At 32.4% G+C, this 144179-nt stretch overlaps 8 protein-coding genes across 13 annotated transcripts; 5 read left to right on the top strand and 3 right to left on the bottom strand.

Moving 5' to 3' along the window:
* Positions 1-2067: 2067 nt before the first annotated feature.
* LOC132729477 (uncharacterized) lies at positions 2068-4110 on the top strand. Its single transcript, XM_060715250.1, has 4 exons — positions 2068-2103; positions 2655-3052; positions 3270-3401; positions 3978-4110. The coding sequence occupies exons 2-3, from the start codon at positions 2665-2667 to the stop codon at positions 3368-3370; spliced, it is 489 nt and encodes a 162-aa protein (XP_060571233.1). The 5' UTR covers positions 2068-2103; positions 2655-2664; the 3' UTR covers positions 3371-3401; positions 3978-4110.
* A 1220-nt stretch (positions 4111-5330) lies between these two features.
* LOC132729470 (sulfhydryl oxidase 2-like) lies at positions 5331-23858 on the top strand. 4 transcript variants are annotated; one of them, XM_060715242.1, is made up of 12 exons: positions 5331-5620; positions 6499-6599; positions 7483-7631; positions 9015-9105; positions 10569-10705; positions 11008-11169; positions 12039-12168; positions 12846-12962; positions 14842-14980; positions 15296-15786; positions 16956-16982; positions 22461-23858. In XM_060715242.1, exons 1-11 carry the CDS (start codon positions 5368-5370, stop codon positions 16959-16961), a joined length of 1776 nt encoding a protein of 591 aa, XP_060571225.1. In that variant the 5' UTR covers positions 5331-5367; the 3' UTR covers positions 16962-16982; positions 22461-23858. The 4 variants fall into 4 exon arrangements, with proteins under 4 accessions (XP_060571225.1, XP_060571223.1, XP_060571224.1 ...); XM_060715240.1 differs by lacking the exon at positions 16956-16982; XM_060715241.1 differs by having other exon boundaries at positions 16956-23858.
* Positions 23859-30300: 6442 nt separating this feature from the next.
* On the bottom strand, positions 30301-50497 carry LOC132729468 (serine/threonine-protein kinase Nek7-like). The gene is made up of 8 exons (XM_060715236.1): positions 50339-50497; positions 47137-47308; positions 46581-46643; positions 45311-45421; positions 42079-42295; positions 41301-41395; positions 39741-39854; positions 30301-38393 (listed from the first exon to the last, which is right to left on the bottom strand). Exons 2-8 carry the CDS (start codon positions 47305-47307, stop codon positions 38016-38018), a joined length of 1149 nt encoding a protein of 382 aa, XP_060571219.1. The 5' UTR covers position 47308; positions 50339-50497; the 3' UTR covers positions 30301-38015.
* Positions 50498-52339: 1842 nt separating this feature from the next.
* Positions 52340-61658, top strand: LOC132729469 (uncharacterized). Of its 2 annotated transcripts, none has more exons than XM_060715237.1 (11): positions 52340-52428; positions 52698-52716; positions 53686-53727; positions 55643-55770; positions 55925-55996; positions 56686-56738; positions 57883-57935; positions 58180-58289; positions 60347-60415; positions 60950-61133; positions 61505-61658. In XM_060715237.1, exons 2-11 carry the CDS (start codon positions 52713-52715, stop codon positions 61564-61566), a joined length of 777 nt encoding a protein of 258 aa, XP_060571220.1. In that variant the 5' UTR covers positions 52340-52428; positions 52698-52712; the 3' UTR covers positions 61567-61658. The 2 variants fall into 2 exon arrangements, with proteins under 2 accessions (XP_060571220.1, XP_060571221.1); XM_060715238.1 differs by having other exon boundaries at positions 52409-52432.
* A 4176-nt stretch (positions 61659-65834) lies between these two features.
* On the bottom strand, positions 65835-75411 carry LOC132729471 (torsin-1B-like). The gene is made up of 5 exons (XM_060715243.1): positions 75390-75411; positions 71851-71927; positions 71017-71188; positions 69369-69483; positions 65835-68600 (listed from the first exon to the last, which is right to left on the bottom strand). The coding sequence occupies exons 2-5, from the start codon at positions 71919-71921 to the stop codon at positions 67402-67404; spliced, it is 1557 nt and encodes a 518-aa protein (XP_060571226.1). The 5' UTR covers positions 71922-71927; positions 75390-75411; the 3' UTR covers positions 65835-67401.
* Positions 75412-77453: 2042 nt separating this feature from the next.
* On the top strand, positions 77454-96605 carry LOC132729480 (tetratricopeptide repeat protein 28-like). 2 transcript variants are annotated; one of them, XM_060715255.1, is made up of 21 exons: positions 77454-77599; positions 78447-78598; positions 78950-79159; positions 79655-79832; positions 80303-81680; positions 82206-82326; positions 82845-83568; positions 83949-84180; positions 85046-85215; positions 85631-85852; positions 86332-86479; positions 87559-87731; positions 91290-91393; positions 91977-92191; positions 92831-92841; positions 93125-93210; positions 93932-94089; positions 94792-94903; positions 95542-95687; positions 95972-96050; positions 96348-96605. In XM_060715255.1, the coding sequence occupies exons 2-21, from the start codon at positions 78494-78496 to the stop codon at positions 96591-96593; spliced, it is 4818 nt and encodes a 1605-aa protein (XP_060571238.1). In that variant the 5' UTR covers positions 77454-77599; positions 78447-78493; the 3' UTR covers positions 96594-96605. The 2 variants fall into 2 exon arrangements, with proteins under 2 accessions (XP_060571238.1, XP_060571237.1); XM_060715254.1 differs by lacking the exon at positions 92831-92841 and having other exon boundaries at positions 91977-92202.
* Positions 96606-98355: 1750 nt separating this feature from the next.
* On the bottom strand, positions 98356-106277 carry LOC132729474 (coiled-coil domain-containing protein 180-like). The gene is made up of 8 exons (XM_060715246.1): positions 106071-106277; positions 105509-105653; positions 104923-105083; positions 104465-104602; positions 102399-102510; positions 101328-101444; positions 100858-100985; positions 98356-99079 (listed from the first exon to the last, which is right to left on the bottom strand). Exons 1-8 carry the CDS (start codon positions 106263-106265, stop codon positions 98951-98953), a joined length of 1125 nt encoding a protein of 374 aa, XP_060571229.1. The 5' UTR covers positions 106266-106277; the 3' UTR covers positions 98356-98950.
* Positions 106278-136304: 30027 nt separating this feature from the next.
* LOC132729472 (arrestin domain-containing protein 17-like) lies at positions 136305-138841 on the top strand. The gene is made up of 3 exons (XM_060715244.1): positions 136305-136824; positions 137332-137462; positions 137691-138841. Exons 1-3 carry the CDS (start codon positions 136716-136718, stop codon positions 138648-138650), a joined length of 1200 nt encoding a protein of 399 aa, XP_060571227.1. The 5' UTR covers positions 136305-136715; the 3' UTR covers positions 138651-138841.
* Positions 138842-144179: the final 5338 nt, after the last annotated feature.

Raw genomic sequence — 144179 nt, 5'->3', positions numbered from 1 at the left:
GGATACCAATCCAGTAAAATTTCATTGTAATAAGGAAAGGAGGTATGTCACGTAGAAAAGATGTATACCACGGAACACTAGGATGTTTTATTTATGTGCTGATTTGTCATGTGCCCGATTTTCATGTACTGCAACTTCACAATAAGCTACAAAAAATCGACATGTCTTGCTTCGCCCATCACCTCGACATATTTTTCGGGCTGAAATGAACCTATGGCTTGATTATATATGCATCATACATATTTAATATGTTCATATACATATCATCTTCGGACAAATGGCAGTATATTGTCAAAAATAAATGTAAAATTCATAAAAACACCCTACTTTCGGTTTTGCAGCGGCACGGGCTACCTCTCTTCATTTGAATTTTTATATCACAGGTACCCTCTCATTATTGAACACATTGGAACCCTCAAAGCACGACATATATTTTTATTTGCGTTAATCGTTAAGTGTGTATGTAATACTTTTTACTTTTATGTAAATATTACATACTTAACGATTAACGCAAATAAAAGGATATGTCGTGCTTTGAGGGTACCCATGTGTTAAAAAATGAGAGGGTACCTGTGATATAAAAATTCAAATGAAGAGAGGTAGCCCGTGCCGCTGCAAAACCGAAAGTAGGGTGTTTTTATGAATTTTACATTTATTTTTGACAATATACTGCCATTTGTCCGAAGATGATATGTATATGAACATATTAAATATGTATGATGCATATATAATCAAGCCACAGGTTCATTTCAGCCCGAAAAATATGTCGAGGTGATGGGCGAAGCAAGACATGTCGATTTTTTGTAGCTTATTGTGAAGTTGCAAGACATGAAAATCGGGCACATGACAAATCAGCACATAAATAAAATATCCTAGTGTTCCGTGGTATACATCTTTTCTACGTGACATACCTCCTTTCCTTATTACAATGAAATTTTACTGGATTGGTATCCATCGCTGGTTTGTTTTTAGCAGAGAATGACCTGTGCATGTTCAGAGAGGGTACCGTTTCAGCAGATTTCGCAAAGAGGGTACCGATATGGATATGCACCGTGTGGAAGGGCGTTTGATCATTTAGCTAAATTAGCTAAAGGACATTTGCCCACCTAATTAAGGGGTTGGGGGATGTTCATTTAGCAAATTTAACAGAGGGGCTTTAGCCCATCTCTTTAAGGGGCGTTTGATCATTTTGCAAATCTGATGGAAAAGGCTCATTGTCATTTAGCAAATCTTAATCTAAATCCAAACTGCTCTGTAGTAGATTCATTTTGGTTGTAACAATGTTATTGTCATTTAGTATGATAGATATTACAGAAAAGAGTCGCCTGTTACTGTTGTAAGTTTTACAATTTTTACAATTGTGTTAGCATGATCATACAGATGTAGACATACAAAGTAGCAATAAAATGTGTTTAAATCATATCATCAGTCACGTGATACAAAGTTATGTTATGAAAGAATTTAAATAAAACGTTATACTTTTGTATTTTATTGTAACATTAATTTCAGTTGTTGTTCTTTTTTGTTGTTCTTTTTCTTTTCTTTTTTTTTTTTTTTTTTTTTTGGGGGGGGGGGGGGTGATGTTTTTAATCAATATTTTATTTCAGTTCATTTATAATTTTACTCTTTCCAAAAACATCTTAACATACAATTCTGTGTTTTCTGCCGGAAGGCACTATGTCGGCACAAACTCACAATATATGTACTTTGTAACCAACACAGCAAAACCATTTAGGCATACTACATTGTATGATATATTTTATGCAAATTACGCCTTTGTGGATTTGAAACAGAGAGTGCTAGTCTAATTTGTACAGTTTACATTAGTTTTACTTTTTTTAAAGACATTTCTTTATTCCCAACAATGGTTAATGTTAACATTATAACCAGACAGACTTTACTTCACTGTATTGAAATTAATAAACGCCATGGGTGTCAAATCTGTCAACACGATGTAATCGTTATATCGCTACGTCCGGCTGTCTGAAAGCTTCGGGTACGTTACGTTACGTCGATTTAAGTTCGACGTTAATTTTCACTATTTAAGCTCGAACATGCCGTGTTAAAATTACTTCTGCCAAAGAACGTCAAGCCAAAAACATCGTAAGTAGTGTGCATAATTAAAGTATTTTCATTAATAAAGTCATATTTAGAAACAACATCTTATTCATTTTGTTGATTTCTATATACGAATTTATTTGTAATATAATGGTTGGAAAAGGATATTTTTTTTATATTTTTTTCAGCATTTACATTTATTCTAAATTTTATTGTCGTTTAAAAATATATATATTTTTGTTTGTTTTTGTTAGATTTTGATAAACATGTAATTCCATAGAAAGGAGTATAAGCAATGACTTTAAATTTCCTTCTGACTGATGAAAAGATAGATATATTTTTGAGAAATTGATTTGAGTTTTAATACCAGTTTTCGTTCTTTATTACCGACAAGAGTGAAGTAAAAAGCATATATTCAACTCAATATATATCAATATATTCAACATTGTTGCACATTGAACCTGTACCAATGCGCGCCGCTTTTCTTATTATGTTGTCTGTCTAACTTGGGTTCTGTTCTTTCTGTATGATAATTTGGTAATATCATGTTCATTTGATAAAAAATTATCTAAATTTTAAATTTTGTAAAATTTCAGAACCCTAACCATGAAGATCACAATTTTCGTCACCGTCGTTTTGACCGCCGTCGTCGGAATGGTTTTCGCCGACGACAGATTCAATAACTGGAACAACAACAATGGATGGGGAAATGATGACAACGGATGGGGAAATGATGACGGATTCGGCGGTGCATCGTTCGGTGGCGCTTCATTTGGCGGTGGTTCAGTTGGCGGTATCGGACATATCAGCGGAGGTATCGGCGGTGGATACGGTCCTAGCTACGGTGCTAGTATGGGCAGTGGATACGGTGCTGGATACGGCTCTGGTTACGGTTCTAGCTACGGATCTAGCTACGGCAAAGTAATGGCACAGGCTGCATACATTCCAGTCCCAGCAGCACCAAAGGCCGCCGGAGGTCTTGGAATGTCCATCTGTAAGTAACTATATGCACTAATCAAGAATATGGTGTTTTTAAGTTTTTTTTTTTAAATATTGATTTTTTATTGCACCACTAATACATTGATAATTTGTTTAATTTGATTACCGTTTTCAATATTTGTCTTTTATCTCGAAGTAAAGGTGTTAACTTACTTGGTTATAGCCAATTACAAACATTTTATAGCATGTTCTTTCTTTCTTAAAAATTTCAGTGCCCCTGTTCTTCTTGTTGTTCCTTCTCCCACAATTGTTCAACACCAACGCCAACCAAGACCAGATTATTCTCCTCAACTCAACAGTTTCTGGAAAATAAACTAAACTTTGCCAATATTATTCTGTGATATGTAAGTATTAAAATGTTACAATAGAAGTTATAATTTAATCAATATTAATCACATTTCAAGAAACTTTTTTTTTTACAAATTTCACTAAATCTTTTAGGATCACATAATTTATGCATCCGAAAAATGAACTAAATTCTAAGGCTTTAACAAAAAAATGGAGACATGCTGAAGAATGCTAAGGAGACGAGAAAACGTTTGAATACTACATTACAATTTACAAGATTTGTAAAGATAATTTGTTTTTGCTTTTATATTTTTAACATATGAGCAGGATAAATACATGTAATACAATTCCTTCCTACTACGAACCTTGTAATCTGACCAGGTGCTAAACTGATCCCTGACAAACATATTCATTATGAAATTATGAAAATGATATGTTTATTTTAATGGAGGTTCGACAAGTTCACTCAGGGTTTTCAGCCTGTCATACTATATTACTCTTTAAATAACGAACGTAACTTATATTCGGTGTCTAAGCAACATAACATCCGTATTTATTATATTCTGAAAAAAATATCCTTCGAGAGAAAACAACTGATAATTTCTTTATTATTATTTTTTTTTTACTTTCAGGTTCCTTTTCCTGTTTGACACATACAGTACCTGGTGATGTGCAGTGCATTTGTAATCTTGTCACAGTGCTAACATCTGTTGTGTTTTGTATTATATTAACTTATAAATTATTAAAGAAAAAATCTAAACAAAACAGTCGTCTGTTATTATATATATATATTTTTTGTATTATTTTATGCCGTATGAGGAATTAACTATACGGCTAATCCAGTGCAAGAAAATTACTTCTGTTAAGATGCAGAAAGTCAGTTCAACATCAATCTTTAACCTTAAAGATGTTATCTACAAACTCTGTATAGTCGCTCTACACACAGTATTATGCGAAACTTATTTAAATAAAAAAAAAACACCGCTGTCCCATGCTTTTTACATAGTAAAATACAAGTAATTCACATTTACATGATTTTTAAAATTATCTGCAGTATTTACAGCTATACATTGTATACTAAAATTACAAAAGGCTGACAGAAAAGCATAAAGAAAAAAATCAATTTATTGAAATTTGTCCGGGCCTTGGTGTGATAAGAACCTTGCTACTGACTGCAGGCCTATTTTCTCTTTCAAAATTGATATTACATATAAATATTTTATGAAATTTAAATTTATTGTAGCAGAAGACTTAAGTCATTATTATGTTTATTTAGATGCCAGAACAGAAGAGTTACTTTACCTATCTAACTATAAATCTCCCAAAATAGCAAAGGCCTAACAAGAATTGCAAGAAGTTTATAAGGATTGTTTAAAAGAGGAATCAAAGAAGATAAGATTAAATGTTAACGTCATAGACCTGGAACGATTATACAGACTATTTAACCCACTATCCAAGCCATTTACACAAAAGAAATTTAAATCCTCCGGTTATGAAATTCACCCTCACAGAAACCTTCTTTTCATTTAGGTAAATTCGCTCAACCATGGAGCTAAATATGTTTATATATCAGTGGCTCAACCCCTATTTTGGTAATGTGTTTGAAAAAATATTTTAAAAACTGACATTGCAGACGATAAAATAAACCTTTACATGATAAATTATAACAGAGCTATTGACATTCTATATTTCTGGGACATTTTTGTCCAATTAACTGCAAAGTGTCTGAAATCGTGTAATGTTGAAATGTTGTAATAATAATAATAATAATAATAAAAGTTGCAACTTTCATCAAAGCAACTTTTATAAAAAATTACTAAGAATAAATTAGATTAACAGGTAAAAGCTTTATTTTGTTGTTGAAATATTTAAACTTGAAAAATAAATCAACTGTGATTGATGTTCAAAGAATGAATTTCAAACAAAATTCTTCATTGTAGTTTTCATTATTTGGGGCTGTTTCTGGAACTCTTCAAATAGGAGATTTCACTAGTAAACAAGGGGAAAAATGAAACGTGGAAAATGAAGTGGAATCATATGAAACATTCCATCATTTTGATATTTTTTGTTTGTTTGATTGGGTGTGTGATTTGTACAGAGAAAGCAGAAGGTCTTTACAGCCCAACGAGCTCAGTTTTTATACTGAATCAAAATAATTTTCACCAAAATGTGTTGAGATCTGACAGCGGTTGGATTGTGGAATTTTACAACAGCTGGTGCGGTCATTGCATTAAATTTGCCCCAACTTGGAAGGAATTTGCAAAGAAACACGAAGGTTTGTTTCTAATAATATACGAAATTGATCTAAATTTCAATACTTCATTTGGTATGGCTAATTTTGACTTTTTGAGTATTTGGATATTCGGATAGTATCAATGTTCGGATAATATGAAATTAGGCAAAGCCTATGAACGGGGAAGTCGTTAAAAAAATCCTTTCATTCTTTCTGTTTAAAAGGTGTCATTCGGTATTACATGCACCGCTTCCGTTTTCACTCGGAACACTAGACGATCATTATTTATCTGAAAAGTTGAGATTTGTTCCGTTATCGGAATACCCCGCCTATTATCATTGAGTTACATTGTAAATGGCGGCGCCCGACTAGAACTGACACTTAAAAATTTCGTTGATAGGTATAGAATTCTATATAATTTTTTAATTGTTTTTTATTTGATTTTCTTTTACATATACACGTGCAGTCTATAGCCGGGCAAGCCAAAGCCCGGACCCGCTTTGCGGGCCCGGTCTTTGACTTCCCCGTATTAATTAGAATTTTGCAAGGAAAGTAGAGTGGTTTTGGTCAACTACAGGTTTGTCAAACTTAATTTATGAAGACATCTGAAAGTGATGTCATGGATCTTTTTGTAATTAACAAATATTGTTAATTAAACTTAATTAAAAATTGTAATATTATTCAGTAGAAATGAATATTAATTATGATACAGTGTTGTATATCTGTACTAATTGGGACAGGCAACGTGCAAACGTTGAGTCGGTTGACTGTTTTAACTTTAAAAAAAAACAACAAAGTGTATACTGCCGGCTTTTTTTTTTTTACTTTTATTTTTTACTTTTTTTTCCTATTAAGTATTCTTTTAAATGTAAACTATTATCTATGGATACATCATATACCTTTATATTTATTATTTTCAGATTGGTGGCCGTTGCTAAGAGTAGGGGCAGTAAACTGTGCAGATGAACTCAACGTTGAGTTGTGCAGAAGTTTTCACATTGAAGGGATCCCAGCTTTTATGGTAAGCACATGATACTATCTTCCATTTTTTTCCATTATCAGTTTTGGGGATATCAAGACATAGCCATCAGTATAGCTAGAGCCTTGTACATATGTGCAGGCTGGCCTTGCTCAATGTCTGTGACAAGGGCCAATCACTTTAGAGCCTTGTAGGATAGGAGTTAAAACCGTTAAATTGCATTAGAGAAGGACCGGTATGCACTGTACAGTTCTCATTTTTTGAGGTGCTTTTGATTAAATGTTGCCTATTCATGTTTAATACAGATAATTTTAAAACAATCTTGAGTTTAAAAATTACATATTTAAGTTAGATTTTGATGATAGCTTGCAGTTTATTTAAATCACTCCTGAGTTTTCTTCCCGGACCAGGACTGGTAATACTTTACCCACAAGATTGGCACTGCTTGTTAAAAAAGCATTTTTAACCTTAGTACCATTTATGCCTTGAGTCATCCATCCGTCCATCTGTCTGTCCTTCCAAGTTATGTAGATTTAATAGGAGATCATCTTATTGTTAACAGGACAAAAGAAAATAGGGCTTGACTCTCAATACAGCCAAAGAAAATAACAAAACTGACCCCTTAGTCCAATTAAATGGGACATCTGTCTGTCTGTTAGTAATTCCAAGGTCTGCTTTATTTTTTAAAACTGAAAGGAAATTAAATCTCTTTGCACATACATATGGAGATTGGAGAATGCATATCTCCTTTCTGATTGCACAGTAAGATGATTTTTTTATACCTCATGGGGTGTATAATCCCCAAGTGTATTGCCCCACTTCTTTGCAGTGCTCTTGTTAAAACATATACCCCCAATTGGTAATATGCTCAGCTATTAGCTATAAGAATATTTATTGATGTGTTATATTTTGACATGTTTTTCAGTTGTTTCCACCAGGTTACAAGGGAATAGAGACAGGTGGTATATTCCATGACCAAAATAAAGAATTCTTAGAACACAAAGCTCTGGACTTCATCTCTAACTCAACACTGTTTCAACCACCAAAGTTCTGGCCACGACTTTATCCAATTGTGTAAGTCAATTTTAATTCTGCTGGAAAAAAAGAACAGGAATAAAAACACAACAACAGAAGGATTTTGGTTTGATAGTTTCATGAAGCGGTTGATTAAAGTGAAAGTAATTTAAAAAATTGATTTAAGTTTTGAACTAACTTTGTGCTTAGTTCTGTAAACATAAAGTTTACTAACTTCATTAAAGTATTTGTACTATATTGATTTTTATTGAAGCTTTTGGCATGTTATTATTTCAATTTTTGAACTCTCTTGACTTGAATAAACAGTATTTTTGTAGTGTTAAGGTATGAGAGAATATTTCTATGCATAAAATATGACCTTAATTCATAATTCATTGGTTGAAAGATAAACTTCTGAGCTGTTGGTTTCAATATTTTGTTAATTTACACTGTAAATTCTTTTAGTCATAGAATTTCCACTTTTGCAGCAATTTTGTTAAGATTAACCTAGTACAGATGTTTTGAGTTCAAGCTCTTAAAAGTGATGCTATTTTTAAATAATATTAAGATTTTAAAAAAATTCTAGCCAACTGGTACATACCCACAGTGACAAGTTATGCATGTTTGAATGTGCTTTTGGATATTTTTTTTTTCATTAATTAAACCTTAAAGCAGCACGCCTCCAGATTCAAGCTAATTTTCATGAAAATTTTGAAATGTATCTAAAAGTATAATATTTTAAAGTGACCAAAAAGAAGCAATTTACACATGATCAATGGCACTTGCAACCCACGTTACTGAAAAGCGGTCAAAATATGCAAAAATAACCCTTATTGCATTAGTAACGTAGTAGAAATATAGTTATAAATACAGAAAAATCAGTCAATTATCCCACATAATATTTAGATTATTAATTGAATATATCTTATTTACTTTTCCTAATTAGATATAATAAATACTAGAACATTTTTCTCAAGTTTGATTTTATTAAAATATCTTGGCTCATCTGGAGGCATGTAGCTTTAAAAGTTTAATTTAATGAGACTATATTTCTTTCGTAGTTATTATTGCAGGGTGGGTTTTGTGTAACATGTACATGTATATATAATATAGCTGTTGTTTTCAGACAGTTTTTATTGCTTAATATATATACATAAAATTTTAACATATACTCTGTGACTATTTATCTTACACATTAAATCTGATGGTCATTTGAGATTTAGAAATTATGAAGGCTAAGTATTTGGGAAGAAATTGGTAATTGCTGGTTAGTTATCTAGTGGACTAACTGCTGAGGTATGAAAAAAAAAATGTTGAAATCATCATAAAACCCAGACAAGCAAGCTATAATACATGCATTTATATATGATAGAACAATGTATTGTATTTTACTTTTAAATGTTTACATAGATTAAGCTTGATCAAGTGTTTACAATATTGCAGGTCAATGCAAGATATCTGGAATGAAACAAAAGATGAGCACCATTTTGTGGCATTTATATTTGAAGAGCCCGGCTCTTATATTGGTAGACAGGTACATATTGTAGTACTTAACATCTTTTTAGTTTGAGTTGTTTTAGCTGGTGCTAAGGGGCATGAGAGATGTTGCACTTTTTATGCCCCCACAATGTGGGAGCATATAGCGTTGCACTTGTCTGTCCGTCCGTCAGTCAGTCAGTCCATCCGTCCGTACGTCCCGAAATCTTGTGAATGCAACTCCTCTTAAACCGGATGGCAGATTTTGCTTAAACTTCCAGGGATGAACAACCTTAATGTGTAGATTGTAGTAAAGGAAGGAATTTTTGCTGCGACCAAATTTAACAGAATTATGGCCCTTTGTTGAGTTTTTCACTATATACTATGTAGAAATTTTGTGAACGCAACTCCTCTTAAACCGGGTGGCAGATTTTGCTTAAACTTACAGGGATGAACAACCTTAAGGTTTAGATGGTAGTTAAGGAATGAATTTTCGCTGCGACCAAATTTAACAGAATTATGGCCCTTTGTTGATTTTTTCATTATATACTATGTAGAAATTTTGTGAACGCAACTCCTCTTAAACCAGATGGCAGATTTTGCTTAAACTTCCAGGGATTAACAACCTTAATGTGTAGATGGTAGTAAAGGAAAGAATTTTTGCTGCGACCAAATTTAACAGAATTATGGCCCTTTGTTGATTTTTAGTTTTCAACTTGTGGCACATGTAGTCCAAAAAATATTTGACCTAGACTCATAATATTGACAGAACAGTGGCGTGTGGGGGCATCCGTGTTCTATGGACACATTTCTAGTTTAATTATCGCTCATGTACATGTACAGACTCGTATCTGCAATATTGCAATTTTCATATACATGATATTTTGCTGTTTTTAAAATTTTAATGCTATCGAGGAATCACTTTGTTTCCTGATATTAAAGTTTGCGTAAGGTCATACATGACTTTTTTACAACATTTTAGAACTCCTTCCAACACTGATAGTATAAGAGAATATCACAATTTTGGAAATTTGAAAATATGGAAGCTGCATATAAAATGAAAAAGAACCGTTAATATATATAAATATCTCAGCTGGAAAACAGAAAAATAAAAAGTCTTTTTCTTGTGCTAAAGTGCCCAGTCGACCTCTACAAAAGTTACATAAATCATTGTCCTGGTGTAAAGTTAAACATTGTCCTCGGTCACTTTCTACATGGACTAAAAATCTTCTCTACAGAAACTACAAATGGCTAGAGTTAATATACATGTATTTATGCCATAGCATTTCCATATTAAGACTCTTTTGTTTAATTTTGAGCTAATTTGATTACTTTCAGAGTATACTTTCTTGAACTTACAAGTACTAATGTCAGATGAGGTAACATGGTCCATGGTGTCGTGCTTACCAAAGATGTTTGGTTTAGTTGAAATATGCCACCCTTCTCTTACAATTTATGTAACTTATTCCCTATGAGAGCAGGGTTGATCTTTATAACATGTTTATTTGTTCTCACCTACAGGTCATTCTGGATACAATTGGCTATAAACCTTTACTTGTTAGAAGAATGTTAAAAGAATCAGTACTGAAGTTTGGTATCTTGAAATTCCCGTCACTGTTCCTCATCAACAGAGATGGTACTTTCACCAGACTTGCCAAGTAAGAACCATGATTTGTTTCAGTTATTAATGGAATTCTTTTTATGGAAAGCCATGTTAGCATTCTTGTCAAATAGATTATGAACATTAACATTCCCTAGAATAAACTCTGTATTTGGCTTTTTAATGTGATAAACTCTATGTTTTGGAACTCTGCATTTGACTTTTCACTAAGATAAACTCTGTATTTGGCTTTTGAGTATGATACACTCTGTATTTGGAACTGTGCATTTGGTTTTTCACTATGATATTACTGTATTTGGTTTTTCACTATGATAATACATGTATAAACTTTTTTTACAGGGATGATAATACTAGAGATGGTATGGTGGCTGCTTTGAAAAACTTACTGTCACCTGCTCAACTTAAGGCCGGGGAAAAGTTCTTAAATCAGAGACCAAGGAACCAGCTCAATGACAGCAAGAAAGAAGGGGAACCAGCAGATAATAGTAGTAAAGTTATAAGGTAACAGAGTAAAAAAAGTTGGGTACAAGATATGTAAAAAAGTTGTCTAAATAAGCACAAAAAGCTCCATAGGATAACATGTCATGATAGGAGTTGTCTTTAAAAATGTTGATTGTTTTGTTTTACACATCATACAATGAAGTTTCATGTAAAATTTGAAACATCAATTTTGAAAGCCTTATGCTTTATGGTGGAATTATATAACATAATTATTATCAATGGTAATGAAAATTCAGTGTGAATGTCTGCAAAGATAAACCATAGAGTGTGATGATGATATTTTACTAACAGATTTCCTACAACAGACTTGTCTTGTTTATAATTTGCAAAAACTCATGGAGATTGCGGTTGATTTAATATCAAACTACATTGTATTTAGAAAAAATATGCTCATATTCTGTTGTCAAGCTGAGCTGAATTACATGTAGCTACATGATTATCTTAAATAAATTCAAATTTAATTTTTATTGATCAATGAGGATTTGAAGATTTCAAATGTTTAGAGAAAAATATGAATGTAAACACTGTCCCCCTCTTTTTATCGCTTAAACTTAACAGGTAAATTCTAAATAAAATAGATTTAATATAACATAACAATATAATTTCTATAAGTCAAATAGATTATTGATTATTTATGCAAAGTTGAGTAAGAAATTGAAACAATTATGGCAAAATGTGAGGTTATTTTAACTTTAACCTGTTCACTCACCACATATACTTGGATTGGTTCCACTTTAATATTTAAGCATAGATACCAGAAAGTTTTGTGACAGAAATGAACTGCTGTAGTAACAATTCAGACCTGCCAAATAAAATGAATCAAATCACTCTTATTCTGTAATACTTTATCTGCAACAATATTATTACAGACCTGCAGTTTATATGAAGGACCTGGAATCTACATTACATTACGCCCTTAGACAGGAGATAGCAATATGTCAGGCATTAGATGGAGACAAACTTACTGCATTGAAAAAGTTTATGAATGTTTTATCTAAGGTTTGTAATAAATTTAAAGTGGCATCTGTATGTAGGGGTCCTCTAAGTCATTTTATTACAGATTTTCAATGGTTATATTTCCAATGGAATATGATATCTGTGATTTTGAATTGTTTGACAAATATTCTGTTATAGAACAGTTATGGTATGTTGTGTATGATTGTAAAATATATGAACTGCTTTTATGGTTAGATACAAACAAAGTCTCTTTATACTTAGTCAAGGTATAGAGTAGTCAAGGGAACAACCTGGCATGTTGATGACCAATGTTAAGAATAAAACTAACGAAATTGCCTGGCCAAGGGGTATGACTCCTGTTTCCAGGCTACTGAAACTAAACTTGATATGCATAAGGAAATATGAAATTATTTATTCAAATGCTATTTCTTTTGCAAATGTTGTAGATTTTCAAACGTTAAAGGAAAACAACCACATACTTTTCTTAAAATGTAACAGAGTTATATCCCTTTCCTGTATCAAAATTTTAACATATTTTGTAATAAGAGAGTTGAACTTTATAGTATATTTGCCTCGATGTTTCACAATATTGAAAAGTTTCTTTGTTACATTCAATATTTTTTGGCTTTGTTACAATATTTAGAACTTTTTCCCTTTGTTACAGTATTGTTAACTTTTTGCCTTCGTTACAATATTTATAACTTTTTCCTTTGTTACAGTATTTCCCTGGACGAGAGGAGGTTTCTGATTATTTGTTTAGGATATCTGCATGGTTAAGGACAACCAGTACAGAAATTACTGGAGACCAGTGGATAACATCATTAGATGAGAAACAGGTATGAAGAATTTTTCCAGCTAAGTTGAAATTTGCATCTGTCCTTTGTCATTGTCAGCTTTTGTGACAATAATTAAGTGAAAATGGAGTTTAATCACTTTGATGTATATTATATATATCATTATAGCATAAAGTCGGCTATTTTTCCCTCGTTTGCCTATGTTATAACGGGACCAAAACCATATGTTAACATAGTCACGCGCTCTTGTTATAGCCCGGTTTTACCTATGCGCAATACGAAACAAGGTCCGGTAAACAAACAAACAAAATACGATTGGGCCTGTTTGCCAAGGAGTCATGCGCTATTGTTATATTGAAATTATTGTTTCGAGGGCCTCAATCGCATAACGGCAAGCAGCATTCAAGCAACTATGCCGGAAATACGGCATATAGACATCGCCGCTAATCTTGGTTGTCGCCCTTTCTAAGAAATGGACAGTTGTCAATGTAAACAAATATTTGTCATTCAGTTTAACTTACAAACAGATTTACAGATTTACTTACAAACAAGATAACACAAAATGAATATGAAAAAATATTTTTTTGAGTTAATAAATCCCCAATGTTAAGCTTTGTTAAATCAATTGAAATCAAAATTTCATTTGGTTCTGAGCATTTGGTATTTTATGCTATAATAGCGTCAACGCACATTTATTTCGTGTTATAAAGTCTGCAGAGTCCCTCAGAACTGTTGGAGCCCTCGCCCTACCAGGCTCAGGCGCCAACTGTTCCTCGGGACTCTGCAGACGTTATAACACGAAAAAACGTGCGTTAACCCTATATAATCATTTATAGTCACATGGACCAAAACTTATTATCCTTTTTTGAAGGCAGAGTAATATAATTTTGGCATTGTCTGAATTTGTCAGTCTGGCTGTATGTCCTTCAAACCGTCCTTTTGTCACATTTTAACTGTAACATAACACTTAAACTATATAAAGTATAAACCTAAATTTTATATTTGTTTACATCTCATTGGAGAGAAGTGAAGTTCCTAAGAAACATAACTCTTATTCATAGTTTTTGAGTGATGGCCCCTTTTGAAATGCTTGTTAGGGGCAGAACTGAAAAGTTATTGAGATATCAACTTGAAACTTTATATAAATGGATAGATCTCATTGCAGTGAAGTGCAGTGCCTAAGAACCATAATTCTCTTTTAATTATTTTTGGAATTTTTGCCCATTGTTCTTTTCATACTAATTATTTCCCTTTGTTATTGTTCATACATGATTTATGTTTACAGTATATTATAAAGTCAATATGATACATCAACAATTATATGTAATTGTAATGTTAAAGACTATAAGATCTTAATAGTGATACTATAAGTGAGATGCTTTGTTAAATCTTGATTTATACATGTCCATTCGTATCTATTTTTAAGGAATAATTATATTTTCATGTCATTATATTTCAAAAGGGTTCCTTTTTGTTTGACACTGGTCAATTTACTTGACTTTATATCATAATAATACTCAGAGGTACATAATGCAAGAAGCTACATGATTTATATCAGTTTGTTGGAGATAACAAATTTATTTGTCTATAAATAAATTATATATTTTCCTTATCCTCAGTGTTTTCTAAATTTGAAAAATTTGTCTAGTTTACAAAATTTAGCAGGGAAAGACTTATAGAAAAATGTTTTAAATCTTTCAATAGAATTCTTTACATTCAGCTATTTTATTGCCTTGTTTAAATTATTTATGTATTAATATATCTTATCTGGTTAGAATTACCCTGTTGGAAATTTTGACTGACCCAGTTTGATTTCATATTTCAGAGAAAATAATTGAACCTTTTTGATAACTATGACAAAATTTGGAAGAATTGCAGATTGTGGCTTAAACTACTTAACCTGTTTGATTTGGTTTTTCAGACGATGGAAGAGTATCTTCCTGAGCATGTTAAGTGGGTTGGATGTAAAGGGAGTGAACCACGGTTTAGGGGATACCCATGTGGCATGTGGACACTATTTCATACTCTAACTGTGGCAGCATTTCAGAAAGAACAAGCAAGTGAGTATAGTTTTTGTCATTTCTGGATATCTCAATATGGGGAGATATATGTCTATAAAACACAAGTTCATAACTTTTTTTCCAGGGAAAATGCCTTTGACAATTTAGTAATATGACAATTTCTTTGAGATGTTCATCATGATAAATTCCAGGGATTAATATGATTAATATTGCTTTTAATTGTTTATACTAAACACAAAGTCCATAAATATATTGGAAGTGCATGCAAAATAAATGAAAGATTAAACCTAGTAAGTCCCTATGTAATTTATTTAGATTGTATTTATGATATTTATAATGTTTTCATATTTTTAGATCCTAAAGATGTACCTCTTGATGTCCTTGATGCAATACAAGGCTATATGAAATATTTCTTTGGTTGTCAAATTTGTGTTGAGCATTTCCTCAAAATGGCTCACAAGATTACTCCTGCTGACAAAACGCCAGAGGGCGCAGTTTTGTGGTTATGGCGTGCACACAATATGGCTAACAGCCGACTCCATGGAGACCAATCAGAAGACCCTAAACATCCAAAGATCCAGTTTCCATCCAAAGAATTATGCCCGGAGTGCCATAATGGTGGGAAATGGAATGATAAGAACGTTCTTGAGTTCTTACTTTCATTTTATGGCAGAGTTAATATTGTGCCTGTAGCAGACGACAGTAAGAATGACTCAGCAGAAAAGACCACCGCAGCAAATGAGAACAAGAAACTTGATTGGTGGGAATTACAACAAAGGAAAAATGACCTGGAAAAAATCAGGTCGTTACGAAATCAGAAGTTAGAGAAGAGACAGCAGAAAAAGGTAGAAAAGTTATCAAAAATAGCTGTGATAGATAAAAATTTAGATCTGCACTTTGGACATCTGTCGAGAAAAGATCGTTTAAGGATGACTGATGAGAATAAATTAGTTATATCTGGGTGGGGATTTAGTAATTTAGACATGAGTATGTGTGTAACGTTCTATGTTTTATGTACGCTTATGATCTTAGTTTTATATTATCATTTTATAGTGAGGAGAAAATACAGACCATGTTCTGTATTTTGTTGATTTAATTTTTACATATTATTGAGGCATAGGTGATAAAAATGATTTTTATTTCATGATCAGATTTTCTGTTAAAGATAGTATATATTTTTATAATAATGTTACTAAAAGATGAAAGATAATGAATGTTTCATATTGAAATTTTATAATTTGTTCATCATGAAATAATGAAATATATGAAGGTCAAGGGCATTTGACCGAAAGAAAAAGTTTAAAATTGTAGTTTTGCTTACCATACTATTAGTACATTTAGTAAATAGAGAATTACATTAAAATTTGTTACATTATTAAAGATACTCGTGTATTATGCCACTTAGACTATTTGAGTGTCTATTTCTATCTATCTAATTTCTGTTAATGTCAAACCCCTGACGGGGATGTAGACTTTTCTAATTTTACCTCTTTAATAACAAAATCAAAGCCTGGAACCATTTAACATTTAAAAAGGAACCAGTTCACATTCTAGTTGTCAGTTATGTTCTCATTTTTTCTCATTACATATTTAGATCAGGGGAGGTTACTCAGTCAACAAGTTGAGCCATACTATTTCTTAGACTTTAATTTTGTTTTTTCAATGTAAAAAAAATCTGTGCAAAAGATTGGTTGTTAAGAATATTGTAACTAATCACTGATGATGTTCCTAAAATCAGAAAAGATTGTATCATACACTTTGCTTTTAGTAGCAATAGAATTGATGTGTAAATTGTTTTGATTTGTTTTGTTGTTTGTTTCTTTACATGGTAAGGGTATAAGAGAAATATTTTTGTGTCAATGAATAGAAGATGTGAAGATCTCTGAAGAAGATCTAGTTTTATTTCCTGTGATTTTAGTTGCCATAAGTAAGAGCAAAGTAGTAGATAATTTTTTTTTTACTTTTAGTTTTTGAGAATTTTTGTGAATTGTATTTCTTGTATTTTTGTTTTCAGATATAATTGACAAGCTTTATGTTCCATGTAATTATGTTTTTGTATTCTCTGCTTGATGGTGATAAGGGTTCAAATTGATCTGTGCGCATATTGTTTTTCTCCTGTTTGACTGCATGTCTGTCGGCATGTGTGAATGTGGCTAAAACATATTCATATTATAAGTAAGAGTTGTATAGCACAACATAGCATACCTTTGAATGACAACATCATTTTTGAACTATTGAAATATTCCTCGATGTAAATGATACTGACCTTCAAGATTAAATATTCAAAATTTAAAGAAAATTTGCAATAATTTTGTTTCAGATTTACTGTTTGTGTATGGGGCATTTACAATTTACAAAGCATTGTCTGTCCTGTTTTGCATTTAGAACATTGTACCAGTAGAACTTTGGCATGTGTGTTTTATGTGTATGCCTTGTTTTTTTCATTATTTCTCTTTTTCATATGATAAATACTTACTCAGTCTAAGTAACTTACATATCTTTTGATTTGTTTTTGTGTTATGCATGATTAATGAATGAATCATATCATTTTCTGAACATTCTTTGTAATTGTTTGTTATTTATTATTCTATGATACATATTCTTTTTTGCCCGACCAAAAATCTGCTATTATTATTATAATATTTAAAGGTTGTTAACCCTGACGCAGCAAAATTTAAATAATGGATATATGGATATGTCCCACAAGTGGAGCCGCCTATTATTGATTACAGGGGTGTCAAAATACTAGACTATACTGTAAACAAACAAAACCAATTTGTCATTTTTGTTTTGAAGCCCCCTTAGATTTTACAATAGAAAGGTCCTGATTCCAAGCTGGACAAGTCCATTATACAAATTTATGGGTGTTAGTGTGAAAATAAATATATTTTAAGAAATGAAATTGGTTTAAGATTTTTATCAGTGTCTGTGTGTAAAATTTTATTTTATTAAGAAAGAAAGCTAATAAAACAAAATCTAGAGTGTGGTGCAATAATGAATTAATTCAGCATTAAAACATTTTATATTTAACTAACAGAAAGTGATCTACCATTGTGACAATGATCAAGGCCAGCCTGTACATCACTGCGGTCTAACTAGGCTCTATACTGTTGGTAGCTCACATTTTGTATGTGAATATTGACATCCCTAAACTGTGAATGGAATATTCCAAATTCAAAGCTGGACAGATCCATTACACAAATTAGAAGGTTAAAAAGTTAAATGATTTTATTTAATATCTCTGTGGAGTTTTCTTGCATTTTTGGAATGTTTAATGTGTTTAGTAGTTTGCTTTAAACATTTGGATTATTGGACATGGTTTAAAATGTATTGTTTGATGCATTGTAGGAATGCAGGTTGTAGTTTATATTTTGATTTTTATTATTGATATGTTGTTAGATAAATTATACTTTTATAGACTTTGTTGGCATAATTCTTTTTGGCATTGAGAAATAGTTCCCAGGAGAAATATTATTTTAGTGTGCATGAACATTTTTTTTAAAGAACTCTGAATTTTGAAACGTTCCCTCACAAAGGCATCTATGGCAAAGTTGTTAAGGTTGCCAATATTAAACCACTTGCCTCTCCACAGCTGTTTTTTTAGTCATGTGAGCATTGTTGGTTTCTATATATGAGAAGACTATCCAGCTAGCATATGGAACATGATTCTACTCCTGCGCCCGTTTATATTTAAAATAATGAACAGAAGGAAACCTTGTTCTTCTTACACCAGTTAAGCTGGAATGTCACAATATCACTTATACTGTGTTAGTGTGTAGAAAATGGCTTAAATATAGCAATTGTTTTAAGTAATGAACTGGCAAATTAGCCAAATGTCAGTAAGTTTATGTCATTTGATACTAGTTTTAATATCTAAAAGTTGTAAGGTTTAACATAATTTTGTTTTATTTGTGTGAAGAAAACTTAATTGAATCCCTCTAGAGCCGTTTTTCTAGACTACTTGGTATTCAATCAGATGAGCATGGCAAGTGTCAATCCCATGATTCATGTAATGAGAGGCAGACAACCAGCCTGCTAGACCATATCTCCTTCTTTAAATACGGGTAGTCGGAAGTTTTTTTAAAGATATAAAAGTTTCATTTGATGTAAATATTAAAAATTACAATAATTGCAAGTCATTGCAATGTTTACAGATATGTGTATCTTATTAAAAGATATATTATCATTTACCAGATATGAGATAGTTGGTAGCTTTACTTGGGTGCCTAATTTGTGCTTGTAATTTAGAGCACATACGAGAACACAAGGTTGTCCTTAACCAATTATATATGTAAAGTCACCATATGAACTTTATAGTTTCTATGTGACTTAAAACCCAGCCCAAAAAAGCTGCCCAGATATACTCTTGTCACAAACTTTATATCATGAAAGAATTTAACCGTTTATTGCTGTATGTAAGTGTTATTATTTTATATGAATATTAAATGTCTTACATTGTTTGAAAATGGGACTTTTTATTCAAAATTTATTACATGAATTAAAAAAAAATCTCCATTTTGTTTTGCTTTTTTTTTGTGATAATAGATGTTTTATCTTGTATCATGATTTGGGAAGATAACTTTTTCAAGGTAATTTACTTTAATCTTGAAAATTAAGTAGATTTATCTCCCCTTTGTTAACATTGGTAAAGATACCATTAAAACAATTAATCTAGCATAATAAATAAATTGTAAATTATATATACCTTATGCATGATGTAATTAATGTGTTTTTAATGTATGTTTAGTTCCTAGTCATGTGTAATTAATTACTATATAGTGCAATCATTGTTATTTTATATGTTGGATATTCATATATAATATGTATATCTTATTTTATGTGTTAAACTCTTGTAAATGTGACAGAATGAAGGTAATACAAAATGTATTTGTAAAAAAATAGATGTAATTGTGAAGATATATGTGCAAATAATGATCTGATCTAGATAAGAAAACAATATGCAGGGGCATACATTCAGAAAACATTTTTCCTTCCATACTGGTTTTCTGTACAGTTTTCTCCCAGTGAAAGCTTGAAAAAAAAATCTGGAAAAAAATAGGTATCCCTGAGAGCATTAAATTATTGATCCAACTAGAAAAAAAACACAGTATGAGGCACATGTAAATGTAATTGACAGTCTGTATTGTTTTGTTGTTGTTGGTTTTTTTTGCTTGTAGCATGTGATGTTTTATAATTACCCTTCTTCATTTGTCATAGGAATGGTTGACATCTTTTCTTGTCCAGTTTTAATGCTTTTTTATGCTAATTTTTTTTACTTTACTTTAAGACAGGTTTTATGTTCTTGTTTTGTCATATTTGTCTATTACCTAGATTGTCAAATATCAGTTAAACTAATGTTGGCGTTACAGTAATTTATGGCCAAACTTATTCAGAAATATTTGCTCACCAGAAATTTGAATTTTTAGCTCAACTATACGAAGTATATGGAGAGCTGTTCTACTCGCCCCGGCGTCCAGATTTCAGATTAAAGTGTTGGTGCAGTAAAATATTTTTCACTATAACTTTGTCATTTCTTAAGGTATCAACTTCAAACTTCAAATATATGTTCCTTATCATCAACCACATCTTATGTGACAAGGTTCATAACTCTAGCACCAATATTTTCAGATTTATCTCCCCTTGAACTTAGAATTTTCCTTAAAAAATACTATTTTTTACTGTAACTTCTTTATTTCTTAAGGGATCACCCTCATACTTCAAATAAATGTACCTTATCATCATCCCCATCTTATGTGACAAGGTTCATAACTCTAGCACCAATATTTTTAAGATTTATCTCCCTTTAAACTTAGAATTTTCCTTAAAAAAATATTATTTTTTACTGTAACTTATTTATTTCTAAAGGGATCAACTTCATACTTAAAATATATGTACCTTATCATCATCCATATCTTATGTGGCAAGGTTCATAACTCTAGCACCAATATTGCAAGAATTATCTCCCCATAAACTTAGATTTTTTTACTAGAAAAATATTATTTTTTACTATAACTTTTTTAGTTTTAAAGGTATCTACTTCAAACTTCAAATACTTATTCCTTATCATCAATTTCATTTTATGTGACAATGTTCATAACTCTTGAAGCAATTTTCACAGATTTATCTCTCTTTGAACTTAAGATTTTCTTTAAGAAATATTATAACTTCTTTACTTTTTAAGGTATCTACTTCAAACTTCAAATATATATTTCTTATCATAACACACATGTTGTGTGACAAGGTTCATAACTCTAGCGTGACTATTTCTAGAATTATTTCCCTTGATCTTGGAATTTATGTTAACAAATGTTATTTTTTTACTATAACTTAATACATAATAATACATAATTGATTTTTCTATCATAGTTTTGTTCTCCATACTGAGTCCAGTATTTTATTAGTCGAGCTTGGCTGTCTCCTGTGACAGCTCTTGTTGATATACCTTGTAATAATAAGCAACATATGTTATAAATTTAAGATACATTGTATGTATAATGCCTGTTGTATCTTTAAATAGATTAAGAGGATTTTTTAAGATTTTTAAATAGGATATGAAAAATGATGTTTACCGGTAACTAATTTGTATGCCCCCACTAATTCCTTTGCCTGTTTGTTAACTGGAAGAAAAGAAAACAACAGTGGATTGTGGGGGCATCTGTGTCCTATGGACACATTTCTAATTTAGTTTAAGATATAACAATTATTACTGACTAATATATACTTTTGTTCTGACATGATTTTGCTTGTTTAAATACTCATTTTATTCCCATGACAATCCTAACATTATCGACTATAGTAGTAAACGGGCAATATTTTGGGTTATTGCATATATTTTGACGAGATATTAAGTATTAATGCACTATAAAATTATGTATATATAAATTAGTAGATACTTGTTTCTTATGAATGAAATATAGGATGTATCTTACAGATTATGTAAGGTATATATTCATATTGCATACAAAGCATGTAATAGTTTAAGCTTTATGGTAGTACACTTAACAAAATTTTCTATACTTATATTATATGAAATATTTTTATGTTAAGATTTTATGTAACTTTTACAAACCAGTCACCGATTCTTGCAGTCAACCATGAAGGTAAAATGTCACTTTCTTTGTGAATTCAATAAAACAATAGACTTTCATGTACTCCTGTACAGTTTCTAATTTTGAATTGAAAAGTAAATCTGTTTTTCTTAAAAAGTAATTCTATATAAAGTTTGGAAATATTGTTTAGTGTATTTAGTACTAGATTTAATAGTTTTTTTCTTCATTTGAAGAAAAAGACAAGATAGTAGATTATAGATATACAATTCTTTCAAAGGCACTAGACAAGATATGACATTAGGTAATAGTATTTCAGGGGTCATTGGTCTCTGTCTGAGGATTGGTCAGATTTACAGTTGTCTCCCTTATTCCAGATATTCTATTCATGGATCATTTAATTGATACAATACTGGTCTTATAATTGTTGTTAATTATAATTATATACAGTATAATATGTTTCATTATTTCAGTTCACTGAATTCTACACGTGTGGCAATATTACGCGGAACTAACCTGAATTTTTGTGGTGTGTTTTATGTAAGATATTTAACATTCCAGTTATGGTATAATTATAATACTGCAAGCTGTATTTGTGTGTGTTGTTATTGCTTATCATGTTTTAATAACATTACAAGAAATATGCGATCTTTGTCTTATATAAGGAATCATATAAAACTATTATATTTCTGGTGTACTTAATAACCTAGTTTCATTCAAAGACAAGAGGTTACTTATATTTTTTAGTTCTACAAAGAACACCTACATATTCTTTACATCAGTAAAGCTGGACATTAGACATGTCATTATTTTTTCAAAAATTCTGCTTTTTCTGATACTTAATAAATATAATTATGTTATATGCCATGATACAATACATGAACGCCTCCTTCCCCCCTTTAACCTTGATATTGATATTGTAAGGGGGAGAACTGATAAGGAATATAGTTAACCATTTTTTTGAGTTACTTCCCTTGCACTTAAGCAAATGTTCCTCTGTATTTTATTTACACATTTTTCATGGTTCACTGTGACAGGCTGGTTACTGTCAAGCTTATTGCCCATTACTGCTGTGGATTTAAATCCAGCAAGGCACCTAGAAATCTTTCATATGAGGAAGCTATCCAGCTAGCTTATTTAACATTGGTAGTTTCTACTCTGGTGCCCATTTGTGCCTAAAATAATGAAAAGGGGCACCAGAGGTCTTTATCCTCCCTTAAAGCCATATGACATTTACAGTTTTGGTGTGACTGAAAACCTAACCAATCAAATCCAGTCATACTTGCTTGACACATACTATACAAATATAGAATATAGGCTGAATTAAAAAAAAACTCTTCTGATAACAGTCTTGTTTGAGATATTTTGCACTTCTTAATTCATCAAACCATTGCCATTTTTTTATGCTTTTAACCGGTTTTGAATTGTTATATTTTAGGATATCTTAATGATCTGGGCTGGCATTCTCTTGTCAATAATTTTGTAAAATTCTGTTTTTGTGATTTACAGTAAAAAAATTGCTTTTGAGTATCTATAATTTAAAAAAAGTTACCTTGCTGTAAATGAAAATATTAAATGCTTCATCCAATGAAGACTAACTGTTCCAACCTGTGTTTTATGTAATGTTAGATTATTTTTATGATAAAAAAAAGTACCAAAATTTACAGAAAAAATAAATGAATATGTGTTGTGGTAAAATGTTGTGTTTGTTTTTTTTTATTTCAATATTTGAAAGTTGAATTACAAAATTATGAAGACATTATGATTCAAGATAAAAAGAAAAGAGCAAATTTTGGATGCTTGTTTTCTGATAGAATTTATATTGCATATGAAAAAGTGATTAAAAAAGACAAGCAATCTGTCAATGTTTCTACCCATGTTGATCTTTATATTCATAATTGTATTGGTCAGACTTTAAAGTAGCCAGAGTTTTTAGTGTATTCAACCACATACTTATATTCTCACCATTTCTTTATAACACTGTCATTTTATTGACAGATATTATGAGGTTAAGATTTAGAAGGTCAATATCAAGGTCACTTTGGCTAAAAATAAAGATTTTTTCTTCTTTTCCTTATAAAGCTTTCCTTTCTTGAGCAATATATTTGATATAGAGAACCTTGCATAGACTTATAGTCAGAGGTCAACCTCGCCGAGTCTTTAAAAAAAAAAGTACTCCCAGCGCTGCATTTGTTGATCAATATCTTTTTATTGTCTTCTTGAAGACCTCTATCCTTCGGGTTAATGTCACTGAGGGTAAAAATAGATTTTTCCTGTGATTATAATTTGTCAATAGGTTGAAGCTGTGTTGGGACATTTAAAACTTCCATTAAATTTTAACAGTTATGAAGGTTTGAAGGTCCTGAATCTAGGGGTAATTCCCTAATCATATGACAAGATTAGCTCTAAATGGCAGAGGTGTTCATGGCAGAGTAGTTTAGGTTGTTGACTTCAAACCTCATGCCCCACACCGGTTCCAGTGTATGTCGATTCTTTATATGAGGAAGCTATCCAGCAAGCTAACGCAACTTTGGTTGTTCTACTCAGGTACCCGTTCATGCCTGAGAGGCACCGAGGTCTTCCTCAACCAGTAAAGCTGGAAAGTCACTATATGACCTATACTGTGTTGGTGCAGCATTAACCCCAACAATAGCAGGAAGAGCTCTTTTTAGCTCACCTGTCACAAAGTGACAGGATGAGCTTTTGTGATCGCTTTTCCTCCGGCGTCCGTCCGTCCGTAAACTTTTACTTTAAATGACATCTCCTCATAAACCACTAAGCCAATTTCATCCAAACTTCACAGGAATGTTCCTTTGGTGGTCACCTTTAAAAATTGTTCAAAGAATTTAATTCCATGCAGAACTCTGGTTGCCATGGCAACCGAAAGAAAAAACTTTAAATATCTTCTTTTAAAAAACCCTAAGAGCTAGAGCTTAGATATTTGGCATGGAACATCTTCTAGTGAGTGTCTACCAAGTTTGTTCAAAAAAAATCCCTGGGGTCAAAATTGGCCCCGCCCCAGGGGGTCATTGATTTTCCCTATATGCATATAGTAAAAACTTAAAAATTCTTCTTTTAAAGAACCCAAAGAGCTAGAGCTAAGATATTCAGCATGAAACATCTTCTAATGAGTGTGTACCAAGTTTGTTCAAATAAAAGCCCTGGGGTCAAAATTGGCCCCGCCCCAGGGGGTCATTGATTTTCCCTATATGCATATAGTAAAAACTTAAAAATTCTTCTTTTAAAGAACCCAAAGAGCTAGAGCTAAGATATTCAGCATGAAACATTTTCTAATGAGTGTGTACCAAGTTTGTTCAAATAAAAGCCCTGGGGTCAAAATTGGCCCCGCCCCAGGGGGTCATTGATTTTCCCTATATGCATATAGTAAAAACTTAAAAATTCTTCTTTTAAAGAACCCAAAGAGCTAGAGCTAAGATATTCAGCATGAAACATTTTCTAATGAGTGTGTACCAAGTTTGTTCAAATAAAAGCCCTGGGGTCAAAATTGGCCCCGCCCCAGGGGGTCATTGATTTTCCCTATATGCATATAGTAAAAACTTAAAAATTCTTCTTTTAAAGAACCCAAAGAGCTAGAGCTAAGATATTCAGCATGAAACATCTTCTAATGAGTGTGTACCAAGTTTGTTCAAATAAAAGCCCTGGGGTCAAAATTGGCCCCACCCCAGGGGGTCATTGATTTTCCCTATATGCATATAGTAAAAACTTACAAAATCTTCTTTGAAAGAACTCAAAGAGCTAGAGCTAAGATATTCAGCAGGAAACATCTTCTAATGTGTGTCTACTTAGTTTGTTCAAATAAAAGCCCTGGGGTCAAAATTGGCCCTGCCCAGGGGGACATTGATTTTCCTTATATGTGTATAGCAAAAACTTAAATAATCTTCTTTGAAAAAACCCAAATAGCTAGAGTTTAGATATTAAGCATGAAACATCTTCAAAGTGTCTACAAAGTTTGTTCAAATAATAGTCCTGTGGTCAAAATTGACCCGCCCCGGGGGGTCTTGATTTTCCCTATATATGCATATAGTAAAAACTTAAAAAATCTTCTTTGAAAAAACCCAAATAGCTTGAGTTAGATATTAAGCTTGAAACATTTTCTAATAAGTGTCTACAAAGTTTGTTCAAATAAAAGCCCTGGGGTCAAAACTGGCCCCGCCCCAGGGGTGTCACTGTTTTTAACTATATGTGTGTAGTAAAAACTTACAAAATCTTCTTTTAAAAAACCCAATGAGCTTAGATGTTTAGCATGAAATATCTTCTTATGGATCACTACTAAGTTTGTTCAAATAAAAGCCCTTGGGTGAAAATTGGGGGGGGGGGGGAGGGACAGGGGATGAGATCATTGTTTTTCATTACATGTGTGTAGTAAAAGCTTAACATTGTGAAACATCTTCTAATGAGTGTCTTCCAAGTTTGTTCAAATAAAAGCCCTGGGGTTTAAACTGGCCCTGCTCCGGGGGCCTATATACAGGTGAGCGACCTCAGGGCCATCATGGCCCTCTTTTTCTATGTCAGGCATTGTATTTCTTTTCCTCCTTATGAAAAAGTCAAAGCTGAGCAATATGAACATCATGTCTGGGATATGGTTGGTACATCATGTCTGGGATATGGTTGATACATCATGTCTGGGGTACGGTTGGTACATCATGTCTGGGATATGGTTGATACATCATGTCTGGGATATGGTTGGTACATCATGTCTGGGATACGGTTGGAACATCATGTCTGGGATATGGTTGGTACATCATGTCTGGGATATGGTTGGTACATCATGTCTGGGATATGGCTGGTACATCATGTCTGGGATATAGTTGGTACATCATGTCTGGGATATGGTTGGTACATCATGTCTGGGATATGGTTGGAACATCATGTCTGGGATATGGTTGGTACATCATGTCTGGGATATGGTTGGTACATCATGTCTGGGATATGGCTGGTACATCATGTCTGGGATATAGTTGGTACATCATGTCTGGGATATGGTTGGTACATCATGTCTCGGATATGGTTGGTACATCATGTCTGGGATATGGTTGGTACATCATGTCTGGGATATGGTTGGTACATCATGTCTGGGATACGGTTGGTACATCATGTCTGGGATACGGTTGATACATCATGTCTGGGATACGGTTTGAACATCATGTCTGGGATATGGTTGGTACATCATGTCTGGGATATAGTTGGTACATCATGTCTTGGATACGGTTGGTACATCATGTCTGGGATATGGTTGGTACATCATGTCTGGGATATGGTTGGTACATCATGTCTGGGATACGGTTGGTACATCATGTCTGGGATATGGTTGGTACATCATGTCTGGGATATGGTTGGTACATCATGTCTGGGATATGGCTGGTACATCATGTCTGGGATATGGTTGGTACATCATGTCTGGGATACGGCTGGTACATCATGTCTGGGATACGGTTGATACATCATGTCTGGGATACGGTTGGTACATCATGTCTGGGATATGGTTGGTACATCATGTCTTGGATATGGTTTGAACATCATGTCTGGGATATGGTTGGTACATCATGTCTGGGATATGGTTGGTACATCATGTCTGGGATATGGTTGGTACATCATGTCTGGGATATGGTTGGTACATCATGTCTGGGATATGGTTGGTACATCATGTCTGGGATACGGTTGGTACATCATGTCTGGGATATAGTTGGTACATCATGTCTGGGATATGGTTGGTACATCATGTCTGGGATATGGTTGGTACATCATGTCTGGGATATGGTTGGTACATCATGTCTGGGATATGGTTGGTACATCATGTCTGGGCTATGGTTGGTACATCATGTCTGGGATACGGTTGGTACATCATATCTGGGATATGGTTGGTCTTGTGGAAAATCACGCTACAAATCTAGACATCACATTAGTGATGCCCCACTATTTGACTTCAAATAAAATTGTTGAGTGACACACAAGAACAGAATGCTATTCACTGTTCATTTGTGTGCCTACTTGGGGCACATAGTGACTGCCTACCTGAGGGACATAGGGCCTCCTTTTGGCATGATCCACTTGAAAAAAGCTTGAAAAACACCAATGAGCAAAGCCATCCTTCATGCTGATAATAAAGTTTTATTGTCATGCATTTACCTCTTCATATCAGAACTAAGACAAGTAAAAACAGGGACAAAGTCAACAGTTAGAAAATTCTATTTATATAAATGTATAGAAACAGTATTTATCTCATAGTTCATAAAAAGTCTACTTCCTTTTGTAAACTTTACTTATAACACAAAAGTAAATTTAACAGATAATTCATTACTGCATAACTCAAGATTCGACACTGTTGCATATCTTGATAAGAATTTAGACATTAAGAAAATTTTTAGATGGAAGACTGTAGTAACATACTTTCCGATAAAAGTCATCAATTTTATCAATGGTCCATAGAAAAACTCGTATTTAACTTATGCTGCCCCATATGCCTTTTGCATATTAACCATTGTGATTGTAAATTAAAGGGGAGTGGTGGCCTAGTGGTTAAGATGTCTGCCTCTCAACCCATTGATCATGGGTTTGAGCCCTAATTGGCAATGATCATGTTTCTTCATAATTATGACACCAGTACTGGTTGGTTCCAGGAAGCTTACTCAAAAGAGATTAATATAAGTTGCTAGAAATTGTTTTGCAATGAAGCTTATGTTAATATGTTTACACCAATTATTGTGATTTTATTTATATAGAAAAATTGGAAAGTTTTATCTCCTGTAAAATTTTGGTAAACATAGTTACTACAGTGTTGCTTTCAGCACTCATACTGTCTCATTGCACTGTATGACACAAGAAATCATGACCAATCCAGAAAATGACATGTCAAAATTAGACTGTGCCCCCCTTATCAGATTGTGAGTGCGTAACATTTCCCAATTGAACCATTGGTGACGTAATGCCCTTTTGACCTATTTTATGTTATACAAATATACTTCCTTGGGAAACTAACAAATGTTATTAAAGTTATTCCAAAGTTGGTTACGTAGCTCTTAAATCTTGAATATTATAACACTGTACCAACATTTCTTTTCTAGGGTGGCATTTATATAAACAGATGCTTTCAATTTGTCAGAGACTTAATATATTACAGAAGGGATAAGAAGCTCCAAAAATAGAGAAAAAAAATCCTATAGGCCTGACCCACAATCCCTGGTATGAGATTCATTGACCCTTGGAGTTGATCAATTTCTGCCATTTTGTTTTATGTAACCAAATGTAAACACATTTTCCTCCATTACTGAGAATAATTTACATCTTCTTAATCTTAATTGCTCTTTTTTACATTTTTTTCAACTTTTTTTTTTAATATCCTGTAAATTATTACTTGACTTATGTTGTCTCAAGTTTGATTTCTTGAAATATTTTAGCTCAATCTGGAGGCATGCAGAACAGCAATTTTAGCAAACTAGATCACAGACATCTATTTACAGACATTATATTGATCAGGACTGGTAGAGTTCATGAGAAGACATTAGATGTTATCACTTTTTCAAGCTCTTGAGTTCCCTTTAATTGTGACTGAATTTTTTTGCAAACATTTGAAATGAATATTTTATGATTCGTGTACAGGATTTTTACATTATTTTCTATTCCGAGCCCTGGTGAACCCTAAAAAGGAGCTATATGGTATAGTATGATCTGGTTAGGAGTAATGGTGGTAGTGGTAGTAGTACCAATGCATTATTGAATCCAGAGCATCCCTACTTCTATACTACTAATTATATATCACTCACTGAACTGTTTGTATTGATGACCGTAATTACCAACTTTAATTTTTTTTCCCTTCCAAAAGTTATTCTGCTCTGGGCCATAGTGACCTTGACCTTAAATAGCCCCACCAACACACTGAGTTGCTGGTCAAGTGATCTGTACGGCCACCACACTGTGTTTTTTTTTTGTACTAAGTTTAAAATAAACCATATCTTGGTAATTAAAAATACACATTTTATAGCAATAATCTAGGACAAAATAAACTGCTTTGGCAGATATTATATAAACTTTGTGAACTTTCTGTGACAGCTTTGTTTCATAAAAAGGTGACAATGATAGTGAACTTTTAGTATAGGTCATAATTATACTAAAGAGAAAATAAAATATTTTAAACCACCTTGTATTGTACAGTCTACATTATCAAGTTTGACCTAGATGGTTGTGTCCTGTACATCTTGATCTCCTACTTACTTATAATATCAACATTTTATAATTATCCAATAATTTCTTACTTTTCTCTTTTTGTATTCAACACGTACAAATAAAACAAGACCATTGTTGTGGCAACAATATTTATTTCAAAATAAAAACAAGAATGACTAATGTCTATAATATAGAGTGACAATGAACAAGTTGAATAGCAAAAACACCTTCCCTTATAACATGTGACGTTTATGAGATCCACACCTTTGTAACACTCTCTCTAGAACTGCAGTTAATGAGATCCACCCCTCAGTAACATGTACTGTTTATGAGATTTAGAAATGACATTAATGAGGTCCACCAAGTTGTTACAGTTGATGTTTATGAGAACACTCTCTAGAAACAAAGTCACATGTTATGAGAACAGATATTTAGTAACAAGCAAACCTGCTTGTTTTGGTAATTTTAATAAAACCCATCCCCTAATAGCAGTCAACGATAATGAAAACCTCTCTCTGTAAACAAGCAACATGAACAAAATACACTACCCCCTGAATACCCATCCCCTCCATACAACCCCACTATTAATAGGCAATTTTAATGTGATCCACTCCTTAGTACAGAACTACATTGTTGTACTTCCTAGAAACAAGCAAAGGTTATGAGACCATCCAATAGTTACAAGAACAAGTTATGTTAATTGCAACTCCAAAGAGATTTGTCCCTTTATTTGGTGATGTAAAAGCTTCCACAAGAAATCAACTCTGTTAATGAGGAGTTCCTTCTAGGTATCAATAACCAATCAATATTTATGAGGACAAGGATTGAAGGGCAATGCTTATATACCCCAAACCCCACCCCACCCCTCAATTGCCCTGTATCAAATGATGTTTATGAGAATGACCTCCTAGTGACCTGTGATTTAAATGAGAATAATCCCCTTACAACCGGGTTATATTAAAAATATGAGACAGTGATTAAAAAACATGATACATGTATACTTCAAATTAAATGGTATTTTCTGAAAGTGTTATCTGTTCCAAGATGACCTTTTCTAACTTAGGTCACATTTCTCATAACCCTGTTCTCACTGTACTCACAATTTAAAATTTTCCACATCATTTGCACAAGAATAGATAAAAACTCTTTCTTTAAATATTAATAGACACATCTCAAACAATTCCACTGATAGTGTTCCTATATAAATATCCCTATGACCTTGAAAAGGAAGGTCAATCTTTAGTAAATGAATTAAAGTTTGAGCGCGTGCATCATATGGGAGACATAACTGGAATAGATTACTCTCCAAAAAATAAAAATGAATTGATCTTTATGCAATAATTTTGTCATGTAATGATGTATTAGGATTTAAAAAAAAAAATAAGTGAAAATAAATGAGTGAAGAAAGTGTAAAATATAAAATACATTTCAAAATACTCAGCTTTTGTCATTTTGATTTGATAAAATGGAGAATTGCAACAAAATTTTCATGTATTGTTATATAAGGAAATGAATTATAATACATAAACAATGTGATATTCAGTGAAACAACAATAATTATGATTATCATGAATATGAATGAATATTAACAGCATATTATTTCACCCTTAACCTGCCTAACTTATGTAATGAATCTGTCCTGCCTTGAATTTGGAATAGTTCATACTATGTTTTAAGGAATTTCAAAATGAACGTACAAAAATAAAGCTAACAACAATAAAGAGCCTGTAGGTCAGACTGTATAGATGTACAGGCTGGCCTGACTCTATACTAGTGGCAAAGGCTACTTACAAGACGGCTATGGGTTAAAAGAACATTTACATCTTATCATTGTATGATCCCGGGGCCATCTATATTTCTTTAAAACTTTATGTCAAATAAAGAATTTGCATATTCCATCACATATTTTATTGTTTGATCAGGGAATTTCATGTTCCATATTTGATCAAGGAATTTAATGTTCCATCACAGAAAATCAATGTTTGACCAAGAAATATAATGTTCCATCAAGGATTTCAATGTTCCATCAAGGATTTCAATATAAGACCAATGATTTTTATGTTCCATCTAAGATTTCAATGTTTGACCAAAGATTTTAATGTTCCATCAAGGATTTCAATGTCTGATCAAACATCAACAATTTTAATATTTGATAAAGTAAAATTTTGTTTAATCAAAGATTAATCAAGGATTTTAAGAAAACCCAAAGCCTTCAAATTAGAATTAAACAAAAATGACTATATTGTATATAAGGATATTGTGGCATAAAGGTGGATTTTTTTGCAAACTTATCAAATAATCATTCTTTAAAACCTCTGAACTACTTTTTATAAGGTGGCCATTTCATTTTATTGCCTTATATCACAATTAAACAAAGAGTCCATGCTGTATACCTCAATACATATACTGTGTTTGATATGATGGGCATTGCTTGGACCCTCTTGAAACTTAAAATACATGACAACACTTAACTCACAAACTGGGATTCAAAAATATTGCAAGCACTCTAAATTAACGGATCAACATGTTTTATATACATATGTAAATATAGTAGATATATACATAATTCACTAACAAATTTTATATAATTATCTAGTCTAATCACTAACAAGTATAACGTTTTTCACTAACATAAATATAGGTTCATTAATATTTTTAAACATAACAATTATATATCATCTCCCAACAATGAGAATCATTCATGGGGGAAAAAGTAATGCCTAAATATACATATGTATAAAGAATATCTCTTTATAAGCTAAGAAAATAAGCAGATAGCTTAAGAACTTGCAGAACAATAAATACATAAATAACATGTGTATACACTCTTGGCAATTTTATATAATTTTACATTCTAATAATTCAACGCTATCCATTTTTAAAATTATATTTGGAAGGTTCGTCAGCTAAAATAACCCTGACTATTTCAAGATATCAAAATTGATTTCTATATTAAAGATTCTTCGATTTAGATGATTAATTTGCATTTTGTACTTATCAAAAATGTATAAATTTGTTTACCTTGAGATTTATCGACACATACTTTTCAAAAGGTTTTCTTTTGATACAGAATAAATAATTGGAAAATTCATTAATAAGCTTTCTTATACATCATAACAGATCAATTTCAGAAAAAAAAATTTCTTTACAAAACATGACTGAATTCATTAATCAATTTCATTAAGAAGCTTCCTTTACAAAACATAACTGAATACATTGATCAATTTCATTAAGAAGCTTTCTTTACAAAACATAACTGAATACATTGATCAATTTCATTAAGAAGCTTCCTTTACAAAACATAACTGAATACATTGATCAATTTCATTAAGAAGCTTTCTTTACAAAACATAACTGAATACATTGATCAATTTCATTAAGAAGCTTTCTTTACAAAACATAACTGAATACATTGATCAATTTCATTAAGAAGCTTCCTTTACAAAACATAACTTATAACATTAATAAATTCATTAAAATGTATTGACATTTATGTATTAAATATGCTGTACCATTACTAATTAACTTTTACATTTACAAACAGCTTTCCATGTCCCATAACAAATTTCTTGTGATTCAAAGGGACCATTCTTATATTATAAACAGCTAAACTAAACGACAAAACCTGCTTCATGGCACATTATGTAAGACATTTGAGACAATATTAATATGTACTCTCTATGGTAAAACCTGGGGATTTCTATGAAAGAACAAGATACGTTTATAAAGATATAAAAACAAATTTAAATGCTCCAGTCCTCAGAAAGAACTAAAGAACAAAGAGTCACAAAAAGTCATGGTCAAATTTCCTATAATTTTCATACAAATGATATTGCAAAATGTTACAATGAAATGTCCTATATTTGAAAAATTATATCTTTAATGTACTTATATGAACTATTGAGGATATAGCTTGAAAATTTAATTCTAAGATAATAGCTAGACAGCTAGACAGACAACAAACAGGAGAACATATTATGCCCCTCTGATTAAAAAGGCAGAGTTTTCACTGTTTCTCCCTTTAACTATGTAAGAAAGACAAATCATGACATACCTACATCAAGACTGCTGTAGAATAAATTTGTTTTTATAGGTTTCAGTGAACATTCTGCATATAATATAATGCAATCAGTCATTTGATAAACCTCTCAAAAATACTTGTATAATTCTCGTATATTCAATACATATTAATAATAGGTGACACCAAATTTGGACGGAGACAAGAGAAAAAAGTGGAGTAAAAAAAAGCACTTTGTGTACAAAAGAATAAAGTCATTATGGTACATAAAAATTAGTGTAAAGTATCATTTTTATTGTGATATGTAAATTGTACTATGGACGGATATATTTACCCATGACGGAGATTTAAGACCCAAATAGAGACATTTAAGATAAAAATAGGTGATGTTTAAAGGACAAAATAAAACATAGAGATAGAGAAGAATGATTGATACAGTTATAAATAATGATCTTTACCATTTCAGCAATATATTTATGAAATTTTTGGAGATACAATACAAAACTATTCATTTTTAGACAATCAAATATTAAAGTATGTAAGTCAAAAAGTGTCCAACAGAGAGATAGACTTTAGTTTAAAATTACAGAATACATACTAAATTTAGGTCTTGAATATTGAAAATGAGACCAAAGGACTTAATATTTTAAGCTTAAAGAAAATTTACAAACTAAGACTTTAATGTAAGGTAAAATATATTTAACTCCAGAGCAAGAAAGACAATTTTTTGTAGAATTCAAGGAAAGAATTGTTATTTTATAACAAATACTCTAGTAAATGTAATTTGAGACATGTTATCCTATGAAAACATTAAGGTTTTGGTGCTATAATACAAACATATATACAATATTAGATGTAATCTTCTCCATAAATATACACTGGAATGTTGGTAAATAAATATACAATTACTATCACAGATATTATATGTGTGTACTGGCTTTCACCTGAAGTCTATCTTAGCCTTAGTGTATCACAATTGTAACTGTTTCACTTTCTTGTTCTACTGTAACATCACCAGGCTACTTTTTAACTTTACTGAAAGACCTTTTAGTGGTAGAGGAAGACCTCTGTGCCCTTTCATGAAATAATTTTAGGCAAATCAGGGCAACCAAATACCACAGTCCTGTAACACAGCTGGATTATTTAGAACCCAGAGCAATGACGGTGAAATTCTAAAGTTAATTATGAAACCGAAATAGTTACAACTGTTTCACACATGTGTGACATTATTTCTCTTGATCATAAATATGCAGCAAAAACATGACATGTACCTTCTTTAACACAGTATCTAAATATGTTTGTTTGTTTGTTTATATACAGAAAAGAAACACAGATATTATATCATAATAAAATTTAAAGTTTCCGAAAATATTTTTTACTCAAAATTTAAGGCATTTATCATACAGATAATATGTTGTTTGGATAAATCAATTTGATGAGACGAGAACAGGATGAGAACAAAGTTACTTCATATGAGTTACATAATATATATATGTATATATATATAAGATGCCAAAATTTCATGTAGTACACAAAGAAGAAGGCATATGACAGTCTGCATTTATACAAATAATATGACATATTCCAAGATCAAATAAGAAAGACATTTAATATATACAAGTAAACCATTCAAATACAAGCTAGAGACTGTAGGGAGCAATGCAACAAGAATCACTCACATCCTTCCTGAAGGACCAGATTCTAGTATGACAAGTCCATTGCAGCAAGTTTAAGACTAAGTTATAAATCATATAATGATAAATTGTAGCAAGAATTTCATTGCAGGCATGATCCTTATTTTATATATTCAAGCATTGCCACTCATCTAACTTTTATTGCATATCTATGTAGAAATTCTAACAAAAATGAAATTAAAGAGAACTACATAATATGATTATGTACATATTAAAATCTGGGCTTACCTGTCAACATATGATAAAAATATCATTTTGTCATAGATAAAATCTTGTAATAATGTAAACATTTTCAATCAATTACATAGCAAAAAGATAATATCATATATAGAATTTTCAAACTTATTAATATTGTTAATTCCTTGAAACTAAAACAAAAATCAGGTTTTCAACACTTAAAGATACAAAAAATTACTCTTAAATTTAAGACACAAACATGAAATTGAAATGAAAACAATACAATGTAATCCCCCAAAAAAGTGATTCCATGATATTCAACTGTTAATGTGGATATACATTATCAACTGCAAAAACTACATCAATGTGAGATTATACGAAAATTTTCATTCAGTAAACATTATCTTGTGGAAAAAAAAACATATTATAGTATGTGTCAATGTGTTTAAATACATGGGACAAACATGTGAAGGAATGGATAAATGACATATAGGCCTGCCTATATCAGATTATGCATTATTCATTGGCATATTTACAAAAAAATCATTGGCTGATAACTGGTCTAAAAATAACATCTCACCCATTGGTTCATTTCAAATCTATGCTTTTAAAATAAGCCAATCAGGTGATGAACTATGTGACTGGTTCTAGACTTTGTTTATTTTATAACCTTTAAATACATCAAAGAGCATACTTCATAAAACAATTCTGTCTGCGATGAAAATTTTGTTTCAGAAACTCTTTAATTCATATGAGGGTATAAAGATAATTTACATTTTTCAACAAAATCTACAATTTGTAGTTCTTTAAATCTACAGAAGCTTGTAAAATCTAGGCTTACAAAAAGGATCATGTGTTTTAACATAAAAATTGTTCATGACCCTTTATAACTTCAAAAGTCCCCCAATATTATTCAATGGGTCATGGTGTCCCTCAAGAAGCTACACAGCCAAAATATGTAAAGTAAAATAAAATTTCCTTAAGTCACAAGAAAAAACTGCGTAAAGTACAAATGTCATCATTCACAAATTTATTTGATGAATGATAATACCCGATTTGATCCATTAAGCTATTTCACGATATACTTACAATAGATGAAAAAGCATATGACTTGTTAATGCAAGCTTACTTAAAATATAGACACAAAAAATGTCCACTCTGAATTCAAGACTTGCATATGAAGGAAAATGAATTAAGTCAATCCCCTTTCAAGTAAAACTTATTTAAAATATTGGAACGCATAAGGTGTGAGCGCAGTGCATAAGAAAGATATATAGATTAACAGTTTCTTTGTATAGTGTGAATTTCTCATGAAAAAAACAACACAAGTTATGTTGTTGGCATGTGCAGTGCATGGATTTTAAACACACAAAATAATTGCTAGTATTCTGTATAACTCATAGACCCATGTGATAAGTTATGCTGACTTTCTGTACAGTATGTGCATTTGTGTACAGCAAAACATGACTACATTTTTTTCATTCATTGACATGGTAACATACCCAGCTGGTTGTGTTGTGTATAGATGGTACAATAAAAAATCTACAGACTGATGGTTTCTGTGCAACAAAAGTATTTAACATGTTAATGTGCAGTTACAGCTGTGTTTTTTACATATCATGACATTTCTTTGTGGCAACATAGACAAACTTAACAAGTGCATTGTTCAAATTTTTTGTATAATAGCATGCTTTTTGTTCAATGCCTGAAAAATCTTATGTAGAACATTACCATGTACCTACATCACTATGATTATTCATAGCTTTGAGATATCAAATAAAAAAATAACATCAGAGCCTGGATTTCCGACGAGAATGAAACACATCTGATTTCTTTATACAGTCCTCTAGTGGAAACACAGATGATGTTGGCTATGTGCGGTGCATGTGTCAGTAAAATCACAGTTATGACTAAAATTGACCATTCATTTGGCACAGTTCTTGTCTTGAACAACACTTTTATGTTGTTTGTTGTTGCTCTTGTTGCTGTTGTTGCAACAACTGTTGCTGCAAAAGAGCCTGCTGTTGCTGCTGGTATTGCTGTTGCTGTTGTTGCTGCATCTGCTGCTGAAGCAACATTTGTTGTTGAGGGGTTAACTGCTGAGCATTTACAACTTGAATATTCTGTTGTTGTTGTTGAGATAACATCTGTTGTTGTTGCTCTGGTGTCAGCTGCTGGAACTGTTGTTGTTGTTGCTGTTGTTGCATGAATTGCTGTTGTTGTTGAACCTGACCCTGGAAGTGAGCATGCATCTGCTGGGCCACACTATACACATAAGAGATGTCAGGTCGCTGTTCTGGTATAGGGTTGATACAAATGGCTACCAACTTCCGTAACTGACCAAAGCAAAACAAACGTTTCTATTTAAATATATCCTATGAAACTGATTTTTACGATTATCTCAGTTTGAAAACATAAGATATCAATCTTAACATTCTAATAGTCATTATAACTTGTAGATATGTAAAATTTTCAAACTAATTACTATAACAAGGGCAATCAGTAATCACATGTGTCGCCCCATGATGGCCAATTTCATGTTGGGACAAATTTTGTGACAGACGGACAGTGCACAACTAGACTTGGTACTGATCATTCCTGTAAAGTTTGGATAAAATTGCACCAGTAGTTTATGAGGAGTAGTCTGGACAAGCTTTTGTGTATCTGGCAACACACAGAAAAAAACACCTTTTTATCAAAGGGCCATAACTCTGCCAAAAATCATTCAACCGGAAAACCCGTGCAATATGCGCAAGGACTTGAGCTACAGATCAATCCTGTAAAGTTTCATTGAAATTGCATTAGTGGTATAAGAGAAGTAGTCCGGACAAACTTTAAAAATAAAAATTATTAAAGGGCCATAACTCTGACAAAAATCATTGAACCAGAAAATGCTGACAATATGCACAACTAAACTTGGTACTGATCATTCCAGTAAAGTTTGAATTAAAAATTGCACCAGTAGTTTATGAGGAGTAGTCCGGACAAGTTTTGTGACATACGGACAGATAGACAGACAGACAGACAACGGAGAAGTGATCCCTATATGTCGCCACTACTCCGCGACACAAAAATGAAACTTTAAAACTTACTTTTATCAAATGGACCTAGAAATTGGTCATATCATTTACTGTATTTTCTACATCAATAACTTGCCCAACACATGAGTAGAACAACCAACCTTGCACAAGTTAGCTTGACTCACATGGAAATATCCCAAGTCTGTCCCAGGATTCACACTGAATTTGACAGGCAACTGGTTTGAAGCCAGCCTATTTTACCTTTTTGCCCAGAAACAACAATATAATACAAATTGGCAAAAGTGATGATCTCCATATAAAAAGAGATAAATGCTATATTGTAATTTGCTGCCGGGACTTAATTTCGTTTCACATAAAGTATGTGTAGTTTTATTTTGGAAACAATGTGTGCATGACCTATATTTCACTTAATTTTCATTTAACATTTGAAGGGAAGCTGTAGCCTTGTGGTTAAGGTGTCTGCCTCTCAACCAAGGGATCATGGGTTTGAGCCCTAATCGGGTCACAACCATGTTTCTTCATATGCAAAAGTACTGGTTGGGAAGTGGACTTAATATTAAGATAAGTTGTAAGAACTTGCTTCGCAACTGAGCTTAAATCAATATGTTCAAACCATTTAACATTCAAGCTAAGGAAACTTACCTGTTCAGAGTAAACATCAGAGGGTAAAGGTGGGTAATCACATTTGTCTATCTTCTTACACAGAGAGTATAGATTCATCTTGTCACCATAGAATGGAGATTGTAAAGCTGCCATCTGTAAGATAGGAATATTACAAGAGAAAAGGAAAAGCTAATTGCTGTTGTTTTCAAGGGTTTATAAAGACAATGACATACCATAAGTGATATTAACACACCTCTGTATCATTATAGTGATTGTTGAAGAATCTTCACACATAGAACAAATAACACTGAAATCACAACCATAGATGTGAAGAGTATCAGAAATAAAGTCAACCACTTTGATCAATTAATAAATATTTCATCACAATAGAGATATCTAAATATTGAACAAGTCTAAATGGTAATTTCTACCATACAAATGGTCCTATTAAAATGTTATGTATGAACACTTCAGGGGGGAAAGTAGAACTAAGATTCAAGGTTTGCCTTCTAAAATACCAGATAACAGTACATTCTGTATACCAGATAACTGTACATCCTGTATACCACATAACAGTACCTCCTGTATACCAGATAACAGTACCTCCTGTATACCAGATAACAGTACCTCCTATATACCAGATAACTGTACATCCTGTATACCACATAACAGTACCTCCTGTATACCAGATAACAGTACCTCCTATATACCAGATAACAGTAACTCCTGTATACCAGATGACAGTACCTCCTGTATACCAGATAACAGTACCTCCTGTATAACAGATAACAGTACCTCCTATATACCAGATAACAGTAACTCCTGTATACCAGATGACAGTACCTCTTATATACCGGTACCTCCTGTATACCAAATAACAGTACTTCCTGTATACCAGATAACAGTACCTCCTGTATACCAGATAACAGTACCTCCTATATACCAGATAACAGTAACTCCTGTATACCAGATGACAGTACTCCTATATACCAGATAACAGTACCTCCTATATACACGATAAAAGTACCTCCTATATACCAGATAACTGTACATCCTATATACCAGATAACAGTACCTCCTATATACCAGATAACAAACTCCCTTATACCAGATGACAGTACCTCCTATATACCAGATAACAGTACCTCCTATATACCAGATAACAGTACCTCCTATATACTAGATAACAGTACCTCCTGTATACCAGATAACAGTACCTCCTATATACCAGATAACAGTACCTCCTATATACCAGATAACAGTACCTCCTGTATACCAGATAACAGTACCTCCTATATACCAGATAACAGTAACTCCTGTATACCAGATAACAGTAACTCCTTTTTACCAGATAACAAAACTTCCTGTATACCAGATAACAATACCTCCTGTATGCTGGATAACAGTAACTCCTGTATACCAGATAACAGTGCCTCCTGTATACCAGATAACAGTACCTCTCTTTACCAGGTAACAATACCTCCTGTATACCAGGTAATAGTACCGCTTGTATACCAGATAACTACCTTCAGATGTATACTGAATTACAGTACCTCCTAACAATCTAGTAACATACATGTATATTCAAATATTACTTACCTCATATAGGAGACAACCTAGTGACCATATATCAGACTTGAAATTATAACCATTCTCATGTATTCTTTCTGGTGACATGTAGTAAGGTGTACCCACTGAAAATAACAAATGTATTTATTTAAAAGGCCCATCATGCCTAAGAAAGGATTTAATTTTTATTAATCAAAAGCAGTCTAAATTTGGTGTACTTTTATGGTATACAACAAGTAACTCATTGGCCAATTTCCTGAACCATCTTTTTCATCTGTTGCTTTTTGGAAATAAGTACAGTTATAGTGAATTAGTATTTTGTACAGATAGCGATTCTATACCTCTTGTTTCCATTTTGCTGCTTTTGTTACAAATGATTTCACATTTATCGCTACTTTTTTCAAGTAACATGCATCAAACATTCTCTTAAAACATTATAAAATTCCTGTTTGCACTTTCTAAAGATGTAAAATGTATTTTTTCTGAGGCATAATGTGACTTTTATAGCATTTAGATCAACTGCTCAATGTAATAATGCCAATGTTCTCAATTAGAGAGAACTTAGAACCGGACAAGAGTTACCTAGTGGCATACTGCTTTCTTCATTGACATAAGGGTTGGAATCACAGTTTTACACAAATTAAGGTACAGTTTCTAATGTATCCCCAAAGTTAGGGTTAATTTGTACACTTGCTGACCCATGTGCATGATGTTAATAGTGTAGACAGAGTCCTGAAGTACCCTAATCATGGTGTCAAACAGTCATTGGTTTATGTCTATGTGTTGCAGTAAAGAAAAACATATATACCTAATGAATGAGCAGCTGTTGTTTTAGAGCTGAAAAATCTCCCGAGACCGAGATCTCCCAATTTTACAACACCCTGAGCTGTGATAAACACGTTGGCCGGTTTAATGTCTCTGTGCATAATACGTCGGGAGTGCATGTGATTTAGGGCACTACATATCTGAATGAAATATTTCCAAATTGTTTTCTCTGGAATCAATCTATTCTGCCTCTTAAAATGCTGAAAAAAAATACAAGTATGCATATAAGTTTTACAACTATTTATTTAAAGTTGTTCATATTTACTTACACTATCCTGCCCAGCTAAAAATCCATCACGATTAAAGTCAATATCATTTTAATTCTCATAGCCATATATAAGAAGTATGACAAGTTAAATGAAAAAAAAAAGCATACATTATATTATCATAAATTAAATTCATAGTGGAAAACACAGACAAAATTTCAGCACAAATTTGTTACAGAAACTGCAATATTGCAATGTCTTCTAAAAAAAAATATTAAAACAAGAACTGTCGGAGGACAGTAACGCTGGACTATTCGAAAATTTGTCACAAGGGTGTTTCAATGAGTATAATAATGCTTACCTATATGAATACATAAAATTGTCCGATAAGGTACAAACTCTTCAAGTTTCAATACATTCCCTTCAGTAGTTATGGAGATACAAGCTTACATGCAAAAACTTAACCAAGAATTTCTAAGTCGAAAAAGGGGCATAATTATGCAAAAAAGCAAATCAGAGTTATGGGAATTGTACCAATCATCTTAGATAATCACAGAGACCAAGTGTGTGAAGTTTCAATCCATTCCCTTCAGTAGTTATGGAGATACCAGCTTACACACAAAAACTTAACCAAGAATTTCTAAGTCGAAAAAGGGGCATAATTATGTTAAAAAGCAAATCCCAGTTATGGGACTTGTGCCAATCATCATAGATAATAACAGAGAACAAGTGTGTGAAGTTTCAATCCATTCCCTTCAGTAGTTATGGAGATACCAGCTTACATACAAAAACTTAACCAAGAATTTCTAAGTCGAAAAGGGGCATAATTATGTAAAAAAGCAAATCAGAGTTATGGGACTTGTGCCAATCATCTTAAATAATCACAGAGAACAAGTGTGTGAAGTTTCAATCCATTCCCTTCAGTAGTTATGGAGATACCAGCTTACATACAAAAACTTAACCAAGAATTTCTAAGTCGAAAAAGGGGCATAATTATGAAAACAAGAGCTGTCGGTAGGACAGCACGCTCGACTATTCTAAGTGCTTGATAGTAAAAGAGCCTTTATAATGTTAAATTTTTTAAGTTCACAAAAGAGCTAATTTTCTTCATAAATTTATGTTATAGGCCTTAGAGAGAGTCTAATTATACAGTATTGGCTTGACTATTCGGAAGGTAATGTCACAAGGGTGTTTAATTGAGTAAAATAATACTAATTACCTATGAATACATAAATTTGACAGAAAAGGTACAAAGGCTTGTTATTAAGATGTTTTATCAAGTTAATCACTGCTTTATTATTATGAATGCATAAAATTGTCCCAAAAAAGGTACAAACCCTTCAGTAGTTATTGAGATAACAGCTTACAAGCAAAACTTTACCATGAATTTTTAAGTAGAAAAAGGGGAGAAAAATCAGCCTAAATGCAAGATAGAATTATGGATCATTGTCAGTGACCTACATTATGACCCTAAATGCATATGTGAAGTTTTAAATAAATATCTTTAATAGTTATTGAGATATGTAAAACTATCATGTTAACATTAACCAAGAGACTAAGTAGAAAAGGGGATATGAATCAGCCTTAATGCAAGATAGAGTTATGGAACTTGGTCAATGACATACAATTATGACCCTCCAATTATGACCCTAAGTGCATGTGTAAAGTTTCAAGTAAATATCTTTGAAGACCTTTAACCAAAATTTCTAACTTTCAAAGGGGCAAATAATTCTGCAAATATTGCAGGCAGAGTTATGCAATTTTGCAAACTGATATACATTGTTACTATAAAAGAGTATTTTAAATTTCAATTGAATATCTCACGCAATAATTAAGATGTTTGACTTTACAAAAAAAACTTTAACCAAAATTTCTAAGTTCCAAAGGGGTATAATTCTGTCAATATTGTAGGCAGAGTTATCCAACTTGTCAATCTGATGTACCTTGTTACTATAAATAAATATTGTAAGTTTCAATTGAATATCTCAAGCAATAATTGAGATATTTGACTTTACAAAAAACTTTAACCAAAATTTCTAAGTTAAAAAGGGGCATAATTCTGTCAATATTGTAGGCAGAGTTATCCAACTTGTCAATCTGATGTACCTTGTTACTATAAATAAGTATTGTAAGTTTCAATTGAATATCTCAAGCAATAATTGAGATATTTGACTTTACAAAAAACTTTAACCAAAATTTCTAAGTTAAAAAGGGGCATAATTCTGTCAATATTGTAGGCAGAGTTATCCAACTTGTCAATCTGATGTACCTTGTTACTATAAATAAGTATTGTAAGTTTCAATTGAATATCTCAAGCAATAACTGAGATATTTGACTTTACAAAAAACTTTAACCAAAATTTCTAAGTTAAAAAGGGGCATAATTCTGTCAATATTGTAGGCAGAGTTATCCAACTTGTCAATCTGATGTACCTTGTTACTATAAATAAGTATTGTAAGTTTCAATTGAATATCTCAAGCAGTAATTGAGATATTTGACTTTACAAAAAACATTAACCAACGCAGACGCCGACGCGGATGCTGACGCCGACACCGGGGCGACTAGAATAGCTCTCATATTCTTCGAATAGTCGAGCTAAAAAGCAAATCAGAGTTATGGGACTTGTGCCAATCATCTTAGATAATCACAGAGAGCAAGTGTGTGAAGTTTCAATCAATTCCCTTCAGTAGTTATGGAGATACCAGCTTACATACAAAAACTTAACCACAGGGACGCCGACAAATGGGTGACTGCATTAGCTCGATTATTCTGCGAATAGTCGAGCTAAAAATGGCAAGAATATGACCCTTACACTGCTGATGCCAAAAGTATAAAGCCTAATTCATCAGTATTTGGCCAGGCCTGTCTGCTATGAAGTGCAGGCAGATTAATTTAAATTTTTATCTCGATATCCCCAAATTTGATAATGAAAGCTGGACAAGTCAATTTATGAGATTCAGCAGGCAAAGGGTTTAATCATTGAATATGAAAATCATATTTAAAAGTTACTTTAATCATTCTGGAGAGATCACCAGCATCAGCTAATTCCAGCACAATGTTTAACTCATTATCTTCAATGAATGATTCAAGGTACTTGATTACATTTGGATGGTTCAATTGCTGAAGAAAAAAATATAATAATTGCTTTTACAAACACATGTCCAAATGTATGTTCCTAATTTATACACTAATTGAATGGTAAAAGTAATAAATAGAGGATATTGAATGTGTGTAGGTTCAATACTGAATTTATTGAACAAGTTGGATAAAATTATGTTATGCAAGCCTCTGGCGAGCAAAATATAATTTTATTCAACGAGTTCAATAAATTCAGTAATAAAGCTACCTATTAAAATAAAATATTCTATTTATATCACATTCCCAAAATAAATACTGTTTAAAGTGCAAAAGAATCATTTTCATTGAAGCACCTATAGTGTAACGCTTACATTAAGCGCGTCTTTACACTATGTTTGTATAACGTAAACGACGTCAAGTCAAAATATATGCATGACCATGCAAAACCATTTTCATGGAGTCGTAAAAGCAGCTTGGGTATGGGATAAACTTTAAAAATAAACACATTAACATGTTTCTGCACAAAGGTGCTAATATGTGACACAATGTTATATAATCAAATTAACACATGATAAATGATGTCATACTGACACAATCAATATCATATTATGATGCCTTTCCAGGATTTCATCAGGTAGCTCTCTCTACATTATCTACAACAACCAACCTTTTGTAAGCTAGTAAGATACCGTAAAATTCCTATTAAACGCCCCTGGGGGCTAAACATTTTCCAAAAGGGGGGCTATTATTACAACACAGTTTTTCCTAAATCCAAAAATTATTGTAAATACATTTAGTGTTAGCAAGTTTTGGTCATAACATTAAAAAGTGTTAAGATTTTAAAGTTCATACTATAAAATAAAATGGATTCTGAATGATTTGAATGAAATTATGGATTTACTCACGAGTTCAGCACTGATGAGTAGATTGTTTTTCTTATCAAAAGGCCTGGGGGGGCCTTTATTAGGGGAGGGGCGTTTATTAGGAATTTTACAGTAGCATCCTCACTCCCTGGCAGCGACTCAGCACAGACACATCAAAGGGCTAGAAAAAAGTCTCATATATATAAACAAAATGTTGTATGTTGAAAATGTACACACATAGCACCACTGTTTATTATTCTGTTACATTGAATTACCCTTCAAGTAGTTTAAGATACATTACCTAACATAAAAATACAAGTACAAAGTTTGTAAGTTACCTTTAAGAGATCAATTTCCTTCTTACAATCCTGCCTGGCCTTTGCATCCATCATTTCAAATATCTGCAGGGAAAAGCATAACTAATATTAGTATTCATATAGCTTCAGTTTATAATTTCATTTTCTTAGAAACCTAATTATTATTAATAACCTTAAAGTCAAATATCCAACTTTTGTCAGTGTATTTACTAGCTATACTCTATTTCAAAAAGAACAGATCAGATATGTGAAATATAAAGATTAGTGAATACTAGCTGCCAAAGCGAAAAACAGATCAGACACTGAGTGACTGACATGTAACTTTGATATGACCTTCCGATTGTTCTTTAAAAGAAATATGTAAAAATAAGAATAATATTAACATGTTTTAAGCCACATATTAAGTCACTTTGGTTGAATACCTACTATATTACCATGACAGAGAATCTGAGAGATGATTGCATTCAAGACACTTTTCTAAAAACCCTTAGCATTGTCACAGGTATATATTATTTCAAATTTAAATTAATCTTCAGCAAGTTATGAAAATGTTGCAAAATCAAAAAGCTAGTGTTACCTGCACTTTCTTTAGGGCCAGAACATTTCCCGTAGCTTTACATATCACTCTGTAAACTTCTGAAAACTGCCCCTTTCCAATCTTTTTATCAATGTTAAAAGCTGCAAGTGTTCCATACATACTGTTACTATCCACCTGCTCACACCCCTCTGTGTCCATTGTTTCAGCCATCCTTAAAATAAAGATAATAAAGATTAAAATGTTAGTTTAAATAAATGTACCATCAGCTACATGTACACTTTCATTCACTTTATTAAGTCATTTGCACATAAAATAAAGACGGCAAAGTGATGACAATTTTGTGATAATTTGGACAAATAAACTATTATAGATGCAATGATATGATACTCTGCTTGAAATCATAATCAGTACAAGATCTAGCAGAAGGAAACATTAATATTTGCTTTCAAAGTACGTCACAGTATATAAATATACATGCTGAAGACCTTAAGCTAGGGTACATCTACCCCCTTTTAAAAAGGCCTGTCGGCACCCTGCAAATTATAGTTACATGTACATCTACATCTTTTTAACAGGACCTTTTCACTAGTTTTGGGGAAGGCGCCCTAGCCCTATTTGTGGAAAAAATGTGTGCGATTTTCACATTTTTGGGGAAAATATTTTATTTTCACAATATGTAGGAAAAATCATCATCTCTTTGCTTTTTTTTCCTTTAAACACATTTTAAGTTTAGTTTATTCCTTAGATTTCTGTCCAAATTAAGTTAAAGGCATTTTTTCCATATCAATTTTTTGCCATTGTGTGTTTAGCCAGGACTAACTTGACTCATATTTCCTAGTTTTACGTTTTTGAGGGTTCTTGCTTTGACTGAGGGGGTACAAATTATCAGTACCCGCTGTATCACTATTACTGACACTTTGTAATTATGTTGCACTAGGCTCTCTTTTTCTGACACTTGATCATGTTGTGCTACTCAGACAAGTCTTGCGAGTGGAAACATGCATTAGGTACTCCTGTACTTACAGAAGGGTTATCAAATTAATTCTTCCAATTTTTAATTAACAACAACAAATGTCACTCAATCGTATTTTGTTCTTTTCTGTGATTGTTTACATTAGCGACATTGTAAACCGATTGCGTATTGTCGTAAAAAATCATGTGTTCACTAATGAGTAGCAGGGTTTTTCCCATGCTGTTTTTTGAAAATTGCAATATCAGACTAAGGCTGCGAGTTAACATCAATTATATTAAATCAGGTATCCCCCTAGTGGGTAATTGAACTATTAGCATTCATTGAACAAAAACAATAATTTATTTTTAAATGAGAATGTTTGTTTACAAGTTTAATCCTTCGATTTATCTTTTCTTTGCGGACTTCCCGAAAGTTAAAAAAATGTGTCAAGACGTTCCGTCTAACAAACCATGAAAATCTGTCAGACCGAAATGAAATCTGTCAGACCGAATAAAATTAATCAAAATCAAATGAAAACTTGTGTTTGTATTTCTAAGACAAGTTTCGGTTTTAAATTTTTGCCGTAAAAATCGGCACAGTCCGTACAGCGCATTTTATCTCCTCCCTGTCATACACCAACGATTCACGGTCCTGCTTTCATTTTTCATTAAATTTTTTTGCATGTCTATTCTTTTCATCCTTTCACTGCTGTTCGGCGCTCCTGTGACATAGATTTTCATTTTTCCCACGTTTGGCACCTTAAGCAAGGCCATTTTGTATACATGCTACTTGGATAAAAGCTAGACAGTCGGACAGATCCGGAATAAAATATCGTCGAACCTAATAAAAACTTATCGGACATGTCCATCTGACCAACGTATTTCGGGAAGTCTGTCTTTGAAAGGGGTAATCTTTGCAAGAAGGGGAATTTTTGACTGTTTTTTGGGGAAAAAAGGTAGTAATTCAGACTTCCCGAAAGTTGAAAAAAACTGTCAGATATTCGGTCTGACAAACCACGAAAATCTGTCGGACCGAAACAAAATCTGTCGTACCAAATAAAATTGATCAAAATCAAAGAAAAACTTGTGTTTGTATTTCTAAGACACTTTTTGTTTTTTATTTTTTCGCCGTAAAAATCGGCACAATCCGTACAGCGCATTTTCATCTCCTCCCTGTCATACACCAATGATTCATGGTTCTGCTTCCATTTTTCATTAAATTTTGTCTCAGGTCTACTCTTTTCATCCTTTTATTGCTGTTCTGCGCACTCTTCTGACGTAGATTTTCGGTTTTTCCTAGGTTTGGCACCTTTAGCGACGACATTTTGTATACATGCGGCTTGGATAAAAGCCGGACAGTCAGACCGATCCGGAATAAAAAATTGTTGGACCTGATCAAAATTTATCGGACATGCCCGTCGGACCGACGTATTTCGGGAAGTCTGGTAATTCAGCTTGGGGAAGTAGCCAGATACCGGCTGCAGCAAAGAAGGGTAAAAAGGCCCTGATCTACATAATACTGCTTCAAAATCGTTTACAATTACACTAAGCAGGTATACATTCATACATTGTATAAATTAGATTGAGAGAAAGCTATGAGATACAAGGGAATCAAGGAACCATTCCCTACCTCTACTGAATAGAACCCTTAGTTCTTTTACATGCCCAGTGTATAACACTGATACATGCGAGGATTACCTGGATTTCTTTAATTTTCTTACCAGTACAACTCTAGGTTGGTGGGAAACGCTAATAGTGTCTCTGAAAAGGCCCAAGGATGTTACCTAGGATCGAACCCAGGACGTCAGGAGTGACAGTAGTCAGTGGTCTAACCAATGAAGCTATCGTGCCACATAAATTATACAAACGATGATTGGGTCTAATGATGTTGTGACCTTACCTTACTTTTCAAAGAAAAAAAAAACACAAACAAAGTGGACATGCATTTAACAGTGTGTAAGTTACAAAAAGAACATTCATTTTTTAACAGTAACACACAGTTAAATATTTAAATGCATGTTCTTTTTGTTTTTCACTAAGATATTAAGAAATTTTATTCCTTAGTTGACTGCCAGTATTAAGATGCTTTGTCCGTCTAATAACTTTACTTATGACCCTCTAAAAATAGCAGTTCATAAAACTTTTAATACAACCGACAAACTAGAAAGAAGTAATTAGGCATAACTATATGCACATAAAAATGACAAGTTCTCGTACCCCACCCATCTTATTTTTAATGTATACGAGTTGGGATATTTAATTCGCGAGAATAACTGCCTCTTCAAATTACCTTTCAGAATTTACTTTTCAAAAACAAATGTAGATCTACCAGGAATTGAACAACTAACTTCAAATTCAATCAGGAAAATCGAACGAATTTCAATCTTTCTGCTAAATTCTTACAGACCGGAAGTGATTATTGCACCTGCGCAGATGATCGTGGCAACGACTGGTTTTGCATATTTCTTCTCAAAATTACGCAGCCGCTCTAATGAAAGCAGAGCAGTCGCTCATTGCGTATAATAATATTTTATTGAATTATATCACGGATTTATATTATATAGTAAATCCGTGATTATATATACACATTTAACATCATTATCTTAATCATAAATAAGATGATACAAACAAAAGTGTTAGTCAAAAAGTTATACCAACATTATCTAATTAATAAGGTAGATCTATATACTTCCCTTTTGTCTTTTAAAAATGATTAGTGTTGATTTTAGAATTCGGTCTTTAAAAATTATTTCTCAAAAGCTTTTCATTTTTGGTGTGCTTTTAAAGTTTCCTAAAAGTTTCTCATTGGTCAATTACCTTAGCCATCTTTTCTGTGTCTCTATTTTGCAATTAGTACAGTTACAGTGATTTAGTATTTTGCATGGAAGTCAAAATACTTCGATCTTAATTTGTTTACATTTTGCTACTCGATCGTAAATTATTTCACATTTAGCGCTACTTTCTTCAGGCATGCTCTTTAAACATTATTTAAAGGTTATTCAGTTCAGTTGGCCCTTTCTAAAGAAATCAAATTGCAATCGTTTCTGAGGAATATATGTGCCTTTAATTTGGTTTGACATTGCTGGCTGGCTGGTTGGCTGACTGACTGACTGACTGACTGACTGACTGGCTGACTGACTGACTGACTGACTGACTGACTGACTGACTGACTGACTGTGACTGTGACTGTGACTGTGACTGTGACTGACTGACTGACTGACATAGATCATCTATAACAGAGATAGGCAACTTCCTAACCAGTTAAAATATCACGCGTGCCTACTAAACTTAAGCTTGAAGCAAGTAAAACTTATATTAACCAGATATCAAAATCATCGGTCTGAAAGCTTATATGCATTAAATTGTCTATGGCTGCAGGTAAAAATATTTACAGTTCCCATTTAAAATAATGATACATCAAATTTTAAAGACAACTACTTAATATTTTTTACCAAACTATTCATATGACGAAAAAACTGGCTCGATCAGCGGGTATGTTCAGCTATGTTTTTTTCTAAGTGAAAGGCATGGAAAGTTACCAATACTTTAACATGCAGCAATAGATAAAAGATTTAACTTTCAAATGGTATATACATTTTGTAATATTAAAGGAAAATGTACATCCATTAAGTTTTATTTGCTACAAAACGCCTAATTTTTGACTTTTTGATAGGCATGAGTGATATTTCAATGGAATATATATAGGAGTGCCTTATTCTGTTATCTATGTCTCTGATTGATTGATTGTTTGATTGATTGTTTGATTGATTGATTGATTGATTGATTGATTGATTGATTGATTGATTGATTGATTGAAAATAAGATAAAATAATTTATATCCTGAGACAGTCTTTGATTATATATATTTTTTGCACTCAATAATTGGCTGCATTATAGATGTGGTCTATGAAAAATACTTATGTCTGTACGCGATATTTCGTATAACTTGAGTTGGAAGATGTATTTACAAGCACTGGGCGAACCTACCGGAGCACATATAGAAATACGTTTTGAAGCACTAAATATACCACACCAATACAAGAATTACCTATTGACAAATTGCAGGCCACTTTTGACATGACTTTATAGTTGTAGTGCACAGCACTAGTTTAACCTTTGAAGTCGTGCTTCAGGTTTGAATTTTTTGCTTCGTTAAGTGTTTGTTTACGGAATTCCGCTTGTTTTGTCTGGCATACGATGACGCTTTCGCGTAACTTTTTCAAAATAGAAAATCTTATAATTTTATGTAAACTTATACATGAACTTAAGTCTTAATTAAAACCTTATCTTTGAGAATTGACACATGTTTCTTTACATGTATATAAAAGAAAGGGACTCCCAGCAATTTTGAAAGATAAGATATAGATTTTCGGGGACCTAGTAAGTAAGCAGACGGTAAAATTTGAATAAGTAAACTAATATTAATTTAATATAAAAAAAGACAGATACTTTTGAAATCATAAATACATTCAATCTCACAGTGTCTTTACTTCTGAAACGAAAATATAACGGATATTTATAATGAAATTTTGACGAAATGGCGGATTTGGATCTACTCATTGAATTTTCATTTAAGTTGAACCATAAGAAATTGTGATTTAAAGTTTTAAAACACGCTCTTAATATATGTTTTTTCTTCATTTTTGTAGGAATCGCCATCAAATATGTGTAAGTAGTATTTTGTTATACAATGTACTAGTAGTTGTTGGGATAAAATTTCGTGGGATCTTAAATTCGTGGTTTGACCTACCCACGAAAACCACGAAAATTCGTGCCCCACGAATAATAATGATTTTACAGTAATCAGTACGACAGTAACCTAGCTAGCTATAATAGCTAGCCTACAGCTGCAGTTTTATAATTCGATCATTCAGGAAAATATTTCTGGTCAGTGAACGTAACTCGAAATTGATATACAGAAACAAGGCTATTAATTTTCTTATTGCAATTGCCTAACACGCATTATCAGTAATTTTTTATATAATGTATGTAATAAGTTACAATTCTCGGAAGCATTTTGGCTAAATACTTTGTCTCAATAATCAAGGGAAATAATACCGTTCAAATCGGCAGCAGATTTACTTTTTAACATCATAATTACTTCCATTTCATTCAAGCAAATCACATTTCTGTAAACAAATATCATAGCTCTAAACTTCAAGAAAGAAACAACAAAATAACACCTTATTTACTATGATATAAGACTGAAAATGTCAGAAATGAAGCATATTGAAGTCGTAACACAATGTACAATATTCATCAGCTCTCGTGTTCGCCGTAAACGAGTTTTCATCGTATTAGAAAAGAAATTTCGTTTTTGAATATACATGTCTGTTTCTTTTATACATTAAAATACCCGGTACATCATAAATAAAATCATTTCATCAACGAGAAAAGTTAAAACAACTGAAGAAATGACGAAATTGTCCGACAGAAAAAGCTTAATTTTTCAGACGCACTATTCATAATATTCAGCTATATAAATTACATTTTTGGCTCCTTCTGTCAAATTTCGGATAAGGACAACTGTTTGTTTTTTTACTTCTCCTGCCCTTCTCTCTCCCTCGAATGTTGTATATAAAGAACTCATCTGGTGTTCGTATTATCCGAGTTCAGTTGTATAATGTTATATTTCAGATTACGTCACACTGTTTGTCTTGTCGGCATGTGCAATGTCAGGTTAGTATTGTTTCATATTATTGTGAAAAATATGTCATTTTTTTCAAACAGTAATTTTCTATTCTTTACTGTATATACAAGAACGTGAAAAACGTGGTGATTCAGGAAAAGTGAAATTTGGCAATAATTTCGATTCGATAAACCCTACCACAGTACTTTATGCATTTTTATTTGTTTGGGTCGTCAGACCAAACAAATAATGGTAGCGAAATTTCAGAGTCTAATGCTGTTAATTGCAAATGCCGAAAGTAGTCCACTTTTTTGAAGCGGTTACTTCCCTTTATATGTACACTAACGATGAAAAATTCAGGGGAGATCACTGCGTAAAGATGGTCAAAGGCAGGCGCATTAATTTTCAAGCAAAATAATTCACGAATGGTCGAATATTTCTAATATTGTTTTATTGTATTTTCTGATCGAAAATAAGTAAATACAAAGCGGACATTCAATCTCTGACACAGAAGTTTCACGACAAACCTAACAAGTAGTTCTCAAAACAGCTTAAAACTAGCGATTTAAAAGAAACTCTTTTGTTACAAGTATCCAACAAATTACAACGCATTCAAAGTTTAAAAATAGCGTTGGCTTATAGAATTGTCAATAAATGCACAATCACAAATTACGCGGATGAATATGATTTTATCAATGAAAATACTATTTTTAGCGATGTCGATTACCGAATACTACACAAACCGAGTAGTGGAATATATAGATTTTAGCGATGTCGATTACCGAATACTTCACAAAGAAATCTGACTGCCGAGTAGTGGAATATATAGATTCTACATGTCGGACTGTTTGGGCGAGAAGATTTTCTCTAAATTATTTACTTCAATTTTAAACAACAGGTTTATCGTGAACAAAATACCTCGAAATACCTCGAAATTAATAAACAAACCCGAAATGCAATGGAAGTTCTAAATTTAGAATGGCTTGATTTTATTCAGGCATTGTATGTACAACTTCTCTGTGGTGCAGGGGTAACGCGCTCGCTTAGTGAGTGAGAGGTCTGGAGTTCAAATCCCAGTCGAGGAAACTTTTTTTTTAAATTTTTTTTTAAGTGTCTTTGTTAAGGAAGTAGCCATGATATGCAAGGATAAAGTGTGGCTGTCATAAAAAATGAACATAAATGATTTTTTGATGCAACTCTAGATATACAAAATTCCGTATGTATCAAACTCTGGTGCCTTGCAAGATGAATTATAGTACATAAAAATAAACTTATACAGGAAAATACATACAGATATACAGCACGATTTAGATTGCAAAAGTCAGAAAATAGCACAGATCTTGCAGCCCTTTGATTCTTTATAAATATACATGCTTATAGTAAGCTCCAGGATTATTTACATCTGTGTTAAACAACAGTTAAAGTCGTTACAAGTCCTAATTTAGAATAATATGGTATTCTTTAGGCCGTTCACATATAAATTCACCGTTGCTGAGGGGTTTTCGCGCTCGCTTAGGAAGCGAGAGGTCTGGAGTTCAAATCCCAGTAAAGGCAACTCATTTTTTTTCCAAATTGTTTAAGTCAAATAAACATTGGATTGAATATCAGTGCAATTAGTCTTATAGCCAATTTATTACCATTAAAACGCTTGAAAGCATTGGTGGCACTATACATATAATCTCACAACCTGTACCTTTCTTACATTCTGAGACCCAAACAAATTCAGCGCCTTCTGTGCTTTGATTATGTAATGTGCTTGCAAAAATGTTACAAGTTGATTTGTATTAATTCATTCATAACACATTTTATCCTATAATTTGTATATTTTAAGATTTAACCTCACATAGTCAAATAATCGTAACCTTTCTTTATAGTATTACTATATATATATAGAGAGAGAGTTATCCATTTTACACATATCAAATTCAAAATATTTAATAAGATTTTTTTACAACACGTTTTTAGCGTATGCTGCTACAGTCCCTCCCCCGGCAAATGTTACAACCTCCAACATAAGGAGATGTCGTCAATGTAACAGAGCTAGTACCCTCTCTGACTGTAATAAACTCGTTACTTGTGACAGCACATTAGAGGTAATCTTTACATCATTTCATTTTGTTTTTCACTATTTTAGCAAATTAAAACGTAATTATTAAATTCTTCTATCGCATCTTTTTGAAAAAGATTACTTCAAAATGTAGTTCATGTATATAAATGTAATATGTAACTTATTTTCATCATTTTTAGGACTGCTTCATGGACGAGCTTATCACCGATCAACTTACTGTTGTTTATGTTGGTGGTTGTAGAGCTAAGACTGTGAGTAAACATTTTTATTATATACTTATAAACGAAATATTAAGAGATTTTGATGAAATAAAATGCATATTTTCATTTTCCGTATTTTCACTGCAGTGAAGAATATTTTCCATATTTTTACTGCAGTGAAACATTTTTTCCGTATTTTCACTGGTGTCTTGCAGGACAACTTTTTGCTAAATTCAGCCAATATACAAATTGTAAGGGAAAGTCTTTCAAACTGTGATGTAAAAAAGGGAAAATGAATATAATAAACAGAACATTCAATTTTTTTTCTATAAATACAGGATTTATTTTCACCTTGTGCTATGAAAATTATCATATTTTAATCGTAGCTACCGCCATTCATGAAATATTCATTTTCATACCATTGTTGTATTTATAGAAAAAACTTGAATATCCTCTGTTGATACATGTTTATATAAAAAGAAAATTAGCGGGGAAATATATGCCATGTACTCGTTTGATGCTCTCTAAAATGCTGGAAAAACACCGCATCGACACTATAGTAACTCAATAAAACGTTTTCAAAGTATATGTACATGTATAAAATTTGGCAGATTTAATAATTATTTGCGGCAGATAAATTGACACATAAATTCAGTAGAAGATGAATTACAATTTTTTTAATTATCATTATTAAATATACAAACAACACGAAATGAAAAACAGTTGTTTCTGTTCACTAGGTGTGCAATTCGTCAGGAAAGAAGAGAAGAAATGATCTCGTGGCTTGTTCAAGGTAATATTTCCCGCCCAATGCCGGTCTGTTTTCAGTTTGACTTCCTGTAAAGTTAACACGAATGGACTGAATATAAGAAGTTTTCATTGGTCATTTTAAAAATACAAAATGAAATTAGGAATCTCATTGGCCATTCTAATTAAAGTAAAATGTAATGGATACACATGAAGTTCTAGTTAACTTTTGTAACCTTCGAAATAGGATCTTCTGTAGGGTAATAACCTGTTTTACATTTTCAGTTTCAATTCCTTTTGAAGAAATACTTTATTGTGACTTAAGACTTTCTAGAGCTAAATGTCACATCAAGTGTGTTTTTATACAGATGTTAATTTCAAATTATCCGCGTTACAACGTATAGCGGTTAATTGTTGTCTTGTCCTTACCGTGTTAATAAAACTGGATTGGTCAGTTTTTTGCTTGACTGCGTCGGAGTATATATAGTCACAGGGCGTGACTAGTAATCCGTTTCTATCGAGTATCTCACAGAGAACAGCCATTATCTTTCACAAATTCAAATTTAGCCTTTCGAAATATTGATGACTTTGTAATAGCATCATGAACATTCTTAAAGCATTATTTGTTGAGGTTCGTAAAACTTTTATGCATGTTGTAATGGTTTCACAAAGTGGACGTGATATAAACCCAGAGGTTGATGAAGGCGACTTTATGACCGGACAAAGCATGGGTCCTCCTACGTCCATTTATTTGTTGTATTTTTATACAATATGTAATTCTTCCAGAAGGGTTGCGCAGCCCGCTCGCGGTTAACCTGGTTTGTCTGTAAAGTGTGATTGTCTGGCATATGTTTTTCATGATTGTAACTGTGGAAATGTTGTCAAAATAATATAATTTAGTTTGATAAAACTCAACGATTGTTAAATATAATGGAGCACTTACAAGTATTTGTTTAAATATCATGATATTATGTATACATTTTTATGTTTGATTCATGCATATAATATGCTTATGTCAGCCTTCTCCATGCTGTTTCTCTCAATAATCAATTCTCGAAATGCACAACTGTTTTGTTGTTTTATGATAAGGTAGAGATGAGACTATACCAGTACTGTATTGTCGTTCACGATATCAGCAATAAAGTGATGAAAATTTATGAGATAACTGTACATTGATTTGTTTTCTTCAGATGTTGTGATTTTGATGAAGATTGTAACAAACGTCTTTGTGGAATTAAAGACGGTATGTTTCAATTGTGTTTCATTTAGATAGTTCATTTCCCTGTAAAATTTCGTAAACATGGGTAAACTTCGCTACTTTTCCCTTACAATAATATATTGAAAAAATTATAAATATATTTCCAAAATATATATGCAAGATATATAATGGAGATTAAATTTTGAATTTATCAATATCCGGTTATATGAAAGATATTTTATGTAGTCCTATATATACATTCTTTTTTTTCTTTTTTTTTTTTTGGCAGACACACTTAATTCATCCCAGTGTTACTCTTGCGATCACAGAACATCTGAACAATCTGAAGTGAAGGACCCAAAGACGTGTGTAACCCTAGATACATGCCAACCTAATGAGGTAAAATATTGGAATTGGCAGATTTAATTTAGTGCCAAAGATTGTGATTCTTACTCATCTAATTTGTGTTTTTACAAGGTTTCATCAATATAAGATAAGGTAATAACGAGTATATTATGTGGAACCATTCTTATATAGAGTCAAAACAACACTATATAGTATGCAGAATTGTCTTTATATAGAGTCAGCTTAACACTATATGATATAATTTACTTCGAGTTTTCCCGCTGTTGACACGAACGGTGCATAGTGAGATATAACCCGGTAAATTTAACCCCATCAGTATAATGACAGAAGCACACCATATAATGATGTTTGCACTTCATATAAAGCAGCGGTCGTATAATAATAGATGCACATCGTATAATGAAAGATTGACATAATATATTGATAAGTTGACTGTATATAATGATGCAACCACATAATATATTCACAAATGCACACCGTATAATAATAGATGCACATCGTATAATGAAAGATTGACATAATATATTGATGAGTTGACTGTATACTTATATAATGATTCTACCACATCATATATTCATAAATGCACATCGTATAATGATTGGTCGACATCATATAAAGACACATTGACATCATATATTGTTCAGTTGAATTCATATAAGGATGCATCTACATAACATATTCATGAGTGCACATTGTATAAAGAAAGAGTGACACAACAACGTTCATTTTTACAATCATAAGACAGTCAAGGCTTTCCATAAACAAACACTCCCCTGAAAACACAACATAAATGTGGGATCTGTACGAAAGACCGGTAGATCTGTGAACAAGTGTTGACACCAAGTTTTAACTTAAACTCTTGTCATCTGAACCAGTGTCTTCTGTCGATGTGTGAATATCTTTAACAGGCGTTTTGATTTTTTGACATTTCTTGATTGGAGGTTATTTTTCTTAATTGTCTTGAAACCTTTACTATTTTTTTAATATTGTTTGCTTTTCGAGTCCTTTTTCAGCTCTTTTGGAATAATTCTGAAGTCTTTGGTGACTGATTTTATGTTTCTGTTATTGCCGTCAAACTGAGAAATTCTTATGATAAGCTTTTGTTCTTATGTCCAAATTGTGAATAATAGTGTTTCCGATATTTTTGAAGAGAAAGGACAATGTAGACAACTGCATTCTTCCATTTTGCCTGACAATAAAAAAATAAATACGTTAAATAATAAACGTTTTCTGCATTAAATCTTTAAAAATACTCACAAGTCAGGGTACAGATAAAATTTGTAAACTCACAAGTAGGCAAGTAACGTTCAGTGTACGTAATTGACCTCCTTGGTTAAACTCATAATTTAGTCTTCAAATTTTGCAGATGACTAGATTAATCGTGCGTTATTGATTATTTTAGTAGTTCGATATCACAATTCAATGTTTAACTAAATAATCCTTGAAATAAGAAGGATTTTTGTTCGTGTTCAGTGTTGATCACCTGAAAGCAGTTCGTTAGTTTCGATTATTTTATAGCCTTAATGCTAACATTTATATTTTGCATAACTTAGACGTTTAATAAAGTTTCTCTTCTACGATAACAAATAGATTTACTAACCTAACGTCCATAAGTATCAATATAAATACCAATATATTAAACAAGTTAAGCGTCAGAAAATGGCTGACATCACAAGATCCGGTTGGGGTTCAAATCGTTTATATACTGTTGAAGTGTTTGGATGTTCTTTCTCTTTTGTATTCATACACGTTCCCTGTTGTCACAATATGAAACCCCGGAGAAAATAAACCAACGAACAAGCATCTAAATATGATATTTCTGTCGCTTTCACTTTCTCTGCCGTCACAATAAGTAAACCCCAGCTAAAATGAGCCTATCAATGGGCATTCTCTGGAGTGCGGGTAACTAATACTTGCACTCCAGTTAACGCACGGTGCATGTATATTAAAAATTTCATATTCAGATAATCGTTCATTGGTTACTTTTTCTGGGGTTTCTGCGGTTCCCTCAAAAGTATTTAAACCAAATTTGCATAAATTGATCCTCATGCTCATTTCTGATGACTTTTTTCAATTTTGTCCGACTTCAGGTGTGTTATGCAACGACGACAGATATTGGTGGAAAAGACACGTTTTACTATGGTTGTTTATCTAAACTGGTAAAGTTTCGTTGACGATACAGATTCTGATTCTCGTAATATTTTTATACCCCCCCAAGGACGGCATATTAAAATCGCAACGTCCGTCTGTCTGTCTGTCCCCACTTACACAAAATTTGTGTACGGACTGTAACTTTGTCATGCATTGAAGGCCTTTAAAATGACTTGGCACAAATGTCTACCACATCTTGATGATGTGTCGACACATGACACTACCTCAAAAATCAAGGTGGTAAGTTTGCTATGAATGCTCTCTACAAAAACAATATTAAGCAATTTGTTACTATTTTCATAATAACTTTCTGTAGTACTTACGAAACTTTTTCGGGAGGATTCGTCACTTCTGTTTGACAGCTGTTGTTTCAGATCTTGTTTAATAGTTTTGAATATAGTTTTTATATATTTTTAGATGCTGTAATAAATTTTTATGACCAGAAAAAAGAGGCGGCGTCCTTAAATTTAATAACCAACATAAAACATTTAAAAATTTAAAAATTCATTCTTAACTACAAACATGTATGACCATCATTTCAGCAATGCGGATTCCTGATGGAAAAAGCATATAAAGATTTTCAAGATTGTGTGTCAAATAAGACAGCCCTAGCACCAGGTCCTGCACGGGATGCAGTATGTGGAAATGTTGGTCGTGCAACCAGCCTGTGTCACTCTTGCTGCGCTGATGGTGGATGTAACTATGGGACATGCGAAGAATTAAATAGTACGTACATGTATACCTCTTTAGATATTTAATGGGACTCCGCTGACGTCCTAAAGCTTGAAAACATAAAATTTGAACTTCTTATATAGATCAACTAGGGCCATTCAAACAGAAAGATGTGCAAAAAAAAACTATTCAGAATTATGCTCAGAAATAAATTGAAAATCGTATTTTTGAGCTATTTGAGTGAAAAGCCTTTTAAACTTTACACGTTATAGACAGAATCGACATACTCATTTGTTTATGAAAGTAATAATAAATGCGGTTTTTATTAATGTTATCTAAAGTCACTGCGGTATACTGTAATTAAAACTTTTCATGCTTATCTGACAGCAATTTTATTTAATATTTGTTTTTTTTCTTATTTACAGACAGAATATTTGCTTTGGCGGAGAACGGAAAGTTTGACATCAAAACTTTAAAAACAACATAGATATTTACCTTTTCTATAAATGATAAGTGCCAATTTGTTGATATTTTTATGTACACGGAATCGAAAAAAAAAATAAAAGGCGTCCTTCAGAAGTTTTTTGTTCAGGATTATCAAAGTGACCAAAAATACATAAACGGCCACAGAGCGATAAGTTCACTCATGAGATCAATCACCCACGCAGTGATCTCCTCTTACAGGATGAGATCTCTAAACAGTGATCCCCCTTACAGGATGAGATCTCTACACAGTGATCTCCCCGTACATGATTAGATCTCATGTGCAGTGATCTCCCCATCTCTACGCAGTGATCTCTCCTTACAGGATTAGATAAGATAAGGTTTTGCTCAATACAGTGCAGAGGTTTTTGCAAACTCCGCCCTAACGTTGCTTAAGCGGTGCGCGAGATAGTCTAGTATTAGCACATAAGAAAAGCACCATGATGGATCTAGATTTCTCACCTAAGACCAATTGATAAAAAGTACTGTATTTCTTCAATGCAGAATCAGGCCTTTATTACCCCTAAAATAGAGGTTCACTAGGCAATGCAACACTTACATGCCAAATATCTAAGTTCAAACCATGCACACAAGAAGATACAAATGCATTTTCCTAAGTAAGTCTGCAAACTAAGTAACCTAAAAAGTGTGCAGCTAGTGGTGTGATTTATTTTATACAACCTTTGTTAAGGGTCACAAGGTAATGCACAATGCACAAGCTAAATATATAAATATCTGGAAAAAAGTGATCCCTCAATCGGAAGCATTAAAATTAGCACTAGAACTCTGCGAGTCGGATGTGACGCCTTGTGAACAATATTGTTTAGGAGAAATGGCCAGGACAAAAATAAAATTTGAAAATCAACAAAGGGCAATAACTCAAAAAATAAGAAATGCAGAGCAGCAGTTTCTGTGCACTGCACTTCTTATCAATAAGATCTATCATCCTATTAAGTTTCAAGTCTAAAGCTTTTATAATTTATGAGAAATGGCCTGGACAAAAATATAGTTTGAAAATTAACAAAGGGCAATAACTCAAAAAATAAGAAATGCAGAGTACCAGTTCTTGGGCACTGCACTTCTTCTTAATGAGATCTATCATCCTATGAAGTTTCATGTCCATAGCTTTTATACTTTAGGGGAAATGGCCTGGACAAAAATAAAGTATGAAAATTAACAAAGGGCAATAACTCAAAAAATAAGAAATGCAGAGTACCAGTTCTTGTGCACTGCACTTCTTCTTAATGAGATCTATCATCCTATGAAGTTTCAAGTCAATAGCTTTTATACTTTAAGAGAACAGGCCCGGACAAAAATTAAGTATGAAAATTAACAAAGGGCAATAACTAAAAAAAAAAAGAAATGCAGAGTACCACTTCTTGTGCACTGCACTTCTTCTTAATGAGATCTATCATCCTATTAAGTTTCAAGTCCATAGATTTTATACTTTAGGAGAAATTGCCCAGACAAAAATAAAATATGAAAACTAACAAAGGGCAATAACTCAAAAAATAAGAAGTGCAGAGTACCGGTTCTCGTGCACTGCACTTCGGGTCATTATAAGAAGCATGCATACCAAGTTTGAAGTCAATCCGACTTATAATGACTGACTTATGCTCCGGACAAGCTTAAGGGGACGCCGACGCTGACACCGCCGACAAAAGTAACTCCTATATGTCGCCTTTTTTAAGGCAACACAAAAATTACATTTCAAATTGCAGACTGGTTTGAGTCTGTACATCAGTGCAACTTCCTTTATGCCCCCTAGCTCCGGCTTATACAGTACACCATTTTCAACACTTAAAAGTGCTGAATCAATGATCCGGAAGAACTAGAAAGATGTAACAACACTGAAGTGAAGTACAGGGCAACTTTTTACAGCTCTACTGTGTAATCTAGTTTTGGAAGAAAAAGTGACTTCCATTAAGGTAACAAGTTTTGACATTTATTAAACCTTGATATAGGTACAGTAAGCAATATGTTTACAGGCCACCTATGTAAGCATAGGGTTAACAAGAGCTGTCAGAAGGACAGCGCGCTCGACTTTTTTAGTGCTTGCCTATAAAACAAAACTTTGACAGTTAAGGGCACACAAGACTTTAACTAGGAATTTCTAAGTACAAATCAAGAAACATTTTCACAGAGTTATCTTCTCTTGCTTACAGATAGGTCTCATGATGGCACATAAGAACTCCAACTTCCAAAGTAATATCTCAAATGGTTAGGTCAACAAGTGGACAAGAATGAAAATTTTAACTGAGTTTCTAAGTCAAAAAGGGCCATAATTCAAATAAAATCCTTAACAGAATTACCTTCTCCTGCCCATGTTTGGGACCATGATGGTAAACAAGTATTCCAACTTTCAATTTAATATCTCAACCAGTTCAGTCAAAAAGTTGACTGGTACAAAAAACTTAACCAAGATTCTAAGTCGATAAAAGGCCTTAATTTTTAAAACAAATCCCTGACAGAGTTACCTTCTCTTGCGTACAGATGGGGTAATGATGTGAAATAGCATTAAAAGTTTCAAAGCAATATCTCAAAGGGTTAAGGCAATAAGTGGATTTTACCCATATTCAATGTATTTTCTAAGTCAAAAAGGGGCATAATTCTGTCAAAAACCTTGACAGAGTTATGTCCTCTTGTCTGTTGATGAAGGTCGTGATGGTAAACAAGTATGGTCAGTTTCAAAGCAATACCTCCAATGGTTTTGAAATAAAGTGAGGTGGTACAAAAAACTTAACCAAGCTCAATACACTTTCTAAGTCAAAAAAGGGCCATAATTCTGTCAAAAACCTTGACAGAGTTATGTACTCTTGTCTGTAGATGGAGGTTATGATGGTGAACAAGTATGGTAAGTTTCAAAGCCATACTTGTAATACTTCTGAAATAAAGTGGGGTGGTACGAAAAACTTAACCAAGGTGTGACGCCAACGCTAACGCCGACGCCGGGGCGAGTAGGATAGCTCCCCTTTTCATAGAAAAGTCGAGCTAAAAAGGAAAGATAAAGAAGAATACGGCCATCGAGTCACACACATATATAACTCGAAACAACGAAAGCACGAAGTTATGATAGTGAAAAGTCCAAATTATGAAACCACGATGGCAAAAAGCCGAACGTACGATGATAAAAAGTACGATTATGAAAAATCGAAAGTACGATGGTAAAAAGTCAAAACCGTGTAAGGTCGAAAGTACGATGGCTTAAACATGAAATTATACCAATTTTCACCATCGTGGTTTCGTTATTTCTACTTTTCACTTTCGTAATTTCATGCTTTAGTTGTTCTGTAAAAGCGATGTCCTAAAACAAAACCCACCCTCAATTGTAGGACATTCTACGGGGCACGAACAAGAACAGGAGATGCTTAAGGGCTGAGCAAGAACCAAGCAGGCGTCATGTTACTTCAAATGCCGGATCAGTTTTGATACCAGGTTATTTTTAGAACATTTTGAGATTAAAAGACTTTGGGCATTGTAATTACAGCAAGCAGTTTTAAATATGTTTCATACAAAAGGTTATGTAAACTTCGTGACCCCATGTCCGCGCCAGTTTTGATCTTTGGGGAATAATTTATCTAATTTAGTGGATCACTATGAAATCCGGCATGCTAATTACATGTGTATCAAAATTTAAAACATGTATACGTAGTTTTCACGGGTACACGCGAGTTCATTCTTAAGTTAGGACATGGAGAGGAATCCTGTAGACAATACATATTAGACCCATTACAATGTATAACCAATGGAAATAACACGGTCTCTCCTTCGGTGGTTCAGATATAACCCTTATTGTTATTCAGGATAGACTGTTCGTAAAGCAAATGTGTATGCTTCACTATTTTTGATGTATGCAAAGACAAACTCTATCAAAACAATTCATGGAAACATTTTTTTTTTAATGACCAAATGACGCTTGACAATGCCATATTTTGATTACATTTCAAAAGAATTTCATTTAGACCTTTTTTGCTCAACAACGCTCAGTTTTGGGGAATTGGTAAACAAAGTCATCATAGTAAGTAATGTTAAGAAGCTTCAATTCATTGATTATCATCATATGGACTGGGATTTCAATTCAACAAAATTTGCTTGTTCTCATGAAAAGAAAAAGATGATTTCACATAATAATTATTCAGGTGATGCTTTGATTTTGGAATTATTTCTTGGACTTGTAGCTTGGAAAATATTTTTATACAAATATATTTATTATCTGGATTGGATCTGATAGCAACAGTCAGACCCTTGAAGTATAAAAAACAAAGCTGACAATTATTTTGCTACTTTTATTAATTCATTCAGAGTTAGAATTTACATTCAGTCATTAGCATTCAACCCCATACAGAAACAAGAGCAGTCAGTAGGATAGCATGCTCAACTATTCTAGTAAAACAAGAGCCTGGATAATGTTGAAAGTTAAAAAACGCCATTATTCTGTCAAAATTCACGTCAGAAATATGGGCCTTGGACAGTGACCTCCTGTTTTGCTCTCAGCCTCTCATCCATTCTCTTCAGTAGTTCTGGAGATACCAAATTGCATGCAAAAACCTAACCAAAGTGTATTCCTTATGACAACACCTAGGTGAGTAAAATAGCTCACCCTATTCTTTGAACAGTTATCTATAAACTGTATAAACAAATCAAATTACCAGGGTCCAGCAAGGCAATATAGAGTCAACAGATAGAACATTATTAACATATTATAACAAGATCTGTCAAAAGACAGCAAAATCAATTTTTCTCAGATAAAAGCAATCAGGAGGCATAATTCTGCAAAAGTGCTTGGAAGTACATGCACTACCAATCCTTGATAATGATAATCAAGTTTTTTCAGTATGAAATCTGCTGTGGTCATAGTATTATTATTTTTTTTTACCATAGGTTTAGCTCTTAAATTTGGTTGGCAAATCATGGTCATGCAACTACATAATTAGGTAAAGAAGCAGACACTTGTTTTTGGTTGAGTTTATTATGTTTTGTTTAGGGGGTGAGTTGTCAAACACAAATTTACAATGTATATGCATTTATTATTTTGATATGATTTTTATTTAAGTTCGAAGTGCATATCTTGTGTTTGTTTTTTTTTTTAGAAAATATAGAAAGTATTTTCAGTAAAAAAAAAAGATATATAAGCAAACTTATCTTTTTGGGTTATATGAAAATTATGCTTTCTAGAAATGCATTCAAAAATATAAGTGAACAAGTTTACTGCATGTATGTTTAAAGTGAACATCTACAAATAAACCTTAAGAAAAAATCAACCAATGTTTAAAAGTGAACATCTATGACGGCTTTTCAGAAAAATTCAACCATAAAATTGTGGGAAAAGGGGCACAACTGAGGGAATATCAACAAGGAATTTCAAAATGACAAATATGCTCCCCTAGCAGTCAGAAAAAGTAACCTCACCTATAAGTAAATTGTTATGGTCATAAAATTTATTTCAAAATTTTCTTCAGCTTTAACCTACTGTTTTCATGAACAACTGAAAAGTACAGTGATCCTGTGCACAAGGAGTTTACATTATTATCCTATAAAATTTGGCAGCTATTGGCTTAATGTTCTTGGGAATTTATTGACACCAGTCACTTTATCCCAGACAATATCTTAAATCTGTCAAAGCTTTTCAAAAACAGTCGGTGAAAAATTATCTTAAAAACAGACTGTGTAAAATTAACTCAAAAACAGTTGTGTGAAGTTTGAAATAACACGTGTGAAGTGTGAAATAATAAACTGTTGTGGGATTAAAATTTTCTTTTATTTATTACTCAGAAAAAACAACGCAAACCCTTATTATCTGAGTAAGTACAGAAGTTGGTAAGTCTCAACATTTTCTAACCTAATCATCAATATGAAGATTAACTTTATCCTGTACACGTTTGCAGCCAGTTAATGAAATGTGTCCACTTTTTCCACCCATGTCAACAAAAGACAACTCTTCTAAAACAGATACAATCAATCCTTCATTTGGATCACGTCCCTTTTTTACAAAATCTCTTTCAATGCATTGTTTAACATGTACATCTGTAAGCGGTAAAAATGGAATAAAATGATCAATCAGCCCTTTGCTTTTCATTTCCTCATACCATTCCGATTTACTGCTTTCAAATATTTCATCAAATTCACTCTTTAGAATTAATTCTCTTTCCCTATCCACTAACATCTGCGAAAACAAATAATGATTAATTTGACTTGCCCTTGAATTGCTCAAAAATAATATTACAGTTATAGGCCCCATCTTCACGACACCATCTTTGACTTTTCTTGCATTTCTATTCAATGTTTCAATAACATATTGTATACCTCTAAGGTGATCTACTTCAGCTTTATCTATCTCATCAATAATTATTACATTGACGCCACATTTTGTTAAGTTTCCGAGAATCCACGACTTTATAGCAACGGTACCATTTTCTTGCTCCGTCCCATATCGTGAAATCAAATGTAAAGGTGCAAGATACAATGAAATTTTTGCATTATAGAATGCTTCCGATATGAATTTACTTATGTAGTTTTTACCGATTCCCGTCCAGCCATGGAAAGACAATACCAAGCTTCTTTTCCCGTCTCTTCCTCGAATATTTTTTCTGAAATTTTCCAACGCATCTATCACAGACTTTACAGCAATGTGTTGACCGAATACATTGTCTTCCAATTTATGCCGTAACTTAATTGTGTCCACGTCAAAAACAGAGCACCAGCCAATTTGAAAATATAAATAACCACAGATGCAGGTTGAGGCAAGAATAATTGGAAAAAGTATCAGGAAAGAGGAGTTACACTTATTATTATCAGGTTTCGGCTTTCTGGACTTCCCACCGACGGTGCTTACATTTGATGAACTTTTTAAATCCCTATAAAAAACTGAATCCTCAAGACTAGAATTTTGTGACAGGTTCTTGTTGATGTCCCTCTGTCTAACGGACTCTGACGAAGTAATCTTTGGCAGTTTTGTAAATTCTTTACTCTTCTGACTTGAATATGAAACACCAAAATCACTGTGCCGCTTATTTAGCTTTGAGTTTGTATTATTCAAATCTGAAATGTGAGATGTCAAACTATCAAAACTAATCTTATATTACAACTTATATATGAAAATAATCATATCTTTATGTGCAAAATTTAGGGCAAAAATTTTCATAAAGGAAGTAAAGTAATTGCATCTAGATAATATTGGTCAGTGTAAAGTAGCTATAACATTGGGTGTTCTAAATAGTGCAGACTATATATGTGAGGTCTATGGATTTTTGTTTTGCAAGTCCAGTCTTTATATTAATGCCTATTTAAGGCCATGTTTAAAGCTTTAGTCAATGCACTGGCACTAAAATTTCATCAGGGTACTAAGAATAGGAAGAATGTTTTCTCTCTCTCCCTTTTTACCAATTCTGCAAGGCACCTTTTGCAAGTATCCTGCTGTTACCTCAGCCATATATCAGCTCTGAGAGAAAACAGATGATTATTATCATCATGTGTAGATTCTAACAAGTATTCTATATCATATACTTGTTAAATATTGTTCCAAACCCTCTTCCTGCTGAAGTTATGTAATGAATTTGCCCTACTTTGAGTTTGAATTTGGAACAGTCCATTCAAAGTTTAAGGGATTTCAGTATGAAAATACAACAGTTAAGTTCGAAGTACATTGTAAAGATCTTGAAGCTAGCCTGACTCTATACTAGCGGAAAAGTCTAATCACTTTTGGTTCCAACAGGTTATTGAACTATGTAGTTGATGGTTAAAATAATGAGTGAAATATGAATCAATTTAACAGCGTAACTAAATGATTAACTACTCATATATATTTACCATTATTATGAAAGCTGGTATCAGAATGATCTAGCTCCATTGGCGAGAAACTACAGCTCCTATTTATCTCAGGTCTATCGGTATCATGGTAGGAAGCCACTGTCTTTTGTGAAACCTAAAATAAAGGTTTTATTATTAACAGAATAGTTCTTGTTTTTTCTAATTTGAATTTTAAAGTGGATAATTATGTCTACAGTGGGCACATTTTCCATAATTATTTCAAACATTGATAAAAACTGTAACAATGTACCATTTGGATATTTTATGAAATTTTGCTTGAAAAAAACAAAAAAACTGTAAGTGTTGTAGAATGAACATTGTGTATGATGAATGATAATATTTTGTTATAGAACATTTTATTATCTTCTATACAAATATTATATATGAGATATCCTATCATGTATCTCACGCTTGCCAACAACATCCATGTATAATTCTTGCATTGTTTGTTCATATGTCTGATAGAGCTGTAATCGATAGAGATGATATTGATGTATCATTGATATTTCTCTGTATATACCGTATAGGTGGTATTTTCTGCGGTGACTTTATTTCTGCGTTTTCTGCGGTCAATTTCAGCACCGCAGAAATAAAAACCGCAGAATATTTGTCCATGTTTTTTTTTGTTTTTTTAACGATATGTGTCCCACATGATGACCTGTTTCCTCTAAAGTAATAAAGACTTATGGATTATAATGATTTGTTGTCTGATTTACGATAAACTTCTATCAATTTATTAAATTAAAGATACTACCGATTATATATTTCACACGTCATTTCACGCTGATCAAAAGATGCATACTGTCTATTGTTGCGCATTATATTTGTTTGCAAGCAAACATTAATTATAATTGTTTGCAATTACTATATAATTTTGCGGTAACGATGATGAACAAAATTTTAATGCGAAAGTGTACATGCAAATAAAATAGGTAGAGTAATGTGACTTAGACTTTGATAAGATGAGCCGCAGAATTTAAATCACGTTTTGTCCAAAGAATGTGCCGCAGAAATAAAGTCCGCGGAAATAAAAACATGCCAAAATTTGGAAAAACCGCAGAAAAAACCACTTATAAGGTATACAAGAAATTAGGAGTATGCATTGATATATCGCCGATATTTGTCATCCGATATTGATGTATCGTCAATATGCTTTGCAATGAATCCATGACAGCTCTAAAGTCTAATACTAAATACTATCTAAGTAATTATTCAATACAGACCAATTCACTTTACCTCACAACCAGAGTTGAATTTTCATGCTTTACTGGTAAATACCTCAAATCTTCCTCCATGTAATATTTCAAGCATCAACTCGACAGGGATCAATAACCTACCATAAGCTAGCTGAACTGCTAACTCATGTGACAGCACTAATATAGCACACAGTGATCAGTGACATGTGTTTCAAACTCATCTAGCTATCTGAATCACCTGTGGGTCTGGCTGGTATGGTGCATGCACCTGTGAAGTTTGGACTGAAGCTGTAGGTGAATGGATTTCCGTGTTAAGGTTAAAATTTTATGACAAACAGGTTACGATATGCGTTAAAATAAAATATTGGTCTAGGGGCAAAAAAATCACAAAAATGTTAACAAGTCCAGAAGCCACTTTAATTAAGTAAACTTTCCAAACAAACCCAATTTACCTTCACTTTAGTCTGAGGTGAGAATGACTGCACTTTCTCTTTCAATGTCAAGGACTTCCAGCTACCAGGGTTTGGGGTTGAAGCCACAGGAAATCTTGCTGGAGAGAGTATATGGCTTCTATGACGTGGTGGACTATATTCTTGATGTTTATTACCCCATGATACATCAAAGCTAAAAATATATATATAGTTTAAAAACATAGCATACTAAAAACCAAACAAGGTCATTTCATTGCTCTTATTGGGTAGTATATATGGAATAAATTATAATATAGTATACAATTTAATTTAGGATCAAGAAAATGAACATGTTTAAATCAAACTTATCATATTCTACCTGTTTGTTTTCCTTCTATAGCAGGTACTATTTACACTAACATGAAGTTACAGGTGTCTTTCCCACAGGAAAAGTATCTAAAACCATGCAGTTTTCCTTTTTAATAAAATTCAATTATTTTTTCATTCCCCTTTATCAAAATCCCATGTTATTTTCCCCCACATTTAAGAAAAAATCCACTTTGCCTACCTGTGAAAATAGTGTATTTGTTTTAGTATGACACTATTAATGATAATTTATTTAAAATGGATTGTGAAATAAAATATTTCATCTCTTTATTTTAGCAGCAATAATTACTATGCTCTTAAACATGAGTCAAGTGATACTGGATTTCTGTGTAGTCTGACATTGGCTACTTAAATCTCATTTTCTTACTTTGAAACTCTTGAAAATTAAAATGGTTAGTTCCAAAGTCAAACAGGGCAAGTCCACTTAAAAGTCTGTAAAAATTCAGCAGTGTTAATGTTGTGCGAGTGAGATATTTTCTGTAAACACACCTGAAGTTATGTAAGTTTGCGATCAAATTGGATTCTCCAGATATTTCCATTGCTTCCTCTTCATAACTCATGTTGAACTTGAAAAAAAAAGATGATTAATATAATTGTCAAAAGTAAAAGGTTATTTGTAAGTCTAGTTTGAAATGCTGTTTATAAATTGCTATATACCATGTAGGGATTTTTTTGGCTTATTTTATAGCCGATATTCAGTCATATTCCCAATTGAAAATAGTATATTATTTTCCCAATCCACAGGAAAAAATTCCCAATTGAAAGTTACAAAATAAAAATATTGAATAACAAATTCTAAAATCTTTGAAAATAAGGGCTTCTTCACTGTTATGGTGCTTAAATGTTTGAAGATGCCATCCTAGACATTGATTCTTTGCATTCATTTAATCACTTTGCAAAATTTAATTCATGCATTTTTTCCCAATTTTTTAACAAAACATCGCTGAAATTCCCAATTCCATGGGTATGGGTCTGACATGTTCCCAAAATCCTGGAAAAAAATCCCCCTGCCATGGCATAATAAAATTATGTGTCTAGTAAGTAAATACGACATGCAATACTTAGTATCTTCTGGTATCTGCTTTACAATTGATGATAACAAGTAATGAGAAAGGGCCACATGACATTTAATAGACATTAACCAAAGTAAATGTATTATTCCTTAATTTAATTGCTTGACATCATATATAGTAATACAGCTGATTAAAAAATAACTATCAAACTGTATGCAGTAACCTGATTTATTTTGCAATAAATTTATTTGCATTTGAGTCATTTTCTTTTACAAAAGGAATGTTTTTATGAATTATACATATTCAGTGCAGATTAACAGACTGCATACATGTAGTCCTACTTATTAGACTTGTCAAAGAGACATCAAGATAATTTTTGATGGCGATGTCTTTTTCCAACGGTAACAGTTTGACAGTAAGAAAAAAAGTTTGTAAAATGGGTCAAGTCGTTCATGCCGAATTAATTAGGCTACCAATTTAATTTTGATTAAGTCAGAAAAATCTCTATGATTTACAACACACATCTCCAGGCCTTTCCCCAGGAATTTTGCACGGCACAGGGGCAAGTTTTCGCGAAAACGGGGGTGGGTGTGGGAGGGGTTAGGACCCCTGTCCAACGTTGGAAAATATTTGCTATTTTTATGTTTGCTACATCAAAATCTACTGTATTAAAGAGTCTTCGTAAACAAAAAAGATACCAGGTAAATGTAACATTTTAACAATTTATTACACATAATCATAAAATTAAGAAAATAACACAATGAAAAAAAAATCATTTTATAAACAATATATGAGCCGCGTCATGAAAAACCAACATAATGGGTTTGCGACCAGCATGGATCCAGACCAGCCTGCGCCTCCGCGCAGTCTGATCAGGATCCATGCCGTTCGCTTACAAACCCTATAACAAGTAGCCAAACTGATAGTGAACAACATGGATCCTGATCAGACTGCGCGGAGGCGCAGGCTGGTCTGGATCCATGCTGGTCGCAAACCCACTATGTTGGTTTTGTCATGACACGGCTCATATATATTAAACTGTTTATCTTCACAGTCACTCTTCATTGTTTAAAACTGAAATTAGTGTGAACATCAATGCAGAAACAAAACAAGATGCTGACCCATTGAAAAAAACAGCCTTACAGGTGTCTCACTAGGATTTTCAAAATAGGAGTTCTGAGACTTCCAAGCCAGAAAAAGTAGGAGTCCCAAATAATGTAGACTATGCTAAGCCATCTTTGTTGCATTTATGCAATTGATGTATATGATGAATAAACAGAATAAGGGATGAGGGAGTCAGAATTTGAACAGATAAAAAAGCTTATTTAGGAAAATGGTAATACTCCAAAATGGGAAACCCTGTTTCATAAAAGTGATAGAAAAGATCTGATATATAATTTCTAATACCCAACATTTTCAGATAATTATGCTGTTTTCTTCCTGATTCATCCCCCCCCCCAAAGAATGTGAAACTGGCAAATATCTCCATCTAAACTAATGTAAGCAATACCTTAAGTAATTTTAATTCATAAACTACATTTTAAGTGTTATTACACACATTCTAACCAAACATAGCTTCATTTTGGCCTACCTTTTTTAATTAAAAAAGCGACATCGCGAAAATATGTGACAAATGAAATTTTGTCTGTTTTCTGCAAAAACATTCACATTTCTAGTTGTTGTTGATTTGGATTATATCATATCAAATATTTTTTAGTATTTTAAGATTTTATGCATCGGAAATTTCAAGAAACATCATAAAACAAAAACTTAAAATTTGTAATATACGGCAAAATTGCTGATGTAACTTTTGGAAGAGACAGGTTCTTTAACAAATTTCTTTGCATCACAGGGAACTTATTATCAAACAGCTCATTGATATTTTTAGCTTCTTGAAATTTTATTAGAATATGAGGACTGACTGTAACGAAATATATCTCGGACAACTTGAATTTTATTAATCCATGACCGAGGACTGACGGATTTTCGCACAGACTGATTATTAATTGCACCCTATAAACAACCTGTTAATCTGTTATCACACGCACTGATTGATGACAGCTGTGTTGTTTATTGATTAATCATGGAGGCCGATTCTGCAAGTGCTATACAAATTTGTAAACAAGGATTGGAAAATCAAGCGCCGCGGTGACTTTTATGGCACAGCCGTCACATTGATTTGGAAATTAAGGCACAGCAGGAGCGCGGTGCTGAAAGCACCTGGGGAAAGGCCTGCATCTCATCTGGCAATTAAATAATGTCAGTTTGTCATTTATCAATTTACATAAATTAATATTACCTTATACTTTTCTTTACAAGATATTTTACGTGATGATTGACAGTACAAATGAATGACTAAATCACTTAATTTAACCAAGTGTATATATTTGACACTTTTTGTTATATTTGCCTTTCAATGAGTATATGAGGAATATCAAAAAGACATTAATAATTAATTATACAGTACACCTGTGCCCATCAAATGAAACTATCAGAAGATCATAACTATGATTTTATTTAAACAGTTACTCATCCAGGAGCTTTAGGATACACGTGTTACTTAAGGTCATTACAACCTGTGTAGCTAAAAATAATCATGATGAAATATGGACCAAAATTGATTGTTTTATTCCATGTTTATAGGGCATAATATGCAGCCTTTGATTTAATTTATACCATACAGTGCCATATTTATCAGCAGTTTTTCTATTTCTAAAGGTACATGTTACAAGGATAGCAAATTACCAAATGTGTATAACTTATTGACACTCTAGGTCACGCGTCAGTAAACATATTAATGACCTGCTGATCTGGCCGAAGACGATTTTTTTGTGAAAAAATTAATTATTTCCCTTGAAAATCATTTCAATTTTTTATACCAGTATCCCAACATCTTATTGTGACTTACGAAACAAGACGTCTCGAAACTATCCTCTAAATAACCGATATGTGGATTTTATTTAAGTATTACAAAACAACCTCTAACGGTGTAAACAACTTAATATTGGACTTTACTTTCAAAATCACAAATGCGGGAAAATCTTAATACTCCCAGCGCTTTTTAATTATCAAGCGTCTGTTCAACTGCCATTCGATCTCATTATACTCGACCCAATTGATTTTTGGCCCAGTTTTTCCAGTTAGACCATTTGGATTTTTTTTTCAAACTAAATAATTCACATATGATTAGAAAAAAAACTAGTTTAAAAAAAGTAATGAATCAGGTAGCAGATAATCTAAAATAATTTGAAAGACCATAATATTAGCTCTTCCAAACACTATTTGATCTTTTTTTTAAATTGTGTACTTAAACTACATAAAACATATGGTCAGTTGCTTTACATAAATCCATTATATCAATTTAGTGTCGCCCTGTCTGGGCGTGTGGTCTTATGCACTAGTAGTGCACATGGTGTTTTCATCTTGTTAAGATTGGGAAGTTAAGTATGAACTCAACGGTAAATTACCGTGAAGATAAACACGAACGTCAATACAAAGCACATACATTGATCGAGGATATTGGCGAGCATATTATTATTTTAGACAACGAGTTCAATACATTCAGTGATGAACCTACACGAATATAATATTCTATTTATCACATATCAAAAATAAAGTCAATTTAAAGTAAAAAAGAATCGTTTTTTATTGACGAGCTAATATACATGTACATGTAGTGTTATGATGACATTTATAGCGCGTCTTTATTACACTATGTTTGCATAACGCAAATGACGTCACGTACGGCCGTGCAATACCAGTTTTTACGGAGTCGCAAAAGTGGCACGAGTATGTGATCTAGATAGATGATATTGAATGAGTGTAGTTTAATACTAAATTTATTGAACGAGTTGAATAAAATCATATTATGCAAGCCTCTGGCGAGCATAATATTGTTTTATTCAACGAGTTCAATAAATTTAGTATAAAATCTACACGAATATAATATTATTTTTTATCACATACATAAAATAAGAATGGTTAACTTTTAAAAAATAGTAAAATTTTATTCAACGACACGCTTATTATGTAATGCTAACATTGCCGCGCTTTAACGCTATGTTTCTATATAGCACAAATGATGTCACGTCAAAGTGTTATTACATTACTGTAGTGTAATATCGTTTTTATCAAATGGCTTTATTACACTCCTGTGTCGCGATTTATGTGATAAAAAAGATTTAGACTATATGAAAATAAAGATTAAGGAGGGAGAAAAACGTTCACGAAATGCAGCCCCAAAAATATCAAATATCAATTAATGGCACTCATGGATGTGGCACAAAATAGGCAATTAAGGGAGCACAGGGCGGACCGTGCCAGGGCTGACTATATGTTTGGACGGGGCAGACCATATTTTGGGACAGGGCGGACTGTGAGACACTGTGGGCAGCACGAAATACCCAAATATACCCAAATACACCCAAATATTGCCCAAATATACCCAAATATTGCCTAAATATACCCAAATATTGCCCAATTATACTAAAAATAAATGTTTTATAGTAAAAAAGTGTTGTTTTAATCATGAATACAATATACACTTTCACTAAGATATAATCAAACATACCCAAATATACATTTTCCTATCATTGTGTTTTGAAATAAAATATGTACAGTATATGTACTCCAGTAAAGCTATTTTTTTTAATAACATGGACACTTGTATATGATATGAAATTTCAACAAAATTTAACCTTAAAAATGTAAGTGTAGACAACAAATATAACATCTTGATTTAAAATTGCAAGTAAATTCATAAAGAACCTATATAGTAGATTATAAGCAAATGTCACACCTTTATTTTCTTACAACATCTCAACGGAATGAATGAAAGTTATAGCAGGCTAAGTCATATTATTTTATAAATATTTATTTAATTCTCACTATAATCTATATTTTAAACAAACAAAAATACATATTGCTGTATTTGGGTATATTTGGGTATATTTGGGTATTTCGTGCTGCCGGACACTGTCCCTAATTCGCTAGTTTTAAACAAATACATGCATATTATTTATATTAGCACCAGTCCTTAATTGGGACTTCCATGAAGATATTATGAACTTTATTAAACTCTATAGCTAGCACTTAAAAGTGCTTAAAATTTAGGGAACTTTCGCTGTGTATATAATTTTCGCCCATTTTTCTTTTTTAAGTAAGCACAAGAAAAATGTTTGATTGGATACAAAATGGCGGCTAAGGTTGTTGGAATTTGTTAATTGGCAAGTTTTTTTAGAATATTTTGCTTAACAAGCTATGTGATTAACAATTCTTGTACTGTAAGCATGTGCTACAAAGTAAATATTTTAGAAAAATGGATACATTCAACGTTGTATTGCGTTAGAAATGCACATAATCGTACAAAAATGCGTGGATAACATATAACCTGATAACTGTAATTTAAATAAACGCGATAATAAATGGTTTTGAGTTGAACTGAAACACTTTATAACGGGTGTACACTGTTACTAGTGTTATCAAATTTATTACTAAATTAACGACTTAGTTGCATTCAAAGTAATTCCACTTAAAATTCCCAATATGAAAATTTACAAACATGTATGATAATTCATTACACTTGCATCCAACTGTCCAATGAAAGGCTAATTTAAGGCATCTCCCCAATTTCTGTATAAATCCCTGATGCATTATATATAAGTAATCAAATAGATTGTTGATTTTTGTAAAGTGTACTGTATTGATGTTAAAACTAAATATAATGTGGTATTTCACAGCTGTTTCAATAAATTCAATCTGGGAAAATTGATTGGCTTTACAAAGAAAAACAAAATAAACTTATCTTTAACAAAAAAAATTTTCAAAGGAGTAAATAATTCAAAGCATATTGCGATAACTTTTTTTAGATATGGCAATCACTTGATATGGACAAATTATTAAACATTTTAATATTGGTAGCAGACAGTGACAGAAATGGAAAATAATCAAGTCAATATAAAAAATTCCAGCAGGTTAAACAGAAAATACAAAAAAAATGTGTCAATCAAAAGTGTAGCTTTGATAGTAATTGGCACAATTGTATCTTCATTAATTGTTAATTCTTTTATTCAGGAATGTCAAATGTGACATCATAGGAGGTAGGGAATCCAGCTTCAGCCATGGATAGGGGTGGGGGCTATGGCCAATCCCTGGCCCACAGTTTTAGCTTACCAAGCTTGGTAGAAGGGTCTGAGCCCATTAGTGAGGCAGAGGAATTTGTAGAGGTAACTTTGTGACTTTATGATATTACTGGTCTGTTTTACAGAGAGGCATGTATTTTGCATTTTTAAAAAAAATTATGCAGTTTAAATCTATATAAGATGATAAATTATATTTTAAGCATATACATGTAGTCAGTTTTTAAATACAGTGTAATCTCTGTAGAATGGCCCACTGTAGAGCAACAAGTCCCTGTAAATTTTAATTGCTCTTCAGAAATTGTACTGTAGATACAATCATATTGATATCTATTTACCATTAAATAAATTAACAGTTTGATGCAGATGATGCTTATACATTATACATGTTTTTGGGTAAATTTAAACTATCTGTTAAGTTGGAGTTTTTTTTTATAGATGAAGTCTTTGAGAGAAAGAGGGGACAAGGCACTGAAAGTTAAAGATTTCACAGGAGCTATTAAATTCTATAATGAGGCGTTGGAAATAGATGAACAGAATCCTGATGTGTTGTTGGCTCGGGCAACTGCGTGTATTGAGATGGGAGATTATATCAGTGCCCAGAGAGATACAGAATTCCTGATTTCCCAGGACTCGGAAAATCCCCAGGTAACCTTAAGAATTTTATTGACCATTGTGCAAGGATACTCTTTTGTTCACCTGAAAAAAATTGTTTATCTGTTATTAGTTTTACATTTTGATTCATGTTTAATCAAATAAAGTACCCTTTATAGAGTGGCATATTTATTCTACTACACAGATGCATGTTATAAAAATGGTAATAAAATTAAAAGATTTCAGGGAAAAAATGAAAAATGTTTCATTTTCCACTTTCTATGGAACAAACTCACTTTTACTGAATGATTAGATTTAAGACTTAAGAATAAAAAAATGAAAAGTGAAGAAATTTCATTAGTTTATGTTCCAGCTAAAATAATAAATGTTGGTTCTATACACACATCTTCATGTGAGTGAAGTATGGTTGAAAATAGATTTTTCTCTTTTTGACAGAGTGAAATAAAAAGTTACAAAATGATTTGGCTATTGAAAAAGTAAAAATTCTTTGTTATTTATTCTTAAAATAAATACATATTATTTTTGTAGGCATACAAAGTTCAGGGTCTTGCCATGAAATACCTTCATCAGTATAAAGAAGCCTTGACCTCATTTCTCACTGCACTTGACCTTGACCCAGATAACACTGATGAACTAACTGACCTTATAGCAGATGTTGCTGCAACATTTTGCAATATACCTGAGGAAACTAGGAGTGCACTAAGAGGTAGGCTTTATTTAATTATGATTTCTCCCGAATTATCACAAGTAGTAAAGCAAGTTGTCAAACAAGTATTCTCAAAATTATGAGAGGGGTTTAAGTGGTAAAAGCTGTCACATTATCTCATTGGCATTGTCACTGAAATCACATTTGCTATTACTGCTGTATGCCAGACTCATGTTAGGGTCTTCAAATTTTCATGTGAAGAATATCTCACCCTGGTTTATGGATTGTTGCTAGTGCTACTTTTTTGCTTACTTGTACCTCTGGTAACTGCATAGAAGGTATAACACATCCTAATTATAATACACAAGTAAAGCTGGAAAGTTTTCATATTCATTTAAATTGTTATAATCTGCAAACTGCTGGCATATTTTTTTAAAATGTAGCTACTGCCAACTGTCTTAAAAATGTTCCAAACAATTGAATTGCATATAAAGCGTATTATTTAAAATGTTCTGTTTCTTATATTGTAGATATGGACTCATACAAAAAGTTAAGTGAAGTTGGTGTGAGTTTATTCCAAGCAAAAAAATACAAGATATGCATCAAAATACTTGACACTGCCCAGAAATTTCAGACCAATCAGAAGGGAATAACAATGAGAATCCTCCTTACTTCGGCAAATGCACACTCGGCACTGAAACATACAGAAAAAGCCATCAGTCTTTATCAAGAATGTCTTCAAACAGCTATCGCTACTCATGATCAAATTTATCAAACAAAAGCTTTGGTAAATATTGCTACACTGTACCTGGAAAACCATGACACTCATCAGGCAATAATATACTATGAGAAGTTATTGCATTTGGAGGCAGAGCTTATTTTGGAGACAGGAAGTGAAGATGTTTTGCCAGATTTCTGGACGAGGGAACTCCAGTGTGGTTTACATCTAAATCTTAGCATTGCATACAAGGCCATTGGAAACATGAATGCAGCAATTAAGCATGCCCAAAAATATGTGGTATTCATTGAGAAATATAATTTTCAAGGAAAGTTGAGGGCAGAGTCTTATCATAATACTGGGATGTTGAATGAAATTTTAGGCAACTATAACAATGCTATTAAAAACTATAACAAATATTTAGAGGAGGGGAAAAAGAATGGGGATAAAAAAGGCATGGCCCAAGCATATGGATGTCTTGGTAGTGTGTATGCAGCATTACAAAACTGGAAACTTTCTTTAACATACCATGAGCACTACGTTACCATGGCAACAAGGTTCGAAGACAAACGTATGAAAATTATTGCCAACGAAATGTTGGCTGATACATTAATGTTAAAAGGGGACTATGAAAAGGCTGCAAAAGCTTATGAAGAGATGATAAATAGTTGTATCAGAACAGACTACAGAACTCGTGCAACTGGATTGTGTAAAATAGGTCACGCATATCGTGCTTTGAAGAAAAATCAATATAGTTTATACTTTTATGAACAGGCATCAGAGCTAGCGGAAGATTTTGAATTTCCTGAAATCGAAACTTTGAGCCATTACAATATTGCTTGTATTCACCAGCAATCAACTCAAATGTTGGAGTTGGAAAAAGCACTGAAATATTTTCAGCAGCTGGTTCCGTATTATGAGACAAAAATAAGAGAACATATGGTGGAAGGTAGTCACTGCCCAAAGGAATACGGGGTCCAGCTAAGTGAATGCTATGATGGAATTCAGACAGTTCATGCAAAGCTGGGAAATAAAGATGAGTGCCTGCAGTTTGCAGAGGCGTACAGAAAACGTACGTTAACAACAACACATAATTACCAGGCATCGGCAATGACAAGTCAGAGTCATACGGCACCATGGGACATGTGGTCTGCCGAGAGAATGGGTCGTGTCGTGTCTCAACAAAATAGGTTATTTTATATTGTTGATGTTTTTTGTTTAAACAATTTTGATTTTTGCTTTAAATGTATAAAGCTGTACTAGGCTGTCAGTGATAATCGTTAAAATGTTTGTGTGTAGTTTAATCAAACCAGTTAGATAGGTTGTGATTTATTTTTTTATCCTTTAGATAAGCTGATTTTTTTTTTTAAATTCTTACAACTGTTTTGTTTCCAATTATTGATAATTTTTCCCTTTTTTAATTCATCTACATGTATAAGATCTACTAAAGATGATTGAAAAAGTCTTTTATTTTATTTATCTAAATGTATTTTAACAAAAATTGATTTAAAGATTCTTTAAGAACTTTGATGAAAAATTATACATATATACTGAAAATATTCATGACATAATCATCAAAAATTATTTTGGAAAAATGCAAATTCAGAAAATTTAGTTCTTTTCTCAGTCACTGTCACGATAGTTATTCTTGATCATTTGTTTAGACGATTGAAACCCCATCAAGAATAATAATTATTTATAATACCATATTTCAGCACTGTGCTGTATTATTCACTGTTGTCAGAATACCTGTTACTGTGGGTACTTCAGCCAGGGACGGGGCTTGTGCGCTTCTACTCCAAGAAGGCTGGTAAAGAGGAAAATATGATTGAGACAGTAAGTTTGAATCCTATATCCTAATGTACATATATGTTTCTGATGATTGAACCTTCTACACCCCTAAATTAGGTTTCTTGTGGTTGTGATAGTAAGTTTAGAACATTCTAGACTCTAATATATAAAATGTATATGTTTCTTATGGTTGAGACAGTTAAAGTTTGGAGCATTCTTTAAGAACCTTTAAAAAGTTTTCTTGTGCGTCATAATTGGGTCTACTTTTAAGTTTGCCTGAAAGAAGATTGGTGTTTTGGTAGAGCACCACATTTAACTGGAAGTTGTGAGCTCAAATTTTACTAGAAGTTGATCAATAGTAAAGCTTGTTTTAGAATGGTCTATGTACAGGGTCAATACTTATTATTCTTTCTTGTATTTCATTTGCTGAAAAGAATGTAGGTAATCTATTGTTCAACCAGTATTTCTATTATAAAACTAAAGTAACTGTAACTTGGCTTTGTTAAAAGTAAATGATAAATTTTGAAACCTTGTTTCTGAATGTAACTATTTTGTTTTGTCAGGTTGAGGGATTATTGAAAGAAGTGAACAAGGGATGTAACTGGAAGCAAATGACTACACTTTGTGAGAATAAAGCTTTACCGCTAAAATCAGGCGAGCTTGAGATGACCAGAAGGAAGTATCTGAAACTTAGTGAGTCATCTCAAAAGTCTGAGGATACAGCTGAGGAAAGCAAAAAGCTTGAGAACGAGAAAAAGTCTGAAAAAACTGTTGAAAGAAGGCTTTATGATTTATTGTTTTCACCTATTGAAGATATACTCTCTAAACTGCCTAAAGAAAGTCCATTGATAATCGTACCTGATAAAGCGTTATATAGATGTCCGTTTAACTTACTTCAGGACTTCCTTAATCGATATGCATTTAAGAGATTTCGCATCACATACTTGCCAAATTTGTTACTCCTAGATAAGGTAGTGGCAAATGAGTTGAATCATCTACGTTTAAAAGACGAGCTGGATTTTTCAAGGCAGGTTCATAAAAAGGGAGGACTTCTTAGCTTGACAAATAAATACTTAGGGACGGACCTAGGCGGTGCACCTTCAGTCAGATCATCCGGCATGGTTGCGGACATAAATGCGAAGCATCTGTCACATCCTAGGTTGCTGACTCGACCACCTCGGACACCAATGGTGCCACCAAAACCAGGGCATCTACCAACTCAACGGACCATGTATGAGGAAGATTTCAAGAAACACTCACAGTGGAAATCACCAAGGACTGGCAGAGGTAAACAATTTGTTTGCAATCAAAATAAAAAAATCATGTGTGAATTCTGTCCACCATTTAGTCATAAACATTTATAAAAGTAAACCCAGTATCCTAAGTTAGTATGATTTTTACTTTTTATATGATTTTTTGTTGAAATAACATGATTAAACTTTTACAGTTACTTTAGATTCAAAACTTCACATGATAAAACTACGTAAATAATATTTGTGGTTATTTCACGATACAAAAAATATGGTGCTGGGAGACAGACATTACATAAAGAAAGAAATAAATGTGAAAGGTGCCTTCTTTTCATGTATTTACAGTTTATTTTATCATTAATCTATCATGCTGTGTTTAATGCCGTTCTTTGTATCTTAAAGCATTATTTATTGCAGCACCTCTAGATTCTTTCCGTGACTCTTACCGTAGTTCTCTTAATACAAACCGGACACTAGCTGCTCAGCCAACATTAGACCGAATGTTCAGTATTGGTTCATTTACAACAATCACCACGGAAACATCAACAGGAACTGACATAACAAGTTCAACCTGCACAGTGACGAAGTTTCAGCAAGTTAGTTGTCAAGATCGTTGTCTTGTCTTCGCCAATCCAAAACTGCCAGAAAGGTAAACCAGTCTGTTGACACTTTAATAAAATAAAATGAGGTTTGGAACCAGTCTTTGAATTTTAATTGGTTGAATGGGTAATTAATTTTTAAACATTTTGGTTTTATGACGAAATTAAATTTTTCTCCTTCAAAATTAACTTCGTAGTTATAATCATGACTGGTCTGTGTAGACATACCACAACCTGTACACACATCTTGCACATCTTGAATATTCTTTTTTTCCATGAAACTTGCTAGTAATATGAGAGATAGTGAGTTACAGGTAGTTATACATTCAATCATGAATTTTCATGAATATATATAATTTCAAGGTATTTAGACTCTTAAACAGGTAAATAAACAAAAATTCTGTGTGAAAGGAAATAATCTGTCTGTAAATGCCTACAAAATATTTGTCAAACCAGGCAATGAAAACTGACAGTGTATAAAAAAAAAACAGAAAAAAGGCGTATAAAGCTATATTTCTGCTACCAAATTATTTTGAATATTCCAAAATACCAATATGAAAGAAATATGTTTGTATCTTTCCATAGAAGCACAAAATCATTGCTAGAAAGATACAACCCTACTTACAGAAGTATAATATTTTGTTATGGAACATTTTATACTGTGTACATAGAACAATTTTTATGCGGGTAAAATTACAGAGAAAATTTATGTTTCAACTTTTTTTTAGCTTTAACCAAAAGATAATAGAAGCAACATAATTTTACTGTTTAAAAATTCATAATTTTTTTTTAATTAGATATAGCTTTATACCCTTTAGTCAAAGCTATTATTTAATAAAGGATCTATTTGTCAGCAACCTATCTATCAAATAAGGTATTTAAATAATAGTAATATATTGAATTACTAAATTTCAGCCTAATGTTGCATGATAAAGTATGGAAGCCGAGTCTGGAAGAATTATCCTCGGCAAAAAGAGAGGCACTGAATGTCGCCACATTATTAGATGTTATACCAATATCTGGACTGGATGCTACTAAAGAAAGGTTCCTGAAAGAAATAGAGAGAGCTTCTGTAGTGCATATTGGTCAGTGATAAATTTATGCTTTGTTGATATTGAATAAGAAGACTAAGGGTCCTAACCCTGTCTTAAATTTCATAGTTGTTTTCAGAATAATGTGATATAAGTTCTTAAACCTTGACATGCTGAATTTATGTAATGGGTTTGCCCAGCTTTGAATTTGGAACTGTCCATTTAAAGTTTAAGGGATATCAACATCAAAATACAGGAATAAAGCAACCAACTGTATAGAGGCTGGTCATAAACTTCCTGGATGTTAATGCTGAGTTGACTATACTAAAGGCAAAGGCTTGATTTCAGCAGATTTAGGGGTATAAAAATAAAGGATGACATAGTCTGCTTATGTCATTGTTCATTAGAACCTGTAAAAAAGATAATGTTTATATATTTTTATATAATAGCTTTATCTCAATTTGAACAGGTACATACGGATGTTGGCACGAAGGGTTGATAGCATTTGCACCATCCCCGGTAGATGCTGGTGAAGGTATACCCACGGAGGACTCGTATCTGATTAGTGCTGATGACATTCTGGGACTCAAACTTACAGCCCAGCTTGTGGTACTCAATATGGGCTATAACCCCTACAGGAAGGAATGTATACAATCAGGATATCTTCTACCCAGTGCATTTATTGCTGCAGGTGAGTGAACTAGACATAGCTCAATGTTACACCCTCAACAATTGAGAGTGTTATACTTACTTTTTTCACAACTTTAAACCCTTTCCATTTCATTAGTTTTAACATAAAATGATAAATTTATAAATCCATCTTTTTTAAGGACTGGGTCTCATTAGAAGCATATGACTTACAACTTCATTAGAAATTTTAGTGGGAAAGCATTTTGCTAGGGATATTTTACTTATTTGTCATAGATGATTTTTTTTAGCTTGTGATAGACAGATGCTATTTCGAATGTTCTTACTTTATTCCTGAAATAACACATGACATCACATCATGACACAGGATATGAAAATCTTGAACGCACACCACTACTGCCATTTGAACTAAGCAAGATTAATATGACCTAAAATGCAGTACGGAAAATATTGTAATAATTTTGCATCAACTGACGCTATTTATAGAATAAATACTTCACAATATTGTCATGTTTGTTTCAGGTGCTCAGTGTGTTCTCACAAACATGTGGCCACTACCGGACATTGCGGTGGAGAAGTTTTACACCAGTTTTTATCTCGCCTTACAAAGTGGAGCTCAATCTGCCACGGCCATCTCTACTGCCATTGAAGCTCTTAAAAATGATGACAGGTATATATTTGTAACAAATTTCAGTATTGTACTTGTGATCAAATAAGGTTTTTATGCTCCCCGAAAAATTTCGGGGGAGCATATAGTCGGCGCCTTGTCCGTCTGTCCGTCCGTTGTCTTGTCCGGAGCATAACTTGAAAACCCTTGGAGATGATTTGTTGAAACTTCATACAGTGGTAGAGGGCATTGAGGGGGAGTGCAGTGTCAAAGAACCATAACTCTATTTTGCCTGGTTTTTGAATTATCTCTCCTTATAGAAAAATCTTGTCCGGGGCATAACTCTAAAACTATAAGAGATATCAACATGAAACTTTGTAGGTGAATAGATCTCAATAGGTAGATGTGCAGTGCATAAGAACAATAACTCTTTTTGTCCTAATTTTGGAGTTATTGCCCTTTATTAATTTTAACACTTAAAACTTTGTTCCGGAACATAACTCTAAAACTATAGGAGATATCAAGATGAAACATTGTAGGTAGATAGATCTCATTGAGTAAAGGTGCAGTGCAAAAGAATCATAACTCTGTTAAGCCTCATTTTTGAATTATCTCCCCTTTTAGAAAAATCTTGTCCAGGACATATCTGTAAAAGTATAAGAGATATCAACATGAAACTTTGTAGGTAGATATATCTCAATGGGTAGATGTGCAGTGCACAAGAATCATAACTCTGCCTTGCCTAATTCTGGAGTTCTTGCCCTTTGTTTATTTTTACTTTTTGAAGTTGTCCGGGACATAACTCGGAAATCATAAGAGATATCATCAAGAAACTTTGTAGGTTGATAGATCACATTGATTAGAAGTGCAGTGCAAAGAACAGTAACACTGCCTTGCCTAATTTTGGAATTATTGCACTTTGAACTTTTTCCGGGGACATAACTCTGAAACTACAAGAGGTGTACTTTCCTGTGTCCAAAACCTATTCGGGGAGCATCACCCGGCTCAAACCGGGCTCTTGTTTGATTTATTTTTCAGGCATGTGAATTCTATGAAATGTTCGTAATTCAAAATGTATGAGAAACCCAAGTTTTAAAAATATTTAAACATGAAAGAGTATATTTTTTTCTTTTGATTTGTAGGTACAATGACCCGTTGTATTGGAGTGCCTTTGTTTTGATAGGAAAGGATGTGTATGTAAACCTGAGTGAGATTAGGCATGCAATGTTAGATCAAAATATTGACCAATCAGAGGCTGAGATTGAGGAGGAGACTGGCAAAGAATATTTGAATCCTAAACCAGTCCTGGCACCAGGTACAGTTTTCCTAATTTAAGGTTACCAGAACACTGGATCTTTGTTAAAATGTTTGTTTCCGTTGATAAGATGGAACTAAAACAATATTTGACTTGATTCCTGATTTGTTTTGGAAGCATATGATAACTGTCTGTTGAGAGTTTAAGGGATTTAGATAACAGTTTAAATTAATGATGTTATTCAGCCCTGTCAGACTGTATAGATTTCCTGTCCTGCCATACTGTATACCAGTAGAATAGACTAGTCACATCACTGCAAATACAAGGGCAATAGGATTGTATAAATTATGTTTGGTTTTTATCACAGGTTCTTGAAAAGTTTTATAGATAATATGTATGTTTTACTTGTGGAAGACAAGGACCATTTCTGATATGTTGGATTATAAGTGTTGGCAGAGAATCCAGCTAATAATTTTTTGACTGAATAGTGTTATAAGTATAAGCTTATATCACATAAGCCACGAAGCAGGAATGTAATAAACCAATTTAATAAAATAATTTGATGTCACTTGTGATGCCATTTTCATCATATACAAACATAGCATTAAAACACGCTAATAGTAGGGTAACGGGTGCGTCAATGAAAAATGAATCTTTTAGCTGTAAACCGAAGGCTTGCATAATATGCTTTATTCAACTTGTTCAATAAATTTAATATTAAATCTACACTATTCTACAATATTCTCTATATATATTATTTATTAGTCCCCTACCGGTTTAACCGGAGGGGACTTTAGGTTTACCCTCCGTCCGTCTGTCTGTCCGCACTACCGAATAGGGATAGGGGGCCATCTAACTGTAAACAGAACAAAAGAGAACAATAGAGTTCATTCCGTAACAATAGAGTAAGGGGCCATTGGCCCTCTATTAAACAGTAGAAAATAACAAAAGAAATGGCCCCTTATTCCATTTCGGCCGGACCTCCGTCTGTCTGTCAGTCCGTACAAATCTGGATCCTGCGATAACGCAAAAAGTACTGAAAATACTTTTATGAAACTTGATATATGAATAGATAGCAGTATGGAGATTATGCACATCTTTTTTTTTCTTCCTATGTTGAAAATTCTGGTTGCTATGGCAACAAATAGTCTGAAAATAGTGCAAATTTAAAACATAAACTGGATCCAGTGATAACTAAAAAAGTACTGAAAATATTTTTATGAAACTTGAAATATGGGTAGATGGCAGTCTGGAAATTATGCACATCTTTTTCTTTTCTTCCTATGTTGAAAATTCTGGTTGCTATGGCAACAAATAGTCTGAAAATATGGCAGATTTAACACATAAACTAGATCCAGTGATAACTCAAAAAGTACTGAAAATATTTTTTTTAAACTTGAAATATGGGTAGATGGCAGTCTGGATATTATGCACATCTTTTTCTTTTCTTCCTATGTTGAAAAATCTGGTTGCTTTGGCAACAAATAGCCTGAATTTCAAGATTTCTGATTCAAATTTTTCAGCTTTTTCACTATAAGTTCTTTATTTCTTATGGTGTTTACTTCAAACTTTAGATATAAGTTTCTGTTCATCAACCACATCATATGTGACAAGGTTTACAACTCTAGTACAAAAATTATCAGTATTACCTCCCTTGAACTTAGAATTTTTATGAAAAAAATGTTTTTTTTTTTTTTTAAAATAACTTCTTTATTTCCTAATGTATCTACTTCAAACTTCATATATATGTTTCTTATTATCACTCAACATTTTTGAGAAGGTTAAATACTCTAGCAAGACTATTTCCAGAATTATGTCCCCCTTGAACTTAGATTTTTTTCGAGAAATTGGTTTTTTTCACTCCAACTTCTTCATTCCTTATAGGATTTACTTTAAAATCCCACATTGTAATAATATGACAAGGTTGTATAAACATAATTTCCTTACTAGGCAGGGAAACTTAACACATTACTGTGATATAGACAAACTTAGAACTCGAAAGATTTATAAGTTCATTCATGTCATTCATTCACTGGTAAAATTGAATGGCCAATGGCCCATCAGAATGTTGCTGGGGTTCTAACCGGTAGGGGACTTATGGATTGCTTGCAATACTATGATAATTGCTTGTTAGTCCCCTACCGGTTTACTGGAGGGGACTTTAGGTTTACCCTCCGTCCGTCTGTCCGTCCGTCTGTCTGTCAGTCCGTCAGTCCACAAAACTGGATCCCACGATAATGCGAAAAGTACTGAAAATATCTTTATGAAACTTGGTATATGGATAGATGGCAGTATGGAGATTATGCACGTCTTTTTCTTTTCTTCCTATGTTGAAAATTCTGGTTGCTATGGCAACAAATAGGCTGAAAATATGGCAGATTTTACACATAAACTTGATTCAGTGATAACGCAAAAAGTACTGGAAATATTTTTATGAAACTTGACATATGGGTAGATGGCAGTCTTGAGATTATGCACGTTTTTTTCTTTTCTTCCTATGTTGAAAATTCTGGTTGCTATGGCAACAAATAGGGTGAAATATGGCAAATTTTACACATAAACTGGATCCAGTGATAGCGCAAAAAGTACTGGAAATATTTTTATGAAACTTGACATATTGGTAGATGGCAGTCTGGAGATTATGCACGTTTTTTTCTTTTCTTCTTATGTTGAAAATTCTGGTTGCTATGGCAACACATAGACTGAAAATATGGCGAATTTTACACATAAACTGAATCCAGTGATAACTCAAAAAGTACTGGAAATATTTTTATGAAACTTGATATATGGGTAAATAGCAGTCTTGAGATTATGCATGTCTTATCTGTTCTTCCTATTTTGAAAAAATATCAGTTGCCTTGGCAACAAATAGGCTTAAAACATGGCAAATATAACAATATTTGTGATTAGTCAAAAAGAGCTGAAAATTTTTATGAAATTGCATCTTTAATTCTCCTCTTTAAGAATTTTTTGCTTTTAAAATGTTATATTTTGGTAACAGGGATGTTTCAAATATTAACTTTAGAGTGTCCTTCAGTCCGTCTGTCTGTCTGTTCATAAAAACTGTTTCCTGTGATCACTTTTAAAGAACTTTTCCAACAAATTTACTTAAAATAGAGAAAAATTGAAACATTAGTGAATGGCCAAAATTGGCCCCTCAGAATGTTGATGGGGTTCTAACCGGTAGGAGACTTATGGATTGCTTGCAATACTATGATAATTGCTTGTTTTAACTAATTTGTGATGAGAACCACTGGTGAGTCTGATATTAGGAATTAACCTATCTTGGTGTCATATAGATAAGGAACATGGTTCTGATGATGGTACTGCTCAAACTCTTGATCCCTGGGTTGAGAGGCAGACACCTAAACCAGTAGACCACTACTCCCCTTACCATAAATGTGGGGAAGACCAGTTAGTTTATGATCTGATGGTGTTTTCTTGTATTGTCTTGTTTGTATGCCATCTTGTCAAAAACAATTATACTTTCCAAAATGTCATGTTAATTATATTAACATTTGATTTTTAATGTCATACTGAAAGAAGCAAATAGCAACAACAACAACAAAATCCATAAAATGTTGTAAACATTTCATAGTTTTTTGTAAATTTTTTCAGTGAAGAAAAAGGATGAGAATCTTCATGAGTTACAGCGCCACCTAGGAACATTGTTACGTAACCATGCCAAACAGCCACAAGTCTTGTTTGATCTCGTTGACTTGGTAAGTACTTATTTCTTGAAGAAAAAAGATAATCAACAACAACGAATACACGATACAAGGTAATCATGTGTAAATATCGCCTTTTTTGAGACAACTAGAAATATATGTAGAAGAAAATAATAACTGGCAATTATATATACAGCCAAACCTGTATTAAGGACCACCTCTTTTTGTTTTAAGGTCTTTTTGGATCTCTCAGAAACTGTAACAGTCATATGGGAATTTTTCAGTTAGATAAAAAAATGCCTGGTGGTCAATGCCTTGAAAATAAAGGCTGCTCACAGAAATTCTGCATTTCTTTACTAGCATTTTTTTTCGTGTTTAGTTTTTACTTGAGCACACTTATAGTATTCGAGAGTATCTGACAACATGTCCACTTTTGCAATTTTTTATACTGGTCTATAGATACAAGTTGGACAGTATTATGTATTTTTTCTCTTTTATTCTGTTTTTCATCAGAAAATATTAAATGTTCTAGTTATTTGAAATATTAGTTTAAATTTAATATTGAAGTATAATAAGAATATATGACTTTTCTTGTAGTTATAATTTAAAAGCAAGGAGTTGTGTTGTTTGTTTTTAGCTTGACAGCTCATTAAAGAGACTTCATACTGAGGATAACAATAAGCAGACGACACTTCTCACTGATAATATTATGACTGGAGAGGGTGCCCTTGACCTTCTTAAATTGCTTGGCTTCCATTTCCAATCTAAAGGGACATCAATCATCAATCCATATGTGATTTATCCTCATTGGAATAGGGATGAACTACTTATACCAACATATGATGCTCTAAGGTCGTTGCTTGGTAAGTTCATAAAACATTGTACTCTAAAGTGTTTAAGATGATTCCTTGGTAAGTAGATGAATATATATGTGGTCATTGCTCTAGAGTCATTGCTTTGTAAGTTGATAATGCTGTAAGGTCCTTTCTAGATAATTTGAGGATTCTGTAAGGTCATTGCCAGCTAAATTGATGATGCTGTAAGGAAATTGGTTGGTAGGTCAATGATGCTGTAAGGTGAGTGCTTGGCAAGTTGATGATGATGTAAGATCATTGCTTTGTAAGTTGAGGATGCATTAAGGCCATTGCTTGGTAAGTTTGGGATGCATAAAGGCCATTGCTTGGTAAGTTTGGGATGCTCTAAGGCCATTGCTTGGTAAGTTTGGGATGCTCTAAGGTCATTGCTTGGTAAGTTTGGGATACTCTAAGGTATTGCTTGGTAAGTTTAGGATGCTCTAAGGCCATTGCTTGGTTAGTTTAGGATGCATTAAGGTCATTGCTTGGTAAGTTTGAGATGCTCTAAGGCCATTGCTTGGTAAGTTTAGGATGCTCTAAGGTCATTGCTTAGTAAGTTGAGGATGCATTAAGGTCATTGCTTTGTAAGTTGAGGATGCATTGAGGTCATTGCTTGGTAAGTTTGGGATGCTCTAAGGTCATTGCTTGGTAAGTTTAGTATGCTGTAAGGTCATTGCTTGGCAACTGGCAAGTTGATAATACTGCAAGGACAGTGCTTGGTAAGTTGATGATGATGTAAGGTCATTGCTTGGCAAGTTGATGATAAAGTGATGGTAAATTGTTATTGTGACATGAATGTCCCAGACTGAAGGGCTCTGTCACCTTAGTGTATTTACCATTTACTATGTTTATATTTTCCTTGTTATTTTCTTCCTTAACTGTCTTCTAGTTAAACATATGTATTTTATTGCCTGCTTTTGTGTAATTTCAGAAATAACTGATTGTAAAGAGTTGGTTCAGAGTGTTTGTGGTGTGTTACCTATAACACAGGATAACATCTCTCTCATCATAGATCTGGTAGGTACAAATAGTTGCACTTAATTTTATATGCTATACTTTTACTTCTTGAAGGAATATCCATAAATAAGTTGCTTTCATGTGCTATAGAATTGCTTGAAGTTATAAGTGCAGTGACTATAGATGTTTTGAATTCTGTGTGAAAATTAGAAAAGTATTTTTTTCTGCCTACAACTACTAATGGGGTCCATGTGGGGTCATATGACACTAGTAATTATCAGCTCCAGGAAGCTAGCTCTAGAGTGGTCCAGATATAAGCTTCAAGCTTTTCTCATAATGGAGCTAGAGCAATTATTTACAAACTAATTTCTAGGAAATTCTACAAAGATTATTTCATTTTGCATGATTGTTATTTCACTATTCTTTTCTGAATATTGTATGCAAATCATGGTTATTTAATCTTTACTCTGCAAAATTTGTCACACAAACCTGTCCTGTTCAGTGTTCTGAATTTAAAAGTAACCATTATGAAAGCAAGGGGTTTTGATATAAAATACTAAAATTCAGTTGTCAACAGTGTATAGCTTGATCAAATAGTACAGATGTGCCACCTGGCCTGTTTCTTTATTGGTGACATGTGTATTCATGTGTAATGATCAACCTACGAGCGTTCAGAGAATTACAAATGATTGGTATTCCTGTTGTACTTTAATGTAACATACTGTGTAATACTTCTTTTAAAAGGTTTTACATTGTGTGTACAATTCCTCTGTGTTTATAGCTCAGTGTGACAAAGCATGCTCCAGAGATTCAGTTGAAGGTTTCGGACCTGTCAGTGCGGCCTCTGTGGGTAAACATGAAACTGAAGAAAGTTCTGATTGCCACTGGGTTTCATCAGATAGGCATGCTGCTCAATTTTAACAGAACACCAGATAATAGGTAACAATTTAAGTAGGATTTATGTATATTTGTTAAAGTAAACATAAATTGTCAGTTTTTACCAGTGCACTAAATGCACACAGAGATTATTTCTAAGGTTTTGATTTTATAATGAAATTTGTATGGTTACTAAGGCACTTCTTTGCAATTGTCTGGGTATCTTTAAACCTTTCAAAGCTCAATATCTTAAATGAACTTGTCCATTTTCAATCTAGTATAGACCGTTTAATAGAATAGCAAAAAGTGCAGGCCCTGATCTGATGGCACAGGTGTGCAGGCTGATCTTGGTCTGCACTGGTTGCATGGGTATAATCTGCTGCCACAAGCAGGCTAAGATAAACAGTAAATAGATAGACAACAAATTAGACAAGTAGCTTTATAAGTTTGCCAGGTATATTTTACATGTATTACATGTATTTGACAAGAAGAATGGGTAGAATATACTAAACAACATTGTTTCATAAATAATGAGGATGTTTCATGAATAGCAAGTCTCATACCGACATACATTTTGTTAACTTTATTAACATTTATCAATATTTAAGTATCATTCAACGGAGTCTATAACTACATAATTCTAAACAAAAAGAACTGGCTGGCATTCTAGTGTGAAAAAATAGTATTTTAATAATGTTTTTATAATAATGCAATATCATTCACTATGAAAGTTTATGTATGTAAAATAACAATTTATGTTTGTAGGAAGTTGATGTCAGGTCTATTCCAGTTGTTATTGTCCGTCAGTCAGTCCAAGAGTCAAGTTCTCCTATACAGACTGGATGTTAACTTACTGGGCAATGCATCAGAAACAAAGGTATTTTAGTGGTCATTTGATCAGTTGTTAAATTGATTGATAAATTAGAATTTTGTGAAATACCACAATATTGGTCAACAAAATCCAGTTGTAATAGAATAAGGCTGTGAATTTATATGATATTGTATACAGCAAGATATATTTTATGTAACATTGTACATTGTATTTTGTGTAGTCATACCGTACCTTTCTTGAGGCCTCTGATGGGGGGGGGGGGGAATCTGAAGTCTTTCACCTCCAGTAAAACTTAAAATGGCAATAACAGTGTTGGTGTTATTAAAATTCAATTAAAACATTTATAGGGCTAGCCAATTATAATAATCATTAAAAATAGAAGTTGATAATATTTTAAGTGTGTCAAAAAAACATTTACAGACTTTCCTCATTTCACCTGATTACATTTTTTCCTATGAACATAAACAGTGTTTTAATGTTTGCCCATAATTTGTCAATACTTATTATTCAAATCCCTATAAAAAGGCCAGTATAAATAAACTTAACATAATTTCCTGTCAACAGAAATCAAATTAATTTCCAGGAAAAATTTTAAAATCCTAATTTAATGCTGTACATACTTATATTAAAATATTTTACTTTCGTTTTGTTTTACCTACATAAACTATTATTATTGTTTACAGTCGATATCTGATTACCCGGAGATTACTAGATTGCCATCACTAGCCCCATTAATATTACCCAGGAACCAGTTACGTATGAGCACACCATGGCTGAGTAAAACAGAAACCCATATTGAAATGGATGAGAAAATAAAACTGGCCAGAAAGTAAGTATATGTACAATGAACCTGGTTTTTTTTTAATTAAATTTAGAAGTTCTCAGAAAAATTTGACACTGGTGATCTCCGAGAAATTAAAATTTTGAGTTGTCTAATCCCAATCATTTTATATACATGTATGATTGAACTTACTCTTTCCAATGAACAATAACATATCTGGATATTTCTAAAATCTCTTGTTCATAGGTTTTGATAACTGCCCGATAGAATAAAAGTTTAGAGTAGAAACCTAAATTTGTAAAATTTACATCAATTGGCTTTATTATTTTCAGTCGCTCTGATTTGGATGAGAATTTTAAGGACTATCTAGAGAGAGCTAAGACTTGGCATCAGATGACAGTAGTTGCACAGGTAAGATCTAGGGGAGGAGCTATGTGATTTCAATATTTAGAGGTGATGCTTTGCATCTACTTGCCCCTCCCTAACACCTTTGTTTAATACTCCCAAGAGAGGAAATTCAATATTTTGTAGTTTTTCTGTATTCTCATAAAAAAATTAGTGTGCTGAATACTTGAATATACTTTTTATGATCCATTAAATATATTCTAAACTGTTCAAAGGATAACACCAGGAATTCTAAACCTTACGGCAAAAAGAATTTCCCTTTGTGTAATTCTTACAAAACATTGAATATATTTAATTTTTCAGGCAAACGAATCACTGGATGAATATGGCCGGCCAAAATCCTCCCCACAGAAGGTCAAAGTGTTGCCAGGGGGTACAGCATCTAGAGCTCGGGTACCAGTAGATGAGAAAGTGGTCCTTTTGAACCCAGAGGTGGATCAGCGTAGAGATTACGCTCACTATGTGTACAGTGAGAGGGTACAAAATATCGGCACTCGGCATAGAAACGAGGTCTTGAAACTTTACCTGCCATATGTAAACAGCTGCTGAGATGTTTATTCATCGGATATAAACAGGAAAAAAAATTATTAAGATAATTTCTTAAAATATACAGCTTTTCACTGCTAGCTGAAGGAAATTTTACAATCATTTTTCTTTATCACCTTTCAAATTATGTTTGAACTGAGATTAAAAAAGTGACTTTTATTAATACTATAAATGTTAAATGGTTATTGTTGTAATTGTGTTATCTTGTTAATTATTGTGTTTATTCCTTAGACTGGATTTAAGAAATCTGTGATATTTTCAGTTTTGTATTGAATGTTTATGAACTTTAGATTCTGCTCTAAAAATGTGTAGCGTTCTATTTTTGGTGCAGAACTGAGCTTTCCATTTAATGAATTATTTATTTTGAATTTTTTTTTTACCAGATGTTTTATGTTATATATATTTTGTCCTTAATCTGGCTGTGATAATCATTATTAATGTGATATAAAGATTGTAGAAAAAGTATTTCTGATTTTTGAAATTTAGTACAATATATGCTTTTTCAAAAGGAGTTGTTTTAAACACAAAAGCACAATTTTTTAATAGCACCCACATGCACATGAACAGATATATATATATTTTATTTTTGCTTGGTTTATACAAGGACTGCTGTTTATAAACACAAATTTAGCTTTAACTGCCGTCTTTGTATTAATGGATACTTTATACAAAATAAAATTTGTATTAATGTATACTGTCAAGCAACAAATGAATGAAAGATATTTGCAGAATTTATTACATTTGTATACATGTTAAATTATTGTGTATGTAAGAAGGTATTAAAATTTTTTATTTAAACTGCAGTTGTCTTTTCAACATAAGTTTTAGACATTAACATTAATTCAAAATTACATGCAGATAATTCCAATTGTTGCTTAAAAATAATTTTAGGTTTCAGTCTTTTGAAATGTTAATGGTTTATAAGTTGACCATAGAAAAAGGGAGCTAATTTTGCACATTTTATTCTATATATGTAATTGTTTTTGTTTTGTTATATTTTCTAAAGATTTATCAATAAAGTTATGCTTTACTGTTCAGTAATTTTAGTGTCTTTTATTTGTATCTTATTGCCAAATATTGGAATAGTTATCAAGGAGTCACTGGTTGGATCCTCGGGCAGGGCGAAATTTCTTCATGACAATAAATCACTGACATCAAGACTTCTGGTGATTTGTCTATCACAGCTGATTCAGAAATCATGTGGTATAAGGAGACACTAGCAGAGAAATTGGTAATTACTGGTTAGTTATTCAGGAATGCAGGTAGAGATATGACCCCGCCATTTTAATTTGTTAATTCTCGACTTTTCGCTTGGCAGGTCTTGGGGCAAAAACACGAATGGAACAAATCAGCCTACATAGTTTAAGGTTAAAAGAAAAACCAGTCAAGTTTTTAAAAAAAAACTGTTGGTAGCCACAATCATTTTTGTCGCATAATGCGAAACTGGGCAATTCAGGTCGATTGAATCACATAGTTTGAAACTGGTCAATTCAGGGGACTTTTTCAATACAGCCATCTTGCTACCATTACGTTTCTTTCCCATTTAACTAGAGCACAAGTAGTCTTGGGTTCTCGAAATTTCAATGAGGTACAGAGAAAAATTGAAATAGGCTATCAGCTTAATAGAACCTCTGGGAAATGCCACTTTTCAAAAAGTAAGGAAAATTTACAAGCACTGACCAAGACCCAAAACTGTCCTCTTGTTGAACAAACTATCTTCTTGAAAGGGTTTCCAAAATTTAACGTTGTGTACATAGAGTAAAGATTATAAACTTTTTAATCACTTTTATTCAAAAACAGCTTACATGTACGTGGAATGTAAAAATATCACAGATGTAAAAATACACAATTTTTTTTTAGTAAAATGCATCCAGGGACGGAAACTTTATTCTTTGACATTGAAAAAACGAGAAGATAAACTGTAAAATATATCTTAATATGACAAAATATTTTATCTAAAAATAGTATCAGCAGATAATCAAAACTATCACATGTACAATTTTAATGGAACTTTTGTGAAAAGAAAATATATATAGGAAGTCATAACTATGTTGTTTTTTTTTCTATGTTCTTAAAAAACAACAACAAAGAATCTGGAATGTTCCATAAGAATGTTGGAAAATATCACTTTAAGTTTCAAAACTTTTTCAACAGTTTTAAGATACATGTACATATATATGTAATAATATTGCAATACAATTTTTACAAGTACATGTATATAAATCATGGCTATTTTTCAATTGTTTAAGGTAAAAATTACACTTCCATACTTAAAACAGCACATCATTCATTCAAATTAAACATAAATAATATATTTTTTTCGTATCACATTTTTTATAATGTCACATATTACAAATAAATCAGTATAGCTCTTTCACTTTTTCCACAGATTTATTCCAACTATCCATCCAGCGTTGCTCGGCAACCAGCAGACGCTGCTTTTCATCCTCTATCTGCTGAAGAGCTCTTTCAAATTGTGCCTTATATTCCTGAAAGAAATGAAAAATTAACATATTTAACAAAAAGTGATTTCAAAAATGTCTATTAAGATTTTTATGCCCCCACAATGTGGGAGCATATAGCGTTGCACTTGTCCGTCCGTCCGTCCGCACTCACAGGAGAGTAATTATGTGGCTAGAGGGACAATAGGTAACTGTTCTTTCTCTTTTGATGTCATTCATTCCGTAATGCTTTTATGTGGCTATTTTCTTTTGCGTGGCTAAAAAGAACAATAGAGAGAACAATAGAGTAGCCACATAATTACTGTCCTGTGAGAATGTCCGTCCGTACGTCCCGAAATCTTGTGAACCCAACTCCTCTTAAACCGGATGGCAGATTTTGATTAAACTTACAGGGATGAACAACCCTAATGTGTAGATGGTAGTAAAGGCAGGAATTTTCGCTGCGACCAAATTTAACAGAATTATGGCCCTTTGTTGATTTTTTCACTAGATACTATGTAGAAATTTTGTGAACGCAACTCCTCTTAAACCGGATGGCAGATTTTGCTTAAACTTCCAGGGATGAACAACCTTAATGTGTAGATGGCAGTAAAGGAAGGAATTTTTGCTGCAACCAAATTTAACAGAATTATGGCCCTTTGTTGATTTTCATTATATACAATGTAGAAATTTTGTGAACGCAACTCCTCTTAAACCGGATGGCAGATTTTGCTTAAACTTCCAGGGATTAACAACCTTAATGTGTAGATGGTAGTACAGGAAGGAATTTTTGCTGCGACCAAATTTAACAGAATTATGGCCCTTTGTTGATCTTTAGTTCTCAACTTGTGGCAGATGTAGTCCAAAAAATATTTGACCTAGAGTCATAAGATTGACAGAACAGTGGCGTGTGGGGACATCCGTGTCCTATGGACACATTTCTAGTTTTTTAATATATTGAGGAAAGTTTGCCTTTGTATTTAGTGTGTCTGTCCCTCAACCCAGGACACTGGCCCCGTGTCCACAAAGAAAAAATCAGGATCATGATCAAATGATCCTGATTGTATTTTCACTGTTTTATGAAACTATAATTGATTGTTTTATGCTAGAATTAAATGGTACTTAATAGTAATGTAAAAAAATGTTGATTTGCAAAGAAGCAAACATATTTTGGGATAAAATTGACGAATAACAAAACAAAGTTAGAAATAATCAGATCAAAATAAGGATCAGTATTAGGATCAAGATCAATATTCGGATCAACTGTAAAATGCCCATATCTTGCAAAAATAATAATAAATTTATTTTAAAATTTCATAAACATGCCATTTTAAGTCCAATTTTATCAAGTTATTATTAAATATTTAATCTGTGATAATAAACAATGGAGAATATTTGGGTTTTTAACTTTGACCCTGATCCTTAAATCTTTGTGAACACGGGGCCTGGTTTCCAACCCTACAGGCTTCATTATATGACACATACATTCAGAGGTTCCTCAGGGGCTAATCATCTTCTGACCTTTCTAGAACTGTGACATGTAATGTAAAATCAAGCAAGAATCTTAAGTTGTGGAGTGGCTAATATCGCAGAATTCAAACCAATTTGTACAATACCTCTCTCAGTAATGGGACTTTTTCATGTGAAGAACCTATCCAGCTAAGCCTACATGTATGATAGCTAAGTTATTTTACCAAAAGTGCCATCTTTTGCCAGATACATGTATATGTATAACACATGGAGGGTAATCTGAATCCTTCTTTGATTGACTATAATCATTATTGTAATATTGGTTACGTGTTTGAATAAGATCAAAATTAAGTTACCTGGTATGCCCCATCCCTAGCCTTGATCGTGGCATTATGACCTAGTGCAGTTTTAGCTGTGGTAACAGACGCTGTAAGTTGTGGCTTGTCTGGTTTAGGACCAACAACCAGTTCACTGTTTGCTAGACCTGAAACAATTTTTGATTTAAATTTTTTGTTTGTTAAAAATATAAGATAAAATAATTGAAAATAATATAGTCTAAGCCCAAATGGAATCTTTGATTTTTTGAACAGCAATTCCTCTTTCAACAAATCAAGTATAGTATTGAGCTATAGAATTGTGAAATTGACTGACACAGACTTTTAAAAAATGTGCAATATATATAATTATACATGTACTTGATATGAATGCTGAGAAAACATCATTAAAACAAATCTTAAAGAGAGAAAGAAAATGCCCATTGGTGGTGAAAATGAGCCATTTCAACCAAACTATCAATATATCATGGTATCTGGGTTTTAAAACATACCTGTCCAGGTGTTTTTGCCACGAGGTAGAGCATCTTTATCTTCACTGTCCTCGAGGGGTTCTCCAGCATTCTTTCTACGTATCAGCTCAGTTGTTGGGTATTTGGTCGCATCAATACCTAAAACATCATATCCATATGTTAATTGAAGATTTATATAACAAGCACTTTTAATAAACTACAAACAAAACGTAAGAAAACTCAATTGTATATTTTTAACTTATTGTTTTCAAACACATGTATTGTCCATTTAAAATTATTTCTCCTTCACTTCTATGATAATCAAACTGACCTATATTCTACTTAATCTCTTGCATTTTCCTTTCAGCAATAAAATCTTTGTGTACATTATTTTAAGGTTTCACAACTTTTCAATCAAACTAGCTGTCAATTTGCGCAAAAATACCACCTTTGAGCAAATAATTATAAAAAAGATTATTAAACCTTTAAAGTAAATTATCTAAATATAGGAACATCTCTGTCCCTCAGTACCAGCATCTGCTATATACACCAATACAATGGAATGGAACAGTGACCTAGTGATCTAGATGTCTGCCTCTCAAGACATGGATTGTTGGTTTGACACCTACTGGGATAAGGACAACTTTACATAAAATGTCACCAGTACTGGTTAATTCCAGTAAGCAGACTAAAGAGACAAGCTCTTAGTTTAACATAATTTAAGCTGTGCCATGACAAAACAACATAATATGTTTGTGACCCGCATGGGTCCAGCCCAGCCTGCGCATCCACACAGTCTGATCAGGATCCATGCTGTTCGCTTACAAACCCTATAACAAGTAGAGAAACTGATAGAAAACAGCATGAGTCCTGATCAGCCCGGATTAATCAGACAGTGTGGATGTTCAGGCTGGTCTGAATCCATGCTGGTCGCAAATGCAACATGTTGGTTTTGTCATGATGCGGCTCATTTATCTAAGCTTGACTGAAGTACACAAGTACAATGCATAAAGATGATGTGTAAAACACTTCAGGTTTTACAGCATAAATATCGCAGAACCTCAAGAAATTCTGTAATAAGCTTATTTATTTTTGCAAGTTTTCATCACTTACGTCCTTTTTCTACGTCGTCAACAACAAGTTCATTATCAAATTGAAGCAGTTGATTCTCTGACATCCTGGCTAGAGCATCTAAGAATTTTCTTGCATTATCAACAGCATTATCCTGAAAATATAACATTAACACGTTTGTTTACTTAGATCCCTCGATATCAATACGAGGGTTGTTCAAAAAGTAATAGGACTGGGAGTCTTGCGTATTCAAATTTCATTCAATTTAGAATATTTTCATATGTACAGCAATCGTAAAATGTTTTCTACAAATCAAACATACGTTTTTTAATCTATTGTGCTAAACGCGCTTTTCCTTTGCTATTGAATAACCATGGTAACACGCACCCGGCGCAGCACATAAATATAGTTATTGGAGCTAAGTTCTACTTCTAATTTATTCATAAATAACTATTTGTTTTCCCCTGTATTCCATCAATACGTTGACATATATTAATGTGACATTATGTCCAAATTTGACGTCATGCGGACATGAAATGGCCTATTTATTAAGTTTTGAACAGCAGCGGTAATAGCGTTAGATGTAGAAATATGACATTTGTTAACAAACAGAAAATGTGTGCCATCGTTAAATTTTGCCAACAGATTGACTATAATCATTCAAATACACACAAAATGATTAAATAAACTAAGGACAATTATCCTGCCATCAGGACACTTGTTTTCAGCTTGCACAAGCAATTCAAAAACTGCAAATACAAGATCACTAACGAGAAAGGGCGAGGATGAAAGTTGAAAATTGACGGGACGTTAGTGACGTCAATTGCAAAAGCGCTACAAAAGAATCCACGGTAAACGGTACGCGAACTGTTTATCGTTGTTTGTATCTGCTTCGGGTCTACTTATTTGGTTTAAACAAAGGATTGTAAATAGGAAATTTGTTATAAACACTATTTTATTGTATTTAACTAGATATACGTGGAATCAAAAAATAAATGTAATAGTTAACGGTAATAATTAGTAGTGTTTCCCGAAAACTTGTTTTAATAAACGATAGACTGTGCTAAGTAGAAAAGGATACTTTTCAATTGAGAAATATCTTTATTGTTCTGTATACAATCATATTGTTTTAAAAACATACAATGACATGAGTAAATTAATAAAATAAATTGCTTTTGCTTTAACATTTTCAGTCCTATTGAGTTCCAAGGTTACTAAAAAAAATACGAGAAAACCCGGAGAATGGCCGGCTATCGGGCATTTATTTTATTTTGTTTTTTTGAAACAGTGAAATGAGAATGTGATCGCTTTTTTCTTGCTTCGTCTCCACATATGAGGCAAAGTAAAAATTACATGACTCATACACCTAGAGACGAGGGATACTACTTTCAGAAAGAATGAGGCTTATTACAATTTCGATTTATTTTACGACGTCATGAACGTCAATTATTGTATTGTTAGCGTGCGCCGCGTTTCGTACCCCTTGTCATTTGAAAATTTCACAGAAATTTCATTTGTTTACATTTTGTTTTGATTTTTTCACTGTATATAGAGAACATGTTCCGATATTTGTCTCATGTAACATTTTGTACGTAAATTTAAAAATGTGAACAGTAGAGCTGCAGTCCTATTACTTTTTTAACAACCCTCGTACAACAGTCAAGCATTTTGTGAAAAAAATTGTTTTGTTTGTTTGTTTGTTTCATTTTACACCTTTTCCCAAAAGTATTACAGTCATATGGGAGGGTAGTTTCCTAACCATCGTTCCTGGAAATTTACACTAGTACTAGACTACCTTCCTCTGTGCTAAACTACTAAAGCATCTCCCGGGGATCGAACCCATGCCAGAGAGGTAACTGGATTAGAAGTCATCAACTCTTAACACCTCGACCACGAAGGCGGTAAAAAATAGTCTTCAGCCAATCTGTATAGTATTTTACATCAATTGTTAATATTATATTTCTTTCTTTCATATTAAATGAATGGTATCATGTTTGTTCAGTAACGTCATGTCACTACATTATTGTCACATATGAAGAAATAAATGGAAAATATAAAACGGCTGTTGGTGAGTTAATCACATTTTTCCCATTATGTCAAGTTTTTACCTGTAGATTTTTGGTATGATTTTCTACAGCATCAAGATACTCCTGATGTCTGTTCAGCTCTGATTGACATAGAGACTCCAGTTTGTCTTTCTGGTGAGGATGTCCTAATGCTGGTCGCAGTAAGTGCTGATGCTCCTTCTATAAATAAACACAAAGAAGAAAACTTTGTTTGTAACGTCAGAAAAAATTATCAACCCCCCCCAAAAAAGCAAACTTATATGAGTCTCAAAATTAAATATGTAAAATTTACACCCCTGACTTATAAATGAACAGTCCAAAATGTCAGTTAATATGGTAAAGGCGATAATAACTAATAACTAATAAATGCACTTAAATTGCAGCATAAAATTTATTATTTCACCACTTCAGAAATAGAAATCATGTAAGTGATAATAGGCTGCCACTTGGATTTATGTTTCTATAAATTGTTAATTTTATTTTAAATGATAAAAACTTACTTGTTTTTGTTCAAGATTTTCTTGTATCTGTTTAAAATGAGCTTCGAAGCCAGTTCTAGCAGATTTAGATAGATCAATATGTTCCTTGAGGAAATCAGAGACTACAAGCTGAGGTATATGAGCCACTAACTTCTCTAGCTGTGTTAACTGATGTCTCAACTCTGTAAAACAATGTTGAATCATATGTTTTTTGTGTTAAAATAATTTGACCTTTGACCTCAAAATCAATAAAGGTAATCTACTGGGTTAGGACAATGTCCCTACCAAGTTATGTATAATAGTAAAAAATTGATTTTATAAACAAGAAGTAAAATGAAATTAAAAATGTCAAGATAACCTTGACCTTTGATCTCAAAATCCACAGACATCATCTTCTGACCATGATCAATGTCCTTAACAAGTTATTTAAACCATGCCGTATTCCTTCTCTATTAATTATTAATCAGGCAATGAAGAGAATACATACATATCGAGGTATATTCAGACATACCTTATCAGACTTTTATCAGGCTTAAAAACAAAAGAAAGATGATGAAGCTAAGTTATCGACAACCTAACATCAGACCTTACTAATATGATTACATACCTTGCAGACATTGGTTATGATATTCGTCTGATTGTTGATAGTAGGACTGAAGTTTTTGTACTACCACATCCGAGCACTGTTCAAATGTCTCCTGTAAAGCTTGGGGCCTTGTCACAGTACGACTACCTTTCTGTCTGTAGTAAAGCTGAAAATATAAACTTTACTCCATGTTTTCTCGTTTCAAAGTTGAAACATTTTTCTTAATGTTTCTTTCCTAAAATTAGGAACTTAAAATTCTACCCGTTTTACCCATTATACACTGTTTGTTTCAAAATAATCACATGTGGTGAAATGATCGGAACTGATATATTGTATTTATCCACCTATAAGTCTGTCCAGCTTTAAGACAGGGGCAATATTTTACACTTAAACCAACAAGAATAATCTGCTCTATTTCTAATCTTTTTCCATAGACTTTTTTTAAACAAAAAATTTAGTATTATTCTCCAAATTATTAATGAGAACAAAAAGTCCATTTTATAATTATAGGCAATAAATATGGGCCACAGTTTGAACTTAAGATTATTGAAGTCTGTAACAAATAATTGATATTTTTTCAAACCTCAGCAGCAGCCAATAATCCATCCAAAGCTTCTTTAAGACTTTTCCTGATAATACCAAGGAAATGATTGGCGTTATCTTCCTCTTCCATGCCGTCTCCAAATATAACCGTCTTCTTCTCGTACTTACTCGGCTTACTGCTTGATCTACGGTTCCTGATAGAATAAACCAACATCACAAATAAAAATTTCATCATGTAGTTTCAAAACTAAATTTTGTTTTCCTTTTAGAATCTCAAATTTACAAAGTTACATTAATATCAATCTTGACATTATCATTTTGCTTTGTAAACCTCAGAAATAAAGATTTTACTATGTACTTTCTACTGATTGCTTTTTTTAATTTTTCAAAATTATTCTTGACATTAATGTGTTGCTCAAAGATTGTTAGAAAAATATCAACTTGTAGTTTCTTATAAATAATCAACTATTTCAATATCAGTTACATAAAAACTAATTTCTGCCATCAATGTAATTATTAAAACAGTTTGTTGTATAAACCTTAATGTCATGTCAAAATTGACATAGATGATAATGTTGAATTTGCATCAGAAATATTGACTTCATCAAAATAATTTCTTAAATATTTCTTACTTAATCAAACTTCTCCAATATTAACAGAACCAAATTCATAATTGAAAAAATAGAAATGACATTAGCTCATAAATCAATAATCTGAAAAGAACATAGATATTACATTTATTTAAATCACAATAATGTCAGTAACAGGACAACTTTTAAAATTTTAAATATTACAGATATAACTTTGATTTCAAATTGGTGTAAATATTAACTGTTAGTTTAACATATAATTCCATGCAAAGAGGGAATTAAGTTAATGTAAGAGCTAATAGATATAAGAGCTCTTCCATAGGTCAGTTTAAAATCAGTAAATCAGAATCTATTTGATTCTACAGATCAGTTTCAACATGTCATATGGTTAGAAATATTAATTTTTAGAAGATTTTTATCAAAATAGCTTGCTTTTATCAAGTCTTTTTTAAAAGATAAATCTTACATAATAGTTAGAACAACAATTAGTAATGAATCAGAAAGGTGGACAGATTGATCAACCAACAACATTTGGTGACTCCCATAAATTATATACACTCTAAAACTTGTTTGTTGGAGGTTCATGATTCAATGAAACAACAAACATTAAGCCCCTAGAAACAAAATATATACCGGTAAATGCAAATACACAACAATAATTGAATTCCTGGTTTAAAATTATTATTTATGATAAGACTACTTTAAGTTTTCATTTAAATCTAACTAGCAATAGAAACAAGATAAGAAAGTTTTAACAAGAGGTGATAGTAATACCCTGAAAATATGTTATAACCAACACAGGATAATTTCTTTAATCAAAGTGCTGAAAGCACTGATGGGGGCGCAATATGTTGCATACAAAAATTCGAGATTTGTATAGCAATCTACTTTAGGTGTTCCAATCTGATATCATTCTTCTTTCAAAGTTGAATAAGTGCCCATTTTGTACACAATATAATAGTATCGCCTCCAAACTCTAGTCAAAATTGAAAATCATGTACCAAGAACATACTAACAAACCCAGGCAAAATGCATAATTGATATCATATATATATCATGAATAAACATTTTAAATTATGACACTGGATTTTGTTGGGAAAACTATAGTTGTTTAACCAATTTTCATGTAAAGTACTTCCTTATGTGAGTGTATAACACATAAATCAGTGTACTTACTATATTTATTCCAAGAAATGATTATGCAGATAGAAAATAAACAGAAAATTTAACTGTCTTTAAAATATTTCTAAAATAAAACCAGGACTGTAAGAACAAACTTGTTTTTTGTAGAAACCTTTCAAGCACAATAGATAATACATGTGAGAATGTAAATTGGAATGGATACATATAATCAAGTTGGCATTGAAAACAAGAGCCACTATCTAGACTGGGCCATGCTCGGCTTTTTCTTATATTGGAAGTCAAACACATCAGTAGGAGAATATTGTAATATCTATTAGAGTACTCCTAGAAAACATAATATAAATGTATAAAGTAAATTTCAAATTTGAATAGTAAAGGTCATAGTTGAATGATAATTGTTCTTTTGTCCAAGAATGAATCAAATCATAGACAAAAACAAAGTTATGACAATGTGATCGAATTTCAATTGTTTAACCTTGGAGGTAATGGTCATTTAAATGTCAAAGTTATATCAGAAAAATTCAACATGTTGGTTTTGTGTTTGTTTGTCCAAGCATGAATCAAATCTGTAAATAATAACAAAGTAATGACAATTCCAGCTAACTCCAGATATTTTATATCAAACAAGCAATTATCATAGTATTGCAAGCAATCCATAAGTCCCCTACCGGTTAGAACCCCAGCAACTTTCTGATGGGCCATTGGCCAGTCAATTTTTACCAGTGAATGAATGACATGAATGAACTTAAATCTTTTGAGTTCTAAGTTTGTCTATATCACAGTAATGTGTTAAGTTTCCCTGCCTAGTAAGGAAATTATGTTTATACAACCTTGTCATATTATTACGATGTGGGATTTGAAAGTAAATCCTATAATGAATGAAGAAGTTGGAGTGAAAAATACCAATTTCTCGAAAAAAATCTAAGTTCAAGGGGGACATAATTCTGGAAATAGTCTTGCTAGAGTATTTAACCTTCTCAAAAATGTTGAGTGAGAATAAGAAACATATATATGAAGTTTGAAGTAGATACATTAGGAAATAAAGAAGTTATTTAAAAAAGACAACATTTTTTTCATAAAAATTCTAAGTTCAAGGAGGTAATACTGATAATTTTTGTGCTAGAGTTGTAAACCTTGTTCACATATGATGTGGTTGATGACCAGAAACTTATATTTAAAGTTTGAAGTAATCACCTTAAGAAATAAAGAACTTATAGTGAAAAAAGCTGAAAAATTTAAATCAGAAATCTTGAAATTCAGGCTATTTGTTGCCATAGCAACCAGAATTTTCAACATAGGAAGAAAAAAAAAGACGTGCATAATCTCCATACTGCCATCTATCCATATATCAAGTTTCATAAAAATATTTTAGTACTTTTTGTTATATTTGCAATATTTTAAGTCTATTTGTTGCCATAGCAACCAGAATTTTCCACATAGGAAGAAAAAAAAAAGACGTGCATAATCTCCATACTGCCATCTATCCATATATCAAGTTTCATAAAAATATTTTCAGTACTTTTTGCGTTATCGCAGGATCCAGTTTATGTGTTCAATGTGCCATATTTTCAGGCTATTTGTTGCCATAGCAACCAGAATTTCAACATAGGAAGAAAAAAAAAAAGACGTGCATAATCTCCATACTGCCATCTATCCATATATCAAGTTTCATTAAAATATTTTCAGTACATTTTGCGTTATCGCGGGATCCAGTTTTGTGGACGGACCGACTGACGGACTGACAGACAGACAGACTGACAGATGGACAGACGGACGGAGGGTAAACCTAAAGTCCCCTCCGGTTAAACCGGTAGGGGACTAATAAAGGTCAAGGTCATATATGAACTTGAAGGGCTTTTGTCACAAAAACATGTCTCCCAAAACTGTGTATGGTTCTGATCACTCTTTTGAATTTTGGCAGTTTTACATGTGATAGATTTTTCTTTTTTTAACTCTTGGGCCATTTTGTGCAGAGAAACAGAAACATGCCATTGTCGGATACCCACGATTGATAAACATGTCACATAACATGCAATCAATGATGAATGTTATTATGTTAATGGTTCGGCCGTGGGTATCTGACGATGAGAACATGCCAACAATGTGCACAACTAAGGATGGCACTGTACACTCCTGTTTAGTCCTGTTTGAAATCTAACCAGCAGTTTGAACATTACTTTTATATAAGTTAAAGATAGAAAACATTATCAATTTTAATCCTATACTTATTATAGGTATTTATTGGATTCATTATTCAAAATTAAATGAAAGAGCATGGAACAAAATATTTTCAAGATCTAGTAAAATCTAAATGTTTTTAAAATCTAGTAGAATCAAAACTTTACAATAAATTTACTATAAAGTACATTTATAACAATACATGTATTTTGGATAATACACTCTCAGCTGAAATACTTTTAAATGGGTATGGTATTATAAATGTTTGTAAATATTGTAAGTTATCTAATCAATAAGTCTATTCTTAATAAAAGAAACTTGCACCTTGATATTTTCTGTACAAACTAGAACTGCCATTGTCATGGTGTGAAACCCCCCACATACCAATTTGTCAGAATCACACCAGTAGTCATTTACAGCTCAGACAACCTCCCAGCCAAATCTGAGGGAAGTAAGCCAGTGCATTGCTAAGTTATGTATTTCTACTGTTTTAGTGGAAAAGATCAAAGTGAACTTTACCTTTGACCTACTGACCTCAAAACTGAAACTGCCATTGTATGACTTCAATAACACCCCCCCCATTTCATGCAGCCTTGCCTGGAGGTGTTTTATGATGAATATATAAGACCATTTGAGCAGACAAAGCTAATTGTAATAAAAGCCCCTGTGACCTTGACCTTTGCCCCAGTAACCTCAAAATCAATAGAGGTATTCCACTAATCTTGACTAACCTCCATGCCAAAATATGAAGACTACGGTCAAAGGATTCTTAGGTAATTGGAGGACAAGCTTTAATTAGCCAAGGCCCCCTGTGACCATGACCTTAGACCTGGTGACCTGAAAATAAATAGGGGTCATCTACTAATCATGACTAACCTCCATGCCAAAAATGAAGACTGTGGGTCGAAGGATTCTTAAGTTATTGGGCAGAAAAGCTTTCTTTAGTCAAGACCCTGTGGACCTTGACCTTTGACTTGGTGTTTCTCAAAATTAAAAGAGGTCATCTTACTAATCATGACTTACCTCCATGCCCAAAATATGAAGACTGTGGGTCAAAGGAATCTTAAGTTATTGGACGGACAAGAAAAAAACTGACAAACTCCCCGACGGCCAAGACAAGCTGATTCCCAGTATACCCCCCTTACAACTTTGTTGTTTGCGGGGTATAACAGATTTCAAACATTGATAAGTTAGCTCATCTTCTTGGTGATGAACTGGCGCCTCTATATACAAATGTGGTTCTGTTCATTATTATAACATAGGTTATCTCATGTTCTTTGTGATAAAACTCTCACCTTGAAGTTGATAGAGTTCTGTTTCATACATATTTCAAAAATAGATAAGTGATCTTATTTTCCTGGTGAAAAACTGTTCGCTCATTAAAGTTCTATACATATTATGATATTTCAAATATTGGAAAAGTTATCTCATGTTCTTGGTGAAAGACTGGTGACTAGTTTTCTCCTCAATGTCATTTCTTTTTTCTTATTTAGATTAAGTCAAGTTACTATATTCATTGAGGCTTTCGACATCACATCATCCAACAATGCAAAGGGCAAGCAGTCTCCTGGTATTCCAATTTCTTTTAAGTTTGAAAAAACCCAAATATTTCAATTTCTCTAGTAGTGTTTCCGACATGAAGACACATCTACATGCATCTGTCCTTATCACTCCTGCTATTACTGTTCTATCATACCAAAACGCCACTGTTTCCTGAAATATTTGTTTAGAAAAGTTAATTGCAAAATAAAAATGCCATTATTTTTGTTGTTTTGTTCGGTGAGGAGGGGGGGGGAGAGCAATTTAAAGCACAATTTCCAGCTTTACTGGTTGAGGAAGACCTTGGTGCACCTATGTGTATGATTTCAGGCACCTGGGTACCATCAATGTTCCATAAATAAGCTGGATAGCTTTCTCACATGAAATAATCCATAAACCCTTGCAGAGCTCGAACCTACAGCAGTGAAAGGCTTAATAGGTTCAAAGTCAACCAATCCACCACAGACACCCATTGAAGTATTTCATCTATTTGCTAAACAGCAATTTTTTCAAAAAATTATTTAAATTTATAAAATGTGGAGTGATTTCTGATAAACCTATAGATAGCTAAGTGTAGATAAAAGATAATTCATATATGTCAGATATGTCGGAGTGCTTACTGTGAATATTCAATATTTTAATGTGAATTCTCCTGAGGTTAAAAGGAAAGAAAAAGCTGAATTCCTAAATTACATGTTACATGTCACAATTGTTCTTGCTATTATTTTTGTTCCTAATTTCTAGTTATAAGATGATATTTAAAATACACTGTAATTCCCGTTTTTATAAATTTGGATTTTATCCAGTGACAGAAGCTCACTGACTTAAAATAAACTGTCCTGTGTCAGCCTTTAAACAAGTCAAGAAAAAAGCTATTTAGAATATTAATAATTTAAGAAATATCATATACAACCACTTCTAAATAATCATTGTACCGCTTTCCTTAAATGCCATGCTACTGAAAGAAACATTTTACCATTTATTCACTGCAAGGTTGTCAGATTGACAGTCTCACATTTTAGCCTTTATCTCTTTCTTGATTTCATTCTCATTGACCCTAAAGCATCCTTTAAAACTCGATAATCCTGCCGTTCACATTCACAAATCTGACATGTAGGCCGACCATCTGAAAACAGAAAGTTGGAAAGATAAAATATAATTATTATTAGATATACATATAGTATCCCAATAATTATATTAGTGATATCAAATCAATAATTTAAGCAGTGTTCGAAATTAGCAGTGTAGTCCGAGGCGGCCTGACTACTAAATTTCTCCTCGGGCTACCAACTTTTCACAGTAACAAGCCGACCAGGCTACTGTATTTTTCAGAGGCAATATAAAAAACTGTTTTGAACAAATGAATGGTGCCAGTGAAATGTCTTTTGGGTAGTGAATATTCCAATCTGGTAGGTCCCGACCAGACTAGTCGATTCAAATCCTAATTTCTTACACTGTTTAAGAAAACAATTTGTTCAAAATTGTCCAAGCACAAAAGATTTTTATAGTATACTATAGTAATTATAGTGTATATTACAGTATGTACTAAATGTCTTTACAATCTTACTATACTGTCCTGAAATTTTAAGAAAACAAACTATCTTTAAAATCCATTGTCTCAAGAAGTTGCAAAACCAAGTAAATTGAAATTGTTCTGGGTTCTGTATTATTCTGCCACAAACTTCTCATCACCAAAGTCTTCAAGGACATTAATGAGTGAATCAGGTCCTATCCTAAAAAGATTGTTGCGTACAAGTTTTTGAAGACAATCCATTTTCAAAAAAATAACAAAGTCATAGCCACTAATAGCAAAAAATCAAGAAAATTTAAATATTTACCTTGAATGTTTATATGGAGGTCAAGTTTAGTCTGCGTCTATTTGAAGGGTTGTTTGGGCCAAGTTATAATGAAGACAATACACCAAGATCTGAAAAGTTATGAAAAAGGTTAGTTTGTGACAGCAACAGGAAAGCGTTCATGACCCTAAAATGCAAACTGAAAAGTTCTAGCCTATACACACTGTTGAGGATAGCCGTTCAGCATTTTTCAATAATAAATAAAATCAATGCAATTGATAAAATCAGTAACTTGCAAGTCTTTCTAACATTTTTACAAAGAATGAACATATATATTTTTCCTAATAATTCTATGATGACGTTTCAGCCTTTTATTATTATAACAAGATATCGGAAAGATATATCAAAAGAAATGAATTGGCCCGTGGACTTTAATGTCAATCATAGAGCTCTTATGCAAAATGTAATGGTAAGCAAACATCCAGCATGAAATTTTCAAGTAGCTAAAAGTGAAATAAAATTATTAAAAATACTTGTCATATAAATTCAACTACTGTTGGGAAATTGACCCACATGTTTGATTACAAATGTATTACATCTATATTGTCCATAGAAATAATAAATTAATTTTCAGTCTCTTTCTCTTTGCGCTTTCACACAGATTTTAAATTATTCAACTCCATTGATTTTCAGAAGGAAAACAAATCTTCTGATCATCAAACACTAAAAATTACTATATCAACTGTAAATTGCAGTCTGTGCGAAAGACTGTCGGTCCTCGGACCTCGCCAACTAAAAAATCCATTAGGGCCGAGATAAATTTCGATACAGTCAGTTGTCATGTCAAATAAAATTTCAGCCAGTTTGAAACAATTTTTGCCTTCTAAAATATGCAAAAGCTTCAAGATCAATCTATTTTTTTAATTTTTGCTTGTATTCACAGACCAAGATAACCAAAATCACCGCAGGATACGACCAGTTTTTGCTAATAAGTAATGTCAGCCACCATCTTGTCTTTGATAATTTCCTTACCAAAACATATTTTTTTCTCCAATCTTCAAAATTAAACCTTTTGAAAGATGTATTGTTTTTCTTGTGAATTATGCTAATGTTTTATTAATTATGTTTCTGTATATTTTTTCATAGTATCTTATAGTTGAGTCTGACAATTCATATATGATAAATATTTTTCTTTATAATTATGGCAATATCCCTCCCCCATCCCTACAAAAAAAAACTTTCAGAGTCCGGGCGGTAAAAAATCATCAGAGCCGGAAATAAATCTAAGGATTCAAGTCCTTGCGGCAGGAATTTTTTTGACTTTCGCATTGACTGAAATTGTATATGATATTCAATTAAAATCTTATTTTAGAAAAAACAAGTTTGCATATTATTGTTTTAGGCAACTCATTTTTAAAATGCTGTACAGCTAGCCTCAACAGTGAGTATATGACTAGTTCGTATGCGACTCGCATACAGCCAGCACTTTTGTCAAACAATTACTGGTTCATACTGCTAGCCACTGCCATGATTAATTATTCCGTCCTCTACCAATTCATAAAACTTCCATCAACAAAATTTTTGAATACTATTAGTATAATAATCATTATAGATGTTAAAAAAATAAAATAATGATGACTTAATATGATGTATATAAATTCCACTGCTAAAGACAAGTTGTTTTTATTGATAGTTTATATCAACAAAGGTAATGAGGTCAGTTTCATCAGTGTATGATGCTTTTAAATTTTTGTTTAAAGTAAAAAATTGACAGTCATCAAATTGTTCTAAATATTACCATACTGTTATACAGAGTTCCAGATAATTTTTTGACACTGGGGGGTAATTACTTCCCCCACTTTCCAGAATGTGCGGGGCTAAATTTAAATAGAATCAAAAAATCTATCGAGTAAAATTTTGCTGTGAAAAAAAAATGTCAATTTGCATTAAGCCCTTGAAGCAACCATTGCACTCATGTGTCATTAATAAATCCTTGCAATTATTCAAGAAAATAGAACAATTGTTTTATCCAAGCACCTAAGCAATAAAGGGACGTAATTTGACTGGTTTACAAAAGAAAAAAAAGTTGAAAGTATTCTTGACGGTATTTAATTTGGAAATAGATACACAGTCAAACTGTTTATAAAGCGGTCCCAATCAGCTGTTTTCGAAAATGAAAAGTACACACCAAAAAAACGCCTTTCAAATTACCATTCTTTGCGTAATAAAATTTAAGAGGCGTAAATGAACGCCAACAAATTGGTAACGTTGTACGTTTTTAGTTGATTTTTAAAGCGTAAAAAACGCCCGATACTCACTTATCTGGAATCTGTTATATTTAATAATATTTTAATCAGTAATCTTTTCCATTATTGACCTGGGGTTTTGAATTTTAATACAACTACTTTTTTCATATAAATTCTATTTAAATTTTTACAAATAAAAAATCTATAAAAAACTTATGGATGACCATAAAATTGAAATCCTACATCGGATGAAGGCAAAAACTCTGGAAATCAATCTACATGTATGAAAATAAGATTTATCTGAACTTAAGTCATATTTTTATTTAAACAATTATTATTAAATTACCCAGTCCTTTTAAAAAATTTTGGGACCTCTAGGGAGATAGATTTTATTCATTTACAGGGCTGGGGCAGTTACCTCCAGTCGCTTATGCAAAAAATCATTTGAATCACAAAAAATTGAAAAACTATTCATTTTTCACCAATTAAACATTTACCTTTTATCCATGACAAGTTTTGGGGCCTTATTTTGTTTAGCTTAGATAGCTAATACAGTAAAATTGGGGGGGTTGGGTTAAGGAATGTGTTCAAAAAGTAGTCAAAAATTGTAATAATAATTTTTAAGAAAATATCTTTCCATGTTTCCGAATAAGTCCCAGATATTAAATTATGTGCGTTTCAAACAAAAAGAGTGATAAAAACAAAACCAATATGTTTAATAAATTGAAAAAGTTTGACCGAGTTGAAAAAAGGCCAAAAGCTGACTCGGGGCCGAGTACGTTTTAGGGCCGGAGTTTGTAATTGCAACTTTTAAATTTGCAGTTCTATCAAGCGAAAAATATATCAAATAAGCTTTTCCAGATTGTGAAGAAAACTTATTATACCATACGGAATAAGATTGCAACCCCCAAAATTTCAAACTTAAAAGCTTTGGGACTTCGTAATTGATAGCAAATCTTTCTTCAGCCCCCTTTTCTGGAATAACTGACCAAGATGGCGATTTCTGGGAAAATGACGTCAGAGGGGAATATAGTTCTTATTTCATCGCATACAAATTTTTACTCTGTTCATTCAACTTTTTTCCCATTTTAAGCTTGAAAGTTATCTTATTTAAAATCGTATTCCATTTTTCCTGAATTTTTGTTGTTCTATATAGTTAGTTAATTTATTGACTTGATAAAAATTGGCCACCAAATGGTATGCAAGTTACTTTGGCTCTTGATGCATTCGGGAACCAGAAGGGTTAGAACAAAATTAAACTGGTTCTCATTAAATTTTTTTTCGACTGCTAGGTAGTAATAGTTCAAATCGCGAAAAGCAATGGTAATGTAATTTTGTGGATAAAAGGATTTTTAAAATTTAGTAATAAAATGACCAGTCAATTTCAAAATAGATTACGGTATAATGATATCTGAAATTATGGCAAAAATTAAATATTTTTGCGCTCAGCGCCAGCTAGGATAGCCTAAAAACGCGTTCAAAGGGTAGTAAGCTGAATTTATCGTAATTACATTGGGGGCTTGCGCCCCCAAAAAATACAAAACTTGATTTAAAGTTAACTTCTTTTATTACACAAAAATGCCCCTAAAAACTAGAAATACCGATCTTTATGCTGGAGCATAAAAAGTATTAGTGGTTATGCATAATATCCACTGCAAACATTTAACTCAACCCAATCAAATTAAAGCAGTTATGTCACCTATTCCACCCAATCATATAATATCAGAATTATTTATGTTTCCTCTGGATGCAGTTCTGTTTATATCTATCGACACCATTAATATAATGCTTTTCACTGCTAAATTTGTAGAATGGACTTACCTTACTTTTAATTTGGATCAATCAATTATTAATTTTAGGGGTTTTGATGTCAGAATACTAAAATTGAATAGCCCACCAGTAAAGAGACTTAGTTCAGAGGCAGCAAAAAGGTGCAGTTTAGGTTGGCTTTATACAGGTGGCATTAGGGCAGGCACCAATTTTCAAACAACAAAACTAAAACTGACCCTAATTTAATTTTATTTTTAGTAAAATTTGGTCAAATTCAAAAGGGAAAATTGGGGAAGAAAAGGATTTGGAAATATTTTCCCCAAAGGGAAAATGCAGAAAATATTATCAAGAAATTATCTCAAAAAGTTTATAAATCTTTTTTGTTTCTTTGGTTTCTTTAAAAAATTCTTTAAAAATAGACAGTTATTCATTGTATTTAAGAAAAAATTATTTTTTTTTTACTTTTTTTTAATTTAATAATTTTTTTTGTTTTTTTAAACCCCCCACACATTGAGGGGTAAATTTTTTAACAGGATTTGGCCCTGGGGCTATTTTGGGGGACTTTGTTTTAACTTTCCCCCTGTGTTGATATATATAAAAAAATTTAAAATTCAAAAAAAAAATAACCGGGCTCAAGCTGAAAATGTGTAAAAACAGGGTGGGAAAAAGAGTTTTAAAGGCAAAAAGATGTAAAAAAAATCATGGGTTTGCAAATTTAAAAAACCCTAAAAAAGTGGGGACACTAAAACCCAAACAGAAAAGGACCCCTTATAGACCGGGAATCCCGCAGGCGGGTTCGGGAAACCCATCTGGTCGCAAACCCATTTTTTTTTAGCTCCCCAACTTTTTAATTTAAAACAAAAAAAAGGGAAAAATGTTAGCATATAATTTAATTTTTCCAATCGGGAAAAATTTTCCCATTTAAAAAAATTTCAAAAACAAATATACCATCTTTTTGGGGCATTTTTACCAATCATTTTGGGAGTTTAAAAGATAAAAGGAAATTTGTTTCAAACAATTTTAAAACATATAAGTTTGGGGGAAAATTTTTGAATAAAACCCTGTTTAATAAATTTTTAAATAAAAGCAGTAGTAAAAAAAAAATATAAAAAAAGGGGTTGTGTTTTCAGTGACAGATTAACCAAGAAAAGTGTCAAAAAATATTTACTTAGTGCTGTTTTAATTTAATAGAGCTCTAAAACATCATCACAATGTAGCGTTCATTTATTCATAAGTGTATTGAACTTATCCTTCTTTAAAAAAAACTCCACTGAGGTTATTTTTTTACGTGGATTTGAGACTGGAAATACTTTTTCAAACAATTTGTATCATTTTGAAATAGGTCTGGACCAAAACTTACATGAAAAAATTTCATATCATTCGCTCACTCTACATTCCCAGGAATAATCATTTTGAATGGTGTAAAATAACTAAAAAAAAATGATTTTCCCAATTTTTGGAAGACAGGTATATTTCTTTATTGTTGTTTTACAGTGTTCTGTTCTAATTGCACCCAGTTGATCTATGTTATGAATTTGAATGTTTTTGCTTTAAAGCCTTTCTAGACATCAGCTGGAGCCCCCTTTTAAAAATTTTAAAGTAGCCCATCTTTAAGCAAAAGGGGAATTAAAAGTTCCCTCTCTTTTTTATTGGTAAAATCAAATTTTCTTTTAAATTAAAAGTTTAAGTTTTTTACATATAAAAATTAAAAAAGGAAAGTTCAACATTTTTTTTTTTTTTTCTTAAAATCGTTCAAATATAATTATTTTGATTTTTAAAAAATGTCATCTTAGTGGAAAAGCATCAAATAATATATAAAATCCCATTTGTATGCACTTGAAAAAAATAAAATTAAATATAAAATTTTAGGAAAAAAAAAATTTCAAAATGTTTCCCAAAATTATGTCAAAAAAAGTTTAAAGGGGCCCTTTTTAATTTTTAAGATTTTTAAATATTAAAGAAAAGTTAAGACATGCACAAAAACCCAATTTTAAACAAAAAAAACTTTGAAAAAAATTTTTCCCACATGTCACAGGTTTTTTTAATTTTTCTAAAAAAAGGGTTTTGCTACCCTTTTGCAGTCATTCGGTGCCCTAAATGTTGGTATCATGATTCTCGGGTTTCCGCAGTGATTTACTTTTGGTAAGCCCATTTGACAACTCGGGTTACACTGTCAACAAAAAGCATTATTTAATATTTTTGGTATCAGTGACTCTCTTCATTTCAGTGCTTTTTCTGGTCATCAGTAAATATTTCTGGTCATTTCAGTGATTCTCTGGTCAGTCTGACTTTCTGGTCAGCCATAAATTGGAAAATTTCCCAGTGACTATTTCTGGTCTTTCAGTGATTTACCTGGTCACCCCATTGAAAACTCGGGTTTCCCCACTGCTCTGGTCAGCCCCCAGTGATTTACTCTGGAAATTCAGTGATTACTTGGTCGTCATTTGAAAATTGGAAAACCCAGGGGACAACCTGGAACCATTTGCAAACTCTGGTCATTTCAGTGCCCTACTCGGGGTCAGCCATTTGAAAAATTCGGGTTTACACTGTCGGGTTTCAGAATAATATCTGGTAATTCAGTGTTTTACTCTGGTCTGTCAGTGACAACTTCTTGGGCCATGAAAACTCTGGAAATTTTCATGAAAATCTGGTAGTCAGGACTACTCTGGTCAGCCATTGCAACTCGGGTTTACACTGCTCGGGGTCATTTTCAGTGACTACTCTGAAAATTCGGGGGGAAATTTACTCTTGCGTCTGTCATTTGGACTACTCTGGAAATTTCGTAAATTCCTCGGGGGTCGTCAGGAAAAAACTTGGTAAGCCAGTGAAACCGGTTAATTCAGTGCCAAACTCTGGTCAGTCGTGACTATTTCGGGTACCCATTGAAAACCCCTTCGGTTACCCCTTGGCCTTTTGGTCAGTCAGTGACTACTCTGGAAATTCAGTGATTACCGGGGTCTTTCAGTGACTCTCTGGTAATTCAGTGATTCTCTGGTCTGTCAGTGAAAAACTCGGGTAACCCCAGTGACAACTCTGGTTAATTAAAGTGACTATCTGGTCATCAGTAAACTTTTGGTCAGCCTTTTGAAAAACTCTGGTTCACTCCCTCTGGTCAGTCAGTGATTTAACTCTGGTAATTCGTGTTTACTCTGGTCTGTAAGTGACTTTACTCTGGAAAGGGCCAGTGACAAACCTGGAAATTTTTCAGTGACTACTCTGGCGGGTCAGTAAAAACTCTGGTCAGCCAGTGACAACTTTTGGGAAATTTTCAGTGACTATTCTCTTTTCAGTCAGGGGAAAACTCTCGTAAGTCATTGATTTAATTCTGGTCAGTCATGACAAACTCCTTGGGTCAGCTTTACTACTCTGGTCAGTCAGTGACTTTTGGGTTTCCAGTCAGTTACTATTAGGGTTTCAGTCAGTGATTTACTTTGGTCAGTCATTTATTTACTCGGTCAGTCAGTGATTTACTTTGGTCAGCCCAGTTATTTATTTTGGTACCCTTTTTATATTTTTGGTCTAGTTACTATTTTCCGGGTCAGTCAGTGCCCTACTCTGGTTAAGTAGCCCTTTGGCATTAGTTACTATTTTTGGGTTTCAGTCAGTTATTTAACTTTGGTAGTCGTTATTTACCCCTGGTCAGTCAGTGACTTCTGGTCAGTCATTTGATTTACCCCTGGTCATTCTTTTTACTAATTGTAATTCGGGCCTACTCTGGAAATTCAGTGATTTACTGTAATCAGTCAGTGACTGCTTTTGTAAGTCAATTTAGTAGCATTAAGTCATGGGCTCACAAGCCATTTAGGTAAGGCAATTTTTCCGTCTGTCTTTGCTATAATTTCAAAAGTCAACTATTTCCTAGAGTAAAATCATCATGGAGTTAAATTTTTAAACAACAACCACAAATTACTCTTCATCATCATCATCAAAATTTTTTCTTGCCATCAATTCCTGTGACAATCTGGGGTTTTGATAGGATTCAGAGGGTTTTTTTTGGGTTTATCTTTTTTGGGTTTGATTTTTGGGCTTAAAATGTAGGTGTAAAATTTTCCTCAGGATTTGATCTTAAAAATTTTCATTGGGCCCTTATAAAAAATTTTAATTCTTAAATTTAATAAAAAAAGTGAAAAAAAATAAAAATTTAAACCATAAAAATTAAAAAGAATTAAAAATCCATTAATGCCCAAAATTTCCTTTTCTAAACATCTTTATGGAATGGGTTCAACTAAACAAAGGAAAAGGAAGAAATTAAATTATCTTAAGAATGTAGGGGGTCAAATATATTCTATTTTAAGTATTTTTCATTGCTAAAAATAATATTGTCTATGTATATAAAATGTATAAAAAAAAAATTTAATTTTGAAGGGATGCAAATTCAGACGGGATATTACTTACACAGCCGTTTGGACCTTTCTAAAATTTCCCTTTCAACCCAAAGCCGGCGACTGCCCAAGCCGATCTGTACAGCTTTCCACCCCCCAAAATGTTTGGGTAGCATTGAAGATTTTCACCTTTTCCCCAGTTCATTAGCTAAAAACCCATATTATAAAAATTTCCCAACAATTGTTGGTGATTTTACTTTTTTTTCTGGATTTTAACGTTCTAGACTTTATAAAGCAAGATACCCCAATTTTAAATTATCATTTTTACAGAAATTAATTAATGTTTTTTAGTTAAAATCTCTATTAATAGAAAATATAATTTTTGTAAAACCGTTTTTTTATAAAACCCCAGTCTAAAAATGCAAGTACTTTGGAAACTCAGAAACAAGGTTTTTGTTGTTTTTTTTTTTTGTTTTCCTGCACTGGTTTGATTGGTTTGGAAAAAAGATTAAAATCCAGAAAAAAAAAATTTATTTTCAACATTAATGTATGGGGGTACAACATAGACATTTAGGTTTTTTCGAGTTAAAAAAGGGAAGTAATTTAGAAAAAGGGTTTTAAAAATCCCTAAAAATTTAAAAAAAGGCCCACCAGTCCCTTAAAAGATTTTATTTATTTCCCAAACCTTTTTAAATTAAAATGTCATTTCATAGACTGGCCCCCAATTTTTTATAAACCCAAGGGGGAAAATAAAAACACTAAATTGATAAAATTTACCATCTTTGAACAGCATTTCCCGTCCAAAACCCCAGCTTTCCCCTTGTTGGATCGTAATGAAATTTTTGGGAGTAAATTTCTTATCACCTAAATCCTGAAATAACCAAGCTTCCCAATTTTAGTTTTCAAAATTTGTTTCTTTTTCATTTTAAGTAACAAGAATAATGACCATATTTAAAAGCATTTCTATTTTTAAGGGGCGACTTATTTCCCTTCCCTGGCATTTTTTTATAAAAAAACCCTCATCTGGGATAAACCCACCACTGAGTTTGAATATAAGATTTTAAAAAAGTAAAAAAAAAATTTATTTTAAAAAAAAAAAAAAAAGCCACCCAAATATATTTTTTTCCAATAGACACAAAAGTGAAACAATGTATTTACCAATTTAAAACTTTCAAAAGGCCCAAAAATTTTAAAATGGAAATTATCAGTTTTTAAAAGGGATTAAATTTATGATTCCTTAAAACACCCCAACAGAAGGGTCTTCAGGGAAGGGTTTTTTCCCGGCTTTAAGATTTGGGGGTTTGGCCAAAATCCTGAAAAGAAACCCCCCCTTAACCCGTTATATAAAACCACAACAAAAAATTTATATGTGAAGATAAAAGGGTGGTGTTTTTTAAAAAAGATCCCTAAAAAAGGGCTGTCAGTGGAGCTCAAAGCTCAAATTTTTTACAGGCCTGATAGTAAAACAAGAAACGAAAAATGTAAAAAATTTTCTAATTCAAAAAACCAAAAAATTCTGTCAAAAAACCATGTTAGAGTTAAAGGGCCCTTTAAAAGTACCTATTGTGTTTTAAATAATTTTTTGAAGTTTTAAAAATCCCTTTACTTCAGTAGTTTTGGAGATACCCAAATTTTCATGCAAAATGCCGTTTTCCCGGGTGGGTACAATAGGGTTCCTTTTTTTCTTTGAACCCTTTTAACTTAAAAAAATTTATATTTCCTTAAGTATTTGCTTTGTTTTTTGAATGCGGGATATTGAAAAAATTGTTGAATCTTTTTTGAGCCTACAGATTATTTCTCAATTAAAATATGAAAAAATTTCAAAGGGAATGACCAAAACCTAAAAAAGAAAATTATTATTTTCATGTTAAAACTACCCAACACGCCAAAAGTAAACATTTTTTTTAAATTCTTATAAGTTGGGCATTTTGAGATTATTTAATTTTACCTTTAAATTGTAAAAAATGGTAAGGAAATTGTGTACCCTTTCCTACAGCTGGTGCCCCTTGATAGCTCCCGAAGGTTGGCCCCCATTTATGGGTTTTTCAGGCGTTTAAATTTTTCAAATTCTATTTGAAATGATTCGAAAAAAACCCTTCAAAAATTTCATTCAAACTGTTTTAGCAGTAATTTTTCCTGTAAAAAAAAGAAAATGGGTCAAAGAAAGAAATCGGGGTTTTCATATATATCCAAAATATCATGAGGCTTCAATTTTTGGGCCATTAATGTTTGGAAAAATTTTAAATGTTGGGAAAAATTTTAACTAAGTCGGTAAACAGGGTGTTTGATGAGGGACAGACTTGAAATTTAAATTTCCCTGGTATTGGAACAAAGTTAATGCTGTATACCAATATTAGAGGTTTTAATAAATAGTTCCTGAGAAAAAAGTGAAGAAAATTTCTACCTTTGACCAAATTTAATTTTGAAAATTTAAGTAAAATCCCTAAACAGGAAGTGAAGAGGGGCTAAAACCTGAAAATTTAAATCCCACACAAAAAAAAATTCAATTTTTATACCTCTTTTATCAAGATTTGGCCGTTCACAAGCGTCTATTTTTCGCCCCCTAATTTTCATTCAATGCTTGAAAGCTTTTTAGCCTGACTGTTGCTATTGGCAACCAGTTTGATTTTCAATTGGGTTTGGTCAAACCCGCGGGCCCAAACTTCTTCCCTAATTCAAGTCAAACATATGACTCTTTTAATCTGAAAGTTAGATTTATTTTAAAAGGGATTTTTTATGTTTTGGTTACACTATAGGGCCCCATTTAATATTGACAAAATAGCCCCGAATTTGCCCTTTGGGTCTTACCCTTGGCATAAGTTTTTTGGTAATTTCTTTTTTTTTTGTCTTCTGATGTTTTTAAAAAAATGAAAAAAATATTTTTTATTCCCCTCAAGTCAAAATATCAAACAGGGATGTAGCTAGAAAAAACTCCTTGCATGTTTTTTTGATTTAGTCTATTTTTTCTGTAGACTACTCAATTAAAAAATTTTTTTCAGAAAACCCCAAAATTAAAATAATTTAAAAATTAATGCAGGGGGTGCCCAAATTGGGACAAATTCCGGGAGGATAAGGGGGTTAAAATTTAAAACCCGTTTTTAATGAAAAATGGTTGAAAAATCTAAAAATTCCTCTTTTCAAATGTGGTTACTAAAAATGAACACAAACCTTTCTTTTAAAATCCCTTTGCAACTTTTGTAGCTTTTCCCAATTTTTAGTTTAAAGTCCTCTAGATCAGACATTTCAGGGACCCTCAGACTTGTCAATATTTCCCGCCTTTTTTTCCAGTCTCTTACATAAATCTTCAATCTCTCTGGGCAAAAAATTTCCCCATCACTGAAAAACTCAATAAATGAAAAAATAATAATTGCAATTACATCTACCGATAAATTAATAAAATTCTTTTAATTTGGGCCCCATGTCCCTTTCCCTTTTAAATTCAGACATTTTAACAGAAATAACATCTTTAAGAAATTTTTTAAACCTTACAAAAATTTTTAAATTTTTAAAGATTTTATTTACAATTTTTACACTGTATAGGCAAAATGCCCTAATGGGAAAACCATAAAAAACTAAAAAATTTCCCTTTAAATTTGCAAAAAGATTTTAATTAATTTTATCAATACAAAAGGGGTTTTTTAACTAAAACAGTTTTCCTGTCTGAATAAACTTTGATATTTAATTTTAAAACTGTAACTGAGATTACCAAATTTTATTCTCTAAATTTTAAACTTACTTGAAGGATTTGAAAAAATTTAGCATTTGATTCTCTAATTGTGAAACTTACTTGAAGGATTTAATAAATCTAGCCAAAGGATTCTCTAATTTTGAAACTTTTCTTGAAGGGGTTTAATAAATCAGCATTAAAATTCTCTAATTTTTGAAACTTTTCTTGAAGGGTTTAATAAATCTACTTAGATTCTCAATTGTGAAACTTACTTGAAGGATTTTATAAATCAGCATTGGGTTCTCTAAATTTGAAACTTATTGGAAGGGTTTTATAAATTTTAAACATTGGATTCTCTAATTGGAAAAATTACTTGAAGGATTTAATAAATCTAGATTGGATTCTCTAATTGTTTAAAATTACTTTAAGGGTTTAATAAATCCCAGATTTGGATTCTTAATTGTGAAAATTATTAAGGATTTAATAAAACTTAAACATTTTGACTTCTAATTGTGAAACTTACTTGAAGGGTTTAAAATATCTAGCATTAGATTCTTAACTGTAAAACTTATTAAGGATTTTAAAAAATCAGCTTAGATTCTCCAGCTCTTAGTGTCTCATCTAAATGTTGTCTGAACTGTCTCAGTGAGGCCCCGGATCACAGACAAAAACTTGTCCCAAATCTACATTCAACTGATTTTTCAAACTGTAAAGCCTGTGAAAAAATAAAATATTTTTTGGGTTTTACCCTATTCATAAAATTTTGTTTTCTTTTTAACCAAAATTTTTTAAAAAAAACCCTTCATGTTACTGTTTGACATAAACTTTTTGGAAAAAAAAAAAAATTATTGGACTAACAAAATATGCAAAACCTAGGGTTCACTATAGTCACTAAAGTTTATACATTCTTTCAAAAAAAAAAAAAGAAAGAAAAAAAATTCCCCCTATTCAAAGCAATCAGGCGCTTTTCTTTTTGCTTTAAATTTTTTCATAATAGAAAACAACTTTCCTTTAAATCCCTTTAAATTTTCCCTTTTTTTAAAAAAATTTTTTAGAAATCTAAACAGTGACTTTAAAACTTTCTTTTTTTGAAAAAATTTAAAAAAAGAAAAAAAATTGATAGTTTATACATGCAGTATCATAAAGGAAATACTTTTTCTTTCTTTTTTTGCCCTTAATTTAAAAACCACTTCCAGTGCCCCCTATGTCCCCGTCTAAATTTTGGCCCGCAAGATTTTTTGTTAAATTGGGCCATGTTTGTGAACCTGTTACGCAAAATTCAGTCAAGGCCCGTTGTTATACCCTTCAGTGACGAGTGATTCTCCAAATGCATCACCATTCAAACTTTCAAATAAAAGTTTTTATATTTAACCCAAAACTTTTGCCAAAAATTAAATAAAAAAAAAAAAAACCCCCACACAAAAAAATTAAAAGCTCCTTTACCCTTTCCCTAGAAAATTTTTTACCTTGGGGCCAAGGTCATTTTTTTTAGGTCAATGACATATTTTTCCCTGTTTTAAAGCCCCCAGAGCAGGTTTAAACTTTCACGGGAAAAAAATATTTATCCAATTTTAAAGATTTTCCCCCAACTTTCCCCATAAAATAAAAATTTTGGTGGGAAAATTTTCTCTTGCAAAAATTTTTCCCCAGCTTACTGGAAAAACCCCTTGCAGGCCCTTTAAGCTCAACTTTTAAGCTTGCCATACGTATTTAGCCTAAATTTTTTATATTGTTAATTCCTCTTTTTAATTTACTTTCAAAGACTTTTTAAAAATAGCTTTTTTAGAAATATAGACACAAAAAGGGTAAAAAGATGTTGGAAGATTACCATCAAAATTTAAAATTTTATAAATAACCAGGGAAAAGTTTTTTAATTTAAGTTTTAAAATTACAGCTATAAAAAAATTAAAAAATTTTTTTTATTCCTCTTTTTTTTTTCGTTTCCCATTAGGGAACCCCAACATAATGGTTTTTGCAGATGTAATACTTGTTCCCGCTTCACGTTTTGGACGTCATATTCCCGGGTCTAAAGGGAACGTTTGGGTTTTTGAAGAGAAGTCGCAGGTCAAGTTCACTGTTTAACTCCTCACACTGATGAATATATAGATAATAAACTGAGACGTGAGAAATTAAACACATTTCTATATAAGCACTCAATAATAATGATAATATTTATGCATAAATTATAATTTAAACACTGTAGCCAAGAAGACCAAACTAGAACTATCGCTGAATGCGATTCATACCCCCACCAATGTCCTTGACAGAAGACAACTTGGAAAGGTGGTTAAGGGAATAACTTAAGTGACACAAATACATAAAAAGAAATTATCTCTGGTGAAAAAAAGACTAATTGTACAGGTAATAGTAAAAAATTTTCTATTATCAAATCATGTTTTCGAAACAGTTACAATAACCTTTTCATTTTCCCAATATACTAACTTTTTATAAGTAAATTTTTTTGACCTTCAAGTGTGGCGCTTGACCTTCAGCTGGCACAAGGGTAAGATGGGTTCTGCACATCGCCCAATTGGAGTGAACATTTGAGTAAAGTTTGAAGAAAATCCTTCTATTAGTATAGAATTTTTATAGAGCGGACACAACATATTGTCTCAGTATTGATTGTATGTAATTTAAATACTTAAAAAGGGGCATAACTTTTGTCCAAAATCCTAAATACAGATTTTATGAAACTTGACCTGCATATCGTAATTGTTGACACCTCATATATCTTTTTAAGATTTTAAGGAATACCTTATGCTAGTTTCCCAAATATTCAAGACAATGTTTTAGTTAAGATAATTTCCAGTCAATTTTTGACCTTCAAGGTCTGACTTTACCTTTAGCTCGCACAAAGGTGACATGGATTCTTGCAATAACTTGTAGTTTAGGCTGAACATTTGGGAAAGTTTTGAAAGAAAATTTTTCCATTTGTATAGGATTTATAGAGCGGACACAACATATATGTCCTATAATGTGATTGTATCTTAAATTTGAAAGTATTTAAAAAAGGGGCATAACTTTTGTTAAAATGCAATTACCAGAGTTATGAAACTTAGACCAGCATATCTTAATTGTGAACTTTATTATTATTTTAAGTTTCAAGCAAATACCTATTCCTAGATTCAGGAATATTCAGATATATGTTAAAATTAAAGAACATTTTCTAAGTCAAATTTTTGACCTTCAAGTGTGACCTTGCGTAAAGCCCGGCAAAAGAGTAAAATGGTTCTTGCACATAACCCTTAGTTGAGGTGAACATTTTAGCCAAGTTTGAAGAAAATCTTTTTAATAAGTGTAGGACTTACAGAGCGGACACGACATACTGTGATGAATATTTGATTGTTTGATATTTGACCTTCAATTGTGACCTTGACCTTGAGCTGAGACATGGCAACAATGGGTTCTGCACATCCCATTGTTGAAGTGAACATTTGAGCCAAGTTGGAAGAAAATCTTTCAATTAGTGTAGGACTTGCAGAGCGGACACGACATATTGTCGTTAATATTTGATTGTTTGATATTTGACCTTCAATTGTGACCTTGACCTTAAAATGACACGTGGGCAAACATGAGTTCTGCAAAACCCAATTTTCCCCTTGTTGAGGTGAACATTTTAGCCAAGTTTGAAGAAAATCTTTCAATTATTGTAGGACCTAACAGAGCGGACACGACATACTGTCTAATATTAAATGATTGTGTTGATATTTGACCTTCAATTGTGACCTTGACCTTGAGCTGACACATGGGCAACATGGGTTCTGCACATCCCCTTGCTGAGGTGAACATTTGAGCCAAGTTTGAAGAAAATCCTTCAAGTGGTATAGGAGTTATAGAGCGGACACGAAAATGGAGACGGACGGACCGACCAACCGACCGACTGACCGACCGACCGACGCGACAAAGCGAATCCATTATAGCCCCCCCCCACTTTTGTGGTGGGGGTATAACAAATTATCTTTTCAATTATGCTCATCGAGTAAACACATATGACATGTAAACCATGATAATAATTAAACTATGATATAATGATCAATGAGTTATACATTTTTTTTTTAATAGGGAGAAGCAGTAGCTTAATATATGAGTTTTCATATTTTCTATAGTAAATCTTTAAATCTGTAATATATCAATTAGAGTCTACCTTGGCAACAACAACACTGCTAGCTCTTTCAGATGCTTGTTCTTCCAGTCCTCCAGGTGATTCCGGAATTCATAAAGTATTCTGAAGATAAAAGTTTTAAAAGTTTTATATTTTTTTTTTTATCTTTTTTTTTTTCATTTATTTATTTTTTTTTTTTTGTTGGGGGCGGTAGGGGGTTGGGTAAAAGACATATCAATATTGATTATGTCATGTTATGAAACCCTTTCCCCCTTTTTCAGGCATGAGTAGAACAACTAACATTCCATAGGGTAGCTGGATAGCTTCCTAAAATTATAAGCAGGATTTTTAACCCACATTATTTTATAAAAGCACTGCTAACTATATTTTTTGATAAAATATTCCAAATATTTATAATACAAATGAAACAGAAAAAATCCAAAGTAAAAAGACTTCACTTTCTAACATCAATAAGGATAGACTCGGAGATCAATATATTTTTATTGTAGTCTGGTCTGTTTCCGCTCACCAGATACATTTTAGACCTCTGTAGGAAGGCGCTGGTTCCCTCATCATCGGTTTTTTGTCTGTTTAGCTGGAGATTTTCAGGAGTATACCATGTTCTCCGGCTACAGTCAGCACATAGAAAGTCGTACCTTTACTGGTCTGAAAACTCATTAGCTGATGGAAGTCAGTCGCCTGAAATTTTAAAGTTTAAAAATAAAATAGTTTTCGTGATTGATGAGTAGTGAACAGTGCAGACAGAAGCCAGACTTTAACTGTTTTCGTGGAAACCCTGCAGGACCATGTAAATTACCATTTTAAACAGTTACCCCCAATCCAAATGTTCCCATCATATGTGTCACATTTGAATACAAAGGGACAGTCTGTGTTAACAAACCAAATTTTTAAATTTTCCCGTCTGATTGTTGCCACTCAATTTTATTATTTTAATTTCAGAATTCATAAAATTTTTTAACTAAAAAACAAAAAGTTTCATATTTAAAGAATTTGAAAAGTTTGTGATACAAAAAAATTTAATGTAACGGGAAGAAAATTTCACATAAAAATTTAATAAAAAAGTAATTTCCCCTTTAAAACTTTTCCTAATTTCAATTCATATTCAAAATATTACATGATCCCCATAGGAATTTTGTAAAAAAGTATAAATTCAAATGTGTAGTGCAAAAGAAAATCGATAAGTTTAAATTTCTGATAAACTCTGATTTTTTAAAATACTCTTTTACTTTCTTTTAAATAAAGACGTACAAATATTGAAAAACCCTTTAAATAAAAAACTTTTTCTTGAAAACCCAACCCAATTTTTATTTGTGTGTTTTTTTTTTTTTTTTTTAATATAAAATAACACAATTTTTTTAAAAAAAAAAAAAATTAAATTTCCCCTGTGATTGAAATTGGAACCCTAAAATAATAGCTGCTTTTAAAAAAAACAACAACAACAAATAAAAAAACATACTAATTTTTATGCAGGTCTTTCAATGCGCCTTAAATACTAAAAATTTCTTGTAAAATTTAAAACCAAATTTTTCCCGGTTTAGTCTTACTGCAGATTTAAAAAAAAAACCCTCTAAATAACACAATTTTTAAATTTTAATTTTGGTTCATTTTTCTTAAGTTTCAAAACCGAAAATCCCAGGGATTCCCATGAATAGACCTTTTTCATTTTTGTGAAAAAAACCATTTAAGGCCAAAGAAATTTTATCATTTTACCTTTTGGTCAGAAAAAATTATCAGGATTTAAAAATTTATAAAAAACCCAGAGTTGCCCTTCTCCTAAAAATTTAATTTAAACTGGGAAAAAAAAAATTTCAGAATTTTTTTTTTTCTATTTTTTAATTTCAAAAAACCATGTTTGTTTAAAAAAATCAAAAATCTTAGTATGTTTAAAACCTACTTTCGCCCCTTACAGCTACCCTTTTTTTGAAGACATAAAATTTTTGTTCTTTAAAAAAAAGTTCTATCATTCTTTAAGGAAACCCAAAAAAAAATTAATGTTCCATGAAACTTTAAACCGTTTAATAAAAAAATTATAAAAAAAAAGGGGTTTTGAAAAAAATTATTGTTCATTAAAATATTTTGTTTCTATTGGTACTCGAAATTTCCCCTTTTTTGGGTTTTTTTTCCCCAAATTCTAAAAAGTTGTTATAATTTCAAAACTTTAAAAAAAATGATTTTCATAATGATAAAGAAATTTGCACCAAACGAAAATACCAAAAAACAAAATTCATTCTATTTTTCCCAAAAAATTATGCAAATTAATAATAAAGTTTTGAAACGCCCCACAGTTTGGGGCATTTTTAAAACTTGTAACCTTTTTTTAAAAAGGGATTTTTCAAAAAACCTTTATAAGGTATTTTTTTTTTGGCCTTAAAACAGGTATTTCTTTATTATCCTGACGACGGGTTTTTTGCTTGGGGCGTTTCAATTTTAAAAACAGGTTTTATAAATTAGGAAAACCCTTACTGTGTTGTATTTAAAACCCAGTGTATTTGTTTTTAAATCGTACTACTGGTGGGAAAAAGTTCAAATTTTATTGATTTACGAAAACCCAAAATTTTTGGAAATTTATTTTAAATGTAAGTTTTGAAAAAGGGGAATTTTAAAAATTTTAAATTCTAGGTTTATTTTGTTTGGGAAAATTTGTAGAAAATTTATTTCTTTGGTTTAAATTTAAAAGGGTTTAAAAAATTTTTTTCCCACGAGGCAACTCAAGGTATGGACTAATATTGAAAACGAAGTTAATTTAAAAGGGAAAAAATTGTCTTAATACCTGGTAATAAACGGGAATTTTAAAAAATTTTTAGTGAAAAGGTGGGGGAAAAAATTTTAATTATTTTTAAATATACCCCCAAAACATTTCAAAAACCTTTTAAATTGATTGTTCGAAAAATGGGTATCTTTTTAGAAAAAAAAGTACGGGAAAATTCAAAAATTTGAATTACTTTTCTTTTCTTTAAATAAAAAAAAACTTTTTGACTTTTGGAAAATTTTGTTTTAAAAATTTTTAACCAGATGAATGCACCAAAGCACTTAATTTATTTTGATTATTTTTTTTAAAATTATCCCGAAAAAAACTTCAGAATATAACTACAAATGTAGGTCCAAAATACAGGGATTTGTACATTCCTTTAAATTTGGCCATTTCAGGGCAGTAAGCTATCTATTATGGGAAACCAACTAAAACTTTAATTGCGTTGTCTAAAATACATACAATTATTTTGGACTTTGGTTTATGTCATTTCAATACCTGAATTACAATGTTTATGTGACAATCGATTTAGAACAAATCAAATACCTTACTTCCTTTTAAACTTGAAATAAGCTTGTTATTTCAACACAATATAGGACAGTTAAAATAGATAAAGATTAATCTTTCTTATCAGCTTTAACTTAGTTCATTGTTTGGAATTTAAGATTTTAACAATTGAAAAAAATACTAATATTACTTTCCTCACTGAAATTTTTCAATTTTGAAAAAATTATCACAATTATTTACCTTAAATCGCAAAATCTACAAATTAATTTACCATCTTAAAAATTTTAAAATTTAATAAGAAGTATGTCAGAAAAATAACCAGATGCTTCTTCGATTTATTGCAGATGAAATATTTCATCATCAAATTCTTTCCCCTTTGGCTACAAAAAAACATTATGCATTATTCTAGAAATGGCGAATCAGAAGTTTAGTCTTTTAAAAAGAGAAGTCTGAAAACTTTTAGAACCAATCAGATTGCAGCCTTTTAACGTTAAAATCTCAAATAATTTTAAGCCAATCAATATTGCCAATAAACTTTTATTGTCAAGATTCTAAAACTTCTTGATTAAACCATTTTGAATTGTGGTTTTTAAGGCCAATTCATTAAAAACTTTTTAAGCCAATTTTAAATTTTTAAGACAACATTTTGAGCCAATTATTGTTGTTGTTTTTTTTTTGACAAATAAAATGTATTGAGGTCATTTATGCAGAAGATTTAGAAAAACAAAACATTATGACAGAAAAAGCTATCAATCAATTATTGTATTGAGCGGTCATATAATAGAGTGGCCACTCCAGGTTAACATCTCCCATTCTATTCCTGTATAAAGACATTTATGGTGGTCAAATAGAATTAATGGATGACAAGTGATTTGTTTATATTATAAATAACAATCAATATAATACTGATATGATAACAGTATACAAATCAATAACATAATATCTACATTTATTTTGACAAGTTTTTGGAAAATTTGTATATATAATTATATTTTCATTCTGTCTTAAGAAAGAGTCATACATGTATACATCAGACTGTACTGCAAGATTTTGAAGCACTATAATGACTGCAGACATTAAGATGTATGCTTAAATTTCCATCATTATGCAGCAACTTGCCAACTTGACCGTCAGAAATGTTGTTAACACAGATATTGATGGCTCAAACCCTAGTCTGGCTTTTGGTTAATGGCATTTCTATGTGCACACAGTGCTATCTCAATGAAAATACTTTAAAGATCCTGTAACACATTTTTTTCATGGTTTTATTTCATAAATATGATGCTCAAATTAAGATTTGTCAATCTTGTAAGTTCAAATAAGCATTATCTATAAAGATATTACCCAATTTAACATTTCGCGTAAATAAAGGGAGGTAATTAGAAAGTTATTTTCTATAAATTATAAGTCAAATTTTCCAATAAGAAATGAATGCATGTAATTTATTGATTAAAATATGATGTGCACCAAATATTTGCAGTACCACAATTTTTACATATTCTTGGATGTTTGTGAAAATTGTTTATTTTGCATTAATCTATATACATATATATTATTTTGCAAATGTGGTAATACCACAACAGTAACAAACAAAACATACAGGATCTTCTAATGTGCGGGGAAATTTTGGTAACTTTAAAAATATTATAAAAGTAAGGTCTAGCCAGTCAATTTTTGCAATATGTGAAATAAATAACAGGTACACTCTGTCTTTATTATCTTTGTATAATATAACTAAAAACTATTGAAAGTCATGTGTTTACAAAAATACATACTGAGGCTTTATTCAAATATCAACCTTTGTTTTGACTACGGTAAAGGTTCTTTAAATTCGTGACTTTTATAAAAACGGGGTACATAGTGTTACCCCAAGTTCGAATTCTTTCATGCGTTAAATATATAAATCATTACACTATGGCCACGTCTACCCAGTGTATTACGATCTAAAAATTTACATACATGGCTTTTTATAGTATATAATACCTAGGTGATAAAATTTGAGATCGGTGTTTTTGAGAAAGTGTGTGTTAATATTTTCAAATTTTGTGATATGAGAAGCTCTTCCTTGTCGTTAAGCTGTCATGTGACGTTTATGTGACGTTTTTACAGAATTGATTTAGACGTTATATCTAACCACAATTATCCTAATCTAGTCATTCAATTGTGAATTAACATATAATACTATACAGTTTAACTGTTCAATCACTGTGGAAACTCAATTCAAAATCAATTTCAATATGGAATGTGATTGAGAAAAATTAATATTTTGTAATTTAAAATGCCAAAAAGTGAAAGAAAAAAAAAATCAAATTTTTCCAAATATTAAAACTTAAAAGTCTCAAATGATTTTTGGCAATAGTTGACATTCAGGCAGGTCTGTCAAACCACCACCCCTTCCCCAAATTTTCTAATATCTATAAATAAGAATATGTTTAATTAAGCAAAAGTATTTGATGTCTTATTTAACTGATATTTTATAATAAATGGTAAATTTATCATCCTTATAATCTGTTATGTTAATACTACAAACTGAATTTACATAATTGTTTTGACACGCCCTGTGGTTACAAAATTTATACATCTTTTTCTCCCATTATTTATTTAACACTGTCAGAATAAAGATATTTCATATTAAACATAATACTTATTAAACTTTTACGTAAAACAGCACGTCCTTTAAGACTGACACCCTAGACAAACATTGCATGAAAAGATCTAAATATTAAATAAATTTTTAAGATATCTGCCCCACGTTACTTTTGCAAGGTTCTTGGGTTTAATTAATCGCTACGCAAACATAAAATGTGACGAATTTATAGATAAATTTGTTATTTGGGCAAAATCAGACGAAGCTTCGTATCAGAAGCTTCATATCAGACGAAGCTTCGTATATATTATGTCCATGTATATTCTTCATCTTGTGTAAAGTATAACCATAAATTTACATCAAATTTATAACAAAAATGATAATGACACTCCCTTTTAAAACTATCAAAAGCTGGAAAAAATGGAACAAATCCGGTACAAAAAAAGATTGTATATTGATTCTTCCTTTTCTTTCTTTTACAGATAAAAGAGATCATTAATGCCTTCAAGTAATTACTTATTCATGAACAAATCTGTTGGCTAGGAAGTTATGAACACCATTATTAACAGAAAATTTGTAACCATTCACCCGATCTTAAATTAACATAAAGAAAATTAGTACCCGTGCATTCATCCCTTAGGGTGTTGTTATAACACGTCATTACAATAATTTGGGGTACATCGTTTCACCGACATTTTACTATTGTATTATGATAGTGCTACATTGACTATCTTGATACTACTTTAACACTTTCCTCAAGTAAATGACTTGATCAGTTTGGTATGTTATCTATACAATCAGTAAGAAAATGACAACCTTTGATTATATACACTTATAACTATTTGAATATTTTTTTTACCTAGACATTCTTAAAATAGAACTATCTTCTATATATATATATTTGTACTTCATATTAAAAAAAAAATGTATAATTCACCAAATTTAAATGCTACTCCATAGTTTTCTCTCTTTTTTAGATCTACATCATATTTAATTTAATTGTCTTGGAAAGTATTTTTACATAAATATCAATCAAAGTATGGAGAATTAATATTTCAGGAAATTCTAGAAACAGCTGATGCAGGGAACGAAAAAGACTGTTAAATAATACACGTGCTGATCAAACATCCTAAAGCAATTATATGGAGCTACTTTGGACATGATTGTGTTATGAGACAGTATAAACACTGATGAGATAGTTTAAACACGTGTTACGATATTATAGTTTAAACTTGTGTTGCCATGTAGTTTAAACACTTGTTGTGGGAAATTTTAAACACAGATACAGTTAAACACAGGTTGTGTAACAGTTAAAACAGATGTTATGTAACAGTTAAAACACTATCATATTCTGATACAGTTTAAACACATGTTGACATAATTTTGACTTGCGAGATAGTCTAAACACCTATTGTAATACAGTTTCAACACATGGTGTTAAGGATTAAGGACAAGTGATATAAACATTATGGCCGTAGCAAAGCAGTCTCCATTTGAGAGTGTTACTATTAACCTTGAACACGACATTGATGAACAATATCAGTACCAACCGGGCGAGATCATTCGAGGAAAAATTGGTAAATATTTTACACTTACAATAATTACTTATTCATGGAATAATTGGAAAATGTTTTACACTTACAATAATTACTTATTCATGGAATAATTGGAAAATGTTTTACACTTACAATAATTAGTTATTCATGGAAAAATTGGTAAATGTTTTGCACTTAAACATTATAAATTCAATTAACCCAAAAACATTAATATATAGGGTGGTAAAAATTTAAAAATAACACAGACAAAATGACTTCATTATATAGAAACAATATTTTTTTTAGCTTATAAATTATCAACAAATTAATATTTAATATGTAATTTGTAACTGAATTTCCTGAATTTTTGTACAGGACTTGTTTTGCTTTGAATTTAAAACACTCAGTCTTTTAGAAGTTTTAGAAATTTTATCATCAAAATTTTTACATTAAACAGCCAACATTTATCAATACTTTAGGTTGATCAGATGACATAATTATATGCTATCCAGGATGATTCTTATGAAAACAGTTTTGTTTTTATTTCAGTCATCCATTTACACAGGAGTACACTGGTAGAGTCTGTGTACCTGACAATAACAGGTGAGGGTATATGTGCCTGGGAAGAGGAATATGTAGGAGCATTGGAATCTAAAGAAATCTACATTGATGCCTCACAGGTAATACAGTCTGATTGTTACCAGCCAATCATATTATAGATAACAAAGATCATTTTCAATTTAAATCATCCAATCAAAGTACGTGTATGAAATGTATGAATTTGTGAGTATTGAAATTTCATGTTATGTTTTTGGAGGGAACAATTTACATCTTCAATTGTAAAGATCAATGGTAAACTTTTTTTCCTTAAATGATTACATTATAAAGCATTGTATTGTATCTTGCAGGCAATATTTGATGCTGAAGGTCTAGCCAGATATTTGGAAAAGGGATTCCATCAGTTTCCATTTGAATACAGACTACCAGACAATGTACCGTCATCTTTCATTGGGAAATTTGGCAGCGTAACATACATTCTAAAAGCTATCGTCCAAGGTGAGCGGCAAGGTGACACCACTATAGCTACGGAACCTTTTCTTGTTATGCGTAAATACTTATTACCAGATGAATTATCAGAGCCTTTAAAAACAAAACTAGCAAAAACTTATTTTTCAATGTGTTCATGGGGTAAAGTGAATGCTGATATTCATTTAAACAGGACAGGATTTGTTCCTGGTGAAGATATTTGTTTACAAGCGGAAGTACAAAACCATAGTCCATTACGAATCACAGCTATACAGGCAGGACTATTGATGGAAAGCACATATCGTGCTCAGAAAAATATCATTGCTTACAAGCAAATAGTGAATAAGCGAAGAGATGACTATGAGCTTATTGATGGAGACGGGAGACGCTGGCAAAATGTGAGAATAGGTATACCAGCATATGTTCCCGAATCATTTCTTGAAGGGTGTGATATAATTGACCTTTCATATAAATTTCAATTTAGAATCGAATTATCCAGCGGGAAAGAATTGAAAACGGAAATTCCAATAACTGTAGGTGCTAATCCAAGAGGTTTGGAACTGCCTGGTCCAGAAAGAAAAGATGATGTTAATATACACTGGACTATGGGCCCAAGAGACTTAGCGAAGCAGCAAATGGAAGAGCAACGAGAAATGAGTGCATGGACTATTGCATCGCCAGAATTCCGTGATCGAGAACAAGTGATGAATCCGTTATTCCGAAATGAAAGTGAAAAATTAAGTAACGGTGATAGACCGCATGTAGGAAATGCCCACAATGAGGACAGTTATGATGAAATTGCTCCGGACTATCCTGGGAGCAAAGAAGATACTAGGTTATAATGTTTTGATATAAGTTAGTGTGTAAATCAGATTGATAACTCATCATAAATATAAAACAAACAATTATATTTAAAGGTGCTTTGACAAAAAGAAAGGTGAAATTTTCAAGGTTTAGCCAGTGATACTGTAAAAACTGCTTGCAAAATATTACATAAATAAACAGATTTATGATATTCATATGATAATTTATAACAAGATATGTTTGTAAAACATGTATGCCCCCTATCAGCAGCCAATTATTCATGTGATAAGGTAATTATGCATGACTTCTGACCCAGTGATCAAACAATTAATAAGGGTTATCAAGTATCTACTGGTCATGACCTTGACCTTTGACCCCTTGACCCAAAACTCAATAGGGGTCATCTGCTGGTCAAGACCAATCATCATACAAAGTTTGAAGTTCCTAGGCCTAAGCGTTATTAGTTAATTGATCAGAAACAGTTTTTACTTACAAGGTCAATGTGACCTTGACCTTTGACCCCTTGACCCCAAAATCAATAGGGGTCATTTGCTGGTCATGACTAATCACCATGCCAAGTTTGAAGTTCCTAGGCCTAAGGGTTCTTTTATTATTGATCCGAAACCGTTTTAACATACAAGGTCAATGTGACCTTGACCTTTGACCCCAAATCAATAGGGGTCATCTGCTGATCATGACCAATCACTATGCCAAGTTTGAAGTTCCTAGGCCGAAGCGTTCTTTAGTTTTGATCAGAAACCGTTTTTTACTTACAAGGTCAATGTGACCTTGACCTTTGACCCCTTGACCCCAAAATCGAAAGGGGTAATCTGCTGGTCATGAAAAAATCACCATACCAAGTTTGAAGTTCCTAGGCCTAAGCGTTCTTAAGTTATTGATCAGAAACCATTTTTACTTACAAGGTCGATGTGACCTTGACCTTTGACCCCTTGACCCAAACTCAATAGGGGTCATCTGCTGGTCACCACCAATCATCATACAAAGTTTGAAGTTCCTAGGCCTAAGCGTTTTTAGTAAATTGATCGGAAACCGTTTTTACCTACAAGGTCAATGTTACATGACCTTTGACCCCTTGACCCTAAAAACAATAGGTCATCTGCTGGTCATGACCAATCACCATACCAAGTTTGAAGTTCCTAGGCCTACTTAGGCAAGGGTTCTTAAGTTATTGATCGGAAAGCATTTTTACCTACAAGGTCAATGTGACCCCTTAACCCCAAAATGAGTAGGGGTCATCTGCTGGTCATGACCAATCACCATACCAAGTTTGAAGTTCCTAGGCCTAAGGGTTCTTTAGTTATTGATCAGAAACTGTTTTTACCTAAGAGGTCAATGTGACCTTGACCTTTGACCCCTTGACCCCAAAATCAATAGGGGTCATCTACTGATCATGACCAATCACCATATCAAGTTTGAAGTCCCTAGGCCTAAGGGTTCTTTCGTTATTGATCGGAAACCGTTTTTACCTACAAGGTCAATGTGACCTTGACCTTTGACCCCTTAACCCCAAAATCAATAGGGGTCATCTACTGATCATGACCAATCACCATATCAAGTATGAAGTCCCTAGGCCTAAGGGTTCTTTCATTATTGATCAGAAACCGTTTTTACCTACAAGGTCAATGTGACCTTGACCTTTGACCACTTAACCCCAAAATCAATAGGGGTCATCTGCTGGTCATAACCAATCACCATACCAAGTTTGAAGTTCCTAGGCCTAAGGGTTCTTTTGTTATTGATCGGAAACCGTTTTTACCCATTAGGTCAATGTGACCTTGACCTTTGACCCCTTGACCCCAAAATCAATAGGGGTCATCTACTGATCATGACCAATCACCATATCAAGTTTGAAGTTCCTAGGCCTTAAGGTTCTTTACTTATTGATCGGAAACCGTTTTTGCTTACAAGGTCAATGTGACCTTGACCTTTGACCCCTTGACCCCAAAATTAATAGGGGTCATCTACTGATCATGACAAATCACCATACCAAGTTTGAAGTTCCTAGGCCTTAAGGTTCTTTAGTTATTGATCGGAAACCGTTTTTGCTTACAAGGTCAATGTGACCTTGACCTTTGACCCCTTGACCCCAAAATCAATAGGGGTCATCTACTTGTCATGACCAATCACCATACCAAGTTTGAAGTTCCTAGGCCTAAGGGTTCTTTAGTTATCACTCGGAAACCATTTGGTCTACGGACCGACGGACCGACGGACCGACAGACCGACGGACCGACGGACCGACAAGTGCAAAGCAATATACCCCCTTTTCTTCGAAATGGGGGCATAATAATGACTCAGCATTTACAACTGCTTTCCTTTTCCAAAAAATATTTTAAACTGTACTTATAAGATTATTTGTTTACCGTATACCCTCTAATAAAGAACATACATGATATATGATTTATTTAGATTATTTTATATACACTTTAAAATTAGCATAGATTTATTCACCAAAAGATAAATATAAAATATGATAACCAGAATTATTTTATTGTTAAATTTTGTTCAGCAGCACTTTTAATTAAATTTAAATCATTTACATGTGGTCAGCTACCATAAGCTACCTTAGAGGACAGTTACTACCCCATGAATTTGTTCCACTACTTCCCATTATGTGTGCATTCACAAGTAAAAAATAACTTCTCCACATAAAACATAAGAAACAGTTGAGTAGGAAAAATAGAATTAGTCACTGTGTTGTTTCAATCAAAATGTCCTAGGCCAGAAAGAAAGGAATCATTATCTGTAAATCTGTATTTCATATCCAGAAACATTACCATGCACGGGATTCAAACTTGCAAACACAAGGTCCATGAAACAAAGGGTACATTTCCTAAGCTTATCAGGCAGCCATGATAAATTGTACAATTGTGATCAAAAATGCATGCTTTAGATAAGATGAATAAACCATCTACAAAACAATGCCTTTCTTATTAACAGGGCACACTTATGGGAGATTACGGTACTTCATTCAAATTTCACAACTGTATCATAATTATTCCGATATGATTTAGAAAGTCTGGTCATTCATAGTCACTGTATTAATTATCTATTGATTGATTATGTTAATTAACTGAATAAACATTTGACAGCACTTGGCTATGATATAAACAATGATACAGCAAAACTCTTATAATTTGAATTTCTTGATGATACATTAAAATGGAAATCTTTAGCCAGGCTTAGCTCTCTTATGTAAACAAGAGCTGTCGGTAGGACAGCAACGCTCGACTATTCTTAGTGCTTGATTGTAAAAAAAATGCTTGATACAGTTACCTCCTCCTGTTTACAGGTTGGGGTAATGATGGTGAACAAGTGTGCAAAGTTTCAAAGCCATATTTCAATGGACTTTGAAAATATTTGAGGTATTACAAAAACTTTAACGTAAATTCTAAGTCCAAAAAGGGGCATAATTCTGTCAAAATGCTTGATAGAGTTACCTCCTCCTGTTTACAGGTTGGGGTTATGATGGTGAACAAGTGTGCAAAGTTTCAAAGCCATATGTCAATGGACTTTGAAAATATTTGAACTATTACATTAACGTAAATTCTAAGTCGAAAAAGGGGCATAATTCTGTCAAAATGCTTGATACAGTTACCTCCTCCTGTTAACGGGTTGGGGTAATGATGGTGAACAAATGTGCAAAGTTTAAAAGCCATAGGTCAATGGACTTTGAAAATATTTGAACTATCACAAAAACTTTAACGTAAATTCTAAGTCGAAAAAGGGGCATAATTCTGTCAAAATGCTTGATACAGTTACCTCCTGTCTCCTCCTGTTTACAGGTTGGGGTATTATATTATGATGGTGAACAAGTGTGCAAAGTTTCAAAGCCATATGTCAATGGACTTTGAAAATATTTGAACTATTACAAAAACTTTAACGTAAATTCTAAGTCGAAAAAGGGGCATAATTCTGTCAAAATGCTTGATACAGTTACCTCCTCCTGTTTACAGGTTGGGGTAATGATGGTGAACAAGTGTGCAAAGTTTCAAAGCCATATGTCAATGGACTTTGAAAATATTTGAACTATTACAAAAACTTTAACGTAAATTCTAAGTCCAAAAAGGGGCATAATTCTGTCAAAATGCTTGATACAGTTACCTCCTCCTGTTGACAGGTTGGGGTAATGATGGTGAACAAGTGTGCAAAGTTTCAAAGCCATATGTCAATGGAACTTTGAAAATATTTGAACTATTACAAAAAACTTTAACGTAAATTCTAAGTCGAAAAAAAGGGGCATAATTCTGTCAAAATGCTTGATACAGTTACGTCCTCCTGTTTACAGGTTGGGGTAATGATGGTGAACAAGTGTGCAAAGTTTCAAAGCCATATGTCAATGGACTTTGAAAATATTTAAACTATTACAAAAACTTTAACATAGTGGTTACGCCAAGCCGACGCTCGGGTGACTACAATAGCTCTACTTTTTCTTATCGAATAGTCAAGCTAAAAATGAAATTAAATAACATATTGGTGACTCCAACAAGAAAAGTTTATGTTTACATATTTGGCAGTGGATATACATGTATATAGTATATAGGTATACTACAGTATACAGTGTACAGATTCAAACATTTTCCTGTCCAGTTAAAATTTTCCCCAGTAATACACAGTAATTATGCAATAAAACCTCCTTTGACACTGTAAGGCTTAAAGAGTCCGAATGAATAATCATCTTAGTGATTTTAAAAATTAATAAACTATGCAAAACAGTGAGATAAAATTCTTATCAATGTATGTCATAAAATGTTTACTCAAGCACTCACGGTACAAAGGTACCAAGTAAAACAACATTTCAGAGCTTTCATTAGTAAAAAGGCTGATATTTTTTGTCCAGCCTCTATTTAATTTAATTGATTATTCCATATAACCTGCTGGGACCAATGGGGAAAGGTTTTGCTATGAGTAAAGAGCCGGGTCAGCCTGCACACCCATGCAGTTTGACCATGGCTCTATACCGCTGGCTACTCAATATTTGTATTTTGAAACTGAAATCCTTAAATATTCAAATGGACTGTTCCAAATTCCAAAGGCAGGGCAAATCCATTACACAATTTCAGCAGGTTATGGGTTACTTAAAGCTTTGTCAAATTGAAACCACTTTAACAACAGACAATTCTAAAAGGTATATAATATAGTTTTAATAGTAAAAGGGATAAATTTAAATGCATATTTGAAAAAAATGTGTATAAACCTTCATCACTATGTGTAATATGTTTTGTGGTGTATTAGATTGCCAAAATAGGCGAGGCTTTTTTCATAACACTTTAACATTTACACCTATAATTATAATATCACACAATATTTCCTTCTTTGTAGCGACTAAACTGAAATATTTTAAGATATGCTTGTTGAATTTAATGTATTCTTTTTTAACACATGATTTAACTGTGTAAAATTAAAGTTTAAAGTGTTTTTATTTCATGAATGAAATTAATGTTTAGTCTCGCACACCCTGCTTGACACAGATGTGTGCAGCCGTGCCACTTAGGCAATTTGGAATAGTTTGTTATAAGAGTATGTTGAGAATAGAAGAATATTAG

The sequence above is a fragment of the Ruditapes philippinarum genome, unplaced genomic scaffold (assembly GCF_026571515.1).
Source record: "Ruditapes philippinarum isolate M1 unplaced genomic scaffold, ASM2657151v2 ctg926_1_1_1_1, whole genome shotgun sequence".
Classification (NCBI taxonomy): Eukaryota; Metazoa; Mollusca; class Bivalvia; order Venerida; family Veneridae; genus Ruditapes; species Ruditapes philippinarum.
Note: the sequence above shows the minus strand (reverse complement) of the source record. Positions and strands in the feature narration are given on the sequence as shown.

What these genes read in the sequence shown, in the direction of transcription:
- LOC132729477 (XM_060715250.1), top strand. Translation starts at nt 2,665, where the DNA reads ATGAAGATCACAATTTTCGTCACCGTCGTTTTGACCGCCGTCGTCGGA. An exon ending in AGGTCTTGGAATGTCCATCT is followed by an intron (nt 3,053 to 3,269) that starts GTAAGTAACTAT and finishes TAAAAATTTCAG; the next exon opens with TGCCCCTGTTCTTCTTGTTG.
- LOC132729470 (XM_060715239.1), top strand. Translation starts at nt 5,368, where the DNA reads ATGAAGTGGAATCATATGAAACATTCCATCATTTTGATATTTTTTGTT. An exon ending in ACTTTCACCAGACTTGCCAA is followed by an intron (nt 10,706 to 11,007) that starts GTAAGAACCATG and finishes CTTTTTTTACAG; the next exon opens with GGATGATAATACTAGAGATG. An exon ending in ATTTCAGAAAGAACAAGCAA is followed by an intron (nt 14,981 to 15,295) that starts GTGAGTATAGTT and finishes TCATATTTTTAG; the next exon opens with ATCCTAAAGATGTACCTCTT.
- LOC132729468 (XM_060715236.1), bottom strand. Translation starts at nt 47,307, where the DNA reads ATGGCTGAAACAATGGACACAGAGGGGTGTGAGCAGGTGGATAGTAAC. An exon ending in TGGCCCTAAAGAAAGTGCAG is followed by an intron (nt 46,644 to 47,136) that starts GTAACACTAGCT and finishes TTTTCCCTGCAG; the next exon opens with ATATTTGAAATGATGGATGC. An exon ending in AGGAAATTGATCTCTTAAAG is followed by an intron (nt 45,422 to 46,580) that starts GTAACTTACAAA and finishes TTTTTTCTTCAG; the next exon opens with CAATTGAACCATCCAAATGT.
- LOC132729469 (XM_060715237.1), top strand. An exon ending in GTCGGCATGTGCAATGTCAG is followed by an intron (nt 53,728 to 55,642) that starts GTTAGTATTGTT and finishes ACACGTTTTTAG; the next exon opens with CGTATGCTGCTACAGTCCCT. An exon ending in ATACATGCCAACCTAATGAG is followed by an intron (nt 58,290 to 60,346) that starts GTAAAATATTGG and finishes GTCCGACTTCAG; the next exon opens with GTGTGTTATGCAACGACGAC.
- LOC132729471 (XM_060715243.1), bottom strand. Translation starts at nt 71,921, where the DNA reads ATGAGTTATGAAGAGGAAGCAATGGAAATATCTGGAGAATCCAATTTG. An exon ending in GCAAACTTACATAACTTCAG is followed by an intron (nt 71,189 to 71,850) that starts GTGTGTTTACAG and finishes ATATATTTTTAG; the next exon opens with CTTTGATGTATCATGGGGTA. An exon ending in CACCTCAGACTAAAGTGAAG is followed by an intron (nt 69,484 to 71,016) that starts GTAAATTGGGTT and finishes CCTTTATTTTAG; the next exon opens with GTTTCACAAAAGACAGTGGC.
- LOC132729480 (XM_060715255.1), top strand. Translation starts at nt 78,494, where the DNA reads ATGGATAGGGGTGGGGGCTATGGCCAATCCCTGGCCCACAGTTTTAGC. An exon ending in ATCACCAAGGACTGGCAGAG is followed by an intron (nt 83,569 to 83,948) that starts GTAAACAATTTG and finishes TATTTATTGCAG; the next exon opens with CACCTCTAGATTCTTTCCGT. An exon ending in TCTCTCTCATCATAGATCTG is followed by an intron (nt 93,211 to 93,931) that starts GTAGGTACAAAT and finishes CTGTGTTTATAG; the next exon opens with CTCAGTGTGACAAAGCATGC.
- LOC132729474 (XM_060715246.1), bottom strand. Translation starts at nt 106,265, where the DNA reads ATGATGAAATTTTTATTTGTGATGTTGGTTTATTCTATCAGGAACCGT. An exon ending in GATTATTGGCTGCTGCTGAG is followed by an intron (nt 105,654 to 106,070) that starts GTTTGAAAAAAT and finishes TTATATTTTCAG; the next exon opens with CTTTACTACAGACAGAAAGG. An exon ending in TGACGACGTAGAAAAAGGAC is followed by an intron (nt 101,445 to 102,398) that starts GTAAGTGATGAA and finishes ATGATGTTTTAG; the next exon opens with GTATTGATGCGACCAAATAC.
- LOC132729472 (XM_060715244.1), top strand. Translation starts at nt 136,716, where the DNA reads ATGGCCGTAGCAAAGCAGTCTCCATTTGAGAGTGTTACTATTAACCTT. An exon ending in GATCATTCGAGGAAAAATTG is followed by an intron (nt 136,825 to 137,331) that starts GTAAATATTTTA and finishes TTTTTATTTCAG; the next exon opens with TCATCCATTTACACAGGAGT. An exon ending in TCTACATTGATGCCTCACAG is followed by an intron (nt 137,463 to 137,690) that starts GTAATACAGTCT and finishes TGTATCTTGCAG; the next exon opens with GCAATATTTGATGCTGAAGG.